General features: G+C 46.7%; 2 protein-coding genes across 2 annotated transcripts in view; both read right to left on the reverse strand.

Annotated features, from left to right (window-relative positions):
* Positions 1–44,760: 44,760 nt before the first annotated feature.
* On the reverse strand, positions 44,761–117,759 carry FGF18 (fibroblast growth factor 18). Its single transcript, XM_074883506.1, has 5 exons — positions 117,537–117,759; positions 117,224–117,260; positions 89,110–89,290; positions 63,579–63,685; positions 44,761–45,793 (listed from the first exon to the last, which is right to left on the reverse strand). Exons 1-5 carry the CDS (start codon positions 117,566–117,568, stop codon positions 45,527–45,529), a joined length of 624 nt encoding a protein of 207 aa, XP_074739607.1. The 5' UTR covers positions 117,569–117,759; the 3' UTR covers positions 44,761–45,526.
* Positions 117,760–131,087: 13,328 nt separating this feature from the next.
* The window catches only part of NPM1 (nucleophosmin 1), a 13,201-nt gene continuing 109 nt past the window's right edge, over positions 131,088–144,179 (reverse strand). The window contains exons 1-11 of the mRNA XM_074883523.1: positions 144,140–144,179; positions 143,306–143,385; positions 140,181–140,300; positions 139,280–139,373; positions 138,413–138,516; positions 137,814–137,875; positions 137,265–137,319; positions 135,608–135,697; positions 134,991–135,092; positions 132,422–132,496; positions 131,088–131,444 (exon numbers count right to left, since the gene is read on the reverse strand). The exon at positions 144,140–144,179 is cut by the window's right edge and continues 109 nt beyond it. Of these exons, the coding sequence (XP_074739624.1) occupies positions 131,406–131,444; positions 132,422–132,496; positions 134,991–135,092; positions 135,608–135,697; positions 137,265–137,319; positions 137,814–137,875; positions 138,413–138,516; positions 139,280–139,373; positions 140,181–140,300; positions 143,306–143,385; positions 144,140–144,179 (861 nt within the window). The 3' untranslated portion in view covers positions 131,088–131,405. The remainder of the gene's footprint in view (positions 131,445–132,421; positions 132,497–134,990; positions 135,093–135,607; positions 135,698–137,264; positions 137,320–137,813; positions 137,876–138,412; positions 138,517–139,279; positions 139,374–140,180; positions 140,301–143,305; positions 143,386–144,139) is intronic.

A 144,179-nucleotide genomic window follows, 5' to 3' on the forward strand; every position in this document is an offset into this window, starting at 1 on the left:
AACCCCGGCCAGGGAAAAATGGATATCCATTCTCTGCTTCTCACCCAGTAGTTAAAGCTAACTTTTTAAACGTGTTCAGGCACCTATGCCACGACTTACATTTCACTTAGTATTTCCTTTTGGCTGGCTCTAAACTTTCAGAGAAACCTTAACCAACAGTATGCGCAGGGGCTTAGGTGGACCTTCGCCATGCAGCTCTGAGCTCTTACTCACTGAAATGAGAAGGACCTCAATTCCTGGTTGTCTTTAAAAAACAGCAAACTAACCCTTAGCTTCTTCAGATCCCAGGTTTGTGAGGTGAAGGTACAATCCTCCGCTATGACAGGAACAGCAAATGCGTGGCATTACACACTGCAAGGTGTTCAAATATTACAGACATGTCAGACCTTCAGAAGAAAGTCACATCTTCCCTCTTCCCACAGGACCTCCACCTAGCTCAGCAGAAGTTCACTTTATCTCCTTGGGTCAGGATGAGGCTTCAAGCAAGATCCCCAGGAGAAAGGAAGGACTGCAGTTTGGTAAGCTCCACACTTACCTCCCCTTCCAGTGAACACCTGGGAAGCCACCCAACTCTGTTGTGACTTAACACAATTTCTCTGCTTAACACAGTTTCTCGATGCCTCTTGTGGAATGTCTTTATGCCAGGGAAGGACACAAGAGTCCCCAGCTTGGCCACTTCTGCCCAAGCCTCCCCCAGCCAGAGCGACATGCAGAGCAGCAGGAAGCTGAACACAGCCCCAGGTTCTGCAGCAGCAACCCTTTGATCGTGTCTGTCAGTCCCATCATCTAGCAGCCCATCCAAACTCATTGCCTGCCTTCTGCCAATACACTTCTGAGGTGAAGGGGAAAAAAAGCCTGGAGCCAAATACAATGTCTGGAGCACTTGCTCTCCTGTGGGATTAGAAGCAGGCCCTCTGCCAGGCAGGGCTGGCCAGGGCCATAGGCTTCTTCAGAAGATCTTGGAGAGGCAGAGACCTCCTAAATCTCCCCCAACTCTAGGCAGGGCTGAATCCCCTGCCTGCAGGTATGTTGGCAAGCCCAAAATCTGTCATTTGCACATCCCCAGTGCCTTTCCTTTCATGAATTTGAGTTTTTTGGGTGCAGAGAGCAGACAACACAGGCTTTGAGTTCATCCAGCTAGACTCAATCACTTGAGAGCAAAAGCAAATGCACTTTGAGCTCTGAGACCCCAAAGTGTCACTATCTGGGCAGGATGGCCATATGCCACATGGGACATGTAGGGCTCCGGCTGGTGCCACATCACACATGTAGAAAAAGGTGGTTTTCTCTGCCATGTGTTTGACGAGATGCTGGGAACCACCTGATGAACAACTGGGTCAAGGATCCAGGTGGTCCAAATCCTTCCCAAGATGAGAGTCAGGGGGTCACTTGCAGAAATGGAAGAGAAAGGGGCTTTTTTCCTGCCTTCTTGTTCTGTTTTAAGGAAAATATATGACACAGTATGTGATTTAACATGCCTTACATACCAAAAATGAAGTGAGTATTAAAGAATCATCTGTTTGGGGAGGGAGGCTGTTAAAAAATGAACCAGCGTGGGGCAAAAGAACTGCGTAAATAGTTAACTTAAACAAGACACAGTTTGGTGCAGCTTGGCTCTGTTCATAACCAACACATGGGAACTCTGGGCAAAACTACTTATAGACTCATCTCGTAGACTTGGAGATGGAAAAGACTTATTAGGTCATTGAGTCCATCCCACCTGCCAGTGAAGGATTGTTCCCTGCAGAATTTTCTCTACTGCTTTGTACAGTCCAATTTTAAATGATCCAAGCGATGTGGTCTCAGCCACTTCCTTGGGGAGACTCTTGCACAGATATATTTTGTTTAACTCACTGCTTTCAATGGTTAACCCTTTTCTTTCCCAGTTCACCTCACATTTTCATTTTATGTTTCAACTCTCTGAAACATGAAAAATTTCATTTTCTGTTTGCCATGTACTGTACTTACACAGTTATGGTCACACAACTATCACTGCTGCCTGCTCTGAAACAGAGCATCATATCCAATGGCTAAAGACACAATAATAAGGTATCACAGAAAATAAAACAAATTTGCTTTAACCATGTATACAAATGGGCTCCTCAAAGCCACAAAACATTCAGGACATTCCAGTACAACATGGCTATCAGCATGGCGTGGATGCTCGGGTATGTTCCTGTTTGGTGGAAAATTAACTGATGGTTAGTCGTAAAGATAGGATGTAAAGCCAGTATAGTTCAGAGTTCAATAAGGTTTCGAATGCTGGCAAACTCGTTTAAGATTATTTCTGTTACTTAAGTTCCAAGGGGCAAAATTTAACCCAGGGACAAGCCTGGCTTGCATTTTCCCCATCTCAATGAAAATGGTTCACTAAGAAAAATAAAATTCTAGCTAAACACAGGCTTGTGCTAGGTATCAGGAACAAAAAATCCTGACATGGCTGCTCATCATTCCTCTCTAATTCCAGTCTTTTGGCATTCCACTGTGAAATGCATCGTAAATACTCATCATTAACTATCGGTGCACAGCGCTACTTCAGTTGCTCATGCAACTCAGCTCCCATGGAAGCATATGAAAACAGACCCCTGATGCGAAGCTGAAGGAATCAACTAACACAGAATTCTTGAATGGAGGCTTTTGGGGTTGTTCTTCACACTGCAAAATGCAAAGAAATCCAAGACATGCGTCTCTGTGATTTCAGGAGTTGTGAAGAAAGAATGCATACAAGGAGGATGATGTATAGGTTATAGAGCAGCGTTCGTCCCTGCAACTCCAACAAAGGATGTTGCAATACCTTGCTGGTTTTCCACACATCAAAGGTCAGGGATTGCTCCATTAATCTCATAATCCATAAGAATTATGAAAATCGTGCAGTGTACCATTCTGGAAAGGAAGTTTTGCAGAGATAAAGGTAGTCTATTTTGTCAGACAAACCGATGTAGATGAAAACAACCTGCCAAGCCTTTAGGCCTACTGGACAGATATGTAAGATATTGCTTCTGTCTGAAAAGTTTGGGGTTTTTATTCCCCCAGCTCATTGTGGTGAGAACACAACTGCTAATGCTTTAGGACAGGGGGGTTTCTTAGCCTTCTCCCTTACACAAAAAGCAAACAGGCCCTTCCAGTTCAAGCGCTTTTTCCTGTAAGTGGGCATCAACAGAAGGAGTAGAGGATAAATTGCGAGGGAGGCAGCCTGAAGCACATGTTCTCCCCAAGGATCTGCAGTCTGGTTTGTGTTTGAAATCGTTGTAATCCATGTGGAAAACTTGCACCACGAACAATTCTGGGCTGGTATTTGGTTTTATTGATACAAAGAGGCATGCAGGTTGGGCAAGGGGTCAGTCGACGTTGGAAAAGGCACGGGAACACCAGTCTGATTGTGCAAGCACTGAGCATTGTACCAGGATAATTATTTCAGTACACGAACACACACTTAGCACAACTCTGTTCATACCAATCTAATTTTCCAGCACGCTCTGTGCTGCAGATTCCTGGAGGAAAGCATCTGAGCAGAGCATTGAACGGCTCCCCACTTCAGGCAGCAATGCCTGTAGGGATTTGATGACCTGACCAAGGGAGCACCGGCACAGCCATTACGTAGCTGAATCCATCCCTGCCAGACACTGACCTATAGCAAAAGGCTAAAGGAAGGAGGAAATTAAAGTGCTGTGGAACTTGTAAAGAAAAGCAAGAGATGGCAGAAGCAACCTAATAACTGGGGCAGCCAGACAGTGAATCATGATCAGACAGTAACTTCAAAGCAATATATTTGGCCACATTTTTCTTCACTCAGGGCTAGTGTGAATAAGGTGAGCAGGATTTAGCCTGTTCAGTGAGACCATCGCTGCTTGCCTCCTGCATGAAAGCCTCGGACACTCAGCGTAATCACGGGTGGCACGTTGTCATGTCATTAGAATCCTTGAGACTCCCACCTTTGCCCACCTTCTTCCAGGATCCAGAATATGGGATTTTAATATCAGACAAGTTATATTCCCAAGATATAATACGTATATATTTATATACATACTAATATGTTCAGATGTTGTTGTTGTTGCTTCTGAGACCTTTTCCCCGGTTACCCAGCTGTTGATCAAACAGTGGAGGTGTCACACCTAAAGACAATTTTAGTTCCTGGGCATTTCGGTGAACATTTTATCTGCTTTCCAACAGCAAATGCAACCCACAGTGCTCAATTCATCCCATGTTCCTTAAGTTGATGGAGAACAATGTTCCTCATGTGATGAACAAGCTACTCTAGTGACCAGGAAAACATTCTGAGTTTTATTTTCTTTACAATAACACAAGTTTCGTGTATTGCTGTAGCTCAGAATGTTGAGGATGGGAGGGGCATTACAAGGCTCTCTCTTGTGCTAGGACCATCTCAGATGGCACACACCCATGGCTGTGCCAAAGTACCACGTCTGCTGTGTCCTTCACTGGCTTAATTCTGTGTGATGCATGGTGAAAGGTGGTTTCTCATTCTAGGTAAGCAAAAGAAATACAGTGGAAACCACAACCTTCCACTGGTTTTTGTTTGTTTGTTTGGAAACTCTCAAACCACAGAGCCTATTTTTAGAGGGAGGATCAGGAAGCGGTGGAGAGGAAAAGCTAGAAGGTAAGGATAAGGTGAGAGCCGGTTATGGGAGGGGACTCCTGGGTAGAGACAAAAAACCACACAAGAGCCAAACTTGGCAAGAGCAGGCTCGGCCACCAGCGAGCACCTGGCCCCCAGCTGTGAGGAGCTCCTGGCAGGGGACGGGGTGAGGAGGCCAGCACTGCAGGGGCGAGTGCCGGGTGGAGAAGGGAAAGGGGAGATGAGGTCAGGGAGGTACTGGTGGGTGGAGTGGGTCCCAGGAGGGAGGTCACATCCAAGAGTGCAATTTTATATAAGCCAGAGAGAGCAATGAATTATTCTCTTTAGTGCAACACAGATAACAATGAAGGAGGCTGAGGCGCTCTCTGACTCAGGTTTCCTTATTCTGAGCTTTCTAAAAGATCACCTTTTATTGCCTTGTCTACAGCCAAACAAATAGATAAATAACCCTATGCCTCTCCCTCAAGCTTTCTTATCATAGGAGTGTGAGTAAGCCTTGTGCCTGGATCCAAATTCACACTCCCAGCCTCCTGGGATGTCCATCACGCTATCCCATCCAGATCTACATGCATCCTCAGGACCTGAACATACCCCCAACCATGGGCTGTTCCATAAACTCCACACCACTTTCCATGGGAGACCTCCTAGGTGTGCTTCAGTGAGTCCTCCTACAGTCAGTGGGAACCCAGTGGGCTCCCGTGAGCTACACAGAGAAGCCATCTATCAGATGAAAGGAGGTTCTCAAGTGTATCAGGATCCTTCCAAACTTCAGATCCAGTTAGTGATCAGTTATTAATTCTATCACCAAGGGGCAGAGGTGACCCAGCCATTGATCAGTTTGTTGGGCATTGAGAAGAACAAACCTGCTGCAAAGAACCTCACCATGTCATCTGTGAAGACAACAGGTCTCCCCAGCTAGACAGACCCTTCTTGGTTTTACTTAAAGCAGAGCATATGTTAGAGCACTGCGTCTTTATTCCCATCAAAGGTGGAGGCGCATAACAGCTAGTAGCAAGACATCAATCTCAATGTGCTAGATAAAGCTTTTTGAGGCTTGTGAAAGAGTTGATAACAGTCAAGATTAGACAACCACAACTGTGTAAACACACTTCTGCTTCTAGCTCACAGCTTGACATAGGTGAGCCACCTGGCCAACAGGTCTCACTAGCTCCAGGATGTGTAAGCATCACCATCCAGTGCTAAGTCAGTGAATCCAACCCACGGGGCATCATTATGCTCCTCCAAAGCCAACATGCCTTCTTCCACTACAATCAAGTTTCAAGCCTTTGAAGGTATTTAGTGCAATCAGTGGGAATCAGGGAGCTAAATATCCTTGAAGATCCTGTCCTAAGGCCACAGTGTTTAGAGAAACATTTAAACATGTGCTTCACTGTCAGCATGTTGGTGTTTTCCTACGTAGAGGGACTTACCCAGGCAGTTAAGTGCTTTTCTGCACAGCCATGCTGTTGGACCAAGCCCTTGAGGGCTCAGCTGTGGTCCCGTTACCGCAGCTAACAAGTTCACTGAGAAACAGTAACTGCCCGTGTGTGCCCTCAAGGGCAAACCCAAACTCATCAGGGTCTAACCACCTCCCCGGAGGCCTGAGCTGACCTGCTGTGACTTGTTGAACCACAGTAACTCCATGTGTCTCTACCCTGAGGGGTGCCTGTGTACTTGCTACCTGGGTGCACACTCCTGGCCATTGCAAAGTGAACCAGGAGCTCCTGCGGGGCAGCCATGGGTCAGAATGACTCATATGGGGAACAGTTACAAGTGCTTGTAGGGTATGTGTACATGACTGGGCAATCATGGGGTTGCAGCCACACTTACCCTGCTCATCTGGCTGAAGGAAGGCACTGCTAAAAGAGTTTGTCGCCTCTGCTTCACAAAATGAAATCCACTAGTCCCTTCCCTGCAACAAGTGGTGCCCATGGGGGTCTTGGCCACCCCAGTGGCCTCCAAGCTGAGCCTCCTTCTCTGGACACAGCATGAAATCCCTCTCCTTTTGTGGAAACAATAGGGCTGCCCATGGGACACTTTTCCTGGGCATTACAACTTATATTTGAGAGGGCAGGAAGGGCTGAGTATAAGGAGTGTGCTTCCTTGCTCCACCAAACTCCAATGATTTTAACATGGCTCCTCAGGTTTTAAGTATACAGAAGCCAATCTTTTCATCTGTATGTATAACACAGTGCAACAAATCGTGAAAATAAACCAATGGATGAAAAGCGTGTTGCTTCTATGTTGTAAGCAATAAAGTTAGTAAAGCATACATAAAATTCACCGCTTTTCAGATAGAAGGTACCAACCTTCAGCTGAGATGCAGTAACAGCAATTTGGATCCTCCTAGCAGGTACAAACATGAAGCAAAATGGGATACTATCATGGCTTGGGGTGCACATCACCAGTTGCCATATCACAGCCAAGAAGCCAGAAGTCAGGACTCCTCTCCTGACCTGGTGCAAAAAAGCGCCAAATGCTCTTGATCCCTTCCAAAGGAAACGGCGAAGTCAGCACAATCCTACCTACAACCCAGGCTCCAGCGAGTCAGCTCCAAGTTGGAAAATCCCATTACCACCCATTGAGACACTGTTAAACAATTTCCCAGATCACGTATGGGCTACACAGGAGCCCAAGCTGCAGCAGTGCTTCCACACTTACAGACCGTGCCTGCCTGGGTCATATGGAGTCTTTCCAAACCTGTTAAATCCGCCCCGTTCAGTAACGCACCTTTTTGGCCCAGCCAAGCTGGGAAGCAAGAGCGCTCAGCACCACCGACAACCAGGCTTGCTCCTAACCTGGGAGTTTTTGGCCTGCTACAGACTGGGCCATGAAAATACCAAACATACCATGCAAAGTGCTGTGCATCTCAGTGCTCTCTCGGCTTGAGGTAGAACTCTTCCCAAAGCAAGTATTCCAGGCTTGCATATAAATTAAAGCTCATAAATCAGTGGAGAAAAAATCTTCGCTATGGAAATGGCCAACTTGTTAGAAGAGAGTTAAAGGCTACAGACAGTTTTCAATGAAGCCTTGCTGGCTGTCAAGAATGCGTGAGGCAGCAGAGTTGTTTGGGTTGGGTGCACGAGTCGGATTTTTCTCCCCTCTTTTGAGGACAATGAAATGTAACAGCTTTCCTTCCCCTCCGAGCCGTGCCGAGCGACCCAAGCTGGGAGACAACAGCACAGATACAATCTCTGGAAATCCTGAAGTGACTGAAGAATGGCTGAGGAGTTCTGAATAACTAAATAAAGTCCTCTGTGTTTTCTTTAGCAAGTAAAGAAAATACTTTTAGCATTTTAGTGTGACTTCTGGGGTCAAGGGGGAATCTTGAGTCCAAATACAACAAACCAGTGTGGAAATTACTGCCAAGAGTCTGATAGTTAGGCTGGGAGCTTGCCTTGAGGCTCAGATGTGCGAATACCGCTCGCGGAAGGCAGGCTGAATTTGAGGTTTTGCTCAGATCATGGGAATCCAGGAGTTGCTCTATGTCCTTGCTTTTGAAAAGCTGACTATGCTGAGTGCCCCTCAGCAGCCCACGGAGACAGCAGGTGCCGATGCTCCATCGCTCTCCAGAGTTGGAGAAACACCCATGAATCTAGTGTTGGGTCTTCACATCTCACAGCACATGTAGACACATCAAGGGCACCAAGCACAGAGTCGCTATTTTGCAGTCTACAAACAATTCCCTGGCACAAAACACATCTCTCTCTTGGGATTCTCAGATCTGCTTCAGATGCCTGAAAATTAAGTGCTCCCAAACTGTTAACCATGGGGCAGCACGGAGCAGTTCCACCCACTAACTGGTGCAGATGATTGCATCACTAGCCAACTCATCACAACATCACTGGTGTAAATTTTTTTAGGAAATAGATGATCAGCACAGAGTGATGGGATCAGGGTCACAAAGCATGTTAAAGGAAGAATCAGGAGCAAAACTCACACATAGGGGCTGTGGAGAAGGAGGTCTGTGGAGGCTGAATCCGAATATTTTTTAACTGCAGTTTCTGACTCCCATCTTGTTGTTTCTGAAAAAAAACAAAGACCTTCTGCTTTCACCAGTCTCTTTCCCAAACAAGGGTCTTTCAGGTTTCCTTCTGTGTCTGCCATGATGAGAGCAGCAACAACCATGACACAGAAATAATAGTGTCCAGGGGAACACATTAGCACCGACACAATATAGATGTGAGCTGAGAGGAACTAAAAGCTCAATAAAGAAATGGGAGAAGAAGAATTCCTATTTCTCAGCTTCCTGATTTTTGATGCATTTTACTGTTGGAATTGCCATCTCTACCCATCCCCTTTAAAGTCTTAACCTTTGTTTGGCTTGCACTGTTAAAACATAGCCAATTTTCCAGTGCCATATTCCGAATAAAGTAAAAATCAGTAATTCTATCTTCAAATATACATTGAAGAGATTTTTCAAGCGGGTTTTTTTGTTTGTTTAGGTAGTAAATGAATATTAGCACATCCACCAGACACACACCAGGCCTGGTTCCAATTTAATTTACCCCACCTGTCTTCGTCGACATGGGTGGAACAACCCTGGTACCATAAAGAGCAGAACTGCACTTCAGAAGCACGCAAACACCGTTTATTTCTTATGCCAGCAGTAGTATTGCTGTAGCCATGATGAGCTTTTGTCAGACCAATACAGCTGGAAAAAACAGACAAGCTTTCAAGCATACAAGGGCTTCTTCTGTTTTTCTGGTATCATCACAGTTAGCGCAATGAAAGATATTACCTCTCTCTTCAAAACGGTCTTTGTTATTCATGACATTCAGTTAAATGAAATCCAGATTACAAGAAATAGCATGTGTATTTTGTCTTATTTTCTTCTATTACATTACTGTGTATGCAAATGAGGAGCACTTAGGGTTCCCACAGCGTTGCTCTTAGGCGGTTACACTGTACAGCTTCATCACAAGGCCATCTGCTATCACAGAGAAAGCCAACATCTGACATACCATGTACCATGAAACAACCTCCAAAGGACAGTAGTGGGCAAATGATACCCTGCATCTGCTCAGCTCACATTCATTTCTAGCCACCTAAGGTTTGGCTGAAACAGCTCTTCTAAACCCAAATACATATGTTGGCTTAGAGGCACCATAGTAAAGTAGCCTAACAAACCAAAGCAATTGGTTTTAATAAGAATCTTGGCTTGTTTTGACAATGCACTGAATCTTCATGTTGGCACCACAAATGTTTTTTTAGGAAAATGTATGCATCTTTGCAGCACTCAGCAACTAAATCCTCTCTTCACTTCATGGAAAGGGTTTCCTGGCTATCCGCTTTCTAATGTATTCCAAGTCCCTCGCAGCTGATTGTTGTCTGGGTTGGAAATACTTTTATATTAAGCTCAACAATTTGCCCCCGTTGCATACTGTGTGCGGGCTGGTGAGCGGGTCACAAACTGTGTCCTTTGTGTTTCCTAATGTGCTTGCAAAAGTGTGCAAGGCTATGAAGGCATTTAGATGCTTCCTGCATCACGTTGTGCAGATGTGTTTGTAATAGCTACGGAAGCGGCTGTCTCCTGCTACCCGGCCTTATTACAGGCAGTAGCAATACTCCCAGAGTTCAAAGGCATTTCATGCTCACTGAGCGTTTTTCAGCAAGAAATATGAGATTAAATAAACTTGAATCCTCTCTGAGGAGAAAGCAGAAGATGGAGGGAGAGGAGCTGACTCTCTGCTGCACAGCATGCATCTCGGTGTACCTTGGAAAACACCCAGGCGAGGTGCACCTCAAACCCATGTCTGGCCAGGACATTTCACTACTGGGGCCAGATTTATGCCTGCTGTAAGGCTGTGGATTTTAATGGGCTCGTGCCAAAGCTGCCAACCTGCTCAAAATCTGAAAGTCACCCAAGATGTTTTCTAGCCTTTGTCCTAACATCTCTGAGCTGACTTCCGAAGGGCTTAGTGGGGATAGGATTTACATTGGATTTACAGCTTTTCGTCCATAAAAGGTGATGTTAGTTAGTCACCAGAGGAAATATTTAGCTTTTAGTCAGTACAGGCACAAGACCCTGTCTCTCTAGAAAGAGTAACTGCTGACCTGCTCGATAGCAGAAGACCACATTCTGCTCTTGTGCTATAAAATCAGTGCCTAGGGCACATCAGTGGCCACGGATAAAAAGGTGACTGTGAGTGTTGCTTATCCAGGATCTAAAGAGCACTAGGAATTGAACTGTTTGATTTTTTTCTCTCCCTAGCAACTTTCCTCTGTGGGAAAAAGAAAATATTTGAGTCATACAACTGACCGAAGTGTCATTCCCACTGATGAGGGATGTTTATGCAATCTCAGCTGGTAAGCACTGCCCTTAGCAAGCTGTAAATGCTGTTCCTGGGCACCCTCCACAGCCCAAGCCAGGAGTGGGCATGGGCTTCCTAGACAGCAGACAAACGCACACGAGCTGCGATGTTTCCTTTCAGTACGTCTGCAAGACCGAGGCCCGGAGGTGAGACTGTTCCCCAGAGGCTGGGGGAAGACATGTGCTCATCTGCCTGGTTGGGGCTCGCCATCACCAGGCTTGTAAAGGTGGTTGTACTCCTAAAGATGCAGATAGCTGTGCAGCTGTGTCCAAGAGAAGGGGTCATGGAGACCTACACCCTCAGCATGCTTCAGTACTTAACTCCCACTGACTTCACCGAGACAAAGACATATAATACCACTGAGGATCTGGGCCCAATACGGTTTGGAAAATCCCACCAGATACCATTCCTCATCTTTTGGTGACTAAATACTTCCAAAATCCCATCCCAAATACCCTCAGAGACTTTGGACAGTCTGCAAATAAGTCTTTCCTGGGCTGCTGAGTTGAAGGTCACTATTACGATGCCAGAGAAACTTTCCAGGTTAGACCTGACCTTGAAAAAGCCCTCAAGCTCATAAATTGAGAATGATGCAGTGGCAATTAGCACATCTTCTCTGCTGCAGACAATACGCTGCAAGTCCAGGACAGATCTCAAAGCCTGAGAGGCAGACATACAAGAGTGTTATGTCCTCTGTCTGAGAGCCGACTCCCAGGGAGGGTGGAAATAGCAATGTAGGACAGCTGTGAGTATGCTTAGTATTAATATCAAATATAATGGTAATTCAAAACAGAGTCTTTTGGTACAGATCTGAACTGCACAAGCCAAGTTATGAAATGATATTAGCATCTGGATCTGAGAAGCAGCTGAGACTAAGCTGGCCAGCATTTGCCATATGTCTCATCTGCAGAGAATATTTAAATAAGTAAACACAATGAGTTAATAAATAAATGAAATAACTTTGCAAGATAAGCACCTCTCTGTGCTGGTGGCATGGCAGATTGTCAGAGCGATCACATCCAGTGGAAAGTCTGAAAGGGGAAAATTTAGATGGCACAATACTGGGGGTTTTTTTGAGTATTCAATTGACTGAATAGCATAGCCCAGAATAGTGAACATTTATGATGATCCTTATCTGCTGGCAGGTGAGAGAATCCTGTTGCCATTGCCAAAGCCTTAACTCATCAGAAAATCAGTGGTTCTTCTTGGAAACATAAGCTGAAACCTTTCAAAGACCTTCTAGCTACATCTCTGTGTAGGCAAAAGGGACTATCATTTTAGCAGCATCAAAGGTATATAAAGTCATGCTGCTTTCCAGTAATTCCCTGATAACACCTAGAGGGTGAAACAAACCTGCTGGTGGTCCAATCTGAGCAGGAGGGGAAAAAAAAGCTAAATGCTGATTCTGGGAAAGAACTTATTCCTTAAAAACAAGCCAGACAGATCCAGTGTCCTCATTTCATTTTTATTTGTGCATGTATCTAAACGTCTCCAGTGAGGACTTAACCTAGAGAGGATTTCAGGATTTGGCCCAAGAGAAACTCTTGAGGGACCACCAGAGTTCAGGCTTTTTATTAAGAAATCTCTCCCCTTTGAACAGCAGATCGAGGACTTGAGCACAAGGTCAATGGCATCCAGTTGCTTGGCCATATCCACAGGCTTCTAAACACATCCAGCCCCCTGAGCAGTTCGCTCTGACTCTAAATCACATTCCTTTATTGACGGAGAAGGGAGAAAACTATTAATTGCATACCAAGGACATTTTTACCCAGAATTTTTTTGTAAGCTCAGCATCTCCCTAGAAGATGTCAACAATTTGATTCTAATAGGCTCTGGCAATGCATCGTACTATCAGTTTATCAGCCTCAGCTTTTTTGCTATGGGTGGTACAAAATGTTCCTGAAAATTGATGCTGTTATTAACAATAGGTGCTTCAAGTGGCCACTTGCAGTAAGTTTTAGAAAAGTTCAAAGACTGAGTTTATTTTGGCTCTCCAAACTAAAACACATTATTTTAATTTAGAACAGGACTTTGCTTCAGCTCTTGAATGGATGGACACAAACAGGACTGAACATCTTAAAGATGCACAAGTTGAGTCCTCCTGACTTCATTCTTGTTCGCTCCCCTTTTATGGAGGATATGATAAATTGGGTCAGTCAGTAGAATCAAACCACATGCATTCAGGTTTCATGGGGTTTATTTCAAACAGGTGTAAAAACCCTGTTTTACACATAAAGCAGTAGTGCCTCTCTCCATTAAGTTTTCCACCACTGAGAACTGTTAACCCCATGACAAACAAGGCAGGAAGGCAAACAGATGCATAAAGATCTGATACATCAAAGTAGGTCATATCTGCACAAACTATCAATGTAAGTTTTTCCTTACCTCTTGCATGTAGTTTGTGAACAAAGTTAAATTTTACACAGGCTGGTTGTGATGCTTAGTGGATTAAATTGTTGTGATGCTTAGAGGATAAATGCTTTAGGATTCAGTCTGAGTGGTAGAAGCTGCACAAATAAATTCAGTTGCCGTTCCAGCCTTCTTTCCCCATGTTGTTCCCTCACAGGGATCTGCACATCTGCCAGACAGGTGAGGCAGAAGAGCTCTGCACTATGGGTTTGTACTTCAGTTCATTACACTTTCCCACTTTTCCTAGCTCTTAGGCAATAACATGAAGGCGCCATACCCACAACTGACCTCAAAGGTAATTTGCATTTCCACCACCTGATTTGAAGATGCAAAGCACATTGAGTGGGATTTTGTTAGTGAAAACAGAGAGGTATGAAATATATTCTAGTGCATGAAACAGAAGGGTGAAATGGCTTGAACCAACCAGATGGAGCAATCAGCCCAAGAGCACAAACACACAGAAATATGATGGGTATGAAATCATTCAGAGCCAATCAGTAAGCTCCCAACTTCTAAAGCAATTTCATAATTGAGTAATGGGACACAGCAGGGTCTGAACTATTGTGTATTATAATCTGAATGGAATGCTGTGAGAAGGCTGGAGCAATCTGATCGCACCGAGCCCTCGCTCACCAGAAATGCCTTTGACATATTTCCTTAAAGCGCAGCAACGAGAGCGGAGTAACTGCTTGTTAATGACACCCTGATGGGTTGTCTGCAGCACTGAAACTGAGATAGCATAGATTGGAAAGCATGTGCCTCTCCTTGGCTGGAGTTAACACACCAGCCCCCACAGACTGCCCACCCACTTCAACCTTAATCGCCGGCGTGCCTGTACAATCACCAGTTTCACTTCACTACATACTTCCTCCTCCAGAACTTAGCTTATAAAACAAGAGGCACTAATAAGCTGAGATGATACTATGCCAGCCTCCTGTCATGGCTTAGTGTTCTTGCTCTGTGACGGCTAATCCATGGCTATCTGTACAGCTATGTAGGCTGGGGTCCTTTCCTTTCCTATTTTTCAGTTCCTCCTTGGATATACATGCATTAACTCTGCCAAAAAACCAGCTCTTTCTGTTTTTAAAAACGTCACTGATTCTGCCTCCTTTTCACCCCTTTTCTTTCCTCTACTTGCAGACAAGCCTGGAAGGAGACAAAAGTTGGACTCTGGAAGTGTTTGACAGTGATACAGCATGGATGTTTTGGGGTCTAGACTCCAAGATGTGCTATGGGAGGGGGGAAAACCCTCAGTCTGCTGTGAGGCGAAGGCTGGAACATGTCCTTCATGTTCAAATCTGGTTTATAGATGTGGTCCACTGTGGAAAAGGCTATTACTGGGCAGCAGACCTTGTCTTGGCTCCTGTGCTCCAGGCCAGCTGGAACCACTCTGGAGAGAGGGTGCAGCTTTCTGGAGAGCAAGGGACAGGCTCCGCTGGAGAAGGCTGTGGTGACAAGAGTGGGTGCAGCACTATGGCAGAGTTTGCATCACAAGAGCAAACAGGGAGACTCCTGCAAGAAGCAGGAAGTCTGCACAAGCAGGGGACCAGACTCACAACTGAGCCTCAGAGGTGATGGAAAGATCAGAAACCAGAAGGGACTTGTGCAGCCCATTGAACAAGCCATTGAACCTTCTTGGGTTGCAAGAGATCCCCTTTCCTCCCTCAGAGATCAGTTTGTTTTTTCAGTGCTTACACTGTTTCAGGAAGCAGCCTTGCTCTTGTTCAGCATTGCCGTGCTCTAAGAAGACATTAGTTTGGAAGTCAGGAAGCTCCTGGTGTCCTCTCCATAACAAGGTCCTGGCAAACTCAGACTGGAGGAGAGCTGTCTCAAGGCTGGTTGTGAGCATCCTCATACTCTCAGAAATGGGTGTTTTTGTTTGTCAGAGTGTGATCTACTGTTGGAAGGGGAATGATGCTGGTCTGCCCATGAACTCATGGGAACCGTCCCTGCTCTGCGACGCACCACACACGTGAGCGTATGGTGCATTACGCTGAGAGTAACTTTGGCCAGGCTAGCTGAGGTCAGCTGCACCCCATGTGTAGTTACAGCTCCTCTCAGGAGCTGTTATAAAATGTTACCACAGTTGGGTTGTGGGCTGCCAGGAGTCTGACATGCTCCATCAGCCAAAGCCCCATCAGACAAAGTGCTAGAAATGGGAATGAGGGAGATTTTCAAAAGTGCCTAAGTGCTCCTGGGGATGGCCGAAGGGATTCATGCTTGCAGAACCAGACTTTCCAAGGTCCCTAAAGATACAAGGAAGCTCCAGCTGGGAGTTCATAAATGGGTTTCTAGCCCTTGAAACCAATGATAGCACACTGGACTGGATGTCCCAGGAGCTCCACTCCCAGCAAGTCTCAGTACCTCACTGTAACAGGTAGGACCAGTGGCCCAGACATATGAGTGCCCAGTTCTTTCTGATTGCTTCAGGAGAGAGAAGAGCAGCATGGTACTTCCAAGTCAAGAATAAAGCCAACAGTAAGAGCTGGAATGGACAGAACTGACATATGAGAAAGAAAGTGGGAATTGAGCTTTGAAACTGGAAAAGCACTTTCAGAAAAAATTATCCTGTATAATTTGTCCTCTAAATACCAGGCTGTCCTCTCTCCTCTGCCCAGGAAGTTTTCACAAACCTGTTAAAAAATCTCTTGCTAAATTCTGATCTTACAAGGATGCTGCCCAAAGCTCACTTATCCTTATTGCCAGAGGAGTTACTGAATATATTTGTTCCCTGAATTGACAAATTTTAAGCCAATACTGCAGAGTCTCAGCAAGCACGATGGATACCTGCAGCCAGGTGCAAGCATGGGAGAAACCTGTTTCTGAGTACTGCCTGGACCCCTCCAAATCGGGAGGTCCACTGCATGGGCCATCTCAGGGCCCAGCAATGCCAGTGGGAAGGCTCCCTCCAACATTAGATGGACTTTAATCAGGCCCATATGAGCTGTGTGCATGCATGTAAGACAGTCTGGATTTGGAATATCAAACACAACAAACAACTCACTAATAAGCTGCAGATCAAGATTTTTTTTTTTTTTCAGATTATTCAAAAAAATGTTTCCAAATAACAAGTTTCTCTGGGAAAAATCCAGCCTTTTCCTACAGACAGCTCACATACTGGAAAAAAGGCAGCATTATTCACATAAATTATTCATTACAAATTACTAATCCAGTTCTTGCAGCCAGTGGTGCTTTTCTTATACCTGGAGCTGCAGAAGAGCCAAGTTAGTGTCACTTCAGAAAGAGGGGAAGGGTCATTACAACCAGCCATGTGATGTCCAGCCAGACTGAGTTGATTGTGGGACCTCCTGACACGGTGTTTGTCACTTGGACCTGGTTTGCCATCAGGATGTGAGGTTGCCCCCTGCTTTCCCCTCACTGCTCAAGCCCACCTGGGCCAGCAGAGCTGACTAAGGTAGAGGGGCAGCTCGCGTGTTCAGCCAGGCTGGACGACCTGTTGGAGATCATGGGGCAATGCAAGACCATTGTCAGGAGAAGGCACAGCTCTCACATTTGCACTGTGCTGCCAAGTGAGAGAAGGGTTTGACACGAGAGAGAACCTGTGGCTGGGAAAGGGACTAGCTCCACTCTCGGCTGCTTCTCACAGCTAGTTATTTTGCAACATTAATATAAACAGTAAGTCTGTCTTTTGCAATATTTGTTCTAATTTCTCTAACAAACCCAGCAGCAGATGCTCACTCTCAGACCAGGGCATCAGTAAGGCTTCAGAGATTTTAATCTGCAGAGGGACAGCAGGCACGACTGAAATAAACAATATAAGCAAAACTCACAGCACAGACTGCAGAGGCATTTGGTGAGTAACTGAAGGTATTGCACAAGTTTGTGGAGAAATGCTTCACCAACACTGCACCACTTCTATGTGGTTGGGATGGCCACAGAGCAGTGACAGACTAGGTCTACATTGATACAGAGATGAAGGTATCTTTGGGATCCAGTGTGGGACCTTCCTCGCTGCCCCTTCTGTGAATCTCACTTGTATAGCAGCTTCCCCTGGGAGCAGCTGATCTACTACCTTGGGAAAAGCTTATAGGGAAGGCACAGAGTGTTACTGAAGCCACGGCAGAAACTGGAAGATAGTCAGTGTTTGTTTGTGTGCATGTTTGTACATAGATGCCTTATTTTGTAGGTCTACAACCCATTGCTGTGTGCCAAAAATCTTTCTTGCCCAGCAGTGATTTGCCTGCCCACCTCTAACCTTCAATCCACATTGAGAGGCAATCAGAAGAAGCCATTCAACATGTTCCCAGCACATCGTCATAAAAAGAAAAAAAGCATGTGCAGGCAGTATCAAACTGGGTGATAAAACACCTATTTATTGAGATCTTCCCAAGTGTCAGTGGAAGCAAAGCAATAGGACTTCATTGCAAAACAGAACAAAGCTTTGTAAGCTTCCCGCTTGAAACGTAGGTTATCTGCAAGCAGCATCGTCCTCATTTACTAGAATACCATTGTTCAGTCAATGCCAAAGTCGTAACAGAAAACAAACACAGCCCTCAGAGGGAACTCTATAAGGGCTCCCTTGTCTCAACACCATGAAGGCAGCAGCCATGCTGTGCACTAGGGTGTAACAACATCCATCTCCCAGTCCCGGTTTGCCGAGCTCCTGTGTACCATCAATGACACGATGCACGCCAAAGCTTCAGTGCAAACACGCACCTCCCTTGGGGTCACAGCATTACAGTGCGTTAGGACTTTACAAAACAAGGCTGGTGTAATTTCAGAGTTGTATTCTTCCTTCTTCATATATCAAAAAAAGGTTTTATCTACTACCATAAATCTATCACACACATCTTCCAACTGTGAAACTCCTAAGACAAATCCTCCTGTCATGTAATAGTCCAAATGCACGACAGTTGAGGAAACTATAGACTTGGGCATTATTCTGCATTTGTTGTCTTTCTACATTTTTCCAGCTCAGTCACAGTCAGACTGTACAGTGTCTGGGGGTGTATGTGGCAGCTGCAGCTCCTCAGGTTGAGCTGAGCCGGGGCTGAGTTTTGCACATAAGATAAAGCAGCACATCATTATGTACCCAAAAACAGGGCACACATTTTTCTGACTGACAGCTCTTCTTAAGTGTTAAATTATTATTATTATTTTTTAGCACTTCAAGTATATACTTTAACTAATTTAAAAGGAATTACTGGAAGTGAGGCAGTTGTGGACTTCAGCATTTTTGTTTCATTTTGCCCTGAAGTTAACAGCAGAACAATGTGGACTTTCAGACTTATCAGACAGTTAAAATCTGTGTGCCACGGATGTACATGAAATCCTTTTTGAGGAGATTAAATGTCAGTTTGAACCAGCAGTTCCTCAGAACTGATGTTTTCCTTTGGCAGAGGCCCCTCCAGCAGAAGACACGAGTGCATGTTCCAGTACGTCTGTTCCAGCGAACAACTCTTCTTGCCATCTTCCTCCTACTTTCGCATCTTGCATCTGCTTGAAATTTAGAGGCTGATTTAGCAGACCTGACTTTGGCTCCTAATGAAGGCATTCTGACTTGTCAATCTCTGCAATGGCTGCTGCGAGAAGCCTTGATAACAACTTGGGTCGTATCCACTCTTAGAAGCCAGCGCCTAATGCTAGGCCATCTGGACACCCACAAAGTGCCAAACACTGTCATTCTTATTTAGTCCGGCTTCCTGCTCAAGTCAAATGGTATTTTGATGAGTGACTGCTAAAATGCTCAGGGTTTGACCCTCACATGTTTGCCTCGCTGTCTCCAGGCCCACTCCAGCAGTGACGATGGTCTGCTCATCAGCTGTCGACTCAATTTGCAATAGAGCCAGCTGAAAATTTTTCAACAGAGCAATTTCTCATCCAGTAAAGTCTATTCAAAAATCAAAATATTTCTCGGCAGTTTGTCAATTTCAATGAAATTTTACAACAGGAGAATGTCAAAACATGGTGTTTCATCACCATCGCAGTGGTTCTTTTCAATGGCATTGACGTGCTTCATTTCATTATGGTCTTTTTGCTTCCACTGCTGCACATAATTGAATATTGTTTCAAATGTTATACAGATTTTATATTTTGAACCACCTAATGTCTTAGTTTTTCCATTCTTATATGACAAGAAAGTAGAAACAAAGCATCGTTTAAATAAGGGGTTTTTTCTGAATAGTTTCTAAATTTATATTTCATCGGAAACTTCCAAATTTCGCCTATTCATCTCAATTCATAACAAAAAGAACTGGGAAGTGTCGGAGCTTCTCCTGGAGCAGAAATGCTACCTTCTGACCAACTCTCGTTACCACTTAGCCCTCACCCATCTGAAACCTTCGGGTCTGTTGGAAGGTCCAAGGTAGATCTAGTTCACAAGCCTAGCAACAGCTGGAGAACACAACTGGCAAACCAGCCCTTTGCAAAACTCAGTGAATCATCATGGTTTTGATGCAGTCTGCCCTCCTTGCAAGGAAAATGTACCTCAGTAACAGAAATAAGATCTTAAATCAAATCAGATGCAGCTTGAAATATTTATCTACTGTTCTTCTGGGAAAAGGAATTGTAGTGGAATTAATTCTCAGAGTTATTTTACTCCTAAGATGGGAGAAAAAAAAAAATCTGAATGTGTTTTGACCAAAAATGAGGGAGATATAGGAATGTGAAGAAATTCAGGCCACTGAACTAATAATACCATGTGCCATTGGACAGGCAGCCTCCCACAGGCTTGGTTGAGGAGCTAGAACCCACACCAGATCCCACCACAAACAGAGGAAACCCTTCCTGGAGTGAGTCACATCACGAGTGCTTGTGAAACACGAGACCACTCAGTGCAGAGCGGTGTATCTGGGTGAGATTCAGCCAGTGTCTCCTCTTCCAAAGGCGCACTCCTTTGGACAAAGATGCTCCTTTATTTCTGAAGGTACCTTGACTGCTGGAACTCATCTGCCATTTGCTCAAGTTCACTGGTTTCAGATGATGTAGCACCTTCCTGTGTATTTGATGATCACCTGACGGTGCAGTGAAGGAGAGGGTGGGTGGCCATACAGGCTGGTGTGACATGGAGTGAAAGTCATCTGCAGAAAGACAGAGGAAGCATGAGTTGGCAGGATGAGATCTAGTCCAAAATGATGTTGGCAAGTCAACCACCATTTTTCTCTTTGCTTTCCTTTGTTGTACTAACACTTCTCTAGAAGAGCCATCCCAGAAATCCAGCAGTACCCAGAGGAGTGCTTGCCTTAGAAAAAAACTTTGGACCCACTCTAAAGGTTAGGGCTGTTTCTGAGATCAGCTGTAAAATGACTTCACCTCTACCAGGCAAACCAAGGGTGGTGTTGTAGTCCTAGATGCTGAAGAACCTTGGCCACCATTGGTAAGAGAATTTAGAAGATCAGGTAATTCCAGGTTGATCTTCACCAAATTGTTCCAATTTCCTCAGCCTTTGCTTTTATACTCACCAATATTTGGTTGTGCCTAAACTACAGCCTTTGGGTCATGCTCAAAAAGAATGTGTCCAGTCTACGACCTGCTCTTCTGTCCAGTTTCCTGAGGGCCCTCCAGCCTTTTCCACTTGTCATCCAAATGGACATGAGTCCAGTTGCAAAATGACAACACTCCTATCACAAGAGCAGGGGCACTGAGTTTTTCAGCCCACAGATGCCCACCCCCAGCCAACGAGTTACAAACTACAAGGTTAGATCATAAGTAAAACAGGGTGGGAACTTCCTAGCTGAGCTAGGAAACCTCTTAGGGCAATTTCAGTGCAAATAAACAAATACTAATATATTTCAAGTGTGACTTATGTGGAGCCCCAAATATTTGAGGCTGGCTACCCTCAAGCAGAGTGCTGAGGACCAGAGGTCCCCCAACAAGTGCTGTGATTAGAGTGCACTGATCATGTTCAAGTAGGGAGCAAAGAGACAGAGCCAGACTGCAGTTTTGCAGCTGCATGGCGCTGTCCTGGCCGATGAAATAAGGCCCAGACAGGAAGTAGTTTTCCTCAGCAGTAAGCTGCTATTTTTACCCATCTCACTCCTCTATCCAAAGAGACGCTTGAAGTCAGTGGGCTTTGCTCTGCTGCAAGTCACAGCAGCACTCCTGGCTCCCCGCTCTATCAACAGCCCTCTGATCATCAGCATTGCCTCCACAGGTCAGACCACTCAAGCCAAAAATCCCAGTGGACATATCTGCCTTCTGTAAGAGGAGCAAGACAGGTTGTGAATGATTTCCCATGGGTCAGGTAGCCCATGGTGAGCACAAGATCCTGCAACAGGGCAACTGTAACTGTGATGCAGCCTGCTCCACAGCCCCACCGGCCACTGACCCTGCTGCTGCACCACCCAACGCACAGCATTAGCCTCAAGGAATTACAGAGGAGGAGCTGCAGGGCATGGACATGTCCAGTGTTTTACTATCGCAGCTGCTATGTGAATATTTCATGTTGCTATTTATACACAGAGGCGATGGTTTCCTATAGCTTCCTGCATGCCCCGGCCCTTGGTCACAGCCCTTGGTCCCCACCCAAGGGGCTGCAGCTGGGTTGGGCAACCGAGGCAGGCTCCATCTCCCACTTTGTGCAAGGTGACAGCCCTGTTTATTCCCCATTTCTCCTTCTCCCCACCCCCCGGTGGTGATGTGGGCTGAGGGAGTGGCAGCACTTCCCAAATCCCAGAGCAATAGATCTGGAGTGAAGTCACGAATAACTGCAGCTTCACGGGAATGAGCTGGAAAAAAGAGCTATGAGGGGGGAACATGCTGTTTATGCCAGAATTGCTTGACATCTAGTAACACCGAAAAGCAAGGGGGGGGAATATTATCATCCCTTCCTCGAATGGTTTATTTCCCCTTATTTCAGTGCCTGGGTGTGGGAAATCTTGAGCTCAGCTGGAATACAATGGAATGAGATGGGCAGGGGTTTGCAGCTCTGGCAAAAAAGAGCCCCTGGCCGAGTCCTGCAGAGGGATGGTCAGTAGAGGCTCCCATCCACAGCTGAGGCAGCTTGCTGAGGATCTGTGCCATCCTCCTCCCCACTATTCAACATTGCGTGCATTATTTCAGCTCTTTTCAGCCTCGCTTGCTATATCTGTACATGCAGTGACCAGAACATCTTGTCACACCTCCATGACACAGTCACTGTCCTTTTTAAGCAGATGTTTAATATGAGAAAATGCTCTGATCTCAAACACTCTTGCCAAAGCTTCAGTCCCACTGTTGTCTCCCCTGTTCACCGAGGACCCTGCAATGCTGCACACTGCACAGACAAATCAAGAGGCTGAAGACTAGACTTAATGAAAACATATAAATTAACATATGCCTCCTAGGGGGGCTGTTAGGCTTAGCTCATTAGTGGTTTAAAGCATATCCAATGCTCTAAGTTATTTGTTTGTTTGTATTTTTGCAGCTGTCCTTAGTTCTCTTAGGTCAAGTAGAGGTGTGAGGTCCAAAATAGCATCGGGATGGCTGAGCTTATGTTTCCAGCCCTGAAAAAACAATGAAGTGCTAATAAAAAAAGAAAGCCTTGTGAGAAAGATTTCACTCCAAAGCCCTTCGCAAACAACACACACAACAGCATGGAAATGCAGGAGCCTTTGGTCCCCAAGGAGGGGAGCTGCTGCCAGCTACTTTGGGAGGAGAAGTGGAATCTCGGTGGCTTGGGGAGGAAATTTTGGACATGGATACCGGAGTAAGAGAAGTCACTGGATCTTTGCTCCTTATCTGCAGCATTGCGGCTCAGCCGAGTGGCTGACACAGGGTCAGAGGAAGCTGTCCACCTCATCCGGCTGGTCATTACCACCGAGAACCAGTTTTGCCTGCGCTGGTTCCCCACAGCTCCAAGGGAGCATCACCAAGTCCTGCAGTGTGCGGGCCTCTCTCAAGCGGAGACACTTTAGCCCAGGCTTGTTCTCAGCACATAATCCAGTGAGGGGGTGCACGCTCTCAAAATACGGGGACCACGCTTGGGTTATGGGAAGCAGCTCTTCCCCAAGAGAGCTGCTTTTCCCCCACACCCTGTCCTTAAAAAGAAAGTAGTTCTCAAGGCAGATCGGATCCTGTTTCAAAGTGTTACTCCTTTTTCCAGCTGAGCACAGCAGTACAGGTCTAGAAGTGCATGTAAAGGCATAAGTAAGGATTAGAAACTTCAAAAAACGATATAGAAGTGCCTCTTCCTGTAGTACATCGAGTGCTCAAAGTGACTTCTGCACATCCCTGTGCAGTCTGAATGTAAAAAGCTCTGATTTCTTCGCCATCTGGCAATGTTGGAGTGGACCTGCGTGTTTCTGCATCCTGAGATGGACAAACATCAAACCAGAGGAGAAGATCCACATTTCTGGAGGGAACAGGATCAGTTCTCCAAGGGGCTTGGTCTTGTTTGGACAGGTGACTGCATGTCACTGGTTTGAGATCTGCTGGATGAGAAGTAGCACTGTAGGGAAGCAATGACTCAGACTGGGCCAGGGCATCATCGAAATGGTGTGCTAATTGCAGGGCAGCACTTGGCTCTGTGTGGCACATTCACCATTAGATGATATAAAATCAGACTGAGTGTTAAGGCAAAGCCTGCAAACCAACAGAGAAGGTTACGTGAGGACCTGTCCACTTGCTTCAGTTAACTCCATCAGGGATGTGCCATCATTTTTTAGCAAAGGAACTCTACTAAAAATAAATGGCTCCTCGGCTCTTGATGGACTCTCTGTTGCTGGGTATAAACATTGCTGGGAGGTGATGGAAGAACAAACCATCAAGCAACACTCCGACGGAAACTTTATCCCTCAAAATTACCCTGAGCACAGCAGGAGTACTGCTCAGTAGCCTGCCTTTGAGAAGAGGTCAGGGAGAGTCTTCCCACAAGATCATGCTCTTTCTACAGCAGTCATTAAATGCAACCATCTTTGCTGTAAAGAGAAAAACCTGCATCTTTAGAGCCTCAGAGGTAAAAGCCAGGCTTTCCAGAGAGGGTTTATCGCAGTATCTAGTGATAGGGTGACTTTCTAAGAAGCAGTGAGGCACTTGGAATGTCCTTTCAATTTAACGACAGCCTCTTAATAAGCAATCTCCTTCCCTCCCCAGGTGTTCCTGTCTCTGATTCCACCTAATGGGTTTAATCTTAAAAGTCACTAATAGTGAACTCAGCCCTGGCAAAGCCACAAGGACTTTAATTTTCTTTGGCGGAGCCAGAATCCCACCAGACAGACTTAGGATGGGGTAAGAAAATGTTCACTTGCAAGCACAAGAGATGCCGTGTGGTTGCCAGAGGAGTTAAATGAAACCTCAGCCAAGGCGTGTTTGCAGGCTGCACACCCAGCAAAGGGGCTCTGCCTCTGGCTGCTGAGTCCCCTTCCAGCATGCAGGACAGAACTTGGAGGCAGGCTTATCTCACACCAGTCAAACTCAAGCCCATTCCAGGAGAGTTTTGTTGTTTTGTTCCTTCTTCAAGAGAATGAGCTCAGATGAAACTGAAGCAGGTGCTAATTAAAACCAGGACTATTCTTCAAACTGGGCTTTTAATTACTGTAAATATATGTCAAAGAAAGTTGCAAAGGGGAAGAAAAATAGTAATTTCTTGTGCTACCTGCCATTTTCACTTGATTACCATCACACTTTTCTGTAGAGCAAAAACATCAGTCCTTCATAACAAACTCCTCTCTTGGGAGCTGGTGTGAATTGAGAGCTGTGAGGCCCTGCCATGGGTTCCAAAACTAGCAGCATAATGTCTGTAACAGACATGCTACCTAATTAAATTGTTAGGGAACAGGCTTTTATATCTTTAACACCTAATTTACTATTGTTTCTTTGAAAGTGTTTGGCTTCCCTGTGGTTTTTTGGGCCTCCCTTCTCAGTTTTACGATGGCTTTTAAGTTTTTCGTGTGTGTTTCAACTAAATAACCATTTTGGAGGTTTTGTTAGGGTCCCGGCTCGAGTCAGACCAAGGGAAACAGGGGCCTGTTTTACTGTTGTTCATGCTGGGTGAGTTACCACTACCGTGCTAATTATGTAATTACCCCATTTTAATAGCTATTGTATACCGCTTTATTGCTAACAAATCTTATTTCCTCTTTCTTTGCTCACTGATCGAACGGTAAAAGTATAAGGACACACACAAACATTATAGTGTGCTATAAACCACAATACAAGCCTTGCAAGAGTTCGCAGAGCTCTAACCATAAACAAGCATCTTCAAGGCAGCAGAGGGTTTATCCAAATCTACACAACAGTAATGACGACATAATTTCTGCTTACCAGGAAGACACAAAATTGGATTCATTTCTCAAATAGCAAGCGCCACGCTGCAATGGCCATTAGTCTCTTAATGTGAGTTTATATGGTGCTCACCACAAAAAGCATGGATTATACCTAAGATGTTTAGACTGTGCTGTACCAGAAATGAGTAATGAACACGTTAATCGATTACTTCCTCCCCGATATTTGAAGCAAAATGAAATATTTGGCCCCAGAGAGGTGGGGGAACATATGTTCCACAATATTCCTGAAGTCTGCATAGTCAGTTGGAGTCGATGGCTGACAGAACACGCTAGGATACCGGTCAACACACTGACAATATCAAAATGCAGTGGGGCAGCATGAAAAGGGGAAACATTACCAAATTCCTAGGAGGCATCTGAGCACCACTGAAATCAGAAGATGTGATAAATTATGCTTGAGGTAGAAAAATATGAAAAGCATTAACCAAGGCTATGGAGATGAGAGCAGAATCCAGCATTTGTTGTCCATAACAACATCTGTGCTTAGCAGGTCAAAACAAATCAGATTGCATGCTCGGACAACTAGGACAAGAGCTGGAAATAGCTGCTGAAATTATACCAGAGGCCAGCACAGCCTGGGGAAGAGTTAAATATCCTCAAAGAAGTTGCAGGTATTTAAGGGAATGAGCTGCGGGGTGGTGGAGGGGGACATGGAGAGCTCCCAGGGGCTTTCCCTTGGGGAGAGGAGGCTTTCAGGGCAGAATCCAGCTCAGGCAGCAATCCTACATCCTAAATCCATTTCCTGGAGTAAGAGCAGAGAACACATCTTAGGGCAGCTAAGAGGTCCAGAGGGCTGAAATCTCAGATAGAGGATGTTGCCATGTTCCTGAGACTGTACCAAGATGAATTAAAAAGCACGAGGCATCTGGCATGCACAGCTATGAGAGGGAACCTCTCTGGGATACAGCACCCAGGACTAGAAAGGGCAAGTGACTGGACAGGGTTTCATGGTGCATCAGAGAGCCCAGCACATAGGGCTGAGGAGTGGAACTGAGACATTATCCAGGGAGGAAATTCACTTGTATCTTGGTTTCCAAATGCTAAACTTTGCTGTTATATTCTGTATTTATAAATACATATATGTACTGATGCTATGATCTCCTGAGATTAAAGTAAGTCTATCCCATATGAAATTCCATTGTTATGGCAAAACCTTCTTATTTTTCCCTCTCATGTGTTCCCCCACACCCCCTCCAGATATCATCCCCCAGTTTATCTGAAGGGGTTCCAGTCTCCAGACAGGTAAAACACACACTGAATTCAGCTGGACTTTCACCTGTGTGATGCTGGTCTCAAGTACTGTAAACCGTCATGCCTGCTCATTTCCACTGACCCTGGCGGGCCCCAGTGCCCTCCTTCAGCCCACCCTCCACACCGGGAGGATCTCTGCAAACAGCAGCAAGCTCTGCCACATCACATTCCTCCTTAAATCCATCTTTTGCCAGCATATCTACCGAAAAATTGACAGAAAAAAAAAAATGAATTAGGCTGCTGGTGTGCTAAGACCACTGTCTATCATACTGAGCAATATTGGCTCATCGTCTCCCTGTGCTCGCTCTCTGTCTGCACCCATCTGCTGTCTTTCCCCTCCTGCTTGGGTTCGAAGCGCTGGTACTGCACGTCGCCTAGGTCAAGGACAAAAGCTTCGGAATGCTTTGGTGGTAGCAATAAAGGCACACAGAGAGGCACACGCACACATGTATGTATGTATGTGTATGTATACGTGTATGTTTTTGTGTATGTATATGTATGCATATGCCTGTGTATGCATATATTTCTATTTCTATATGTACTCAGCGGAGTCCAGCCTTTGTCAGTCAGTGCCTTGTTTCTCCTGGCTAGGTGGGAAAAAAAGAAAAAAATCCCATCAGAAAATGGGACTTCACTGAAATGGAAATGTCTGCAAAGTGATCTCTGTTTGAGCAGCTTCTTCCAGAAGGAAAATCGAAGTGTTTTGTTTCATGCTGGACACTTCCAGCCATCACCGTGGCTCCAGAGACACATTGAGTAATGTCAGTGTGCCCTGACATAGCATGAGATAATGGAATTTGTCTAAGCTGTTTGTGTGGTCAGGAGTTTCAATATTCTGAATTTTCACTGTACCTACCTACCGGCATCTCTTTCAGCATGGAGACTGCAGCCTTCGCTCCCCAGGCTACGGACAGGCTGGGCTGGAGAGCACAGGCGTGAGCTGGCTGGGGTGCACCTCCTGAACCTCCCACCATCACAAGGCGGGCAGGGAAGCAGGGCAGCCCTGCACCAAGGGCCAGGCTCGGTCCTCCTGCCCAGGACCTCTGCTCAAACCTGCACAGAGCCAGCCTGCAAGCATGAAGTATCATTTTGTTATTAAAACAAGCTGCCTGAGCAGGACAAAAAGTCTGGCCCTGAGCTCTTTAAAAAGTCAGCCTTGATCAGGAAAAAGCTTTTTAACATGAGTTTCACCAAAGCAAGGGCTGACAACCAGGCCTGTGGCACTGGACATGGCTTTGGCACAGCTGGTATGGCACTGGCTTTTCAACCCAGAGTGAATTTTTACTCACCTGATAACTGTGTGGGTCAAGGATTATCCTGGCTTGCCCCTCTGACCAGCACTGGAGCACGTCAGGAATGGTCCACTATTATTTAATGGCTATATGAGCCAAAAAAACCAGTGACAGCTTATCAATATGTGGTCATTAATGATCAGATCTCAGATCTCAGTCATGCCGGTATAAATTCAGGACTACATTAATTTTTTAAAAATGCCAGGCTAGCAGAGCAGAAAGCAGAAGCTGATCCCCTCCATCTCCATTTCTGATACTCAGCTCATGTCTCAGCCTCTCATTGCTTCTAGGACACACTGGTGAGTTTTCAGGAGAAGGTCTGGAGACTTTTACTCATGGACTGCCTCTTTCATCCAGCTCAAACCAGGTCAGACATACTGGAAGATGCCTTTGGAAGACCCAAAAAGCAAGAGCTGGTGCAGAGAGCCCAAGAGTACAATGTTTCGAGCCTTTGGCCAGAAACATCACCCCTCTGTTCTCAGGGTGTTTCCCTGCTTAGCGCTTTGCTGCTCAGAAATCTCTTACAACAGCCTCATCACCCCGTTTTGGTCTGCAGGGCATTATTGGCATCACTGCGCCAACTGCCATGCTGTGAAAGGGCAAAGCCCCAGCTGACATTGCACAACCCACGTCACATTTATTTACCCACAAGCATCTACTCTGAACTGATGACCACATATTAATAGTTTACCACTATTTTGCAGCTGCTGGCCCATGCCCTGGGTGCTCCATCCAGGCATGACTCTGCGGACTAGTCCAGAAGAGCATCTTTCCACCAGCTACTGCTGTGACAACATCGACTGGGATCTGCCTGTGACCTCTGCATTTCATTTCCCATCCAGGCTTTTAGGATGCCCCTCAGAAGGGTCAAAACCTGATCAGTTTGTCACAACCTGCATTCCCAGGAGCTGTATGGATGTTAGGTCTCTGAGTTGAGGTGCCACCTGCAAAGCCTTGTTCCCCTTCCCCCATTTCACAAATTATTTCCACCAGCTTCTGCCTTCCACCTGCACATACTGGCCTGAAAGAGTTAAGGAGAATTTACAATATTTTTAACTTATATTACTCACTTGTATTGAATTATTCTTGGATCAGATATTAAATGGAGATTTTCCATATAATATCTGTCACAGATGGAAAAAAAACCATCATCTATGGATGAGTGTAATCCATTCATTGGGTTACGGATACAGTCCTCTCCAGGGATTGTCAGAAATAAACACGATGTCCCTGTTTGCCGGATTTTTGCATTTGGATTGCTGAGCTAGCTGAAAAAATGTGTGAAATCGCATGTAAGCCGACAGCTCCCTATTGACTAGGCAGATGAACAAGCTCCCATGTGTTATTTATTCCAGCAAGCCCACGGACTGTGTTGTGCACATGAAATGTTAGCCTGCTCTGAAATTCGAGGGGATAATAATCAATAATGCTTTGTTCATAACGCAGCCTTTATCTGCAAAGCCCAGAGTGGTGTCGAGGGGCGCAGGCACCTGGGGCTTGCAGGGGAGGAAGGTGGCATTGGGGGAGGTGGGGGGGGAGCGTTGCACAGACCCCCACTCAAACAGCAGAGCTGGCACCAGTCCCTCCAGCCCAGCAAACACCAGGGACAGGTTGCCTGCTGATGAGGCACCTTCGGCATCTCTCAGACATGCTAAATACATGGATTTTTGTTTGTTTGTTTGTTTTTTAAGGAAACAATCTCTGCCAGAGCAGCTTTCCAGTTACCTGCCATGAAGTACTGCAGTGGTTAAAAACTACTTGTTCTTCTGGGAATCCCCAGGAGGAATTAAGGATATCGGCGTGCCCAAAGGAAGGATACAGCGAGACGGGAAAAGCCAAGCCTAGTTCCACCCCAGCCCCGTTAGCGCCTTGCTTTTATTCCTGAAGGCAGGGTTTACAGCAGCGTCCTCTTCCCAGACAGGTCATCCCGTGTCCCCGCGGGTCACCCCACAACGGCTCACCCTGCTCTCGCCGAGGCGATGCCTCCACACCGCTGCGCTGCGTGGCACGGCTCCAGGACAGCATCGCCCTCACCACGCAGCCACCGGCTTGGGGGATAATTAGTATCTCCCCCATCTGCTAGATTAGCTCAGGGAGGGGAGGCAGGGGAGCGCTGCCAGGGTGCGCTTAACTCTTCCGTCCTCAGGCGTTTCGGTGATGCTCCCCCCTCGAAGGCTCTGTGGCCACCCTGGCTGGACCCAGCGAACGCCACGTCTGGGGAAGGTGGCCAAATCCTGCCCTCGGGGATGGGGCTGCTCCCACCTGCCCCACTGAAGGGGTGCAGGAATGGGAAGGGTCCCTCCTGCTTCCACAGGGGCCACCACCAAATCCCTGGGAGACCCTGTCTGTGGCAAAATACCCGCCGCTGTGCCCACCACTGGCAGCCCCCAGACAAGCAGATTTGGGATCCTCAACTGGAAACCCCTGCCCACCTGGGCCCCTCCAGCCAGCCCCAGCCAGGGTGGGGGCCACCGTGCCCAGGGCAGCATCCTCCAGGCACCGCTTTAAATGGGGCACTTACATTTGGGAGACAAGAGAGGATGCTAACAACTGCAGCCCAAATGCAGACGCAGGATTAATGCTGCTCTCGGCAGCAGACTCTTTTCCTGCATTAAAGTCAACACATCACCCAACACTTACTTCACACCCTCCCTGGGGTGGCCAGAGAGTTCCCTTTATAAGGTTAATACCTTCTCCTCCCCCAATCCCCCTAAAGAAACAGGATATTTCCTAGCTAATTTGTATGTGTCTAATTCTCATATCAACAAAACCAAAGTCATGATTCGGGGCTTTTTTGGGTTTGCTTTATTTCTCACCGCTTTCCTGCTCTTACTGACTCCATTTCGATTCCTCTGCTCCTTTCCCAGATTCCAGTATCCACAGGTTTCTGGGTTAACAACAAAATAACACAGGCTGGAACCTGTTCAGATGATTTATTTTTTTTTTATTATTTTTATTTTCTTGCTTGGAAAACCTTTTCCCCTCTCTTTCACCCTCCCCGCCAGGGAGTTCAAAGGGACATGTTCGCAAACACGGGCAGTGCTCTCCACACCCACACTTGCCACCTTGAGGGAGGGAGCGGCACGAAAACTCGCTGGTGAACATTTGTGCAAATATTCATTTGGCATCTGCTAATGTCAAGTCTGGCTGGATTGGGGCTAGGAGCTGTAGAGAAGCATAAATGAGTCGGGCAGACAGAAAAGCTGAGCTACTTCGTTATGCAAACAGGAGCCTCTTGCAGCAGCTCTTGCTGCACAGAGAAGGGACTCATGCTCCACATCATTTCTTTCATGCTTTGTCCTACCCTTTAGTTATGATTACTTTTCTCATGCAAAAAGCCTGGTGTGCTAAGTGCTGTACAAGCCTCCAGCCCAAAAAAGCTTAGTCTCAGTAAACCACAGCCCAAAGCAGAGAGCTTTGCACCCATGCACAAGCAGCAATGGCACCTGAATGGGGGCTGCTCTCGCCCCTGCCTTTGTGTCTGTTTTATTGCTGTTATTGCCACGTAACTCTGCGAAGTGTTGCAGGACTGAGTTCCTATGAAATACACAGCGCTACATGAGCCTTTGGTCCTGCCAGCTCCCTGGCTATAGCAGATGATGCACGGCAGCTGCTCTCCTTTGCTTGCAGGGCAGGTAGCGATGGAGGGCTCACTGCCAACATAAGCAAAACATTTGAACAACTGCAAATAACCCCACTATCTCAACCACTGGCATTATTGGGGCAGCCACAGGTGGGTCGCATGTTAATAAAACATCCTCAAGTAATAACAGACCCGGGCCTAGATACAGGGTGCAACCTAAAAGGTTGGAGTAAGTTCCCCCTCACTTACCTGGTGGCAAACCTTCCCTGGACATCAGTGGGACCTCGTGTGACATGGCTGACCTCCCATAGCCACAGGAGGGTTTCCACTGCGGAAACTTTATCCCTTTCATGCAAATTCAACAGCACCAGCACAGTGGCTAATGGACCACACAATCTATAATTTACACGTAAATTAAATACGACCAGTATTGCTTTCTGGAAGCGATAACTGCAGCAGCAAGCGTGCAGGTGTGGAGGGTCCCAGGAAGGGGGTCACAGCACTCCCTGTTCCGGGGCTTCAGACACAGACTCTTCAGAAACAGCCTGACAGCAACAGCTGGATTGGCCATATCAGCACTGTCCTGATGCATTAGGAAGCTGAACTCCTCGCTTGTGACCTGCTCTGGATGCGTGCTGCCCTGCCATGGGTGATGCAATGTTGGGGGCAGGAGGAGAGGTCCTGGCACTGTGCTTCTAACTGTGGGAAAATTCAGCATTTCCATTTCAGAATTTACAAACCGAATAATCTATGTTAGAGCTGGCTGGAAATTTCCGGAAATTTCCACATATTTACAGATAAGCAAAAACTGCATTAAAGGAAACCTTTGTTTTTGTCAAAAGTAGAAAAACTGGGACCTGAAATGCATTCTTCTCACGTTTCAATATTTCTAGACTTTGCTTCTAGGCTGGAAAAATGCGAAGAACTTTCCAAGAAAAAAAATCTGGTTAAAAAACACAAAACTTAATCCTTTAGCTGTACTTTTCAAGGCAAAAAGGAAAAAATTCCCTGTGACATTTCACCCAACCCCTAGCTAATTCCTGATTTAATGTTTAGTCCTTGTTTAATGACCACGGTCCAGTCCTAGATTCATCTCTGGCCTTGGTGCAGGCATCTCCCAAGGTGGGTACCAGCACCAAGCAAGGATGTCATTACGCACCCTGGGCTGGTGGTTGCTGGTCGCACAGTGGGACAAGAGGCTGCTGCAGGGTGCAGGCTGCCATATCCCCAGTCCTTGTCCTGGGTCACACCATGGGTCTCCAGCAGAAAGGGATGCAGATGGCAGCAAGTCTCCCAGCAACCCCCAGTAACTCTGGCTCCCTCATTTCATGCTGTGCAAACGGGGAGGACTGTGGCAGAGTTCGGAGGCAGCACGGGCTTGCTGCAGGGGGATAAAGAGTTAATACAGAGAAACTGCCACTTGTTTTCCAGCTTTGCAAAAGGGGGATGCTGAAGCGTTGATACCACTAATAATGCTCCAATTTTTGGGTTGGAAAAGCCCAACAGGCGCACTGTCCTCATCTTGGTCAGCTCCTGCGCCACATTTCTGATCCCCATCACATCTGCAGCACAAGGATCCGCAGCATCACCCGTGTCAGGAGGCTCCTGCCCCAGAGCAAAAAGACATAGCCCATATGGAGAAGCCCTGGTAGAGAACCCAAGCTCCTCCAGGTCAGCACAGTGTAGGTGCCAAGCTGAGAGTGGAGCCTGTCTGCCTAGTGATGCAAACCGCTAACGAGCCCACAGAGCAGGACAAGCAGATGAGCCAGGTCTCCTGCTCTTGCCCACCCGAGCATTGATCCCCATCTCCCTGTTGGTGTCCCTCCCCACCCCGAGACCGTCCTCCCAAAGCAGGAGGATTCCTGATTTTCACTGGAAACATCAGGGAGATGAATCTGAATTCCTTCTCATCAGCCTAAAGACTTCTTTATTATTTATGACTGGGAACGATTCCCACCAGAAACGTGTAGCTGGTTATAATTTAAATGTTTCTTCTAACTCGGGAAATTTCCAGGAAGGTCTAATAGTAAACACAATAATGTGCCCACAAATTACAAATCAGCAGTCCTGTTTGTTTAATTCATTTGCACAGAAAAATAATTAATGCAAAACTGATGGTGGGTTTTGTTTGTTCCCTAAAACAATGTTATCAGTATATGCCCTCAGTGCATTTTTACTGCAATTACAAAGGTTTTTCCAGCTGGAAAGTGAGTCAGCTTAACTTTTTACTTTTAAACTAATGAACATTTAATGTCAGATAAAAGGTTTAGAGGAAAGGATTAAGTACCACTTTCAACAGAGATGGTGGGAGATAATCGACTCAATTTACCCCTGACATTGGCGCAAGGCACCCGTGTGCTTATGTGTTGAAAGCGAGGGACTGCACCAGAGACCCAGTGCTCTCCCAGTGCAGGTGGCTGCTCACGTTTTCCCCTCCACCATCCCAGCAAATCTGACTCGACATCTCTAGCAGGTAGACACAGCTATTCCTGGTCTGTAACTAGCAACATCCTTCAAACAGCAGAGAAGAAGTTGCAGGACATATGTGAAGCCGATAATAAAACCCCCAAAAGTAGATAATGAAATAAAATACTCCAGTCTGGATATTTGCCAGCAGACACAGGCACAGCCATCCCCTGATTCTCCAACCTCTAGCCACAGCCACATTTTCACTTGCACCTACCACCACTTCTCTGGAAACTTCCAGACCAAATAACTTTTGCTAATCTTTCATCTCTGCATGCTCCTTTGATCCATTTTTCTTTCCCCCGCTGCTGCCATTTTCAAGAACTTGGGGTAATTACTCCTGGAGTGATGTTTTTTGCCGTTTGCCTGCACGGGTGACCCCTTTGCACAGGACAGGCTCCTGCAGCGGGGCTGATCCAGTGCTGATACTCCCCTCTGCTCACTGCCAAACCTTCCCCAGAGCTTTTTCTCCGTGTCCCGGGGACAACGTGGCCCTTTTTCCTCTGGCTGTGAAGCCACCAGGAAAGGCTTTGATTGCTGTTCTGGTGTATGAGCCTCTTGGCTTGGGTGGAAAGATGTTTAATGAAGTACATACCGTAAAGGTATGCACCCCATCACAAAGTCCTGCTCCCAGCTCCCTCGCAGTGCCACCTATAAATTTAAATGTCATGAATTCCACTTAAGGGCAGGGGTTTGGTTTATTCCTCGAGTCAGTCACTTCCTGAAGACGATCCCTGCCTCCCAAGGTGATTGTGAGCTGGTATCTGGCTTGTCCTACGCATCTGGAGAACAATGCCCCAGGGAGGAAAAAGGGCTTCTACCAGGACTGGTGGCTAAGCCGGTGGCTGTTGGTTCCACCACCGGAGCAGAGCTGCTGTCTGCTTGGAGAAGCCACCTGGGAAGTGTGAGGGTCTGTATTTGTGGTCGTCTTTCAAAGGTATGACGTGATCTCAGTTCACACCTTGAAGAGGTACGAAGCAAACATCCAGCCCTGAATCACTTGGCTGCTACAGCAGATTGTAGATTAGAGCACCTTGGGCTGGGTTCAGACCACCTACTGCGACGTCTGACGGCAGCACCCCACAGCTGGGCTGGCCAGGCCAAACCCGCTCCCCGTGCAGGTGATGGAGAGGACACCCAGTTACTCTGCAGCGTCCTGGAGCTTTCAGAGCCACAGTCATCTCCCACCCAGCAGCTATTTCTGATGCTTCCCAGCAAATCATGCCGTGTAGCCATTTAGGTTCCCGTAGCAAAGGGCCTGCCACGTGCATGGATCTCCTCCTGAAAACACAGGAGAAATCCGGCTGCAACATGCCAAATGGATGGGACTTGAATACCCAAATCCTCCAGGCGACGAAAGATCTCAGCCCAAATGTATGCAAGGAGCTTGTACAATCAGGCTGCGAAACACTGAGCTCAAAACTTGCTATGTTCAAGATCAAACGAGTAATCTCAACTCCTTCAACCCCAGAACAGGACCACTTGCACTCAGCTGTCTGGCGTGGCTGGTGTGAAAGGCAGTGAGGTCTGGAGAAGACCTGGGTGACCCTGTGAAAGCAGTTCTTCTCTCCTGCTCCAACGAGCTGGCGAGAGTGAGCATACAACACTGCCACATGCCAGCACTGGCGCTGTCTCAGTGGTGAGCAAATGGGATTGTGCCTGTGTGACATGGGAAGGAACTTTGGAATCCAAAAAACACCAAGAGAAAATGCAAGCTAGGGTTTGCAAGCAGGGTGGCTGCTACCTGGGCAAAGGTCTCCTTGGGGAGAGGTGTCTGTGGAGCTTCTTATGGGGTGAAAAGGTAACAAAGAGAGCACCAGACCCTACAAGGGTCCTACGAGGCCATCATGGAGCATCTTTGCTGCTCCTTCAGCTAGTGCAGGAGTGTGAGAAACATAGGCCAATGTGACAGGACAGGGAAAGGACACTAAGCACACCTGGAGGTATCTTGTGCTTTCTTCAGAGCTGTTTAACATGGATGAAACAAAGTTGAGCCACCATGGCTTTCGCTGGGTGGGACACGAGAAGCACCCGTCCAGAAGCAGGTATGCTGCCCAACGTGTACCTGACCTGCCCTTCCAAGGCCAGTCTCCAGGCTCTCATAGTCTGAACCCAAAGATTAATCGCCATGCCATATGTTAATTTTCCCCAAGTCAAGAATCGATCTCTTTCATGAGTTTTGAAGTTTGCTGCCTTTCATTGAATTTCCCTGCCTGTGTTGGGAGAGCAGGTGAGCAGGAGATCCCAATTTAGTTTCTCTGCAGTCTAGACTATTCATTACTTTCCTGTCTCTAAATGAAGCAGGCGCAGTCCTTTCAATACCTTCATAAAGCATTCCCTCACCAGGCCTCTAATCATTTTCATTGTCAGCCTCTGAACACTTATTATTTCCACTATATCCCCTTTTGAGATCAGATATCCAGAGCAGAGCCCGGCATGTTAGCAAGGGTCTCCTCTGGGTCTCTGCTGTGAGCAGGCAGGCTTTCAGGAATATTATCCTTCTCTTTAACCATCCTCATATTTTGTTTTACTTTCCCAACAGCAAAAAGGAAAAAAGACCCTGGAGTCGTTGTGGATAGCTCAATAAAAGTGTAAATCATTACAATTAATTTGGAGACCAACGTCGTGCATGCATAGCTCAAAATATTCCTTGCCGTGCCTTGCCTTGCAGTTGTCAGGGGTGAATTTTATCTGCCATTGTGCTGCCCATTCACCTAGCTTTGTGTGGTCTGACAATATCTCAACCCAAGGTGGTATATGGTTGCAGGCACTGCCGCTCTCGTTATTTACAATGGCTAATTAAGATCCTGCTACAACCTTCATCCCACCCTTAATTCTTATGAAGCAGCCAACAAAAGGTTTTGATTTCCTTTTTGGCTGGAAGACCTTTTGGCTTCTGCAAAAAGGGGATTAAGAATGAAAGCACATAAAGGTATGTGCACAATCACAAAGTCATAACAGCGCTCCGAGTGCAGTCTCCCAGGAATGAAACGCAGCATTAGCAAGAAGGGCTAATTGGGACCGGTTTAAAGAGTGCACATTGTGTAGCCGAGTCCGGTAACACTTTTGATCAGGCAGACAACACAGCCACAAATTGCTTTCTTCCCCCTCCAAAATATCTGACCCCGCAGGAAATGGTGTTTTACCTTTCCCAAGCAACCCAGACAGACAGGCAGATGGACGGTGCACACTAGCTGGGTGAGCGCTGTGGGCCGCGCTGGTTGCTCTGCGGAGCGCAGACGGAACAAGTCCATCTCCATAGATTCCGTGAACCCCACACTCGGCCTCAGGGTCCCCGGAGGCTGGTGCTGGCTCTGACGGCAGTTGCCAATGCCACTGTCATCGTGACTGTAGGATCAGATGGAGCTGTACACATGCTGCTCGCCCAGACTTTCTCTCCAGGGAGTATTTTGGGCACTGCTGCCAGCTGCAGGTTCAGAGCAATTGCTCTGCGTTACCTGTTTGCCTTCAAGTGGAGGTGGGTGCCTCCAGAGAGCCTCCCAATTGCAAATCTTGCTCCAGAGCCTCACGATTGCAAACTTTGCTCTGGAGGAAGCAGACCTCCCCGCTGTCTGATCCTCCCCCAGGCGGGCACCCCTTGAAGGCTCTGCCCGGGATGCTGCAATCCCCAGAGCCTGTCCCCAGCCCAAAGGCCTCCCCTCTTAGTCCCTGCGTCACCAAGTCAGGTCTGCGCGCCAAGCTTGGGAATCTGGTTCGTTAGCTCTTGGCAATGCCACCCCCTCAAATGTCATGGCATGCACAAATCTATGAAAACCAGAGACCCGAGACATGTGTTTTTGTTTGTTTGCATGTGCCAACATTTCCAATGGCTCAGAAATGTGTGCCTGTGAAGGCTGCATGTATGTTATTCATTTAGGATCATTTTCAGCCCTTATAATAGGAGGCTCATTTTATCCTTTTGAAAGCTCTCGAGTAGAGATGATCACAGCCCTAAAGCCTGCCATGGCTGTAAACAACATTTAAGCTCCACATAGCTGTCTCTCCTTGGAAAATAGTCCCACGAAGGAGTGGAAAGGTTTTCACTATGTGCTTGTGTCAGATACATAGATAGATAGGCAGCTCATTCCTCTAGGCTCCTTTGTAAACCTCAGCCAAGATTTTTACATTCTGATTCATGCAAATACAATCATATGATCAAAGTAACATGTACTACCTCCCAGGAACTAATGCACTAATCGTTGGCGTGCCGCAGGCCATGGCCTATCTCACACCATCACTTTCCCTCCTTGTTCCTGACGCTGCTTCCTCCTGTCCTTGCACACAACATCCCTCAAGCAGACAGCTGGCTCTGAACCAGCTGGGACGGGGGCTACTTCAAGCCAGCTCTCAGTGCAGCCTTAACAAACACTCGGAGAGCCTTACCTTGTGTCCTTTCTGCTCCACCCATGGCAGAGTTTCTGATGGCACAACTCTCCCAGCTACTGATGGAGATTGGTGTACCCCAAAATGGGTGGGTGTCTCCAGACACCCTAGCTGGGAAGTTTTGGGGTGAAATCTCCCAATTATAAATTTCTCCCATGATTTCCACAGTTCCTTTCATTTACTCAGTGTGGAAGCAGGTTCAGAATTGCCTCTTTTGGGGAAAAAAAAAAAAAGGCCCTTCCAAGTCTGGGACCGTGCAAGCCAGTGAAAATGCAACTCAGGGAGGAGTGGGTCCTCGGCACTGGGAAGGGGGAACCACAGCATCATCTGCGGTGGTTCCCCCAGCTGGGACATGCTGTCCTGCATCCAGGACATCCCTCAAAATGCACCGGGAACCTCATGACACTTGCGCTGCTTAACCAAGGAAGAAACTCCCATTAGAGGCTTCAATGCGGTTACATCTTCTGTTATTCCTGGCCGCTGCGGTTGTTTTTTTCAAAACAAAGGCAGTGTTTTCTATCCTTTAGGCCCAAGCAGACCAATTTATCTCACTTCAGATTGGTTTGATGTGGCTTGGGAAACTCAACTGGTCGCTTCCCAAGCCCAGCGTAACTCAGTTATGCTCCCTGTGGCTCAGTCATGGGTCCCCCAGACTGGCAGACACCAGGGATGTGCAGACAGTTACCCTTTTGTCTGGTCCAAAACTGGAAATCAGTTCTTGCCTAGGGAGGTGTTGGCCACCTTCGGGTTGCCCTGGTTGGACTACAACTTTCCATAACTTTCTGAGCCGAAACAAGCCCCACCCAAAGCAAACATGGCCAGGTGCTGCAGCGGTGACCACCAGCCCAGAGCTCACAACTTGGCTTGTCTCTGCAGGTAACCACTAAATCTGTGGGCCTTGACTGCCAGGGAGACCTTGGTATGTGCCAGACCTTGCTGCGTGACAGGGACTCTGCAAGTGACACACCGAAGGGGATGCTCGCAGTCTACGTCTCCTTGGGTTGGCACCTCAACATGGGTGTTGCAAACTTAAAATGCCATGGGAGAGAAAAAACGGTGTTATGAGCTTTTTTTCCCATCAGCCAGGATTCAGCCTCTGGAGAAAAGGGAGTGGCAGCAGGGGGACAGCAAAAACAGGTAAGACAGAGCCAACCCAGGGAAAGTTTGGGCTCTGGACCACTCATCAGGCTCCAGGGAAAGGCAGTGGGAGTTATCATCCAGGGCCTTGGCCAGTGGAGCAAAGTGGTGTTTGCTAAAGAAATAGTAAACTGCCATGGAAATGGGGTTTTGGAGCGGGGCTCAAATCTATTCAGAGACTTTGAAAACAATGGTAACTGAGAAACAGGCAGGTGAGATTTTTTTACACATCAAATATTGCTTTTTGCTTTCAGAGTGAAGCTTCTGATTTCTCTTTTTTTTCCCTTTACAAATACCTATATTTAAAGAGATGAAGTAAATTGTTAAATAGGGTGAATTAAATGGTTTTGGTAAACCCAAATCTCTCCACCCAGTACTTTGTCTCACTTTTAAAAAAATAAAAGTTTCAGTTTGACCTGGTTTTTCCTCCCTCATTTTTCAGCTCACACCGTTGGATATAACAGAGTCTACGTAGGTTACATCATTCATGAGGAATCTCCTCTCATCTGTCTCCAAATGAATAACAACAAACATTCAAAAAATAATTGAAGTTTTATATATATCCCTTGGCCATCCAGGTGGTATGGCTGGCACGAGACATAGGCACTTTAAACAGCTGTTGTGAATCTTAAGTATAAACTTCCACCCTTTGGCACTACACCAGGAAATTATGCATAGGAATATACCTGCTTTCCCTTTGCAGCAGACAAAAATCAAGATGTTTAATACCTTGAGAGTGGACGGGAGACAAAAGCTGTTTTCCTGGGGAACACCCATGCTTTGTCTGACCCTTTCTGCTATGTTGGACAAGCAGGACTGAGCAGGGCTCTGGGCTGTGTCGCAACAGGTTTTGCAGGGGTTATATAGAGCTACACTGACATATGCACACCTCTGCCTCCTTCATCAGCAGATACCTGCATTGTAGAGTAATTCAGTGCCCTGAAGAACAACCACCGCTCTACACACACAGTTCTTCACGTATTACAACTTTATTTTTCAGAGGTAGGTATGGTAACATAGCATGCTCTTAGAGCCAAAGCCACGTATGTTTTGTGTTACCCAACCTATCCCACCTAGAGCCAACTCTGTTTACTCAAAGTCAGATCTTTCTTGGTGGAGAAACTCCCAGACAAGACAAACTGCTAGACCATCTTCTCCAGCTGGAGTCTGAGGTCCTGGCTGAAATCTCATTCCACTGCTTTTGTGAAAGTTCAGAGACACCAAAACACTCAGTGGCTCCAGGAAAGCTGAGGGACATCCATGGGGCAAAACACTGCCTGTAGCATCACGCATGTGCCTGTCAAGCCTTGCTCCAAGAGCTGGTGTAGACTGGGCATTTGCTTAAACCAGACCTAACTTCCACCTTGCCGTGTTTCCATGAGCCAAGGTAAATAAGTATTGCAAAGACCAAGGTGATTTGAGGTGGTGCAGAGGGGTGAGCCAAGCACAGGCCTCATGGTGCTTTCCAGGATCCTCCCCAAGTTCTGCTCCACTCCCAAGTGCATCTCACTCCAGACACACTGGGTTCAGGGACACTAGAGCATCCAGCTCATTTAGGCTATGGCCTTAACTCCAGAAGTCACGGACATAAAAACTGGGTCTTCTCATCACTGAAGCATTAGGGCAGCATCTCTTCCCCAGACTTCATTATTTTTGTCCCAATTTCTTCTTTCTCACCTTGTCCCACTTTGTGACATTTATTGGAGGAGCGTATCAGCTACGCTCCCAGAAGCTAATATTAACTGTGTTGATATCATACATGCTGGTGTGTAAGAGCTGTAGTTGAATTAATCAATTCCCCTGCATAGGTAGGATATACCTTTGGGCAGGTGCAATAACCCTTCACTTGCAAAAGGGCACAGTGAAAACTGTGAGTGCTCCTGGAAGACGCTTCCCCACTGCTTCACATCTGCAAAAAGTTCATCTCTAACTGTGACCCTGTGAACCAGCACTATGGGGATGATCTTAAACTAAAGAAGACTGCAAGAAAGTGAGCACCAAGTTTCACATGCTCGTGCTCCCAAAGAATGTGGTGCCAAAAGACAACTGTTGGAAAGAGGGGCACATCGGGCTCAAACAGGGCAGATCAGGTGCAGCAGCCACCCAGCTTTGCAGCACGGAGCCTCCAGTAGCACCTCCGTTTGCGTCAACAAGGCAGAGGGAGAACCAAACTACTTGGCTGTTGAGCAGGAAAGGCCACACCAGCTTTGGGGCTGCAGCTGCAGGGATGTCAACTTGGCCAACCGCTCCCACCTGCTGACAGCTCTGTGGTCCAGGAAAGGTTGCCACTGAGCTGGAAGATACCTTGCACAGGGACCAGGACACTCTTTGTCTTCTTGGCCAGTGGTGAGCCCTGGGCAGGGCACAGCAATGCTGTGGTGAAGGGTGACTGACTTGGACCAGACACAGAGCCCAGCTGAGCCTTCACCATCACAGGAACAGCATGGGAGACCCACCACCCACAAGGTCTTACCAAACAGCAGCCTGGTTTTGTGCAACATGCTCAAAGTATTGACAAAAAACTTCCCCAGACCTACAGTGTTTCCCTCCTGGGATGGACTCACATTTTGGTGTGCCTGGTGGCCCCTGTGCCCAGCTTCATGACAAAACCAACCACATTATTATCAAAGTGTGTCACTATCTGATCTCAGCTCTGAAAACATTGCTACAAATCTAGCAGTATTTTTTAAACAGTAGCTACAATATGTTTTTCTTAAATCCAATTAAGTAGTGTATTTGTTTTAAAATGTGCCCACCCAGAGCTCCACACACATTAATGCCATCAGTTGCTTCAAGCAATCACCTCGCGTTACACCCCATGCTCTTGAGGTTACTTCCACAATAGTAATTAAATCCTCATTAACAATTTTCAATTATAAAGTAAACCAAATTGAATAGCCTACACAGTGAATCTCAGCTCATATTCAGGGACCCCAAAGGCTTTCTGAAAGGAAGAAAAGTTAAACACCACAGACAAGCTGCTTCTCTAGAGTCTGGAGGTCAGCAGAGGGACCTGTCCAACGGGGCTGTTGACAACCACAACCTCTGGCTTAACCACCAAGCACCACCAAGCATGACTCAGGCACAGAAAAACCACATGCCTGGTGGCCACAAGCACAAGGCTGTCCATCACTGGGCATGTGACGGATTTCCCCTATTTCTGCTCATTTCTTGAATGTCTCCTCCCCAGAGCACCCTCTTGCCCAACGTGAAGGTGCTCTGAAGGGAAGCTGGTGTGAGTTCTTCTCATCTTTGTCCCTGATTCTGTTGTTAATAAAGCCTAAAGAGCAGGTGTTCAAACACAAATACTCAATGCACACAAATCTCTCTTGATGGCACCTAACGTAGGTGAGCACCATTATCTCCTCACCACACTGACTTTTCACAGCCCTAGGAACCTGCCTCACTGCTGTCCAGGAAATACTCTTGTAAACCAATGAAACAAGTGCCAGAGGTCCCTACCACCAATTGCATGGCCACTGGTTCCCACATGCCAGTCTCCAAACCCAGAGGGCATTGTGGGACAGGGAGCAGATCCTCCCTCATTGCTCTCAGCCTCACAGGAGATCCCTTCTGCCCAGACTTCTCCAGCATTTACCGCCTCCGCCCCTTCGAATTTCCCCAAGGGCAAACAAACCCTGTCATTCTGACATCAGTGCCACAGGCCATGGCGATATTTCAAGGAGAAAAAAGACACCCATAAATCCTTTCTCACTCTGGAAATCAATGGGGTTTCTCCTCTTGGAGGTACTAACACAGCAAATCTCCAGCCGCTCCCAGTCCTCCACCCCCAGCGCTCCTCTGAACCTTCCCCAAATCTCTCCCACATGAATCAATCTGAAGGCAAAGCTGGCAAAGCCTTCCAGCCTCCACCAACCAATTCCACCACTTTGCCATCATGTCCCGATTCCACGCTGGCCTCCCAAGTGCACCAGGAGAGCAGCTCCCAGTGTATTCACTGGGAGAGGGGCTGCGCGAGTGGCCGCCCATGCTTAGCTGGGGTGAAGGCAGAACCTGTAAGGCTGCCCGGCTTTTTGTGGAGCAGCACGGAGTGATCCTGCTTAGCACTGTTCATTTTTCTCTAGGCTTGTGAGGTTTGGAGATTGGTTCAGATAAGCATCCTCAAGTTTGCATGCTTATCATCTGCACCATCTCCCAAACGGCTTTGATCTGTAGGATTTGGCTGCAGCTCTCAAAGTTATCTTGAGAAAGCTTGTTCTGGGGAGAGTTGTTCTTCTGATTAACAAGAAAAAGCTTTCTTAGTGGCTTTGAGCATTTTCAGCCCTGGCTGGAATTAGGGAGTGTAACAATGTCTGCACACAGAGAGAAGGAAAAAGTCAAGCAAGCTTCTCCTCAGAGCTTCACTTGGTCTCAGTTGTCATTTCAGCTAAAGTTTGAGGTCAGTTATTTCATCTTGCTTCTTTTTCCCACTCTCTGTTTAACACCATCTCACATCCCCCCCCCCCCCCCCCGCCCCCACCGCATGGCTCAGTCTATATATACAGGTTCACACCTTGGGTTTATGTGTGGCTTTACATCATCCATATCCTATGCAAAACATGTGGGAGGAAAGCTGGCTGCACTGACCAGGAAAGCAAGTCACTGACGGGCTGGGAGAACGATGCAGGGCAAGGGAGAGGGATCTGTCCGGTTGAGGGCAAGTTTTAAAAGATACAATATTGAATCAAATAGCTGAAACAAATAGCCCATCTCAAAACCTCCAGTCAAGGAAACACAAGCCACACGTAAGTACGTGTTAATTGAGTCAGATGCTAATTTTCCAGTTTACCCCCTACTTGGCCAAAGCTTTAGGAAATATTTATTGGGCTGAAAAGTATCAAATTTACTCCTGCTCTTGAAAAATGCTGGTGTGGATTCCCCCCCTTTCAGCCCATCATCACCCCACGCAAGATTTCTTCCTTGTGGAAACAACAAGGGAGGAAGAGGAAGATGATATTAAGGAAGAGGAGGAATTACAGAATTAGCAGTGAAGCTTATAGTGGGGAAACTACCCCAAACATATCCTGTTGCCCTCACGTAAAAGAAAAATATGCATTAAAAAACCACTACTCAGGGAGGGGAAAGAAGTGTGAACAGCAAAAATATGTACATGTGTTTTAAATAATTTTTTTAATTGTTGAGGCAGTAATACTTGGTTCATGGAACTGCAATATACAGAGAGGTGAAATAAATAGCTTATATATATATAATATATATAATATAGCTGGTTTTAAAATATTCCCTTATCATTGGTGTACTAGGTCATCTTGTAGTCACTTGAATGTATTTAGCAGCATTCTCCAGAACTGAGCATAATGCAGGATCACAGAGCCGTGACACCTTATGTCGTCAGAAAGGTTACAGAAGATCGATGCGTCGAGAACTCCACGGAAACTCAATCACTGCGGCACACACCATCTTGTCTCGGGCCGGCGTGCAGCAGACAATAAATAGATTACTGCAAAACCGGCACTTTTCGGGGCAGGGTCTCAGTAACTTTGGGAAAGAACTTTGGTTTTCTTTGGTTTTATTTATTTATTTTTAATAATTACTTTTTTTTTTTTTTCCTCTGGGGATATGCTTGAAAAGTTGTCCTTTCCAAAAAAGCGAAATAAGCACCTGTGTGTCATCAACAACAAGAAGTCAATTTAAATAAAGCAGTTCATTTTGTTTTTCAAGTCACAATAAATCCCTAACAGCTTTTCCCCAGCGTTTGCCATCTAGTCTTTTATTAATTTTTTTTATTTTTATTTTTTTTTAAACACAATGTACAAAAATAGAGCTTCTTCCTTATTTTTAATGTAAAAATATTCCTCTGGTGCAGTTTTTTTTTTTTTTGTGGTTTATTATTGTGACACTGTTTTTGTCTATTTTTAACTGGGGTTGGTGGGTCGTATTCTCTTAGTCCTCTTGGTGACTGTCGTGTACTTGAAAGGTTTCTGTATCTCCACTTGCCCCTTTGGGTACCTCTTCATAAAATGTACATCTTGCTGGTTTTCCCGGGTCTTGGGCCCTTTTCGTGGCCTCCCTTTTTTGGTGAATCCAACATACCAGCCTGAATATTTTGCTGACATCAGTGCCGTATAGTTATTTTCTAGGACTTTTTCAATGAAGACGCACTCCTTGCTGGTGCCATCAGGCTGAAAAAGGAAAAAAAAAAGAAAAAAATTCATTATCCAAATGCAAGCTCAGTGACCAAAACCCAATTTGGCATCAATAAAATAATCACATCTGGACCTTGGTTTTGGCTCAAACATTGTTAATCGGAGCAGTAACAAACATCAGCTGAAATAGAAATGATTAAAAAAAGAAAAAGCATGAAAGCATGAGGTCATAATTCCATTTTTTTTAAACACTCCTATCCAAGGAGAGAAAGACAACAGTTAAGTTTACCCGGGGCAGCTCCTTCAACTGCAAGCAAAACAAGACATTTAGCTTTGCTTTTCCCATTAGGAAAGGAGGATAAATTGAACTCGTGCCAGGGAAACATCATATCTAATCAGAAAAATTTTAAAAATCAGAATCTCATATGGGCCAGACAACAGCATTTCCCCTTCTACCACTCACTTTTGATATGTTTTCTGAAATACCTTATGGGCTTGCATCCATAACTACCCAAATCCCATCAAAATCATTACAAGCCTTAGTCCAAGTCTTCCCAGTGCTTTGAAAACTCTGCCCTGCAGCATCTCGGGCATGATACCTGTCAAATAAACCGTGCATGGAGCTCCAGGGATGAGCCAGAGGGGTGCCAGAGGCATTGAGGTCCCCGACCCCACTCCAGTCCCTGGGACCCTGGAGAGCCCCGAAACCAGTGGTGATTTTGGAGCCGCATTGCACACCCCAGGCTTGGCTCCAAGTCACATCCCTGAGTGATGTGAGCAGTGGAATGGGCTGTCCCCACGCTGGCGCAGCTCCCCAGATGGGATGGAATCCCAACGGCATCCCAGTGCGGCTGCAGCTTGTGGCAGCAGTGTTCTCAGCCACCAGACCTGCCCCAGCCCCACTGCCAGAAGGGGTGACACAAGTGCCTGATTTTACACCTCTGCTCTCTCAGGGTAGGTTTTTGTTTGGAAGACGGTTTCATTTCTGGTGGCAGAGGGGACATTGTCCTTCCTCTTTCCCAACTTTCAATCTCAGCCTAAAAGCAACCACCCAAAGCTCAAGGACCCGGCTTAGGAAGCCATGTCCCTAAATTACTTTCCTTCTCACAAAGGGAGCCAGGATTAGCACAGAACTGGAGGCCAGAAGCTCCTGTGCATGAGTGCTGCTCCCAAACCATCCTGCAGCAAAACACCCACCCTGCTGGGACTCCTTTCCCAATGCAGCCGCTTGTTCAAGACTTTGGCAAACGGTTCAGCTCAGCTTGGAGATCTAGACTAACAGACCCAGAACTGCACTTTGAATGCGGCAGCATGTGGATCTCAGGCTGGATTCAGGACTCTAATTTACACAGCATACACAGCACTGGAGGGAGTTAAGAATCACAGAACGGTTTGGGTTGGAAGGGACCTTAAAGATCATCTAGTTCCAACCCCCTGCTATGGGCAGGGACACCTTCCACTAGCCCTGGTTGCCCAAAGCCCCGTCCAACCTGGCCTTGAACCCTTCCAGGGAGGGGGCAGCCACAGCTTCTCTGGGCAACCTGTGCCAGGGCCTCACCATCCTCAAAGGAAATAATTTCTTCCTTATATCTAACCTAAACCAGTTTAAAACTGTTATCCCTTGTCCTATCCCTACACCCCCTGATCAAGGGTCCCTCCCCATCTTTCCTGTAGACCCCCTTTAAGTACTGGAAGGCCACTATAAGGCCCTATATGGGGGCAAAGCCAGATCTGCCATAGGACCAGCAATCTCCATCCCAGGCTAGGCACAAAGGTCCTAATTTTATCATCTACAACTGGAAGCTCACAAACACTTTGATGAATGACAGAACTGGGCAAAGCTCAGTGGTTCCAGATCCTGGGGGGGTCGTTCTCCAAGCCCTGGGTTTGATCAAAGCCACATGAGTGGGGAAGGGGGAAATCAGTCGACACCACAGGGTTCCACCAGGTTTCAATGGGAAGCCATAAAACCAGCCCCAGGTTTCTCAGGGCTCAGCCCACTACAAACCCTTCCCCTATGAATAGAGAATTTTTAAACAATACCATGGCTGAGTTTCAAATCCACCCAAACCCAGGTGCTGATGAACCGACCGGATCCATACCGCAGGGGGAGCAGGTAATTGGAAAGGCTGTTTCCCCCACACTCGTGGAAAGGTCCTGGATTTGAGCCCTGACCTTGTTGCTAGGAGAATTAAGGCATTTTCATGCAATTTGGGAGGTTTCCACTTCTACTGCAATGTCAGTTTCTCATGGAAAACGAAGACTGGAATGAAAAGAAAACGTGTGTGTAGGAGGGGGAAGTTATTCTATTAATAACATAAAGTATTTACTTATACCTTCAAATTTGCCGACAGAGCCTAAGACGGAGACAGGAGGTGGAGGAATAATAAGGTGCAACTTCAGGCCAACCTCAGGGCTAATTTGAAGTAAACAAGGTGCATGAGATAAAATAAGTTCGTTCTGGAAGAGGAAGAGCTAAATGATTTGATAACATGAAATTACAGTAACATTTACAAGTACCTCAAGATTAATCAGGATAAGGACCTCACTTCCCCAAACAGAGCATTCCTGTACATGCTAAGACACGTCAGAGACAGACAAATGATTTTCAAATACTTACAAGATGATTTTACAGCATTTGTTATAATTCTCAATAGAATAAATCACTCACACATATTGCCTACACCATGGAGAACTGGACCCATGGTAATCTATTAGGGGAAAAAGCAATTTATGAGGGTTTTCAATAATTTTTAAGTGTCACCTTGTTTTCAGCAGGTGCCCATCACTTAAGGTCTAATCGTGTCCCTATTTAAACATCACAAAACACTCATTGGGTCTGTCACCCATCTCCTCACTCCTCCAAAGAGAGGAGGAGGGAAGAAAAAAAGGCTTTGGCCGAGCATCACTCCCCCCTCCAGCCACCTGCTTGCCCTTTCCCAGGAGCTCCCAGAGCAATCGCTTACTGCCGACACGGGGCTGCACCCTCTGCTGCAGACGCCAGCTGGGAGATTCTGCCAAGCCGCATTTCATACATACTTAACTGTCAGGATGCACCTTGCAGAGTGCTTGCCCTTCAGAATATGGAGGTTTATGTTTTGAACTGATCCTTTAAAATAAAGAAGAGTTCTTGAAAGCCTCAGAGCTGTGCAGGAATGGCCTGGCCTGGTGCGATGGCGCTGCCACATGATGGGGGAGGACCCACATCCCCATCAGCCCCACAGAGCAGGGTGGGCACAAGGGCTTTGTGACCCCGAGATGTCCCACACATGCTCAGGGGATGAGCTGCTCCTGTGTTTTGCTCACCACCATTCCAGAGGCAGCATCTCCAGCCAAGCTCCCCGCTTACAGCAGGGCGAGAGCCATTGCAGAGGCACAACCCTGCTCCCACAAAAGGCACGGGTCCTCTTCAAGTCAGCACCTCCTCAAACCTGTGGCAAGCCACCCCCAAATTGCCAATTTTGCTCCCAGGGGCTGCTGCCTGGCCATGAAATGAGGCCATGCCACCACGGAGGCGACAATTTGCAGCTCAGTTCTTTGTAGAGAAATAAGTCAGAGCATTTTTTTCTTTAAACTCACCTCTAATAGCCATGGGAAGATGTGGCAGCTGTCAGCCAGACTTCTGATAAATGCCTTATAAAATGCCTGATCTAAACACCACCTTCCACAGAAACCCCTGGGGCATCACCCAGGTCTGCGAGGGAAAGCACAGCGGTGCTGGTAAAGCCCGAGCAGCACGAAGCACTGGCTCCGGCGGACCATCTCCTGTGAACAATAGTGGGGGGGCCAGCCCCAGCCCCAGCAAGCCACTGCCCAGTGACAAGGCAGTGGACCCAAGTGGTCCCAGTCCCTTTATCAAGCAGGGTTGGAGCTGCAGCAGCCATCCAAGGCTCCCCCTCCAGAAAGGGATATCTTGAGAGTGGGACTGTTTATACACCACAGGCCAATTCCATCCCACGTGCAGCTGAGGGTAGCGGAGCTGAAGGAGCTGCGCTGCAGCCAGGGGCTCTCCGAGTGCCCTGAGCTTACCAAGGAGCAGCACCGGATTGTTTGTGCAGAGCATTTGGCGACGGGCTCTCCAGTATTAAACGTGAAACATGTTGAACTGACACTAAAGCAGAATTAAGTGCCAAAGCATTTGCTGCTTCTACAATTACACTTCGGAGCGCTTTGGTGCTCCTGCTCTCCTTTTTATGACCCAACTTGGTCTTATTGTAGTTTGGCTTTCTCATTTTAAGTTCTCCAAATGGAAAGGATCAAAGGGCTCTTTGTTGTCGTAGCAGGAGCGCTCCTCCGAGCGAGGCATTCCTGCCACTAACAGCTTGCTGCTCAGGGGGAATTCGCGGCAGCCTCTGTGCCACCAGCCTGAGCCAAAGCATTAGCAGGTGCAGCCGCCGCCTCCGCCTTCTCCCTATTAGCCTGCCACACTAAGCCACCTGAGCAGCTTTTTATGGGAAAGGGAGGCCAGGGCAGGTTTTCTCATTTATGCTTCACAAATCTGGCTCAGTGGGCACCGGCAAATCCAAACTTCACTCGGCTTTTACGGCAACAATAAGCTCGCGCAAGCAGCTCGGGTAACACCACAGTGCAGGGAGAGATGCCTCTAAGACTGAAAGGTTTCTCTGTTTGCAAAATCAGGGCACAAATTAAGCCCTACGAGTGATGCTGTGTTAAGCTGTTGTTAGCTAAGCTTATGTTAAAACACTTCCCCCTCTTCAAATGACACCGCAGTTAGAAGCTCTCTGCTAAGGCGACTGAATGCACTGATGATGTGCTGCAAATAATAACAAACACCAAACCATAGGAAACACGTCTGTGACAACCCAGGAATGCCTGCTTAGCACAGGGTGCAGTGGGACTCAACCTTTCAAGTGACAAGGGGATGACTCTCCTGTTTAATTATCACCCTTCCACAAGTTCAGCTCACCAGGCTCTAAGACAAATTGTGGAGATACCAGCCCTCCATACAAGTGGGAGCAATTCCCTCTGCAAAGAAAGCAAGCCCCCACTTCCTAAAAATCACAGAGCAGGGAAAGCTACTGCTCAAGCAAAAGGTTTCCAAGAAGTGTACGCACCTCGGTTTTTTCAAGGAAAACTCCTGAAGATGGACCCTTTCTGCATCCCTCCCTCCCCTTCTGCAGACAGACAGGCAGAGGGGGTTTCTGAGCAGTGGTACCCCACTGTGCTGGATCTCACACCACCCCCAGGTGCAAGGCACACCCACTGAGCTCAGCAATTGTTTCAAAGGGCTGCTGAAATTTTCCTCAAATGCTGCTAATGTTAGATTCAACACACTACATTATACAGAAGAAATACTGCCCTGTATTTCCTAAATTTTGGAATGATGACAGCAGGGAAGACTTGGGTTTTCAGGAGATGTGTGGCTCAGCAGTCCCAGCAAGCCAATCCTGAAGCATCCCCAGCTGAGGACCAAGGGCTGGTGCACCCAGCATCACTGATAACCCCTACAAAGGCCCAGAGCTCTTTACACAGCATGTACCTAGTGACATAAGATTTCCAGGAAGCATTCCTGAAACCACACTTCCCCATGGTTTTGCACAAGTTCAGCTCAAAGTCAGACAGGTAACACTCAGAGCCTCCTCCAGACTCACTCCACGTGGCTTGGAAAATCCTGAGTGGAAGAAGGTAGGGCAGGAGCTGTGTTAATGTCGCAGCTTTTAGTACTGCCACCTCTCCCGCTTCATATGTACACCTTTTAAAGGTAGGTCAGAAGGTGCGACCACGAGGTGGGTACAGCAGCTGCCAGATCCAGCAATGCTGTGGGAGATACAACCCCCTCGCAACACAGCAACCTGAGTGCTCTGGCTGCTGGTAACCTGGGCCCAGCCATCCTCATGCACTTTATAAGCATTATCAGGACAGATCCGTCATAAGCATCCTGATGCTCAGCATTCTGGATTTATGGCAAGGCATCCTGACCACAAAGACACCTCTTGACCCAAATGCACATTCTTGCTCCTAGATCAGGCTGTAAATCAGGGAAGCTGCATCTATAACTGCCAAGAGTTACTCAGCTTCATGCACGTTTCCTCCAGCTCTCTGCCCTCTGAACCTGCACAATCCTCTGAGGAAAATACTTAGGAGTCATGATGGGCAGGTCAATAAAAGTGTCTGCCAGCACAGCGGAGAGGTTAATTATGTATACAGGACATCTAAGTGCATTCACAAAGCAGGGGAAGTAATACAAAACCCATGCAGAGGAGATTCTCCAAAAGGAGGGTGCATCTCCATTCAGAGGCCCGGTTTCAAAGTAGCAATGCCCATGTTTGCACCCACCTGCCCACATGCACTGGGGGTACATCCCATCTCTCCTGAAAGCATGCAAAAATGGGCACGGTCTTGCACACGTGGGATGGGACCTCCATGCTTCACAGAGCCCCGTCCCTGTTTGTGCCAGACACAAGCTGCAAGAACTAAGGAAGGAAGAGAACAGTTCAAAATTTTTTTCTTCCTTCTACCTTTCATTCAAAAATTCCACTTCTCTAATATCTGTTCAGTAACCCTCACACTGCCCTGGAAGAGCATTTTGTCATAGGATAAACAGGAGGATAGAGAGATGAAAGGAGTGTTTGTAGGGATGAACCAAGCAAGGCTGAGGCTATCCCAGGACATGCCTCCTAACCTGCTCCTTCCGTCACACGCACATGTATTGCCAACAGTGCAGCAGGATGGCACATATAAGCAATTAGAGCAAACTAGGTTGGCTTCATCTGGAAGGATGTACATTTGGTTAATAGAAATTCCTAACTGCATTTCAGAGAGCTACGTGTACTTACTATTAATGACAAGAAATGCCAATCAATTTTTAAATGAACTTTATGAAACCAATAGAAAATTTAGCAAAACTTAAGTCAAAACTGGGTTTCCTGCAAGAGGAAGCTACCGCTTCAGGAGATCTGAAACCACAGGCAGGTTTCAGACATGACATCTGAGCAGATCTTTGGCATCTACCATTACCTGCATCTACCTGATCCAGTTGCATGTACACTTCTAGGTGCTAAGTATGGTAAGAGCTGGGGAGGCATTTTTACCCATCCACACAAAGCACAACCTGTTGTTTAAATGCACTGCCAGGGTTTGCTGTGTTTCCTCTCTGAGCAGTCATTTTCAGCCTCCACTGAGGCTCCACAGGCTAGTTCTGAACTTTCTATAAAAGCCAACTAAGAGCAGCAGCATATTTTGTGTAGGCTTAAATTCATTATATAGGCACCTATGCCACTATAGGAACATTTTTTTTAAAATTGTTTAAAACATCAGGTCTAGATGATGACTGGAGCAAGAACACAGGACTAAAACAGCTGCTGATCCCATGGCAGGTCTGGTAAATCCCAGACACATAATACACATTAAACAAACATACACAGTAACTTTTTAAGTTATCATTTCAAACAAGTGCAATCTCATTCAGCCAACATTCTGGAAGTGACACCAGTTTCCCTGGGACAAGTTTAAATCAGTTGAATGACCAAGTAAGGTCATTGATTGTCTCCAGGATGGCATCAGTTCTCTTCATGTCAAATTATATTACTAAGAAAAAAGGGAAATCCATGATCAAATCAAGTGCCATGAATTAAAAATGATCATCCAGAATGGTTTCAGACTGCAAATGACAAACTTCCATCTGTATACAACAAATGCAAGGCTTTCGAGACTTCTCCTCCCTTAGGAAAACTTCGTATCTTTAAGTATCCAAAACACAATGTAAGAAAATGTCAAGAACAAAAATGTATTTAAGCAAGATCTATTTTTCTTTGACCTTAAAAATAGTATTGTAATGGCCATATCAAATGGACTATCTTTTGCTACTGTTGGAGCATAGGTTTTATTCTCCACTTCAAAATTAGCCTCTGTTCTCACTTCATCTCTAGAAACGAATTGAGAGTCAAGTAGAAACAGTCTTTAAAGAGCAGGATCCACCTGAATGTGCATCTCAACTGCATCCACTTGAGGAAGACAAGGCTGCATTGCTTTGTTCCTTGCTGCAAGTTAAATACATCAGTGTATTTGCAAAGTAACATTTAGAAGAAACATCACCCTGATCTTAGAGACGCTCAAGACGAACAAAAATTGCACTTGGGAGGTAAGATGCTCTGACGAAAGCAATTAAATTCAACTTGATACTTGTCAGCACAAGACACATACAGCACACCCTCTTCACCCAAACAGGGTGAGGCATGACTAGGGCTTAGGGACCCCCTCTCAATAATTTTAATTAACATTTAACCTTAGGGAACTGAAATATTCCAACATGACACACAGCTGCAACAACCAAGAAACACAGGGGACAGAATGTTAGCAGCTTTATGGTGACACTTGCTCCTTGAACACAGAAAGGATTAAATTAAATTATCATGTAGCTTTCAAGAAGGTGGTATTTCTTCTCTGGAAGGGAATACACAGCTTCCAGCCATGGGATAAAAAAAAGATTTAGAGGTCAAGCTTACAAGCTGGGTCTGCAATGTGAACCTTGACTTTGCAGAACTCAGATTTGAGAGAAAATTAGTGCTTCTTAGGAATATCCAAATGAAAACATGAAGTTTGCTAAAGAGGAATCACAAGAAATCCATAAACTCGTTACACAACTCTCTGGTGATCAGACGCAGCTGGGAGATAAAGGGCTGACACTCACATCCTCAGCTGAGCAACTGCGCCTCTCTAGCATAAAACCAGTATCATGAAGGAATTTATTTTTTAAAATAAAAGGATAAGGAACCGTTTGCTTTATTTTAGAGCAAACACCTAAAGCATTGTGGTTGTGCTGAGAAGTTTAAGTTGACTGGAGATGTTCATACATGGCTAAAACGTGACTACGATGACCTCTTGACCAGGTGGTCTGGCCCATGAAATGATGTATTAAGCACCAGTCCCATCTCAGATGATCCCACTACCATCCAAGGAAGCCCTGCTTGCAGGATTCGCAGTTCATGTCACGCACAGCTCCTCTACCCACACTTCAGTTAAAGCAAAACCTCCTGTCCTTGCTCAGCCTGAGAGGATCATCAGCATCCATCTGGGGTGCTTAGAAGATTGCAAGAACTGAAAGTAGCAGAGAAGGACTTAGCATAGACATTACTCTTATAAGATGTTAGGTGATGTCCAATCAACACTGTCAATGTTCTGCCTGGCAAAGCAGCTAAATACAAATCCAACCCCAGCAACACGGTGTGGACATCAGTGTGCTTAATGATGTGCTCCATTTATGAAACCTGTGGCCTAAATCCATCAGACCATGCAGGTAAAATGCACATACAGCACTAACAACTGATCAGCAAAGGGAAGGCGTTGGTAAATGCCTACATGGGGGCATCAGGTTCTCTCTCTCCATTCAGTGCCATGAATACCACAGTCTTCTGGCTCAGACAGCCTTCAGAGCTTTGGCATTCAAGCTTACGTGCACACACAGACTCTGTTAAGAACTGATGAAGTTTTAACCATTTGTGAAACAAAGGGTTCTTCTCTATACAAGCACGTTTCTTCCATCTCCTCAACCTCTTGTGCCACGTGAGCTCAAGCACTGCCAGCATTCCCCAGCTACCCCCATTCTCTCTGCAAACTCCCCCATCTCTCCTTCCCAAGCCTTGCAGCCGTTCAGCGTTTATCAGCATCCACCAAACTGCTCTCCCTCTTCTGCACATGGAGCTTCAAAATGACCTCTACTCTCTCTGCGACACCAAGATCAACCACCTGCTATCCCACACCACTACAAAACAGTGAAACTTCTTCCACAAAATTCATTACCCACATTCACATCATTTTCCCCTCTCCTTCCCACCTCCAGAGAATCTTTTGTGTAAAACACTGTTGTAAACAAATCATCACAACTACTGAACCAGGACAAGGCCCATTGCTCATAGCACATATTAATGCTGCAAAGGTCCAGTGAGCTCGCACCAAGTCCTACCACTTTGAAGGAACCACCACAGCATCAGAGCCTATCCACTTTTGTGCCAAGGCAGCCTTGGTGCAATAAACACTGGGAATTAATTTCACTGGGCTCAACCATAAATGGCTTCTTGGGAATCATTACACGGTGTGCCATCCCGAGCGAGGATTCCTGGAAAAGCCGGTTAACGCTCAGCACCTGACAGCTGCCTCTGCTCAAAGACGGGAGCTGTTCCAGCGGGGCTCCTGCTCGCGGGTGTGCAAACCCAGCACAACCATACCTGCCTCAGGCTGCGACACCTCGTCCCTGTGCCACCTACGGCTTCACAACGGAGGGCAGAGCCACCACAGCCCCTTAACGGGGGTGCACAGTGGGGTCCGGCCAGCTCTGAGCACATTACACCTACCAGGAAATTATTGTGTCCACACGCCCTGGAACTGTGGGATACATCATCCCTACCGTAACATCTAGCAACCACTCCTTGGGGAATTCTTCTAACACATTTCCAGCACTGTAAAGATTTGAAACTGCAACAAATGAAGCAGATGATACAAATTCTACCAGCATCCACAAAAGTCTGAATGGTGACCCAGCAATGGGAAAGAAGCAGCTGTGAAAGGTTGCAGTGTTACCAAAAGCCTCACAGTATTTGGGGGCTGAGAATGGAGGAGGGTGACTGCTGATTTTAGCTTCCACTTCTGCTTTTAATTTCACGAGAATCTCAGCTTCTAAGTTTTCAGAACTCAAAATTTTTTCCACTGGTTGCAGGAAAAAGCCTGATGAGGTGAATGCAGAAGATTCTAATGGCTCAATCAAATGAAAACTGGTTTTGTCATCTCATTGCTTTTAAGACCTTTGCAATCCTGCAGGGCTTGATACAAGATTTTCAGACATTTGAGGCTGGTTTCGGATCAGGTCCCTGTTCAAAGTACGACAGGGTCCAAGGTGGCTTGGCTCCAGGTTCCAATGAAAGCATTTGTTTAGATGACTTAAACTAAAACAAAATCACAGGGGAGCAAAAGCCTGGGAACAGTTCACTTTAAAAAAGGACCAATCCCACTCCATATGAAGAACCAGACTGCAGTTCAAAATGAGATCTGAGCGAGATCCAGCAAAAGCCATGTCAAGTTTTGCTTTCACATGAGATGCCAAGTCAGAATAGTTTATGGCTGAACATGTCACAGAGAGATCCGCAAAATGCACGCTATTAAACCCGACACCCCACTAATTCTGGTTGTGTTTTTGTTGCAAATTCAGCATTCAGCCCCAGAAATTGTTAGGTTTTACAAGCCCCTTTCAATACTGCGCAACTCCGGGAAAAATTCTGGATGAGCATCAAAACCCTGTGAAACTCAGAGTTCTGCCCCAAATCCAAGATGCAGTTAGGCATGAGTTTAAATACACAAGCTGAGGAGTGCAAACACCTCATCTACTGCATCAGAGTTTCAAACTGCAAACCTCTGAGTGGCCCTCTGCCCTCAGCACACACCTCCCAACATCTTTGTAGCACATTTGACCATCGGGACAGTCGCTGGCACAGGCAGACCCCAGAAAGACTCGCACCCAAATGCCACGCAGGACTGGGGCACGTGAAGGGCATCAGGCTTGGAGCTCCTCCCTGAGTCTCCCTGTCTCAGGCTAACACAGACCCCTGGCCTTATGGCAAGGCACTGGTTTCCCACCATCAGTGTTTCAAAGGTACACTTCCAAGAAAGCTCAACCTCAGCCTGGACCAAAGTCAGCTGATGAAAAAGCTGGTCCTGGTACACCGATAAAGCTTTGGAGAACCCCCCTGGTGTCTCCTACCCAGGTAAGTCTCTTTGTTCTACCAAGGGTGGCTCCCACTGAACCATCTGGAGCTCCTGTAACATAACACACTCCTTCTGGAAGGCCAGGGGTATTATAAAGGGCCAAGACTTCATGCATGGGCCATAGCGAGCACCTTCACTCTTTGATGCTATCAGAGATTTTTTAGCCAACTTTCCTGACTAAACACACACATGTTTTAAGAAAACCCCTATTTTAAAGCTGTAATGTAAACAACCCCAAATTATTACTATCCCCTAAAGGCTACTGCTGGCAGGCATCAGTGATAAAGCTCTGCCAGAGCAGTCTGGCATCTAGCAACAATTTGTTTGTTGTCCTGCAAAAATACAGAGAGCCTTGCCATATGGTATTAGCAACTTTCTGGTAACATTAAGAAATATATTGGCTTGGAAAGCAGTTATCACACCAGAAAAAATCTTACATCTGAGAGGCAGGTCTATGCTGTAAGTGGTATCAGCACAGCAGTGCTGGTCAGGGGTGGGGGAGAGGTGATGGTGGCCAGCAGAGCCACGTCACCGCCAGCCCCCAGCACAGTGACGTGCCCCTGGCACAGCCACGCTTCAGCTGGCACAGCTTTTCTTCAGGAGCTGGACTGTGCTCGAGGACACAAGCTCAGCACTGCTCGTCTGTGCTTTGTGAGCACTGGGAGGGCTTCAGCGCCACAGGCAGCAAAGCTGTCCCCAGAAAGCACCCAAATTACCTGTCATCGATCTGAAGCAATGCCTCAGTCACCCCAACCAGCCGGGGGGTTCCAACCTTTCACTGCACAGCTTTTTCCCACTGTTCACATTAAGCACAGAGAACAGAGACATAAAGCCAAACTCATTAAAATGCTTCTTCTAAAATAACACATATATACAATGCTTTTTCAAAAATAATGCATGTATACTATAATGATTTTCTGAGAGTGTGTGTATGCCAGATCACTGAGGATTTTTGAAAGAAAACCCAAAGAGAGATGGTGCAAGTCAGCATGCAGATTTGGTGGGAAATCACCTATTTTATATAATCACATGCTCTCAGGCTTGAATTCTTAGAAGGAGCTGAAGTGATGTAATGAGCAGAGACTTCTCAGGATACAACTCTACTGCTCTCCCTTTCTGTAGAGCTGGCAGGGGTGATATCTGTGATAGACCCCACTCTATCGCTTTTCTAACTTGTCCCTATTTCTGGAGTTTTCTCTGTAGCCACATCGTACCTCAAAAGAAGAACTTGCCCCCATTTACTGTGGTATAGGAGTCTCCTGCAGGCTCACAGTTTCAAGATTACAGGCCTATTATGTGGAGCAGCGTTACACAGGAGCACAGGACACAACTGACAGTCGCTACGCTGCCCCAACTCCACCTGCTCTCTGAGTCCCATCCCACCCTGAGAAGATGGCTCCAGCACCCACCACCTGCTTCTCTGTCCTGGAAGAGCTCAAGGAGTGATTTAACACACTGAGAGATGGAGCTGTTCTCAGAATGAAACCAGCAGGGAACAATATTGCTGCTGGACCTGGAAAAGATGTAATCCACCTAATGCCATGGAAGAACATTAGTGGGACTGCTTGGAGCATCTTCTGAAGAAACTTCTGGATCAAATCAAAGATGTGCTTAGCTCTTTCCCCATTATTCTCAAATCTGGATTCCTTCCAGTCATTACTTACGTTCCCTGTCTCTATACCTTGCTCTGAAAACTGAAGTCTCCCTCACCACTGTCTGCAATAACCAGCCTCACCTCCCACGTGTCAGCTTTGCAGGAAGCCAAGGTCAGTCCAGAAAAACAGGCCTATTGTCTCCTCTCCCTTTATAGCTGGGAGTGCAAAATACTCTCCTGACCTGCTATAAGCTGAGCACTAGTGTCGACCAGACTGCATAATCCCACGGGTGGCTGGTAGAGAACCATGGGAAATTCCCTGGCAAGAGCACCTGGGAATTAGAAGATGCTCTGATCACCATGTACCAACCACTAGCCCTAGCAATGCCTAGAGGAAGGGTCAGGGCTTTGGTCACCTTGTAAGGGTGCCAACAGATCCAATTTAAGCTTCACAGAGATCACTGACCGCTTGCAAATGCTCTCCTGACGAGGGGACTGGGACACAGCAGGAAAAGAAAATCTCTGCAGCGTCCTGTAATTCTAGAGAGCATGGATTTGATGTAAGGACAGACTCAGCAAGAGCAGTTAGAGGTGGCCAAACTAATTAACAGCCACCTGCTCACACTATTCCTTGCTCCAGAGACTTAAAAGACTTACCTTTGACAGTCTTTTACAAACATGAAGTCGCCTCTATTATTGACATCCTTATCTCAATGCATGAGATAAGAGAAGCTAAGGCAGACAGAAAAACCACAGAAGGACTCCCCAGGAGAATCAGTTAGAAACTCAGAGCTCCTCCGAAGAGACCATTAGCTCCCCTTCTCCCCTAACATTGAATTACTGCAAATATTCAGAGTTCTTGCATTCTAGGTGACTGGTAAAGTTGTGCCTTGTCACAAGCAGACAAGTCACATTGCACCTCTCCTTGGAAGCAGAGCTGAACCTGTCAGAATCCCCTTCTCCCCCATGTTTGTGAGAAGCCTGAGAGAAACAAACAGGAATAACAATTAAAAAAGACAAAGTTTTCAAGAAAAGCACCTAGCATTCCTCTTCCGAGTTTTCATATTTTAGTCTCTCTCCTTGTAATATAACTCCACCACAAAGCCTGGAGAAAAGAAGGCTCCAGGGAGACCTTACTGTGGCCTTTCAATACTTTAAGGGGGCTTATAAGAAAGATGGGGACAAATCTTTTAGCAGGGCCTGTTGCGATAGAACAAGGGGTAGCGGTTTTAAACTAAAAGAGGGTAGATTTAGACTAGATATAAAGAAGAAATTTTTTACAATGAGGGTGGTGAGACACTGCAACAGGTTGCCCAGAGAGGTGGTAGATACCCCATCCCTGGAAAAATTCAAGGTCAGGTTGGACGGGGCTTTGAGCAACCTGATCTAGCTGAAGATGTCCCTGCTCATTGCAGGCAGGCTTGGACTAGATGACCTTTAAAGGTCCCTTCCAACCCAAACTATTCTATGATAAAGCTCAGTGGTCCATAGAAAACTTCAGAAAGTCAGAAAACTCAGTACCTACAATTTCTAAATGTGTATACATAGAGGCACCAAAAACCCACAGACAAAAAAAATATGGTCAGAAGAACAAAAAAAAAAAAAAAAGAAATGTTTCTTGGGCCTTCTTCAACATAACACCAAGAGTCAATGAAAAAACACAATCCAATTTGTTTTCCCCCGGTGCTGGTCACCTTTAATGGAAAAGTCACTCTCTGTATAACACCTGCCCTGTCTCCAGTTTTCATAAGCAGCACGTAGAGTGTTGGAGACCTCAGCAGTTGCATGCTGTGATAATAAATAAAGTTAGAAGCCTGCCCAAAACAACTCCAAGCCCTTCGGCCAACATTGGCTCTGAACACACATGTGGTAACAACCAAGCGAGGGAGAAGACACAAGGTTTGGGGCTCCTGAGAAAGCTCCATCAGATGGCCTCCGCTCAGAAACACTGGCTTAGGTGCAACTTCTGATAAATAAATAAATATAAAGACACAAAGGCTGCTCTTCTCAGTCCTGTGGGTTAGCCTGTTCGCCTGCAACACAACCAGCTCCAAGGTGGGGAGCAAGCCCCATCTCTGGAGCTCTTGCATTCGTCACCAGTTCCAGCTGTGAACAACAACAACCTGCTCCGGTCTGTAATACCCTTTGTAGGTGATTATGGGAAACAAAAAGGACTAAATTCAAAGCAGGTTTTCAACTGGGGGGGATCCAAAACTGCTGACTGAGGAGGAGAACAAAGCCAGATGGCATATGCTGGTATTGTTAGGGATTATGCAGTGTAAGGCAATAGGAAATGAGCACAGAAAAAGACTCGGTTTGGTCCCATGGCTCCTCTCTTGCCAAATGAACATACCGGGGCGACTGTGAAACAATCAGTTTATGGGTTTCTTTCCCCTCCACCCCCAGACTGAACTTAAATATTTGTATAAGTCCAGGCCTAACTTTTATCTAATGTTTTCCTTGGGGTTTACTAGCTGTTTAGAGCATTCAAGCTAAAAAGCATTCCCTCAAAGTCTTGCCACAAAAAGAGCTGAAACTATGATACTAATTAAAACCACACTCTTTGGTATCAGGAAGACATGCTATTATTTTCTTTTTTTGCTCATGAGAAGCTGTTAATATGGGCAAAGCGTCTGGAACATTTTCCTTCCAAACGCCATGCTCCGTACCCACTCCTGCTCAGGTCGGCTGGTTTGTGAACTTGTCAGCAGTCTGGGGTGGGAAGGCTCTACAAGAATAGATTTGTTTATTTTTTTATAACAAACCATTTGCCAACTTAACTTTATGAAAAGCACATCAAGAAAAAAAACAAAAGCTTTGCACTGCATGAAAGGTGACAAGCTAAAGAACTGTCCTGCCTTGGTGCCCAATGGGCCAAACCAAGGCAGGAATCTTGCCAGAATATACTATATGCTTTGAAAAACAGCCTCTGACTTCACCAGGATGCTCCTGGACACTCAGCGTAGACCAGGAAAGGATGTGTGTTGCACTGTGTACCACAGCTGATCCACCCTGGGGTAAGGTCTATTTCATGCTCATTTTACCCTGTCTGATTTGAATGCTTCTAAGGTTCCATTACTGTGGTATCAGCACCTCATAAACATTAACAAAATCATCCTCATAACATTTCAGGGAAAAATGCTATTATCACATTTAAAGGATGGAAAATTATGGCACAAAAAAAAAAAAAAATCAAACGACAGGTTTGTGTTCGGTACAATCTTCAAAAGCATTCATGTATATCCTGAGAGGTCTAAATCTGGCTAAAAACCAAATTTCCTTGTCCAGTATCAAACAACAGTGTCTCATTCAGAGCAGTATTGCACTGCAGAAGTGCAGGAAGCAGAGAGAATGAGCTGCTTTGGTCCAATCCTCCCAGAGCATCAATTTCCAAGTCACCACCGATTTCGAGCAGCATCCTGGATGCTGCCTGCTTTGCCAAAGCAGCTCCGCAGTGGGTCAGGCAGGCTGCCACGGCTAGCGGCTGCCTGCGAAAGATCTGCGCTTAGTCTCGACAGAAGCATCTGCATTGCTCGTGAGGAAAACAAAAGTGGCAGGAGGGATCCTCCGGGGAAGGCACTTGTCCCACAAGTGTCACTCTCGGGACCACAAAAGTAAATAATGTTTCATCAGAGCAATTTGGTTTCTGGTTTCTGTTTTGGAGCGTGGCTTTCGTTGTGTTGACTCAAAACAAAACTCAGCTTCCCTTTTTCACAGCCACAGAGAAGCCAGATTTTAATTTCTGGTGGTGCAAAGTGCAGGCAGTGGAGGAGGGGAGTTTTGAGCGCTGAGGTATTTTATTTTACATTTATTTTTTGGTGATATTTTAACTTAGCCTCTAAGTTTGCCAACAATACAGAAGAACTGCCTAAATTACAAAAACAAGTTAATACATAAAAAATATGACTTCAGCAAAGAAGTTAAGCTAGATGGGTGAATACGCTGTAATTTGTTACATGCTTCCATTGTGCAGGGATCCAAAGTAATAAAATATTCCTGTAACGCTAGAACCGTGAGGCCCAGCCCCAGCACAATGTTCGGATTCCAGTATTAGCTCTGCCACACCATCCCCTGGCTCACCACTGAAAGGGGCCTTATGTTGCCTACCTCCCCAGCACTAACCTCCCCAGCACTAACCAACCTCCTCAGCACAGTGCTCCACTTGCCCTTTTATTTAGAATTTCCCTCCAAAGAAAGATCACGTCACAAAGTTACTGTGGAGGTGGCCAGGACACTGGGATGCTGAGGTGACATCTCACGTCAATTTAAGGCAACTGTAAAGCGCAAACCCATCCACGTCCGAAGCACCATCAGAGAATCCCAGGGCTGGCTCAGGAGCTCAATTTTATGGATGTGGGGGAGGGCTCGGGCAGGGCCTTGCAAGCCCCACATCCCCTCCGTCCTGCTTTTCATTTGAGGCTGACAGGCGAAGCTCGAACACATCATTACAGCCTTGAGGAGGCTGCTAAAGGTAACACTCATGTTACAAATGAATTAATAGGAAACACTTACCTTCCCCACTAGCTTGCCTTTCCTGTTCATGCAAAGGTAGAAGTCTGTCTCCTTCCCTTTGATCCGGACTTGACTGCCAAAAGTGTCTGTTTCCACTAGAAGCTGGGCTTGTAAAGGAAGAAGAAAAAAAGCATTTATCAATGTGGTCCCATTAAGTCAGAGCGTGCAAAGCTCATCAGCACATTGTCCCATGACCTCTACCTGAACCACACCACGCTGGGATGCTCCATGAAGGAACCACCCAAGGAACCACCCAAGGGCTGAGCTCCAGGCTTGGTCGCAGGTGTAGGTCTGACATGTCTCCATCGACTCCTACGCAGAGGCTCCAGATTTAATGCCAGCTTAGCACAGAGTATGCATATACACGTGTGTGCTCCATCTGTCCACACCAACCCCACCACCCCGTCGGCAATATAAAGCTCAATGCCAATGCTCTTCTTCAGGCTGCAGGAGGGTTCTTGGAAGGTAAGAACATGGATTTTATTCTCAAGAAGATAAAAGATGAGCATGACAAGAACGAAAGTCCTTTCCCCACAGCCAGCAGCCCTCAAACACTACACAGAAGTGGTCCTGCCACACGCTTATGGTGCAAAACATCGCAGTGATCTCCTGAAGATCACCACAACAGCTATCTAGGGAGAAATTCAGTGCTGCTTGTTCTGTCTGATCAACACCCTCCCTGCAGACGTCCTCGGTGTGTCTAGCTATGTTCCCAGGAGGTCACCAATTGCCTTCTGACAGTCCAAGTCTGTGACTCCTGCTCTAGCTGGGAGAAATATGGCCAATCTCATAGCACCTTGCAGGTTTATTGAGGCCAGAGCTGGTTTGCAGCACTGTCAGAAGCCACAGTAGAGGGCAGATTTCTGCTGCATCTTCATAAAGCACCTGCCCTAACACAATTTGGGTGTTTTTGGAGAAGTGGTTGAGCTGCCACCCAGATGTGTAGCATGCCATCATCATCTTGAAAATCTAGACACGTCCAAATTCAGCGTTTTATTCCGTCTCTGATCTAAACACAAATTCCAGTCATGCTCGAGGTTCAGATTCCAGGAATTTCCCTGGAGAGGCAGGAACAGGCAGACTGGACATTCTGGTTCAGATCCATCTCTGATATGGAGGGGGAGAAAGCGAGACACGGTCGAAACACAATGCAAGAATGTGTAAGTGTCAGCAAGTGCAAATCCACGGTCCTGCTCTGGAAATACTCACGCTTGTAAGACCCGAGCCTTACTGTAGAAACATGGCTTTTGCCAAACTCTGGAGAATGTTTGATCTGTGCTGCAAAAAGTCACATTCTTTTTGGCATTCATATTTCAAACTTTAAAACCCTCTAAGAGCAAATATGTTCACTGTAAGGATTTACCATGGGAATAGAAATAGGAGTTTGTTTCATTTAAACACATTAATATTTTTCCCACTTGTAAAGTCAACTCTTGGCTTCTGCAGCAGTGCAAATATCACAAACCTTTAACTCACAAGGGCCTTAAACGGAGTTTTCCCTTTGCAGCTCAGTCACATATGCAAGTTCAGGGTTTTCCAGTTACTAGCTGCTTACATTTATTTAGATATTTTTGTTAAACCTGTTATCAGAGAGGATATTTAAAGAATAACTTCCTTCTGACAGCAAGTGGGATAACGCCTGTATTATAGCAGAATATTACTTGCAATCATGCATAAATACAGATATTTATCTTTTGGAAATGCACCACGGTTTTGGGTATCTGTGATGGAGAGCAGCTTGCAAGTGACAACTGGGTTCTGCAGGCTTTCTCTCCACACCTGCCAAGGTGGTATCGAACCAGTGACTGCTTAAGTGAGGAAGGGCCACATGAAACAGAAATATCCCATCATAGAAAGGATATCAAGATGAGCCAAGTCAGGATGGGGAAAGATGGCACAGGGTCAAAGCCAGGTCTTCAAGGGGCAGCTGACCAACATGGTATAGAACTTGCTAAAGGCCCACTGCTCCAAGAAGCTCAGGGAGGCTGCTCAGATGCAACACAGCATTAGTAGACTAGGGAATAGCCAAAGTATGACCACCTTTAAAGAGATGCCTATGAAAGGTCTTCCCCTCACACGAGCAGAGGACTAATGGTCAATCTCAAAGGGGAGAGAAACAGCTTCCACATGAGGGATGGTTATGGAGTCAGCACGAAAGGTCCCAAAGATTGGCCCAAGAACCGCAGCCAACACCCAGAGCGCCAAGGAGTTGCCTACAGTGTCAAATCCACCCACTGAAGGGGTCAAGCGAGGGCTCCACAGCTTGCACACAGGTAAGAACAGGACACAGCAAGCTCCTGTCTAAGCTGCAAGGCATTCCCTGTCCATTCCAGTCTCAGTGCTGTGCCTAGAGCTGCTAAGGATAACATTGAATACCAGATACTGCTTTGGGCCAGCCAAAGGAGGAGCTAACGTTGATAAAACACTCCGATGCAAGAGCCTTGAGCTGCGGTCCTGATGGAGAGTCGGCAACCCGCACCTCTCCAACACAGGTCCTCACTGGCTGCCCGCGCTCAGATGGACAAACAGGGGGCATGCCGGCTTGCATTCCCCACCCCCTCGCTCTGCAGCCAGTATGAGTAATATCCAAGCTGATTTTAATTTGAAAAATATCACCTTAAAAAGATGCCGGTTCCCTGCTGTGAAAATTAAAACCATCTGGATGGAGTGATTTCAAATAATTAATCTAGGTCTCCTTTGACACCGCTACTAATTAAAATATGATACCTTCCTCCCCCTTTTTAAATAAAGAATTTAAATAAAGTTTAAAGATCTAATAAAATAATGTCATAATTTAGAACTAAATGGAAGTCACCTTTCCTGCAGGCTGCAAAGGTACGCCAGTGCTGAGATCCCTCCTGGGCTAGTGCCACAGCACAGACAGAGCAGCAGCAGATGGGCAAGCATCCAGTGCGACACCAGTAAATACACACCCCAGTGCCCCAAGGAGGCTTGTGAGCCCCAGAGATCGTCCTGCACCCAAAGTCTCCGAGTGGGGAGTAGAGGGAAGTAGGTTCCGCAGATGCTGTCTGCTCCTCACTGTGACCCCAGCTGCTGAAGTAGAGGCTAAGGCCACCCATAGGCACCCACTTCTGAAAAATCTGACTCCTAAGATGTTGGAAACATGTTATTTTTTCTAGGGATCCTTGACCCCCTTTCCTACAAGAGAGATCAGTGTAGCTTTAAGGTTGGGTTCATAACCCAGTTGGCTTCCAGCCTAAGGCACCCCTTACAGCTGATTCTCCTTTTTACAACAGGCATCTCCCTAAATTCTCTCAGGGGCCCAGACAGGGACCTTGCACAACAGATCTAGTCAGCTAAAATCAGCTGGGATGAATCCCAGCCCTGAACACTGCAACAAGAGTTTCTGGGTGGTGGAGGCTGGCCCAGCAGGTCTCCCAGCCCACTCACACATGGCAGGAGAAATGCTCGGTCACCACCAATAGGATTTAAATTAATGTAAACTGGACTTGACTTGCTGTCTCATCTCTATGACAAAGATGCTATGGCCACAACGAAAGCACCAGGGAATATCCAAGAGAATTCCCATTTAGAACTCAGGTAAAACAAGCCCCACCAAGCCAGAGCAGTGTCCCCACAGCAGTCTGCTGCTCAGAACATCTGACTTCCAGCTCCATTAGTCCCTGGATACACCATAAAGAGATTACAATCTTTATTTTCAAAAGCCCTGCACTCTAGCCTTCAGATCAGGTATTATTGTTTAAATTCTTTGACAGCTAGATATTCTGATATATTTTCCAGGGAAGGGGGGGAAAAGAACGAAAGAGAAAAGATGTCTTTAGAGGGTGAGATCTTCTGCTACATGCTTTTGCCTTATTGGCCCATTTAACCTAAACCTTCCTGAAAACTCCCACTGGAAGAGATTGGAATTCCTCACATGTCTAGGTGAAAAGGGTTACATATATATGTTGAAAAGCTATCTTCCAGCTAAAAAAACATGAAGTCAGGGAGATATGTGAAGGTGGCAGAAAATATGCCAAATTATCTTTCAAATATTTCCTGGGAGTGGGAGGACAGGAGCCAGAAAAGCACCAGGAAAGAAAGGAGAAAGAGGGCACCTGAGAAGTGTAAGGTTTACATGTACCTATCACAAAATCCTAAGCACCAGCCCATTTCAGATAAATAGATAAAGGGCAAAACACAAGAAAAGCAGAGAAGGACTGGATACTTCGAGTCTATCCATCATTGTTTGGTTGGGGTTTTTTTCAGGTGAAAATCCTTCAAAAGGAACTGCAGAGAGAACAAAAACTACAGCTTATGCTGCTCATGGGCGTCTTGAAGCAGGCCAGCTAAAACAGATTTCATGGGGTAAAGGCTCTCAGAAGGGACAGAGATTTTGTTGTTTTGTTGCACTTTTTTTCTGATACAATTACAAAGTCAGAGAAACCATTCTCAGCACCTGAAACCATTTCTAGTTAATGAAGAAGAAGAATGTACAGATACACTGAGGCTGGGATCACAGCATCTGTGATGGACAGTGGCTTTCCAATTTAGTTACTCTGGTGCTACGAACCAAGACAAAGCGCATTTCCATAGTTCACAGCATATATCGCATCTGATGGGAGAGTAAAATTTACCACCTGGTAAGAGTGAATCTTCCAGTGTGAACCCCAGCACGGCCAAGGGTGCTTAATAAAGCTGAAACCTGTTCAAACATGGTCTACCCCCTACCAAAACCACGTGAATCCCTTACATGACCACAACATAGGAGAGAATGACCCTGTCTCCACTTCACATTCATGATGTAATGACGAGGGAATAACGCCAAAATTAGGTAAAGTCTGGAGGGTCTAATAAGGCCTGCAGGCTATGAACAAGTGAGGGAATCTACGCCGCATCCTCAGGTTTTGTTTGCACACTTGTATATTCCTCCAAACTATCATTTTAAATAGTTATAACCCATACAACCCAACTCCCTTCTCAATTATTCAGGTGCAAATCAGGAGTAACCACCAAAATCAACAAGGTTGGTGCTCAGGAGGGCAGAGCTCTGACCCACATACCACTGTAATTAGCTCATCGAGTCTGTCTTGAGTGAGCATAGGATATGTATGTCAAATTATTAAAAGGGATGGTCATGGGGAGGCAGAGTAAGACCAGCTCCAAGATTCAGGCTCCAGGTATTTTCTTTTTTAAGCCACTACTTTGCACAAGCAAGGGAACTACCCTGTGTTAGAGCAGGGGGACTGCACAGGGAGCAGCACGCCCACTCTTAATCCAGGCTTTTAAAAATGCTGTTTCTCTAAATGAGGTTTTCTTTTAAACATCATATCTTTTACTCGGTCATCTGATGCAGTTAGGGAAAAAGACATGCTTTGGAGCACATAAGCCACTCAGAGCATCAACACATCAATATACACCATGCCATGTCCCCTGCAGCAGTTCTTCCTGCCCAATTTTGGGGCGGGAAGGGGAGCAGGACCGAGGGCTCTGCATGAACAAAGGAAAGGCTGCAGAGACAACCTGCCACCTGTGTAACAGCCTTAGTAGCTCTCAGGAACCAGACAGGTTAAATATTTGCATGGGAGACATCAGAAGAAAATCTATAATGCAGCAAAGACCTCAAAGGCACTTACACTGCAGCAACTTGATCCTGCAAATACTTTCACACAAAGGTCTTCACACACATCGGAAGTCCCTCGAGTGCTGATAAAGGCCCCTACATGGCTTCAGGGTCCCGCCTCTGCCACCAGCCACACGGTTGAACATGCTGGGAGCACGGCTTTGGACATGGAGGTGCAAGCTTCCCCCCTCCCCAGCCCTCCGCAGGGCTGCCTCCTCACCCTGCCGACCTGCAACTGCCCCAAGGGCTTGATGTGATGGAGAAAAGTGCAGGATCACAGCACTTTTAACAGAGAAACAAGGGCTAAGGTTCCTCTTCCTGGCGCACTCTGGGACACCTTCCTCTGGGTTTCGCTTCTGCACTAGCTGATAAGAGCTTCAGTCTCCGGGAGATGCTTTCAGGCACTCTCATCTGCAAACAACCATCTCACACCGAGACGGCATCCTGTCCCATTTCCAGGATGCTGAGCTATCCCCTCGGCACTCACTGGGCACGTCTACGTGACATGAGGCCAAGACATGGGGAAATATCCACGCTGGTGCCAACCACGCCAGGCTGGGTACCCAGCCCAGGACAGATGTGCCAGCATGACACACCGCCGCAGCAGTTAACCCCACAGGGCGCACAGACCAAGATACTTGGGTAAGAAAACAGCACTTGCACACCAGTGAAACCTCCACTACTTAAGCCTGTCACACCATTACAGTGGTCTCACTTGTAAGGACACCCACCCACCCAAAACAATTCCACTACCAGTTCAGTGGTGGCTAACAAAACACATCCAGGGAACGATGCTGAGCTGCTGGTGTTCCTCAAGCATCTCAGGGACAATCTCGGTGACAGCCTGCCTCCCCACCCTGTAGGGGGTGCGTTGCTTATGCCAAAATGGCAATCTCAAGGAAAAAAGGAGATTCTGAAACAAAAAAGTACTCTTCTCAGGAGTACAAAGGACGACAAAGCTTCCAGACACAGTCCCTATAAACTAACTCTATTCACCACATCTTGGGAGCAGCTTAAATGAAAATTCACTAATTTGAGGTCTTTTATCAATCCAAGCATATGCAAATTATTTGCCAGTTTAGCTGACATAAAAGCAGAATAAATACCAAGGTAGGTCTTAGAGATTTTGCCCAACTCAAACAAAAACTTAATAAATCCCTGAATCTGTGAATCTGTGAAAAACAAACAAAAAATATCTGAGGACGTGAAAACTGTAAGTAACATATTACTGTCCCAAGTCTGCACTACCCAGAGTCTGGTCATCATTTATCCATGTGAAAAATGAATGTAAAATACTGTCATTCTGACATGGAGCCATTTGCACCCATTTGTAGATCTAAGAAAACAGGATTAAGCAGTAGGGAATCAGACTTGGCTTCTTGCAGATGTTTTATACATAATTCACCATAAGAAACACTAAAAATATTTTGGCAGTTGCTTCAATGGTGATGAATAAGCTTATTTAGACAAGATTTAGTAAAACTGGAGGCAATAGGTTGTGTGCTTTAAAAGTGCCTGGGCGGGGAGTGGCAGTGAACAAATTCTGCACTGAACTTTGCCACCTGCAAACTTGCAATGACTAAGAAGTAGGCCTGGAAAGAGAAACGTTAAAAATGTTAGCACAGAAATTCCTCTATCTCACCAGGGTGTCTTGCTGCCTCCAAACACAGCTCAAGTGGACAGTATTTCTACAGAGGCAGGAAAACTGCTTGACAAGCTGCCAGGCTCCAAGTCTGGAATTAGTGAAGGATGAGCCTCAAAAAAGTTCAGAAGCTCTGTTATGCTTGAAAAAGCACCTAAAATGAAAAATAAAGGACCAAACCCTGATGTCTTTGATCATTCTCATTTGAATAAACTCCTACTGACATAGTCAAGCCCAACAGACAAGGACCACAGAACCTGGCCCTGAGTGCCTAGCTGAAACGTATCCAAGGCACTGGAGTCTCTTGGGTCTGGAAATAGCGTGAACCCTTCCTGTCCCACAGAGGGTTAGAATTACCACAAGAACAAACCCTGCTGAAGTTATTTTGACTCTCTTGTTCCCAGTCTCAGCTGAACCCAATAAAAATACTGATGTACACAAAAATAACAATAAACGGAGAATGACAAGTATGGGAACCCCACGTACTATTGCTTCTCCAAAGCTGCTTTATATGTGGCCAGAAGCATAGGACAGACCACATTTACTCAGAAGCACTCACCCACCTCTCTTGGGCAACCTGGTGGTTGGCTGCTCATCCTCAGCAATGAAGTAGGTGTGATGTTAGCATCACCATATCGTCTTACCGAGGAATCCCAAACACATAAATCTCTCCCACATGCCAACACCATGATGGTTTCACTTACTCCAAAAGTTAGTCCATCCAGGTTCCACTGTTGTATTTGTGAGTGCTCCAAAATGGGGCTAATCAGGAGAAATGCATAAAGCATTTACAATGTTAGCTGAATTAAAATTATCAGCCATGCCTGATATACAAAGATGTTAAATTCTACCAAGCAGGTTTCTTATTCTGTGCCAGTAAAAGTTGAAATTATGACAATTAATTATATGGATAGAAATATAAGCATGTTCACACATTTCTCAAAGGAGCTCAGTGTAACTTTCCCTTCTTCCAGTGAGTAAAAAATATGCTGAAAATAAAGTTGCAGGACGCTCCAGTATTTTCAATGGGATTCTTGTGGCTCTGGAACCCAGAAGAGCAGAGGCAGGAGCGCAACCTACCAGAAAAAATGTTCTGGCATATGGGGAAAATTCCTCTGTGTTTTAAGATTTTGAACAGGGTTGGCTCTTACAAATGGACACAAACATCAGCGATATCTGACTTCTTAATGCTTGTGCTGCTGAAGCTCACTTTTGCCAAATAAAAGATAACATATTATTAAATGAAGTATAGAAAATTGTCACTCTTAGATAAGAATATGAGAGTGTGACTATTTTTGGGTAAGGGCTGAAAGAGGTGGACAAGAGGTGATCTTCTATAGCAGCTGGGGGGACACATCCTCTGGAACCAACTGCAGCCAAAGAGAGTCCCTAGGGTGATGCACCTTGGAGAAGGGTCCTCTGAATCAGTCCCTTTGGAAAGGTCTCTCCCTACAGACATTGCACAATTCTTCCAACTATTCTCAGAGCAGCAGCAACAGAAATAACAACAAAAAAATCAGATGTCACATTAACTCTGCCTTTAGCACCTTTGGTTTCATATATTTATTTTTAGAAACACATTTGTCACAGGGCTTTTCTTAAACTATTACCCCCAGTCCATACCATAGGTAAGACTATTTACTTGCCTTTTACTGTATTTTAATTGCATGAGAAGTTTTAAAAGTTGTGGGGTTTTTTTTTTCCCTAGAGTCATTTGGGACAAAAGGCATCTGGCACTGGGTATTTAAATAAGACCTGTCAGAACTGTAAAATTAGTTTTATGTTTTAATAAAGGTACTTTTAAAATCTCAAATATAATACTGCATTCAAACCATAAGTGTTTGGATTCAGAAATGGAGATCCCATGTTAAATCTTAATATAAAAAGTAAATCAAGCACAGAACTAAGCCAGTCCTCCATCTGTGGCATTATAAACAAGAAGGAAGCAAAGAAAAGAGGCAATATCTCTTATAGCTTATTTTGGGGTATTCTGGGTTTAAAGAATCAGCAATGACAGTGTAAAAGCTGCGTTATATTATTTGTTACTTATCCCAGTTTCAGTTTATCTAGAGACCCAGGTCACCTACAAAGCTCAAACTCAGCCCCATATTTCCATCCAGAATCTTCTCAGCCCTTTTCTCTCCTCCCTGCTCTAGAGCATCCTTCCCTCCTCTCTCCACCCTGGAGGGGATGGCCCTGTGGACCTACACAGAGGACGGTCCCTTGAGGCGGTGGGTGCCACACCGGCAGGTGATGCCACTGCTGTAGGTGTCCCGCCTGTACCCGTGCTAACATGGATAGACAGAGCTCGTTTAGCTTGGAGGGCTCTTCGGCCAGCTCTTTAATCAGCACATAATTCACTTTTAAAATCTTCAGACATACAGACAAAGGACAAAAACTAAAGGACAAACCCTCCTTCCAGCACTCACTACCCCATGCCAGTGAGCACGTCCCTCTTTCCCACCAGGAAACCTTGTTACTCTCCTGTTTTATCTCCCTCTGCAATCTTTGGAGCAGACAGGAGAAGGAAATTCCCCACCGTTATTTATACACAGCAGACTTGAAATATTTACAGGCAGTCCTGATGGTCACATCTCCATGCCAAGCCCGAGGAGCAGGGCTGCCCCTCACCTTTGCCACGAGAGGACGAAGCCACCTTAGAAACCTGCCAAGGTGGCCAAGTCACCCCACGCTTGCTGCCACCACCGAGCTGCTGCAGGAGGAGCTGACAGTGCCCACGATACCCCTCACCGCCACAGCCACCGGCACGAAGGAGCCCGAGGACACGCCACACAACCCGTGGGGCAAGAGACAGCCCTTGGCAAACAACACCTTATCTGCAAGGGCTTTATAGCCCAGCGCAGAGCTGCAGCCACCCTGGGACCGAGCCATGGCTGAAGAGAGTCATTTCTCCTTCCAGGACTCCAAAGGAGCGAAGGAAGCAGCTACCTTGAACTAAGGAGCTTCTGCAAGCTCCTGGTGGGGAAAGCAGATGGCTCGCCCTAAATCCAGGTGCCCACCAGGCCTGGCCTTCCACTGAGGTCATGAAGTAAGCAGAGACCTTTTGTAGATCAGGGGAGCGGGAAGGGAAGAGCCACAGGTGCGAGCAGGCTCAGGCCAGCCGCCAGCCTCCCCACAGCAACCGCCACGCTGCCCTCCTCCCTGCCTCCAGCTGCCCCTGCCTGGGGTTTCACTGCAGGTCCACCTCCGGTGTGAAGAGTTAAAGCTCATCCCCCAACAGGCACGAATGAAAAGGAGACAAAAAAGCAGGATGCTGGTGAATGACAGCAGTGGGTGGCCGATGGCCCCTGCCTGGCGTGCTCTGTATACAACAGGCACAGCCAAGTGTGTCTGGCACCAGACAATTATTTCGCTGGAGGTGTGTGAGGCGGGAGCACCGAGAGCCATTCTCACGGCGAAGCAACCAGCCATGTCGGCTAACAAAACCGCTCGCCAGGAAGTGTCCCTTTCCTTGCTCGTATCTCCTCACCGGGGTTTGGGGTTTTTTTTTTCTGTGTTGTCCTTCCTGCTGGGGCATTTGCAGCTCTGAAAAAAAAAAACAGGTCAAACATCCTCAAATGGTGTATTTAGTGCTTCCCCTCGGGTTTCCGTGGCTTCCCTGCCATTTTCCTACCGACTTGGGAGCGCAGCAGTATTTATGGGGTAGCGAGCTGACCCCTCGGCTGCGGTGGGCGAGAGTGCCTGACGTTAAGTGCTGCTAATGCGTTTTGCATTTGTGCTCGGGGGCAGGAAATCTCAACTTCCAGTGCCAAGGGGTTAATTATAATTTATATAGCAAGATCTCAGGCTGTGGGGTTTTTTTTCTCCAGCTAATTAAGAGGTACAATTACCTTTGAGAATCAAAGAGATATTTTGGTATCCAGCTCTTAGAAACAGATCACAGGCACTTAAAACACAAGGACATCCTTACTTTTCTACACATGTTTAGTTTTTGATTTAGGTCATTAACAAGAAACTGTCATATTCCTGATCTACCATCACAATGTAGTGGAGACCACCTATGGAAGCCATTGCAATAGGGCAACATAAAGCATTGCTGCTTTCCCAGTGGTTACCTGTGTTTCCAATGGCATGTTTTACTGATACATCATCTGCTGCTCAGGGCTCTGGCAAAACTTGCTGCTTATTAATTAACAAAGCTTCATGATAACCTTGAGGTGGGTAATACCTAAACAGACCAGTCTGTGTTCAGACGGCAAGTCCAGGACTAACTCCCAAGACAAGTAGCAGGCTGACAAATATTATTGCTGTATTAGTAATAACTATTACTAAATCGTCCCAGGCAGCATGGCAGCCCCTCTGCATTGCCCTCTTCTGCCCAATGGTCCAGTGCAAATGGGAGGGACCACTCACCATGCAGGCCTTGGGAACTGCAGCTGAGGGATAATTAGTAGCACCAGTACCCAGGGTAGACATGAGCACCTGGTGCGGCTGGGCAACGGGGGAGCAGCACCCGTGGGACCCCCCTCCAGCAGCTCCAGCCATGGGGACACACAGGGCAAGCAGTTCTGGGCTCTGCCGGGCAGTGCTGGGCAGGCAGGCTCACGCCCTGCCTCGGGCTGGGGGATGGTTGGGAGCGAGTCCATCACCTCCCATAATCTCCCTCCATCGGCTCCTTGCCTTCATGTTTGTGTAGAGGTTTAACAGTTACAGGTCTCGCTTTCTCACCACTCTCAGAGGTGTTTGCTGAGCCATTTGCAAAGGGTTAATGTAATTGAATATTCAGATGTAGGGAGAGGGGGGTTTGGGCTAAAGACAGCAAGAAAAGGTACTGGGGAACCCTTAAAGTCCTGCTCTAGGGAGTCACTAGAGTTACACATGCAACGCATGCTGCAACCTCAGCTTGACTTGGCACAGACTGCACACATACATCTTCCACCATTCATTATTTTTTAAGGATGCAGTGGGCTATTACTCTCTGGGAAATTAAGCGCTTAAGTTAGAAACTGATGCTGTATAATTGTCAGCAGACCACATATGCTGCAGACTCTCACGCATCCATACCAGCAGGCTTCACCCTGACCCAAAACACAGCTAGAAGCAGACGTGAGGCTGGCAGTGGCAATGAAGAACAACCCTTTCTCTAACGAGGGGATCAGCATTAGGACCAAGAGGGACATCTGTCCATGTAGGTTAGAAATGAAGCTCATGCCGCCAAAACCAAAAAGGAAGCTCAGCAACAGGTATCCAACATCAACGACCCTCTGCCCACAGCCTGATTACATCGTGGCAGGTTTATCAGGCTGCCCTTTGATATGCCAACAGCAGCAAACTTGCTGTGTTGAATTTGCCGCAACGCAGGCGGAAGCATACGAACCAAAAACACACCGTGTGAAGCATTATTGTTAAATTAGGAGGAGATAACGCAGTCAACACCTCAGCATGAAGAGATGCCAACTGGTACTGCTCATCTCAAAGGAGCTCTGAGAAGTTCATGTAGAAACCCGACAATCAACATATCCTGCAGGTATTTCCATCCCTTGAAGCCACTCTTTGATAGGCGATTGCCAGAGAGAGGGCACATCCGTTGTCATAAGTCATTTTACAAGAACATCTCCAAAACTATGCAAACCTGTACCAAGCAGAGCGTTTTCAGTAACATGGGAGTCACCAAACAGAATATTTTATTTCACTGCAGGAGACTAAGTGCAAATCAAGAAGGGTTTCCTATGGAAAGCTTGAGAATAACCAGGGTAGAAGAGGGGATGGTATTTTTCAGAGGGTTTATCACTGAGTACAGGAAAGCGTCTCTCTCCTCACACCAGGTACAGCAACCAGTGCTGGTGCAAGCAAGAGGCTGGGAAAGGACCTGGCTCGGCACCGGAAAAAGCAAGACAGGGATTATAAAACTGTTGCTTGCAGTCCAGGCTTAAGCCACTAACCTGAATGACGTTCAGTGAAAAGGACTTGTAAATGCTTACCCAGCAACACAACCAAGTTATATAGGAAAGAAAAAGAAAGGAAGGGCAGACCCAGAGGGAAATACATATATACCAGCATTCCCTTTGCCTACAGCTTGCTATTTATTGAAGAAGCAGCAAAAGCTCCAGTGCACTTCAGAATACAAACGCTGACACGGAAATTCAGAGCCCTGAACCGCTTCCAACAGGGAAAATATACTGACCGCAGTCTGTTTGGAGGTCAAACAAAATCAATAGCCTTTCTCTCCAGTCTGTCTCTAAACTAAGCTTCTTTCAAAGACATCCAGAGAAAATGGATCATCTTTTGTTGTTGTGTGTGGTTTTGGGTTGGGCTTTTTTTGTTTTGCTTTTTTTAAGTGGTCAAACATTCATACGAGTATAAGAAACTCCTTCCTCCCTCAACATACTGAAAGGATTGTATAGAGGTCAAAACTGCCCATCAGTTTTACTCCACAATAGATGAGTTATCCAGTTGTTGGGGAGGAAACCAAGCTGGAAGCTCCTTAACACTCACTAAGAGAGGAAAAAATAAATCAATGTATTTGCTTGATCAGGGTACATTTAAAGCTGGTTGTCAATTAGTTCAACACAGTTTGCTGTTACAGAGCACAACAATTTAGCCTCAGGAGCTGAAGTTTGCTGCATTTCCTCAGATTCCTCCCGCTGAGAGACAGATATTGGCTGCAGCCAGGTCAGGCACTGAGGACGAGGAGGAGTGAGGCTGGAAGTCACAGCCGCAGAGTGAGAGGTGGTGAGAGGGAGCCTGACATTGGATACAGCAGGACTGGGGACTCCTTCCTTCCATTCAAAGTATGCAGTAAACTGGATTCGTGTCCAGAAAGGAGTGGAGATGATAACTGGTTATTGCACTGGTACAAAGTGTGCCTCTCCACTCCATAGCACACACCTTTTAAGATAAACTACAGTTTATATACCCTTGTGCAGATGGTATCATCTTTACAAATATAAGTGGGTCACCCCAAGCTGAGGAAAAGGGCAGAAGGACTAAAGTGGTAGAATGGAAAACTTTGCCTACATCCAATTTTTTAAATAACATAAATCCTTAAGAAACTCAATACAAAAATCACAAGGAAAAAAGGGAGGGACAAACCACACCTCCTATGGGTCCCACTGAATACATCCAAAGGAGAACCACTGCCTTCAAAGCAACGGATCACTGATGACTTTATCTTACAGTTCTATTCTGACAATCAGTGTTGAAAAACGCTCACCAAATCACAAAATAATTTAGGCTGGGAAGGTTTTCTGAGGGTCATCCAGCTCAAGCCTCTGCTCAGAACATCATCAGGGCTAGAGACCATCACTCCTTAGCTGTGCTCCAGCTCCCCTGCAACAGCTCCAGCTCCCCTGCTCTTCCCGAGAAAGCTGACATCCTTGTCTTGATTTAAGCAAGGGTGTGTGGTCACTGCATCCGAAAGGTGGCTAGAGAGGGCCAGACACATCTGCAGGTGTCTTGTGCCCCAGCACCAGCGAAACCGAGAACAGACTTCATCAGGAGTGAGCTGCCCATGGCCGTGACCATGAACCTCTGCCGTCCCTGCAGCCACAGTCCATGGAGCCACACCGATTCACATTTACCTAATGGACATCCCACACTGCTGATGTTTGCTGCTGTCGGCACCTGTACCAGCTATATGAAAGCTACTCTATGTCTCTAACTCCCTATCCGAGTGCAGCACGCGCGCAGCACGCCAGCACCAGCAGCGACGCGCATCCTGACTCATCCGTCACCCTGCACTCCCATATGCCGCAGGAAGAAGGGTTTGTTCCACCAGCCACTGTAAAGGGCACCTCATTCCTGAGAGAACATATTTAGCAATTTCTAATTAGGATCTTAGCTTCTTCTCATGCCCACACAGGTCTAATGGTTCCAGCACTAGTGAAGCTCAAAACAGGTTACAGCAATGGGGGCCATCAAATGTTGACCCAAGCTCATTATGGTTGCAAGAACAACTAATGCTAGTAACTAGAAACAAAAGTGCAGTTCCTTTGCAATGCTTTTTATCTCCCCTCCTCCAGTCCTCCAGGTGGAACAATTTACCCAGTGGCTATACAGTTCTTACATTTGCTTGTTAGCACCCCCAAATTAGCAGGTGTAAAGTCAATATCCTTTTGCCTATTTACTCCTAATGAGTCACCAGTCACAAACTTAACTTTAAAAAAATGGTTACAAATGCAGATGCAGAAGCAAATGAATCACCGATTCATGGCAAGAATCACTGCTGAGCAAATGTTGCACAAAGGCAAGGGGCTGGACACACCACGCAGCACCCTACCATTGTCACCGGCTAAAACCTAACAGCTTTGATTTGCCTCCCACCGGCTAAAATGGTTTGAAATGCAAGGTCTTAACAAAGGTGCAAGACACAGGAGGAATGGGAAGCACTGCTGGGCACTTAATCTCCTTTCAGTCTCACACAGGAGCTCCAGGAATAGCTCTGCTGAAGTCAGTGGAGTTTCATGAGTGTAGGAAAGAGGATAATCAGACCTCAGCTGTAACAGAGATCCAGCCGTGTGATCCCTCCATGCAACCAGCAGAAACATTATTTGGGATTTATACTGAAGTTACCTTTAGGCAAGCTCCTTTGCTGATGGAACCTGGGACAACATCACTGATCCCAATACGACAAGACCAGCTTTCAGCAGCTACGGAGTTCACCCTCCACCTCACCACAATGTGTGATTTGAAACTAGGAACCCAAAGCACCCCTCACTCAGTCTGCTTCAGCACTCACCCCTGCAAAAATCTGCCAGAGCAGTAACGGGGGTTTTGTGGTGAGGATACCCCTCACACCCACACCACACGGGGGCACGGACACACTGTGAGCCTCATGACTGTCCCTGACCAAGTGTTGAGGCCATTTGGATATTATTTTTTTGATTTATGTAGCGTTTACATGCCATCTTATTCTTAGCCCTTCCCTGCTGCTTCTCCACATTGAAGTCTTCACCACCACCAGCTGCTGTGGGTGATGTCCCCTCCTGCTAGAGCTCCCCTCTCACATCCAACCACCTGTTTCCTCTCCTGCTTGTCCTTCCAAAAGCACTCGGGAACATCAGGTATAAACCAAACCATTCCAGCCGCGCCAACTTGAAGCCAGGATCGCAAGCGTATGGTGCCTACCATATGCTCAAACGCCAATGGCTTGCGTCACCATCACACCACTCAGGCACAACATCTGCTCCTCCTCTGTCCCACCAGCCCAGCTCTTGGATGAGGAACAGAAGCAGCCAAGCAGCGTCAGAGAACAGGAACTCCTCTCCACAGCGCTACCTGGGGCCAGATCCTTCCAGCCAGCACAGCTGCCATCCAGTTGTGATCGCTGGGAAACTGCTTGTTGGAGAAGACCCAAAACTCATTACAGCTAGAAGAAGGCAGGGTCATGGCAGATGGCAGAATGTTTTTCTTATTGCTTTGGGAAGAAAGGCCCCCTTTTTGGTGGCTGTGAATGCAGAGGAGGAGAAGGCCTTTCAGGCACTCATTTCAGCTCTCAGAGACAACGGCAAAATAAATCTGAGCACTACCCAGTGATTCTTCAAGCTCAACCACTCCAGGTAGCATCAGCAAAGGACAGGCACATCCCCAAAGCAACTACAGCAGAAGTCAGGGACACAAAGCTCAGGAGACATTTAGGTCTCAGCTCCTACGTCACCATAAAAGCATGAATTGTCTGTTGTGGGCATTCAGAAAATACTTAAAATTCACCAGGGACCAAAGCGTGTGCTATTTATTGCTGGCACAGCTCATTACAAGGGATGCTCACAGAGTGCAGCCACGCGACCGTCTCCCTCCAACCCCAATACCCCCTCTCTTCCTCACAGTAAGAAAAAATTGGGGTTTTTTCCTGGGCCTTCTCACTCCCTTTACTTCCAGCTCGCCTTCCCCTTCTTGCGAGCGCTGAGACCGCAGACGCTCTACACGTGTTCTCCTCTGCATCCGACTGGCAGGCAGTCTGGAAAATGCCAGTATTGGAACGGCCTGAATTCAGCGGTTTCTGAATGCTGATCGGACACTATTTCGTTCAAGCCACAGATAGTCATTTTTGGGGGGTATTTTCAGCTCACTTTTCGGACTCTTCCAGATTTCCAAGCGTCATGCATCAGCAATTTCTCCTCTTCGGAGCTTCATTGTTTTTTCACCTTTCCGCCGAGCCTGAGGCTCAGTGCAGTTTTGTAGGGGACCAGGCTCTTCCCTCCTCTTCCAGACGGCCACGCAATGCTACTGGCATTGTTAATGTTTGCTGTGCTCCACCTCACAGCTGCGGAAATTTCTGACTATCTGTTTTTTAAAAGAGTTGAAGTGAAATCTGAGTGATTAAAGTGCCTTATTTTTTTATAAAGTCTAACACCTTTCTTGAGCAAACCCCCACCTGAAAACAGGAATGGTCTCACAGCATCTAAAACCACCAAATAATTACTTCTAACCAGGCTACTGATGTGGTCATCGTTACCACCATCTCTTTAACATCTCTCCATTTGCAATACTTTTATCCTGAAGGCATCTCTACGAGGTGAGGGAATGGTGTAACCCTTGTTTTGGAGATGAGGGAGGACCACGAGGCGATTGAGAGGATGAAATTCATGCCACTTCATTACACATGAGGAGCAAAGGTCCTTCTCTCTCCACTGCCTAGAGGGTCCAGCCTCAGTGTCCCACCACCTAACCTGGGCAAAGTGGAGTGCAGAAGATGCTCCAGCTTAGCATCTTGGCTAACACCACCAACATTAAGCCTCCAGCAAAGCAAGCTACTGACTTTAAGTCTCTCAGACAACAACCTAGCAAGATCCCATGTTATTTTCAAGCGGAAGTGTGCTCTTTACACAACAACTTTTGAATTTCCCATCCTGTCTTTAACCAGGCATGTTCTTAACAGGATTATTGATATTTTTCATTTCCTCAAAATGTTTCTTATGAACGACAGATCTCAGTGGCCGCTTCACAACATGCATGGTAATGTACACCAAAGCCAAAACTTACCAGACAATTTGTTGATGATGTTTTCCTTCCCTTCTCTCCTAAGTAAAAGGAATTTAAAAACCCTTTCAGAAATGTAGACTAGCCTATTCGCAGGGTACTTTTAATTGCATCCCAAGAACCAACTTGAATTCATGACTGGCTGAATGCTTAGATATGGGAAAAACTCAGATACCACAACACAAAGCTTGATAACGGACACTAACATAGAACAACTGCAGTAAACTTAAAGGAGCTCTCTCAGTATTTGTGCACAGAATCACTCATGGCCTAGAAATATATTTAAAATTATGCACGCTTCCTCCAGAACTTCTTCATAGAATCACAGAATCATAGAACAGTTTGGGTTGGAAGGGACCTTAAAGATCACCTCCCAGTATCCACCCAGCAGTCCCCAGGTACAAATTTCAGATAAAAGTAAACTTTGTACTAATATGTACAGTGCATTTTGAGTCACGGAGGAGAAAGGGAAGCCCTAACTTTGTTTCTGCACTATTTCATCACAGCCAGGGAAGAACATTTAGCAAAGCAGCTGCTTGAGCTTCATGGGAAAAAAACGTAATCACAGCAAGGCAGGAACAGATAATATCATATTGACCTGTCTTCAGGGTCTGGCATTCACATTTTCATAAAGTGTCTCAGAAGATAAATCACTATACTAATAATATTTGTATTGATTATCTAAACTGAAGCAGCAATCGACTCCATTGTCTCACTTCCTCTTAAATTGCTCACAGATGGGATCCTATTTCCTATTCTGCATTTCTAATGGGAACACTTAAATCACAGCACAGAATTATATACACACACAAACTGTTAACAAAAACCCTTTTATGACTTGCATGAAAATAAAGATTTTTCACTTTGTAGCTCACTTTCCACTCCACACAGAAGTTAAAAATGACAAATTATGAGCAGACCTCTAAATTACTTCTCCTCGTTATTTCTGGGTCCCTAATATTTACTGACAGACAGGCCTATGTTTTCTGAACCCTGAGCAGTGATTATGGAGACTTGAAGTTTGGACACAATGTTAAAAGGTGATTTTTTTTTTTTCTATGAAAGTCAGGGCTCTTTAAGCTATCTCAAGGTCCAGAAGTAATAAAATCAAAAATCACTGTAGTGTAAGAGGAAAAATAAACAGCTTCTGCTGTTACTACAGGTACAAAACAAGGACTGCTGCAGAAAGAGCTGAACCTCAGGTGTGAAGCTGGCCACAGTGGGAGTTTGGGATTGCAGCTATCAAAACCAAAAGTAAAGGAAATTGGCAACAAATACATTGTTTGAAATAGGTTTGTCATGAATGAAGAAGAAAAAGGCTTGGATTTTTCCTCCCAAACTTCTCATATCACCTAAGCAGAGCCTTCCCCTACCCTGGCACAGGCACAGAATATGGCAGAATAAAAAATATAAATGTCTTAAACGTACAGATGGTTCGTAAAAGATGCTTATAGCGTGTTTCAGATGGCTGCTGAACCTTTCAAAGTCGCCTGGAAGGTGAGGGCAGCCGAGGCTGCTCGCTGCCCAGCAGAGCCTGGGACCTCCAGCTCCAGCCACCCCGTGTGTGGGTCAACAAGGCAGCAAGCTGCTGCAGCCCTTCCCTCCAGCCCCACGCCGGCTTTCAACCGAAAACTTCCCACTGCCCCACTGCAGATGAGAAGGGGAGACTTTTTAAGGAAAAAATAAAAATAAAACAATCAGGGGATGTTGGGCAAGAAGGGAAAAAAAACAGAGCCCCAACACAGCAGCTGGACGGCGAAGGCTTCTCTGGCTCAGGCCAGTCCCCAGGACCCATATGACTGTACAGCTGCCATGGTGAATGATCATCCCTTACGCTGAGGTCAGCTCTGCCCCCGGGCTAAGTAAGTGAAAATAAATGGTTTAGAAGATAAAAGGTCTTTTAAAAAAATTATTTGTCTTGTTGTCATGTCAAAACTGTAATGGGAAGAGACTGGAGGCAGCGATACGTCGTTTAAATAGGAAACAGCCATCCTGATGGTTCAGCAGAATAAATTACAAAGCAAATCACAGTTCATGCGGAGTATCGGGCTGAGCTGCACCGAGACAGACTGCCCCTTTGCACATACCTGGTTCCTGGGAAGAAAAGCAGGTTTCTGAATGTCCAGCCTGTGGAAATACAGCTATATTTAACTAACCCAAATTGCTGCTTGGGCTACATCTCCCATCTTTCTTGCAGGTTAATTCTGTGCCTTCCAGCCACAATGAGTTCATTTTTTTCTTCCTGATCTTCCCAGGAGGGGGGTCAAAATTGATTTTAACTATTCTAGGAAGGGAAAGGGTTAATCAGGTTTCCCAAGGCAGCTTGCTGTTAAGGTGCCAGAAATACTGAGGGGAAAGAATGACTTGCTAAAGATGGGACAATGGCACTGGTATTTTGCATTTGTTTCCAGGCTTTGAGATAGAACAAATGGGAGTCATTAGTGAAATGAGTTTAGGGAGTTCTAAATTAGCTGTCAGGCTGCCAAACCCGAAGAAGTGCTATGTCAGCTCATTAATTCTGGAGAGTGCAGGATTACCCAAACCTAGGAAGGAATCCTGCAAAATTTAGAGTCAATTAAAGGAGGCTATTTTGCTATAATAATATTTTCCACACATATTACACCTCCTCATGGAACAGAGCCCACTTCTACCACAAATGAAATCTCTGGCGGGATGGAGTGTGGCTGATGTCTAGACAGCTGTAATGTGCTCTCCATGGGCTTGTCCACTGGCATCTCTGGGAAGCTCCAGCCAGAACAGAAGGCGGGGACTGCAAGCTCTGGAGCACATCACCCAGGCTGGGGTGGCCCCAGGAAGGAGGCACCCATCTCCCCGAGCTCCTTGCTTTCCCGTACCACCCAAAAAAGCACATCTGTACAAGGCGCAATGTGCTGCACCAAGAATGCCCATGGCACGTGGAGGTAATGCCTGGCATCCTGTGCATGCATGCACACCAGCTCTTGAATTTGCTTCCCTCCTTGGTCTGCCTGACGCCAGATTTGTCAACACCTGGCTAGCAAACCCATGTTTTGTTAACCTCCCCAAACCTCCTGTCTCAAGAGCATCTCTTGAGTCCTGAGCTAAAACATACTGAACTCAGCCGGAGTCTTTGAGAGGACTTCACTGGCTCAGGGTGGCTGAAAACGCTGGCAGCGATGGGATGCTGAGAAGGAGAGATGCCATACCTGTGCACTGCCCCTTGTATGGGGTGTCCTCAAACAAAGCCTTCCATGCTGTAGACTAGAGGTTTATAAAATAGGTGGTTTATAACCTTCTAGGGGACTCAAGAGGTTTTTTTAAACTGTGATAGACTAGGTCAATGGACAAAATACCACTGGATAGCAACCTGGAACACGCTAATATCTATCTACATATGCCGCATCCCAGCCTTCAGGACACCCAAGCACTTGCCGCAAATAAAAGTTACCTCCACAGAGCAGGCAAGCCTAAAGACCTCTCACACCCCCCTCGCCTCTCCTGATGGCTATCACTTCTCATCGCCTGGCAGGACAGCAGTAGCCAGGGACAAATTAAAACAAAAGTCACATGGCTGTGAAATACAAATTAGGCAAAAAATGCCTTCACCCAACCAAGAGAGCTCTGTCTCCCCAACTGCGCCGGATACAAAGATCGTGAACAAACAGGATAGAATGTCTTCTGCCTTTTGTGAAATGAAAATAAATGAAAGGATCTAAGGTTTCAGGTCACTGATCCCTCTCTTCCCTATCTGTACCATTTATCGGAGGTAGAATATAAAGGTTCCAGGTCCTTTTCTTTTTTTTGTCAGCACTTTAATGGTTGTTTTTTCTCCTTCCCCCTTTCATTTTCTGAATGAAAGGACCACTTAGGAACCTGTAAAGTAATAATAAGCTTATAACAGGAATATTGTTTTTCTGGGCCAGTGCAAACTCCTGAATAGGTTGAAGAGATTAAAGTAAAAATGCAATCTGTAAATAGATCAGTCTTTTAATTAGTTTATATTCTGTTAAGAGATAATATTTTGCTCACATAGATCTTCTGTTATCTAAAGATCTCAGAGCACTTTAGGAACATCAATTAAGCCTTAAAAAAAAAACCAACCTTGGGAGATAGGTAAGTGTATTTAGATTAATTAGTGTTGCTGTGAGCAGCAGGCATTATTATTAGATTTAATTTAGTCCAATAATTGACTTATCTGTTAATGGATTCTAATTCATTTGAGAAGGGATCAAATCCATCTGATTAAAAGGATTACATCGACTCAATTAATTCTATTAACTGATTTAATTTGCTGATTTAATAATTCGACACATGGGGCCAGATCTTGGCCCCAAAGAACACATAAACCAAAAATTACATACCAGAATTATTATGCCAGCAAAACTATGCATCGCAGAGCATGCACTTTTCCTTGCACACGGCATTTGCAGACCCGGATAAAACATTCAGGGGGGCTTCCTCGGGCCAGCTTCCCCTAGTCCTGCGGTAACTTCTCTCCCTGAACCAGGGCTGGCTGGTCATTTTGCTGTACTCATGGTGGCTGCCTGGAAACGAGCAATTCACTGCCTGAGATCTGCCACCTCCCCTCTTTTCTGGGCATTCTCTTCAACCAAGAGGTGAGAAGTTTTACAGAAGTCAATAAAACTTTGCAATAAAACTAACCTCCCTTCAAAGGCAGGACAATCCTCCCACGACAGCCATTTGGAAGCTGTATATGTGCAAAAAAAAAAAAGAGGAGGAAAAAAAAAAAAGCATCTCTTCACTTGGACACTGTTCTTTAACCAGTTTGTGAATGTATGGGAGGAGAGGGGAAAGAGGTGCTAAAACGTTATTAGCTCCCCCATCCTTAAAACTGGCTAGTGCTAATTGCTGGTGATGAGCACTATGGACCTTCGCTACCGCCGGCTGCTGGACAGAGCTTCTTCCCACGTTAAAACTGAGCCTGCCTTGCCCTTGCCTAATGTTACCTTCTCTTAATGGGACTGAACTGGAAGAATTCGGGGCTGGAGCCAGCTCACAGGCACCTTCTCCCATGTCTCTCGCCTCTTCTGAGACAGGAGCTCTTGCTCATCTCCCCAAAGCCTTCCCCGGGCTGTAACCCTCAGGACATCGATCCACATCACCTCCATCGTTATCTCCCCTGTCAGTGGGGACAGGGTTAAGACAGTGGAGAAGCTGTGGGAGACTGCACCCTCTGCAAGAGGGATGTAGCCAAGAAACGAGCTGGGCAGTCCCCAGTGCTAAGCCTGGCTCTGAGTCACCGCACCAGCACAGAGGCAGTAAAAAAGAGAAAAAGAGCAGGAGAAAAAAAAGCCATCTGCTGCATGAGAGGAAAGGTGTCTTCCTTCAGAGGCAGATCTGAGCAGCAAGACGGAGATGTGGATCAAAAGTTTGCAACTGTTGAGATCCCCAGACCTGGTTTAAGCCTCTCTCTGGTCTTGATCAAAGGTTACTCCATAATAATACCTCGGGGGGAGGGGTTCCCAGCACATAATGAATCCTGTGTCATTGCCTTTGTATCCAGTTTTGGCTGTAACACAGATGGTTCTCACTTCAGTAACTCTGACATCTCACCCCCCTTCATTATCACAGCTAGGAGCTCTGCGTGGTCACATCCTGGACCTCCATGTCCCACCTCACTGTCTCCCCGATTATCATGCTCTAAGTGTTCCCGTGCCAAGCAAGATGATGAACAGATTTCCATAACCTTTCAGCACGGCGAGGGATGGGAAGGCTTTGCAGCTTGACGCATCAAGGAGTTTTATTAGGAAGTGTGGGGGAGGGAGCAGGCTGGGGTGTCAGCAAATGGCCTCCATGATCGGAGCACTCCGGGCTGTTAGAAGGAGACCAGCAACCAGGAGTGGAGAGGATTTGGTGGAGCAGCAATGCAGGCACCAGGGAGCTCCCCAGATGGGAAATCTCAGGCTCTGCGATTGTGCAGCATCGCCACCGGTCACGGGCACGCTCCTGCGCAAGGATTTGTTGTTCAGACACGATTGCATATGTATGAAGGGGACAAGATGGGCTTTGACACATAAATTAGCACTTGTCAGCTGCTCACGGGCACACTTCCCTGCTGCACCCCACTGTAAATGCTGCCTTCTTTTATGGAGAGGAAAACTGCATCACGTTACCTGACAGTCACTGTGGGCTAGAGTGTTTCCTGGGAAGCCAGCAGCTAGGGCACAGCGACTAGTTTACATATCAAACCTTAAGAGGATGAATGCAATAAAATGACACAATAATTAGCAGCCAAGTGGCACTTTCCACTCCTGTTTTATCTGGAAATTTGGGAATGACAAAAGACAAGGTTGATGAGATCTCAGGGCAGGGCTTTCTCTGAAAGATTGGGTGACTCTACACACACCACAGCCCTGGGGGTTCATTTCACACCAGCCAGGTGCTTTCTAGCTGTCACCTCCCGGAGCACAGCTCACCCTGCTCCCTCGCCTGCACTGGCACAGGCGGGAGCTGCCCTCTGTGCAGGGCATGGCCTGTGCCTCATCCTGCTTGAAGCTCCTAGAAGGAACAACCCTTTCCAAATTTTGACCCGCCATCATCGTAGCCCACCTCCACCTCACCAGCGCCACACATGAAGTCAACCTCACGTGAACGTGCATGCTAGCCAATGCATGCACACACCTCTGCTGCAACGCATAAACGCACAGGGCTGCACATCCACAAGACAAAAAAGACCAGTTCTCTGAACAGCCTTAAAATCTTTCCAGCAACCAACTTGAGCAAAAGTATCTCTGCTGCAACAACCTCAAAATGTTCCAGAATGACAGAGTTTTTTTCATAGTTCAGCCTGCTAGCATCATTTCTATCATGTTGCTTGTGTACAAATCACAATGAGAAGAGTTGAACATGCTTCTAGCCCAGGGGCAATTCAATGATTTGCATTCCTGCAGGATCCACACGCCCCAAGATTCAACTTAAGCTCTGGGGTACTCTCAAAGCTCCAAAGTCTGCTTAATTTCAGTTCCAACCAAATATCCCTCCCTCCTAGAAAGATGAGAGTGGATTCACCCAAACTCCAGCCCAGAGTTCATGGGGAAAGAACATCCCCAATCACCAACCTGGGTATCATTTATGAATTACAGTAAACACACTGTGAGCTCATCTGTTGGACAGAAAAAGATTTTTCTCTTCAAGCACCATCATATGCTAATAAATTGGGGCATGACACTACTGTGGGAACTGCCTGCAGCTGGGAGCCAGGCTGACAGCCTGCTCCAACACAACAAATCTTAACCTGGAAAGGTTTTCTTCCCTTTTATCCTGTTCTTTATTGCTCCTCTTATTTTTCTCCCAAGAGGTTCTCGGCCCAACATACAGGATTAAAGCCTTTGACCTGGAGTCTGGGGGATCCCAGTAAAAATTCTTACCATATTTATCTCCATCTTCTCCTTTGGCACTGATCCTCCTGCCGAGCACCTGGATGTGTTTCCCACTTGTCCTGCTGTAGAGCTGATAGAGCCGAAGCTGCTTCCTGCTCACGTCGTCCCTCGCTCGCGTCTGGTTCTCCACATGTATCCGAAAATCTACATTCTCCTCGGCAGCAAACATCTGAGAGCAGATGGGGAGGGGGGAGAGAGAACAGAACAGACCATGAAACAAAACAAGCCTCTTGGACAGAGAGACTGCACACCAACCTGCCAACGGGCATGAGGCACGAGAGGACTCGGATTTGGCTGCCCTGCCCTTGACAGCTGCGGCCGCGGTATCAGGCACTCGACATGTAATTCTAGATAGAGCCGGCTCTCGACAGTAAACCAAACCTGGGGTTTTACAATCAAACTTGGGCGGGGGGGGCAGGAGGCAGGGGTGAGTAAAAACTTCTGCTCAGTCCGGCTTTGACTTAATCCTGGTCAGCCATGCTGGCCATAAATTAGGCTCTGCTTTGCATATGCACAGCCTCTACCAGGTTACACAGACAGGTATGGGAGAAAGGGGATGGACAACTCCATTTCCGAGAATTTGTGCTTCACCTTCAGCAGCTGCATTGATTCCCCAGATTAACTGCAGGGAAGAAGTCAAGGGAAAAAACTATGCTGACATTAGCAGACTGGACTCTAGCTTTGCACAGGCATAAAATCTACTACAATAAAAATGTCATTTGTACATGGGCACTCTTCAGCCTAACTTTTTTGCCAGCTCTGCTTTTCAGTGAAGCCAGCTCATTAGTGAGCATCTATGGATGCATCTCTGTCTGCCTCAACAGGGCCACAGCTTGGGGAGAGGTCACAAGGACCAGCGAGAGCCAAACCAGCACGTCCAACCGCGAGGCTGTTATCAGCAGGGGTCTGATCACTTGAGCCACTTCATCTGTTTTTTTTGGCCAACAGATTAAATTAACCTTAGTTCACTACAGCCTTAAAATATTACCAGAAACTTTCACTGACACATCTGCCCTTCTCTGGAGGTCTTGTTGCCTATCTTAACTGTTCCCAAGAAATACCAAAGCAGGGTTCCTGCTTTTGCTTCCAGAGCATCGTCCTGCCTTGCCCAAGGTTAGAGGACCAGACAACCCAGATGTTCTCAAGACACCCTCCCAAAGGGGAGGCTGGGCAGCACACACCCCAAAGCACTTCACACCCAAACAGTATGAAAGCACAGAATCGCTCCATGATCTGTCCCCAAGAGTGTTTGCACCACAACATCCACACTGCCCACGCCAAACTCACAGATGGATAATATTTTGATGGAAGACTCCCTTCATAGGACAATAAATCATTCAGCAAACCAAAATCAAAATATTATCAAGTGGCATGAAACCACTGCACAATAGGCAATTTTTAATTTGACCAAGACAAAGTCCATTCAAATTCTACTTGTTAATGAGCTCTAATGCTGTGTACCACTTGCGTCTAAGAGACCTCAAATCCACCACAAAATAAAAATCACATGGGAATTTAATGATGCCTAGGTTTGGGACTGGCAGAGAAATGACATTTACTCCTAGCAGGGTTACTACTTCTCCTCCTAGCACATTCCTGCTACAGCACGCTTGCAAGCAATGTTGTTCTGATATATTGGTGTGGGGATGAAGCGTGCAATGCAAATGAAAAAAAGTCAATAAATCCTCATTCAGGTCCATTCCAGGCTAAAACACATAAGAGCAAGTGGCCACAACACGCAAAACAACCCCACTTCAGCCTCCTGCATGTCATCTCATACCAGCAAATATTTCAAAGTCAAATACTCCCTGAAAGTCAAAACCTCAAAAGAACTTTTTAGCGTTTCCAATTATCAAGTAGACACACAGATCAGCAGCAGGAGGAAAACTTCAGGCAGGCAGCGCTACTTAGCACCAGACCTTCACTAAGCAACCCAAACAAAAACATTATATTCAACACAGTGGCAACAGCAATGAGGTTCACAGGGATGTTGCGGGATCACCTTTGCTGCTCTTATTAAATGCTGGGATTATGCTATTTGAATCCCAAGTCCTAAGAGACAAAGCGATTTAACTCTCTTATTTTACTGTCAGAAGTCAGCAGGAGACTGCAGGAGCTAAACGCACAGGCTGAGCAAACGGAGATTCAGGGCGACACTGGATCTAAACAGACACTGAAGGTGACGACAAAGGTGACAGACAAGAATTAATCATAGCAATATTTCCCACTCTCAGAAGACAGCGAAGCAAGAAGCCATGACCCAAAGCTGAGGACGTGAGAGGAGCAGCAGCCACAACACCTGCCAGGAGGGCACCACGGGATGCTGATGGAGCTCATGGCCATGACTGAGCCAGGGTCTCCGCTCTCTCCTCTCCTGAGGCACTGCAGCTACATCTGAGCACAGCAAGCAGGACTTGGCTTTTGACATGAATAATATTAATTTTTTTTTCTTCCTACATACTTCTTGCTTTCTTTTCAAATGACATTGTTGCAAAGGATGCTAAACTACTAAAACCAGAGATGTTCGAGTAATGTTGTCAGTCTGCCTCGTACCTACAAAAGCAAAGCTATTTGCAGTTAAGATTCTGGCTCCATCATTTTAAGATTTAAAACAGATTTTAAATCAAGATGACGTCGTTACATTGCTTTCACCACATGTTAATGAATTTCACATTTTTCTAGGAAAAAAAACAAAACAGGTGGGATCTGAAGTGGGGGGAAGGGCAGGTTGCTTTGCTTTCTTGGAAACTTCAAACAGAAAAGGCAATCTGTTTTCCAAAACAGATTATTATGTATTAATTCTCTCTTTTAATTGTCTTTCAAGCACTCACACCACAGAGGCCCCAGCCCGTAGTCGCAGTGCTGGGTGGACTCCGGAGCACCCATGGAGTGATCCTGCACTGTGGGCAGCTCTGAACATGCCACAAATCCCCCTGCGCACATTTGTCACAATTCTCCTGTCCAAGAGCAGCTAATTAAGTGTCTCCTCCCTTTGCAAGAAGGGCACGCTGCAGTCCAGAGGGATGATGTCTTCTCCTCCCCCAGCCGAGGGCCTGGCTGGCATTACCCACAACCTTGTCCAAGCCCAGTGGTAGCCTGATGCAGGGATCAGCAGGGGACACTGACCCCTGAAATAAAGTCAGCCCAAGCATGTATCACTCCATCACTTCTCCAGTAAAAGGCCCAGCTCTAACCCAGGGAAAGAAATCCTGTAGGGGGAATGTGCTACAGGTTCTCCCTCCAGCTGACTTGTCCCCTGGTCAAGAAGTCATAGTCCACAGCAGCAGTGAAACCACCAGGATTTAGCTGCCTGCTTAAAGATAAGCACATGCTTAACCACTCTGTTGAAACAGGATGCTTCGCTGGAGTGTGGCCAAGGTGAATTAGCCCTGCCAGCCTGGGCTGCATCTGGCCTGCAGCAGAGAGTATCAATACTCTAAAATAAAATTTCATGCAGTGTTGATTTCATGAGATAAAACCCATTTGATCATTGCTGAAATCCATTCTCACAGTATCCCTGCCCTAAAGAGTATGCTCCCTCAAGCAGCTAACTTTACTGAGATAAGAAAGTCCATTTATATATACCATAAGAGAGACTCTCTTTCATAAATCTCAAAAAAATTAGTAACACATGCCTCCTTCGGTAACTAATCGCCAACACTCGCTCAAGAAGGTCACCTAAAACCGCGTCCATCCACCCCCAAATACATTTCCATAACAATCACAACCACACAAAAACAAATGCAGAAATGTCTTTAAGTCCCAACCCCACTTGAAAATTTAAGGGCTTTCACTTCTGTTCACCAAAGCAAAAGGAATTTTTTTTCCTCTTTTTTTATTTTTACTATTGATATGTTACTACTGCATATAAAAACATCATACACAAAATCACCTCCCTTTTTTTGGCTTTTCAATCTGATCATCCATGTATCCATGCTGTAGGTAGCAAAACCTACAGACTCTGGAGGTCAGCACAACAGGTGCCTGAAATGAATGGCTGTTTGCACCTTCTAGCTCTCAACCACCAACGTACCCTGCGGGACACTCTCTAGGGATAGGAAAAGGGTTTCCTGCATTACTTTATCCCCTCCGGCATTTTGGTGGGATTTGGGATTGTACTGTGGTCTATTTTACAAATCTATCCAACTGGTATGGGCAGCTGTCTATGCAGGACAACTTCAGCATCTCGCTATAGTGGGTTTCACATAACTCCACTCATTCTTTGCCAACAGTTTATAGTCTGCAAAATCCCAGTCGTTAAAACAGAGCTTCACATTTGGTTTCCTTTTTATTCTTCTTCTCTTTTTCTTTTCAGTCAGTTTCTCATCCATTTATTATTTATTTATTTATCACGACATCTTTCAGTGATAATATACAGCTACAAAGACATCCTAAAAATACAGTTGGCAATACAGAGCTTATGCAAGGGAATAAACAGCATTCCTTTTAAAAACCATCACCTCAAGCAACTGATGCATCAGAAATGCCTCACTCCTGAAAAGAAGCAGCTTTCCCTCCTCTCTGTTGTACTTGCCCAGTCACTCAAGGTAGCTGCATTTAGTCCTACCTCCTTTCCAAACAGCCACAGTAACCAGAAACGACATCTGTCTTCACACAGCCCACACTGGGAGATTTTCAAGTGCTTTTTTTCCAAAATGATTCTCAAACAACGAACGCATTTAATTTTAAATGACTTTACAACGATCCTTCAGCTTAAAGAATGGCTCTCCTATTTGTTAAATCCCAGATGGAGGGCAAAAGAAAGACCATTTTGCTGATGCAGCCTAAGGTTTCACCATTAAGTAATCCAAGAAACGCTCAAGAACAGCAAAAGTTCAGCAGCACTGCAGTGTTACTCCTGCACAAGTTTGTGCCACATCTCTGAAAACACCGATGCCTTGTTGTCAACAGAAAGCAATCACAGCCCCACCAAGGCCAATGAAACCCTCACGGTGCCAAGCTCTCCATCTACCCAACCTCTAGGCACTTGGAATTTTCTATTTGGGGCTTTCCTGTAAAAGGGGATGTTAATCTGTTACTGTTTGTGTCATAAAGAGTTACAGCATGAGATGTCCAAGGCCCACAGCATGCCAAGTTAGCTGGGAGCTGGACTTCAGAATTTCCTGATTTTTTGTATTTTATCCTACGGAGCCTCCAAGCCTCATCAGAGAGCAAACCATATGTCATTCCCCAAACTGAACTAGAATACAAAATCCCTCTTGCTAAGGGCCTTACCGATTACAAAAGATAAACAAATCAAGCCATTCAAAATCTTTTCAAACCCCATCTGATAAGCAGGAAATACTTATTACGTTTCAGCCATCAAATCAACCTAATATTAATGATTTTCTCCATGACCTTCTAAACACATGGAAGTTAACTCACTAAGGTCAACAAGAGGATATCCAAGACAGATCTCTCTCAAGTCTGCAAAGGCAAGTAACAAACCACTTTGCTTCCATGACTTTGGCAAAATTCCTCTATGCCAATTACAGCAGGATTTGCTAGCTCACCATGACAGCCATCCTCGACATACAGTGAAACACAATGCACTCCTTATTTGCTGCTTTTTCCTCCTCTTAACTGCAAAGTCAATCCGTCGCCAGGATAGTGTTACCTCCAGGTTACGGAGCCTAGTTCGAAGCCAGACAGAAGTGGATGTGCGCTGCTTTGACATATTCACTTTTTTGGGCTTAGAAGCATATTTGGAAATTCATCTAACACAAAGCATCTCCATATTCAGATGCACAGCACGAACCCGGAGCGAAGGGAGAGGGCGCTTCAGAGTGAATTTCTGTGCATCCAACGGGAGAGAGGCTACGGCGTGACAGTGCCAGAACTGCACAAATGTAACTAAGCCTTTCAAAATAACAGAACTCAACATTTGTATTGGTGTTTGCTTTTCCCTGGTATCCACAGAAAAATACTTTTTCCTTGAAAATAAATATCCAAAAAGCTAAGTTGTACTCTCAGTCCTGGGAGATGTCACCTTGGATGATGACTGTGTACCCTCCAGGATGCACTGCGAGAAAGGGCAACACGGCGCACCATGGAAGTGGTTGTTCAAAACAATACAGACATGAGACTTCACGGAAGACTCCACCAACAGTGTTTATAAAGTATTTCACTTGAAACACTTTTGGGTAATTTTTTTTTGGTGGGAAAAAGTATTTCATCAGACAGCAGGAATATCCTATTTAAAACCCAGATGCCAAAAGATCTTGCTCCACAAGAGCTGTACCACTCTATAGACTGTTCATAACTCAAGTCATGAACCATCTTTTGTCTTTGCTTCCTTAGAAGGCTGTTTCAGAATCACTTCCCTAATATTCTCTGCCTTAATTTTCTACTTCGTATATTTACCTCCAGTTTATATCTGTTTATTCTTGTCCCAACAGTGTCCTTCAGCTGGAATAATACTTTTTTCCCTTGTGTTTCTCCTTGCAATGCGTTCAGGCTATTCCCTTTGTCGGCTCTCTTCCCAACCTTCATTTCACCATGTTGGGAAAGGAAGAAAGTCAAGCACCAGACCACCTTCACCTCCACCTCCCCTCCTGCGCCTGCCCTCGTTGCAGAGGAGCTCCTGCCCACACCAAGGAGGGGTGCCAAGCTCTCAGCATGGGCCCATACAGGAGACATCAGCCCATCATGGGTAGAAACCCAGAGCTCTCCCCACTCCTGCACAGATATGCTCCGAAACTGAGCCCCTTCTTTGACTTGAGCACTTTCAAGTTGCTGAAGTACGTGAAATTCAAGGATGTTTGCTCTTTATTTAATGCACTCTAAGTGAAGTGCATGTAGGGATGGAGCTGGAAAGGAGAAGGAAAAGGGGTGATGAGGGGGTCGAGCCTGCCTGTCCCTTTGGATTTTAGAAATGTTAAACAAGACCCAAAGAGAAGACATTTCCAGGGCTTGGAAGAGGGGACATACAGCTCAGCGAGGTGACACATACTTGGATCCAAAAGCTGCTCTGCAAGCGGAGCCTCCTTTTCTCCAGAGAGCTGCCTGCCACATTCAGAGAGGCCATACATTAAACCTCCTCGGGCAGCATCAGACCTTCGTTTTTTTCTGAAACACACAGCCCCCGAGAAATACGGCTATCGCTCAGCTAAACTCCCCAGCATCTCCCCAAGATCCCACCAGCTTTCCAAGCCATGTACCACTGCTATCCAGCTCCCCTAAAGCAACGTGTCTATCGACTCTCAGCTGGCAGACAAGTGTTACTGAGCCTGGTATGAAACCATGAGGAAGGTGGGAGGGAGTGCCAAAAAAATGGAACCTGAGAGAGTTCGAGGAAACGAATGTTTTATGGCCCATCAGTCAGTATTTGGCCATTTTCTAGAGAAAGATGATGCCGCCTTCAAGAAAACCAAATTTCTCCTTTTGATGATTGAGTGAGCCTGAGCCAGAGCTGTGAAAATGCACCATTTGTGAGATGGTGACATTTTAAACTTGTTCCACCCTGGGAAATGGTTCAGTCTGGGGAAGAGCAGGGTTTCAGCCTTGATTAATGACTTTTAAAACCCCAGTCGTACTCGTGTGCGACCAGAGGAAGGGAAGGCGCCTCCAGCCAGCACTGCCTGCTGGTGCACAGCCCAGCATGAGAGTGCTGCTGAAGTGCTGCAGTGCAGCTCTCCTGAACGGGCTCCAACACCCCATCCTCCACATCTCCACCTGCATCTGCCTGCTCATTCAGAACCAGGTCACTGGCTGCAGCCCCCAAGTCACATTATTAATATAATTACCATGAGCAACAGGCAGCTCAGCAGCCTGCAAGAGGGAGTCCCCCCTCCAGCATCAACCTTCCCCTAACAAGAGCCTGTGTCGTGCCATGGTGCAGCTGCACCAAAGGGGCCAAGACTAAGCCACCTCCCAGCACCAAAAGGCACCTCCTTCCCAGTGGGACCAGTTCCCACTACCTGTGCCAAGCAAAGCAAACCAACCCTGTGCATCTCAGCTGCAGGGCTGTCTGCAGGACACTGCTTCTCACCACGAGCACTTGACAGTTTTGATTATCCGGAAATACAATTCAGACCTTAATTGTTTTTCTTATTTTTCTCCAGTTGTGATACATCATTTTTTTAAATTCAGGGTTGGTATTATTTTACCACAGCTATCAATCAGGCAATGAGCAAGCAGGGCTTTTTCTTTCTTCCTTTCTTTCTTTGTCTTTCTTTCTTTTTAATGCTTGTTATATCTCTGCTATATACTTCCTCTCCACACAGAAATATCCCTTCAAAGCTTGATATTATTGAGCAGCTTTCAACCATGCCCAGCAGAGCCATGTATTCTCTGCATTTGTCTGGCCTTTGTTTCTAGGAATGAAATACCAATGGCTGAACAGTGTGACTTCATTTCACTCCTTCATTCCAATACTTGTTCTATTTCTATCCCACTGGGTCAAACTCACCTATTGTGAGACCTCACCGATTTCAATTACATCAGGGATTAATTTGTTCCATTGCGTTGAAGCTGTTAATACAATCCTTGCTGGCTCTAGATTAGAAAAGGCACGGTGGAGACCTCCCTCACAGGCAGTGTGTTTAACAGCGGTCTTGATCTTCATTTTTGTTCAGCGGTGGGTTTTTTTTTTTCTTCCCTTTGTGCCCCTTTGCCCCTCTTTTCACAATCTTCCCCTTCCTTTCTAAATTGCCCTTATCAGAACTGGGTGGTCCTTCTGACTTCCACTGCGACTGGCAAAACGTTGCGTTCCAAAGCTGCTGCCCAGGGCTTGCGAGGGAGGTCGGGGCTGGAAGGAAGGTCCGACCCGAAGCCACCCGACACCACACAGATGTGACCACTCCACTTTTGGCAACTCATCTCCCCCAGGATGATTTCAAAGGGTCGCTGCAGGTCCCCACGTACCCAAAGGGATCTGCAGGTGCTCGGTTCTGCAGCTCTGACTGTTGGCTGACTGTCAGTCAACCGAGGTCTCAAGAGGAAAACTGAGATCCTCCACGCAGCAGATGGGACACGCTGAAATGTACATTTGTCAAGTAACTCTGGTTGTCCTTTCTGGGGTTCCCAAACTGGGAAGATCATGACAGAGCTTTAAAACATCCAGTCCTGTGGTCTTGTAGGACATCTGTGATACCAGTTCAAGGCAATCTCAGCAATCTTGACTCAAAGTTGTCATTTATCCATGTGATTTTGTCTCAGGAAGAGATACTGATGCAAAGAGACTGAGCCCATGCGGGTGCAAAGCAGTTTAGCTTTGCTCAAGTGCTACAACTCTGTCCCACAAGATCCACTGCTTTTCCGTTTTAAAAAATCCAGTCACATCTTAGTGAAACTATATTTTTAGGAAATTGCGTGATGATTCCAGAATAATAAGAACAGGAGTTTCAAAAAGATAAGTAAGGGAAAAAATAGAGGATATTAAAATAAAACCAAACAAACAGCTCAACAGACTCTTCCCTTGTGTACTGAAAGACGTTACATTTCCATGATGGTTTCATGAGGAACCTCAGGCTTCCATGGGGCATCTCTGTGCAGCCTAGGCTGCATAAAGTTGCAAGGGTTAATGCCATAACTGTGAAACTCGCCAGAAAGAAGTTGGATAGGCTGGATTTCAGGGCTCCAAATTTGTTCCCATGTTCAGCACACAGTTTTCAAAAATGTACAACATTCCCATTTACTACTGCACTAATAATTTTATTTTTTTTTTACTGGAAGAAACATAGGAATAAGCTGGACTAGATTCACCCAACTGTTTATTTAGCTCTGCCACTAACCTTAGACCTTGGCAGAGACATCCAGGGACAGGGTGAAGCCCCCATGTCCCCTCCAGGCACTGCCCCACCTGCCATCTCTCACTCCAGCCACTCACTCAGGTGTCATCTCCTTTGGTGCCAAATATTGCCCGAAAAACACTGCCTCGTAACTACACGGCCTGGACCTGGACAGTGTATGATCATGGCAACCCAAACCTTGGTGTCAGCAGAAACCCTCACATCTCCCCAGGACCGAGACCTCACTGCACGTGCATTGCTCCTGACACATCCTACCAGGCAGGTCAAACCCACCCCGAGACACACAACCCACCGAGGGGAGACAGGATCGGCTCTGGAGGATGTGTTACACTGCAACAGCCTTCACAACGGTCCTGATCTGCAAAAGTCACTGCTTCCACAAGCCTCAGCTTTCCAAAATATTCCCCTTTACATCTGAAATCTCCTACTGTGGTTTCTCCCCAGATGGCTTTGCTGGGTAAGAGCTGAGCTCCTATCATTGCCACTTCACCACAGTTATTTCCAACACTGTCAAGCTCAATAAGGACAAAACAAAACCCAAAACAATTCACCCCTCCCGCCGTGCCTCCCAAGGGGTGTACTCTCTGCTCGGGGGGAAGTTTCAATATTCATTAATTCCCCACACGCTCTGATGACAGGTGGCAACGTCCTTCCAGGCTTCATGTGGGCCATACATGACTCAGGATCCTTGCATGGCTCTGTGATGCTGCCACCCCTCCTCGCTGCTATCACCAGGACATAAATATTTTTCAGAAGTAGTTTCATGCTGGTGTCCCTCTTTGTGGCACAGGTATCGCTGCAAAGAAAACTGCAACAAGGCTTTGCAGAATAGCCCCAACCAACCTCTGTGAAATCATGGATTCACAAAGCCAGCAGTTGGATTCGGGGAGCTTGGCATGCTACAACTGCCTTCGCTACCTTAACAAAACAAAAAAAATGTCTTTTCTTTACGGAGAAAATGCTCCTGCTGAAATGAACTGCCTTGGTATGCAGCAATTAAAACCATTCAGCAATCGAAACTGTTGCAAGCAGTTGTCTATTAGTGTTTTTGAGCAGTGAAACAGGCATTCAAGAAACAAAACCTTCAGAGGAAAGCACAAAGTCTCTCCAGCCCAAAACACACTAAGAGCAAACCTGGTCCCCGACAAGGCAGCACGGATCTGAGCATGGATCTAACACGTGTCTGAGCACGGATCACCCGCGCAGCAAGTCATGAAGGAGGTCCCTTTCGAAGCAGAGCCAGCAGCAGCAGCCAGCTTGCTCTCAAACAACTTAAAAGCCTTTGCACAATGCACAGGGAACTCTGCAAAGGTGAGAAACAAGGGTGAGGGGGCTGCCCCTCCCCGTCCCCGCTTGTCCCCAGGGTGCTGCCGGCCGAGCACACAGTTTGTCCCCATCGCCCTCCACTCCTTGCCCCCTTTCACACACAGCGGTGGAGGAACCCAGCTCGGCCACCCCAGTTGGGCTGCATCGGAGACCAGGGCAGTCCTCCCAGTGGGGTGCTCCTGGGACAAAAGCTGCAGGCACCCCACTAAAAATACTTACCAGCAATTTGTTTATCTCTTCAAACAAGACGTGAGCCCAATTACTGAAAAAGCTGCCAGGTTCAAAGCACTCCTGACCTTTTCTCTCCTTCCCTCCATCAGCAGCAACTCCCTACCAGGGCAGATGCTCCAGCTGCAAACCTGTTTGGCCACGGCAGTAGGGCAGAGCAGAAACCCCAAGCCCACTCCCCTGAAACCAGACATGGGTCTTCCAAAACCTGGAAAAAGGCAGTCATTCATCCCTAGGACTTACAACGCCAATTTAACACATGGACCCATCAGGTCCAAGGTGATATCTCTGGCTCTTCTGCTTGATACCAGCCCTGCCAGGACCTCCACAAAAACAGAAGCAAAAGCACAAGACATGGGAAACCTAAGCGATAGTCGGGAAAACACCACCGTCAGAAGGAGACAGAAGATCACCAGAGACCAATCTCCCCATAAAAGAAATAAACATTTGCAGTGGCAGCACCGCAGCAGTGAGCCGATGTTTACCCTGGTAGCTCCTTTCATCCCAGTCCCCTGACATGGTCCAAGGAACACACAGATCCCTGCTCCCACTGCAGAAAAGCAACTCCCTCTAGGGTAAAACATGGCAACTGCCGAGCAGCGCACATGAGTTCAGGACAGGATTTCCAAAACACCTTTTTCCGTTGCATTTGCAAAGAAAATAGAGATGTGGCTAACAACTATCTCCCTGGACAGTAGCTCCAAGCACTGATCTCACATGAAAGGTGGCTTCTCCAAAACCACACAGCTGATTCAGCAGAGATGCCTGGACACCCTATCGAATTATCTCATGCCACTTTTCCTCTATCAAGTTTCCTCTCTGGAAACCTTTTACTAAGCTCCAACCAGTCCCGCTCCTGCTTACTCTAGCAAGATAACACCCAGTGACCCTGCACGGGAATGGTGCCAAGGGGAAAGGGACCTCCTCAGGTGTCACTGCTCACTCATCCCATGATTTGGCAGCCGCTACACAGTGCTGGGATATAAGAAAATGGTTGTGACCAAGGACAGGGAGGTTAATCCATCTAACAATAACTGGAGGCCAATCGGGGGATTTACTGAAATTGCAGGAGTCATTCCGCTGGGAATGTTTGTGCTGCTGATACCTCACTTCTGCCTTGCATTCATTCTCACTAGCCTGCCTCCAGTTTTTTCATGCCTGCTTTTAGGACTGTCTGACATTAGCTGTTTGAGACCCAAAACCTCTCCCACAGCTTGCACCCTCCCCTCCTACATTTAAAGTTTGTCTTCTCCATCATTCAATGGAGCATCTTCTTTACTCCTACTGCCTCCAACAGCATCACTCTGAAAGACTTGCAGGTTCAGGGCAGGTATCAAATCCATGTTAAGGAAACTACCAAAACATCACTGGAAACTGGTAAATACACAGCACCTTCAATGGTTACGTGTGTCCTGAATACCAGCCTGCTAATATTTGATATTGAGGGAGAAAAGTCCTGCCTCTCTGGGCTGATCTCTCTTTCAGAGCCTAATTACAACACCCGATGGGGATGCCTAGCCTGGGGGACAGCCCCTCTGGGCTCTTCATCCTGGCCCAGTGAAATAAAGCCTGTGACAGCAGGGCTGGTGTTGCTGAACGTGTCTGACACATGGTAGCATTACAAGGGGTCACTGTGGACCTGTCCTTCCCCAACTGCCAGGCTGATCCAAAGCTTTTAGTGTCAAAACAGGAAAAGGAGTTGTATGTGAAGAATATCACTGCAAAGTTCAAGCTATGATTTACAGAGACAATGACTTCTGCTCAGGTCTAAAAAAACAATAAAATACCAACCACCACTGGGCATTTCCTTTTGTACTTCCAGTTCCCACTTGTCAGTGATGCTGGAGATATGTATTCTCTGCCCTTGGACTTCATCCACCATATCCAAACAGTCTATCAGACGAGCCCTGACTTGGGATACTGCTGGAAGAGCCAGGGGCACAACCCTTGCTTTTTAAAGAGAAAAGTACACAGCTGTATCAAAAACCAAAATTCACAGAAAGGGGACAGAGGGGACGTAAGATTCATTCTCATGCAGGGGCCCAGAGATGGTGCTGCTGTGCCACAGGAAGGCTTAGGTTTGGAAAGGACATTGGAGGCTCCTGAACAGGAGAGAGCAGGGAACTGGGACAACAGCACAGCACAATCCAGCAGGAGACCAGCTCCCAGGAACAAGTCACTTGAGCTCTCTGAACCCACTGGGACTTGTTAAAGGCAAGGTCCCGAGGTAACAGTGCTGAGGAAGAGCATTCAGGGTGAAAAGTGGAGCAGGCCAACAAATCACCTAAAAATATATGTCAATTTGTGAAATCACAGCCATGGAGATGAGCACCCTCTTGCCCTTCAAATAGGTTTTCCCCATTTCCGTTGCATACTTTGCCAACACATTGCTGCTAAGTTTCCTTTTCCTCTCTGCAAGTTACTATGACCAAGCACCTGCAATATTAAGAGTTGCTCCTGCCTAGTTCTCTTTCTATGTACATGATAAACATCTTTATTTAGAGAAGTCTTACAAGCTATTTCTCTAACAGGGCTTTCCAGAGATGATTTTGATGAGTAATTCACTTATTTGAAACATAAGACGCAAAATTTTCTTCGTCTCTGCAAGGGAGGTGTTTTCTTTTGATCTTGCTTTATGCTTTGCTTGCCTTGCAAAATCTATTTCATGAACTCTAAGGCAGTATGGAGCTCTCTGCATGTCCCCTGAACCCCAAACACATCACCACGGGAGCCCTGCTGACATAGGAGGTGGAGAGAACCAATTTCTCTTTGAAATGTGCTACTCACTTTAAATAAATCTCTTCAAATCAACTTACCTGGGAAGACTCACTTTTATTTAGCAAAACTCAATTAAAGCCATCATTAACAACCACCTTTTCCATTTCCTATCATTTGCCCAGCGTGGCCCTACCTGAAACCACAGTCTGAGAGGCCACAGAGTAACACACTGCAGAGCTTCCAGGAGCATGATTTCACACCAAAAACATCCTCAGCATAAGACCAAGATGTTAAAAAATGGATTAGAAGTTCACGTTCAGTGAACAAGACATAAGGCCAGCTCCAAAAGCTTCAAGGGAAAACAGAGGAGACGGAAACCACCTCTGTTTCTGTGTTGGCACCCAAGATGCTCCTCATCAAGCCCAGTGCTCTCGCAAGCCCACAGAGAAGCTGCTGACCCCTTCCCCCACGCCCTGACAAAGGTGGTCAGCAAACCAAGGACTGAGAGGGAGGTAAGCACGAAAGCTGGGCATCCCCTGGACCCAGCCCGAGGGCATGTTTGAGGAGATGTATTCCTGTACCTCCCAATTCACTAATGCCCTCCCCAAACGATGCTCCTGTACCATCACTGCTGCTTTCAGCCTGCTGCACGCTGCCACACGCAGTGCACAGTCCCCTCAGCTACCCGCGGCGAGGTGCTACAATACCTGCTGGCACCATCCCAGAGATGAGAGAAAGGGCTTTGGAGCAGTAACATAGGGCTGCCAGTCACACCAGCTCGGTACCTGCTAACAAAAGGGTCGAGCATCTATTTGGCACTCCTGGCTTTCCTTTATAAAAACCCTGCTGCCAGTGTCCCCTTCCTGAGGAAGCCGGAGCGTACGTCATCACTGCCTGCTCCTGCCTACAGACACAAGTGGCCGATCAATTCTGCTTAAACAAGTTACCCCCACTGCAATCCCCAGCCTGCTGTCTTGGGCTAATGGGGTCCACAAGCATTTTCACTCTGACTTATCAACTCTGCTCCAGGCTGCTCCATGGAGCGCCCACAAAATCCATCAGCCGTTAAGAGGGAGCAATAAAAAAATATCCCAGCTGGGTTGGTCTGTAAAGGCTCTTCCTCCACCACAGCCAGGCATCAGCCCATACCTGCCAACAGCCACGAAACTTTTCCTTCCCCAAAAGTTCTTTGAAACACATTCTCAAGCCCTATTATCTCTCCTGTTTATACCACACTCCCTCTATTATCAAGAAATCTCCAAGTAATTTATAAGCCCACAAGCTCCTGCACTAACAGGGCAATAAATCACATTTATATACCCCGTCACCTACTGTTCGGAGGGCTGCGGTGCCGAGCCTGCCGGCCGGGCGACCACGGGGCCGGGTGAAGCGAGGCAGCAGGGAGCGGCCGCTGCCTTCCCCAAACCCTCCACCCTCTGCAGCACATGATTTGTTCAGAGGAGAAGGCAGTTTTGTTCCGCATTGGCCAGATGTTTATTTTTTAAGTATCCAGAGAGGATTCCAGCCTGTGTCCTACCTCACTGTGTTTTCCCCATCAGACACCACTACAAGCACACAAAAGAGGGTTTTCTTTTTACAAAATGAAACCAAAGGAGGAGGATGTTTTTGGCTGTTTTCCTCAAGGAAAGAGGCTGCCCATCTAATAATCCCTAAATGGGCAGTGGGTTGTTGGGCTTTCATGTGTGCCTCTGAGCCTCCCCTCGCCGTGCCAGGTCGCTGGTTTTCTTTTCCATGGAGTTGCAAAACCCCTGAATAACAAGGTTTGTGCATGGAAGTGCTGACACAAACCTTAACTACAGCATCCTGAACATGATACCAGAATAAGGACGCTCCCTGTGTGGCCCAGCATATGGATAAATAAAGCATTTCAGCAGCCAGCGACGACAGATCATAAACCTCCACGAGCATAAATACCAACAACAACCCAAAAAGATTAGAGGGCTTACGGGCGAGGCAGGCTGGGATGATTTAGAGTTGGGGTGGAAGGGTCATTATTGCTGAATAGGTGGGGGCGAGCGGGCCAGAGAAATCAATAAACCATTCTGCTCCCAGGGAAGGAAGGGGCCACGCTAATTGTGCAAACACACATTTTCCGTTTGAGGCTGGAGATCTCCGGCTCACCCAACATGGATGGATACAGGGAACTTGCACTGTCTTGCTGAGAAACAAGGACTTCACCCAGAGACACACACCCCAGAGCTCCATCACTCAGAGGAGAGCTCACATATGCACCTCACTGGGTGCAACTCGCTGCTGGAGGCAGCTTCAAATGAATGCAGATCCAGGCAATGTTCATCTCCAGCTCCATTAATTTCATTTTTTTATGAAGTTAATATTTAGCTGGGATAAGGATCTCAGTTGCTTTCAGCCTCACTGTCAAGTCAGAGCTTTTCCAGCGCCTGGTTCTAGCACCGTACAACCAACTGACAGGTCCTGCCAGCACTGGTTATCTTCAAGCACCAAAGACAAGCTTTGGGACCAGCTTCACTCCCAATAAAATAACCACATTCTCAGGTTGCCACGTCTGCATCGGAGGTGGAGGTGGCCCCAGAATTAGCCCCAACAGATCGCTGCATCCTACAGTGAGAATGGACACAAAGCTTTGCAGTCGGGTTTCCAGGCACACAACTGCTGAGCCACAGAGTTCAAAGGCGACAACAATTCCTCCTTTGTCTCTTCTCTCTTCTCCTTCAGTCCTCCCCATTCCCAATTCTTCCACCTTTTTTCCCCACTTTCTTTCTAGGCAACAGAGCAATGATGAAAGGCACCAGCTTTGGAGAGTGAAGCCCCTTTATAAACAGAATAAATATATACTATACAAATAAGTAACTGTACCTAATGGTCCAATGTACCTAAAAGCCCATCTTTGGGACATACCGCAGGAGGTCATTCAGGGAACCAGTGGGCAGTGGCAATGCCTGTCTTTCCCATGAACAAACCTGAGCTCACAAGCACGTAAAGGTGCAGTGATGATCTCCATTCCCAGCTAACCAGAACTGTGAGCTGATGCTGGTGGTAAAAATACAGGAACCTGCTCTGGTCCCTCTGCATAAGCCAGTCTCCTCCTCTGCTGCCTTCCAAAGATATTTAAAGAAAATGCTCTTTATATCAGTTAATAAAATAGCTCAAAACCTGCCCAGCTCATGTAAGCTTACTGCCTGCAGTTAAAGGATTTCAACTTTACTTGAGATCTTGAGTTTTTAAAATCAGTAATTTCATCTTCCCTCCAGATATAAATTCCTCAATAGTTTCACTGTGAAAATATTCCTAGAAATGGACAGTTCTGCTGCTCATGTACTAAAGACTGCACAAAAAAAAATAATCAGATTAATATTGAGCCTTATCAAAAGTATGGCATAAACCATGTGTTGAATTTAATCCAAACCGAACTGTCAATCTGCCTTCAGGATCAGATATAACAAACATGTGAGCCTAGGGCCAGAAATGAAAAGCACAGTTTGTTTTCTAATAGAAGATTTGTACTGATCTGTATTAGCTGCGCTCCTGCGTGGAAATCTTTACACTGCAAATGCCAGACAAATAGGATTTCTTATCTTTCTGCTTTGTTGAGTTAGGAAGAAGTTTCATTTGGTCTTAATTAACTGAGAATGCAGGTTTCCCATTTTCAGGGAACAATTCTCAACAGTTTTTGGAAAATAAATCCTTTTTGAAACATTTTAAAGATGAGGCTTTACAATCACCTTCCGAGGTTTGGGCTCCCGCATCCCCACGCAGTTTGTGGGTACCAGGCAGAGTCCAACACGCTTGGCTGCACCCATCACCAGTCACCAGCAGTGTGAAAAAATGCTGCTGGGGGGACACACGGAAAGGAGACCTTATGACATGAAGCTGGAGATTCCCCAACAGCCCCTTCTTTGAACCACCAGCAATGGTGCCCACAGCTCCGGGATGCTGGACAGCACTGTTCCTCGGTCCAGACATCGCCGTCCCCCTGCTCTCCAAGCATCCTTCTGCGAGGGGACCTGCAGGAGTGGGCCAGAGCCCTGCAGGCGCCCAGCACACAAATAGGGCCAGTGAAGCAGTACGAACAGTTCCCCGTTTGGTCTGAGAATGCCTATAGCTCCCGTTTGGTCTGGGAATGCCTACAGCTCCCCACCTCCCCGGGCCCGCCACCCGGCTAACAGAGCAGCTTTGCAAGCTCAGCCTTGCTGGCCCTGTGTCAGAGTTAGCAAAGATTTTCTTTAGAACTGAAACCCCACAACTTAACCTGGTGTTGTTCAGCTTCTTGGCACACACAGTGATGGTGCACGCTGGGGAAATCAGGCTCCCAGAAGGAAATGAAAACTGCACAAATTCCATTTTCTCCTTTGTTAAATTCAAACGGCAATTAAATTCATATTACCTACTCTTCTAACATAAACAGCACAAAAGCAAGTCCTCTGTCTCTCTTTCAGACTATTCCCATTTATTTGCTCCCTCTCCAAATCAGCCAGCGCAGCCCAGCTGGCCCAGGAGCTGGAGACACCACAGTGATGCTCACGCTAACGGGGTCAGGAACGAGGAAGATGCTCTCGGGGTGCCTCAGAGCAGCCCAGTCCTGTCCCCCACCTTGCCAGTGCTTTGGTGGCACTGCTGCACCTACACAGGTTAGGGGGCAACCCCAGCAAAGCACTGGAGCAGGCGCCTCATTCACCACATCCACATCTGCAGGCATCTGCACATCTCTCAAAATTCAGCCCCACAATCTAGCTATCATTTTTGCCACAAAATGGTCAGTTTGGCTTGCAGGTCAGAAGAGTTCTCTCGTAGGGACTGAGATAATGCTATATCGAACTCACAAAATAAATACACAATATAAGCAGGGCAGACCCTCCATGCCTGCCCTGCAGACCATGGCTGGGACTGGCCAGTGCTGCCGGGCAGAGCTGCCCTCACTCCTCCCTTCCAACCTGAGACGTACCAGCTTTGCTGATCACTGAAAACCCCAACGTAGAAACACACACGCTCCCTTTTACACTGCAAAGTCTTCCATCCCTGACTGCCCCGTGGTTAGGCTGGCTTGCCACACAGCAGAACACCCAACACAGAGTTTCACATTTAATTTCAGGTGAAGTTTGTAGAACTGCCTGTTCCCCAGGATAAAAATGCCATGTGTACACAGCATCAAACATTATTCCTGTAAAAGGCCCCAAAAATCAGACCTGCCAGTTTTACTATTGATTGCTGGGGGGCTGTTTGCTATTCTGATCTCAGCTGGTCGGAAGTCTCCCCAATCACCGCGAGGTCGTGACCACGGGGTCAGAAACCTGCACTACATACATCATAATTTATTTTACAGATAATCAATACTGCACTGCACCATGCAATCTTACAGTACAGCCTCACATTGAGGGACTGATGCGACTCATACAGGATTGTAACCTTAAGGCCTGGCAGCTTAAAGGGGTCAAAATCGGCTTTCATTTTAGAGTTGGAAATCATGGCTGGAATTAGAGTGCGCACCCCACTCGCTGTTAGTTTGTACATTCCTATAACCGAGTCCAATTCTACCTACGGTTTGGATCCAAGTTGGGAATGTAAGTATTAGCATCTGCTCAGGTTTGTATCTGACAATTTGATGGGAGAAGCCCAAGGAGCAGCACGGTTCATGGACTGCCCAGGGTTTGCAGGGAAGGAGGTGACCCCAGTCCCACCTGCAGGTGAGGGAACCCCTGCGATCGCAGCACCGCAGCACCAGCTTCCCAGACCTCTTCAAATGGGTTAATAGCAACAGAGAAGCAGCAAAATGCCTTTCTATCAATAGTGTCCTTCATCCCATTTTCTAATTTATATTCCCAGGGCTTCATATCCCGCCAGCCATGTGCCCATGGTCACCCGGCACGCATGCTGCAAGCCCAGTTATTTACCAGGCTTGCCACTGCTTCCTGCATTTTTTCTGTTAATTCTGGATTTCTGCAGAAGAGCAGCTCGGGGTATTCCAAAAGATACAACAGCTTTTTAACAAGCTGTCCTTAAAAATTATGCCAAAGATATTTCCTTTAGCAGGAAAGAATGGGATTTGAAACATACAGCAGGAGAAAAAGGAACCGGGAGGAATAAGGAGTGCTGGAAATACCTTGTAGGAAGAGCAATCCGGTACCAACTGCTGCATTCAGTATTTGTATCCATGCAATATGCAGTTCCCTGGGACCTCCACCAAGGTTTAGCATTCATCAATCTCAACGTGATTTGGATTATGAACATCAACAGAGGAATCACAGGGCACAGCCAGCCCCTCACCACTCTGATTCCCCTCAGAGCTGTCCTCCCGTTGTTTGCAGGATCAGGCCCCTCAGCCTGGCCACCGCCTGGTGCTCTGCCTCTGCCTGGGACAAGCCCCAGCCCCCCCAGTTTGCTCTGATGAACCCAGGAAGGCACTGTCTCACCTTCCATCTCGGCATAGGGCGAGCCCGAGGGCCAGGCTCTGTCTCCCCTCCCATCCTTACTGGCCATGTGGCAGTGAGCAGGACCTGCTGGACTGTTCCCCACTGCCCTCTTTCTATCCCATTTCAACTGCCCCCCGAGGCTGGGGCTGTGATTACCCAACACCAGAGTCTCAGATCTTCCCCCTTTCCTCCCAGCTTGCCTCCAAAGCAAAGTTCCCCTCAGCCAGCATCGCCAGCGGGCTCGACGGGCACGCACTCAGCTACAGCCACGAAGCAGAAACACCACACTGAGACAGGAGCTACATGCAGTTAGATGCTGTTACTGCACTCTAAGGTCAGTATGTTAAAGGCATTTCAGATTTCCTGGCAGCACAACCCCTTTTCCACTGGCTGCAGCAGAATAAAGCAGATAACCTCCTGAAAAAGCAAATGTGTGCAGCGAGCAGGGTGTGAGTGGAGTTTGGCAAAGGTTTGGCAAAGTGCTGTGCCAGGGGAGGATGTGCTGTGACTACGTGGAAAACTCTGCCCTGTAGCTTAGCTTGAAACCCTGCTGTTTGTGCAGGCAAAACAGGCAGGGAGGTGTCGAAGCACTGCCTGGGGAGCCCAGGCCCGCATTGAAGCAAGCTGGTGAGCCAACGCCGGGGGCACGAACCCCGCAGCCTGCCCCTGGCCAAGCGGGGAAGATTGGCACATCAGCTCCCACCCACCGCAGCCCCCAGCACGGCAAGGAGCTCGCACAAAGGGAAACATGCAGACCATGACAGGCTAAGCCTCCTCCTTCCTCTCTCTGTTCCCCTTTCTTTCTCTTCATGCTATGGTGAGGCTGCTGAATGCCAATAGGAAAATACTTTGGCAGAGCCAGACGGTCTTTTCTATTTTGTTTTTTTTTTCTTACTTTTCCTCCAGCTGCTTCACTGGATGCCTAATCCTCCATGGACATCTGGAGAGGTACCAGGACACAGAAGCGACATACCAGGTAGGCAGCGTAATGCACAGCTTTGCATAATTTCTGGTTGTACCTGCTGTTACGGCACAGTGGGTGATCAAAACACAAAAACCCAGGGAAGGAAAGAAAAAACCACAAGGTTCAGACCTGTCAGGGCCGCAGATTCCCATGTGGAAGCCCCCCTGGTCTTAGCAGCAGAGCATGGGAAGGTCACGCTTTGCAGCAGAGCATCTCTCTCGGCAGCATCTGGGGGGCTCCTGCCTGCCAGCCCTGTCAGGGCTGTGCACCTCCCTGTGCCCACGGCTTCCAGCCCCCCCAGCACGCATGGTGTGACCGGAGCAGTTTGCAGAGACGCTAGGCAAAGGCCCTGGCCTCACATCTCCCTGCCCAGGCACCAAGAGCAGCCACTCCTTTTTCTTCCTTTTTAAATCATGCTGTTCCCTGAACACATTCTTCACCTGCTGTTATCACATCTGATATCTAAAGTCTCTGTATCTGGGGAGAATCAAAGCGAAAGCAGCTATTGCTCAGCAAGTGTGGAGAGAGGATAGTGCACAACAGGGGTTTTCCCAGCTCCTAAGGAAAGGAAGAGACCCATAAAAGTACTCCCAAGGATCCGGGAAGTAGCATTATAGATCCAAAACAATTATTTTCAGCCCCAGGGGAGTCTTTCTCTTGAGCTCAGACTCCTGCAGAGGAGGGAGATATCCACTCACCCGCCTGACCAGCTTGACGCTATCAGCTTAGGGCAAAATCAAATATTCTGAGTGGCCACCTGAGTCCCCCCAATGCTGTTCATCCTACCTGAGCACCCAGAAGCCCTCAGCAGTCACTCCCGCCTCCCCCTTGCCAAAGGACCTGCCACCAGCTGCATCACCACCTCCCAAATGCACTGGCAGGGCTTGGGAAGCATCACCCTTTGCCCATTCCGCTCTTTTCTTTCCTGCCTTGATACACTATGGGCAAGCTACTCTACAAGCATAAAACAAGTGGGGTTTGAGCGGGCACCCCTCCTGAAAAACCCAGCACTGCTCCAAACCCAGCTTGCTCGCCTCTGTCCAGTCTTGGACATGTCAGGTGCAACAAGGAAAGCAAAATAGAAATGAAATATAACAACCACAATGCGTCCAGCTATCTCAAACAGGGGAAATCTGAACCCTGCACCTATTATTCCCTTCTACATGCTCTCCTCAACAACACCTGAGTCGTCTGTTACTCTGAAGCATTTTGCACATCTCTGAGAAGTCAAACTGCAATGCATGCAGGTGTGCAGGTCAAAGTCTCCAAGCAGCAGCTCTGCTTTGCTGCCCATTGCCACAACCCACCCCAAAAAATGCTTAAGCCCCCAAATGCTGAAGGAGTTCACTTTTGTTTCTGACTGACTTTATCGTTGCAAATTTTCCTGCTAAACATTGTTTGAGGGGTCTTCTGGCAGAGGACCTGTCCCAGCACATTGAAGGGCTGGGGACTGTGGGAAGCAAAGGCAGCATGTGCCCAGGGCAGGCAGCCAGCAGCCACTGCGGGGGGCACAGGCTGCGTACCCCCATCTGTGTAGGAGCAAGACCCACATCTGGACTCACTCCATGCTAATCTCAGTCTCGATTCTCCCATAGGAGAACTCATAGGCTTCCCGCCTCCAGCCCAGGCAACTGCTCCAATGTGTCTCCTCTTCCTCCACGAGCCTGAGCTCTCCAGAGACTGGGAGGCAGAAGCAAGGCACGAGGGGCAGCTTCAGGACACAACACTTTGTAGACCGGTGCAATGAGTCAGCAGGGGGAATAAAAATCCCTTGTGCCAAGCAGCACGGTCGTTTCCTGGAGAGCAAGGGGGTTTTAAACAGGAACAAATGATTTAATGCACAGCCAAACCCTGCCTCTGTGGGTCGCAGACTAGCAGAGTCACACGAGCAGGCACTGCATCTGCTGCACGAGCCCAGCAGCAGCACAGACCCAGAGCCGTGGAGCATCTCATCAGCTCCAGCCCGTGATAGGGTCATGCACTTCATCAACATCACTGAACTCCTCCTCCTCTAATTAAATCAAGCTTTGCTTATGTAGTTTCTCTTGTCTTCTCACTGCCTAATTATTAAATTAGCTGTGATCAGAAAAATCAACAGAAAACTTCCCAGCCTTTCCCAGACCACTTTTGCCATATTTTGTCCTTCACAGCATCACTTCTACAACCTGTGTGCTAGCAGCCCCACACGAGCGCAGGGTGGGCCAGCTCAGGCGGGCATTGCAGCGCGGCAGGAACCACAGTGAGACAGGGCTGGAAAGTGTAACTCACTTCAGATGTTCTCATGGAGGAGCGTGACCTTCATCTGAGGGGGTTCAGACACCCTCGTGGAGCAGAAGGCAGGTGCCGGCACGGGGGTGCTGTGCTGAGGACTCGGTGGTCCCGGTCCAGGCTGAGCGGAGATGGCAAGCACAGGACCTGCCAGCCTGGGAGCCGCAGGGCGCCGGGCCCCCGGCGAGTCTCGGCACGCAGGGCTTTGCCACAAGGAGTGGAGCTGTACGCTGCATCGAAGTAGCGCCCGCCCTATCCCACAGCGTGGGCACCTTCAAGAGCGCTGCAGTGATGCCCAAGTCCCAGAGCATCCGCCCCTGGCAGCACACGCAGCCTTGGCCGCCATCTCAAGACAGATGCTCGTGTCACCCCAAGGAGGGGTGGGCAGGTGGGCGCCCATCCGCAGGGAGGGTAGGCATGAGAATAACCCCGCTGGGGCCGCACGGTCCAGCACCCCGCCTTCGGTGCCGGCCACCAGTGCTGCTGCCAGGAGAGCGAGGGCAGGACGAGCAGGGACCCTTGACTCCAGCACGACTTCATGCCTGCAGAAGGGGCGGCCAGAAGCCCCGTGGCAAGGCAAGCTGGACTGTGACAAGGACCACATTCTGGCTTGTCCACAACGGTGTCCCCAGCGCTGTTTGGTGGCACTCACATCCAACCACCCCTGGGGAGGACGGCTGCGGAGGAGCAGACCGGGAGAGGGGAGGGAGCCGCTCAGCAGGCTCACGCCTCTGACATGTGCTGCGCGCAGCTTCGCCAGACCGCAGGATCTGGCTCACTGAACGTGTGGAAGCAACACTTCTCTGTGTCTCACTTTACAGAGCCCCAAACAATAACGGTCTGTCGCTGCACAGGAGCTTAGGAGAAACATAAGTTGCTATTGGCATGGTGCACAGCAGCCTTCCTCTTACACAACACCAGCAGATGTGAAAATAGCCCGGTGCTGCCTTGCGTGCGCTTCTCTGACCTCCTGTTTGCTTCTGGATCAGATTCCAAAGCTGGATCTTAACCTACAAGAGCCATAAAAGCAAAGGATTTGGCCCTATCAGAGACCTCTTCATAATCTAAGACAGATGAACTTCATGTAGAAGAACACGCTGAGGTTTATCAGGGCAGGGAAGAGGCTGAGGCAGCATCAGCCTCTGCTCTACAGCACGGCCGGGGCAGCCCATGCCGGCTTCACCCCATACCCCAGCTGACGATGTGCTGGAGGTGGCCCAGAGGCAGAAGAGACAGAAGCTCTTGCAAACCAGGGCAGCACCCAAAACCTCACATCCTACTCAGCCTACACCGAAGCTGCCTCCAGCCTCCACTTGACCCGGAAAAGGAGAACCTCTGAGCTCCCGAGGTCCCATGTCCCCAACCCTGATGTCCTAAGGGCCACCAGGGCTGCCAGAGCCAGCACAGCATAGGAGATCCCCTCCATCCACGCAAGGTTTCTCGCCTGTATGAAGAGCAGGGACTGACTCCAAAGCTAAACCCAAAAACGCCCCGGGACGTATGGAGGGGAAAAGCACATGGAGGACAAATTGCTCCTGGAAGTATGAGAAGGCAGCAGGAGAATTAAACTGAAGGATGCTAAAGATAAGTGATAGAGGGAGAGTTTAGTAACCAGCGGTGAAAGGGCATCCGTAAGAACAACCTGCATAAATTAATCTCTCCAGTGTCCCCAAGGATATCCAGTGTCCCTGCTGCCTTGGGGACTGCAACAACCCCAAGCAGCAAAGGCACATCGCAAGATGCAAGAGAAGAAAACAAGACAGAGACATTGCTGCCACGGGGGAAGGGACCGCAGAACGAGCTGTCCTCCTCATAGCCCTGGAAGGTACAGGGCTGCTCTCATAGCGTGCCAGCATGCAGCCACCAGCACCTATCACCTGCGCTCCAGCAGCGCTCCCCTCTGACCTTCCACGTGCTATTCCCAGGTGTCCCTTGGTGGAAATGTCACCCAACAGCAAAGACCTGGAGGAGTCTGACTCGTCCAGGAGTCTAAATCCTGCTCCTAAAAGCTCCCATCCCTTTGACCTCCCCATGGTCCAGCCTGGGCGATGCCTCTTCGGTGCTGCCACAACCTGCCCACAGGTGACACTACACCCCGCGGGGTCACCTACAGGTGGCTGCAGAGGTGGGCTCGGGGTCTACAAGAAAGCTTTTATCCAGCAGCTGAGCTACCATACCACCTAACTTGCAGGCAGCATGCACGCCAACGCACCACAGTCTTTGTACACAAGTAACTAATAGAAGATACGAAATAGCAAGATTCTGAAGTATTTTACTCCAGAATACCTCCAGCCCCAACACATGCTGGAGGGATTTTTACCTTTGCATGCAGAGCCACAGGGTAAGAGCAGCAGAGGAGCGTAACTCAAAGACTAACACATGGGACGACCCGCTGATCATGGCTTGCACGGGAGGGTGAATGGTGGCCTTAGAATATAATCCATTTCAGGCACTCTTAAATCTCCCCAATACAACACAGAGCCCTTTAAGCAAAACTAAACAACTTCCTTTAGCCTAAATAAATATTAAACCTAAGTGATGCATTAATTTACTCCAGTTCACCAAAGGCTAACTCCTACCCAAACTGATCATTATAAAAGAAATCCTATAATCCCTCGCTCCCATTCAGGCTCAAAACATGTAATCCCGTGAATAAATCCAGAAAGAAAGTGTAACAAAATGGGCAATAAAAACTTACAGCATTCACATCTTTTCATCTACCATTAATACTGTAAACACTCACTCGAAGGCCCTTGAGTATGACTAATCTAATGTTTTGGCTCCCAACACTAATCGCCGAAAGAGCTCGCCTCTCAGTGTAACACCCAGCGCGATCTGCTGCCCCTCCAGCCGCGGCCCAGGGCACCTCCGCAGCGCCCATCCGCAGCGGATCCCGCCTCAAATCCCGCAAAATGCTGCAAAATCAGCACGAAATGGAGCAAGTATGGTTCTAATAGCACCGGAGCGCAGAGCTTTTTTTTTTTTTTTTATTATTTTATTGCTTTGGAAGCCTGCAAGCTCCAACTGTATAAATGCCAATAACTTCCCAAGTTTTAAGGCTGCTGAAGTAAGAGATCAGATTTTAGCAAGTGCTTTCCAGGCAGCCAGCCAAACTTTTTCTGATTCACTAAAAGCACCAAAGGGAGGGGGAGAGGGAGGGGGCTGGAGGGCTGATTAACTTCAGTTACCGCACAAGCGCAAAAAAATGTCTCCCCGCTGCAAAGGGTGCCGTTGCTGCGAGCCCTGCGCAGCCTGTTATTCCTCGGGCTTGAAAAAAAACCAAAACGCACCGGAGAAATACAGCAAACGCCTTCCAACCGCAGGGTAATTTACAGCTGTGGATCCTCTCCTGATGAGGAGGCTGCTCCGCCGAAGGGAGGCTCTGCTGGTGTTAGGTTCGAGCTGCAGTTTTCAGAGGGGAATGAAAAAAAAATGTGACCGGGGATTTTTTTTTCAGGGGTAGGGGAGCAGGGGCTGGGGCTGGTTTGGGTTTTAGCTTGGCCAGAGGGATGGAGCCCCCTCCAAGGCTGCAGGGCTGTGCTTCTCCAGGTCCATCCCTCGCTGCCGTCGGGTACCTGTGACAGGGTGAGCAGGTGCAATCCGGGCCAAAGCCCAGCGCGGGGCCAAGGGGGTGGCACAAGCGTCCCCCAGCCCCAGCGGGACGGGGGTCTGGACCCGCCGGGGCAGCGGCACCTGCTCTGCCCAGCCCCACAGGTGGGTCCGCTCCGGGATGCCCAGCCAGAAGCCCCATCCCAGGGAGCTGCACAGTCCCGGGGCTGTTGGGGGGCAGCGGGTGTCCCGGCACCCCCAGCCACCGTCCCCGTGCCGCGGGCACCCGGGCTGCAGAGCCTCGCCACTCAGGGTGTTCCTCCAACCGCTCCATTCCTGCCGAGGCAGGATCAAAGGCAGGATCTGACTTGGACGGCTTTCTACTGAATAATGGGGAGGGAGCACGCAGCCTCCTTCTTCTGGCTAGGGAAAGTCGTGTTTTTCAAAGTATCAGTTTTTGGGAGTAAGTTCCTTGGGAGGGGAGGGGGGGGGGGGGGGGAAGAAAAAAAAAAAAAAAGGAGGGCGAGCAGGAGAGCGCCTGCTCTTCCAAGGCAAGTGCATCAATCAACATTGTGCAAGGAGGAGAGTCCAGCACTCCCTCTCACATCATTAGCCAGGCTAATGCACTCCAGAGGATCCCGCTACGGCCGGCTACCGGCGCACCCGGCTGCGCCCCGGCCCGCGCCCGCGGAGCTCGGCGAGGGGCAGCCCCTTCCCAGCGCAAGTGACACTCCGGCATCTGGCGCGGGGATCGGTTTAATACGGCTATAAAAACTAGACGGGAAAAAAGTGAAAGCCCTAGCCAAAACTGCCTGGCACTCCGAGGTCAGCACGCCGCCTTTGTTTCTATTTTACAACCAAAAGCAAAAGAGGACAGAAAGGACACGTACCTGTACCTGAAAGCACAGCAGCAGGAAATGTAAACATCTGGAGAGGAGAAAAAAAAAAAGCAACAAAAGATCAAATGATGCGGTAAAATGGTTAAAGTTGATTTTTTTTTTTTTGCTTTGTTTTTGTTTGCAATTCTTTAAAGGGCGCAGAGCGATGCTCTGCTTATAAGAAGGCTCGGGTCCCGATTACCACCTGATTGCAAGGAAAATGCAACCGGAGCCTCCAAAATAAAAGTTTAAAAAAAAATAAAAACAATTTTAAAAAAATTAAAAAAATAATAAAAAATATTTTTAAATATGCCATAATCCTTACAGGCAAGTGCAGGCTGAGAGCAGTGAATACATCGCTGGGCGAGGAGAGGGGGCGGTCAGTGGCTTCACGCTAGCGGAGTGCAGTTCCCCACCGCCGCCCTGACATGGGAGCGATCCGGCCGGCGAGCTCCGCTCCGCGCCGCTCCGCGCCGCTCCGCGCCGCCGAGAAGTTGTGGTACCGCCCGCTTTGCCTCCTCCGAGTGACTCGCTTAGGCATCAGCTCTCCTCTCCCCCTGTCTCTCCTCCTCCTCCTCCTCTCCCTCTCTCTCTCTCCGCCTTTGGGGGGGATGAAGGTGCTTATTGTCAGTAACTTCCGATCATCAGCAAGTGCCCCCCCGCCGCCCCCCCGGGCCAGCCCTGCGAGGCGGATAAAGCCTCTCCGCGGCCCCGCGCCCGCACAGCGCCGCCGCCGCGCCCCGCTCCGCGCCCCGCTCCGCGCGGGCGGCATGGCGATGCGCGGGGCGCGGAGCGGGAGGCGGGACCCGCCCGGGCAGCCCCCCGCGGGGCTGGCACCGCCTGCGCGGATGGGGCACCGCCTGCGCAGCCCGCCCGGGAGGGCAGGGGCGGCGAGGAAAGTATTTTTTTAAAAAAAACAAGGAAAGGAAAAAGAAAAAGGGCGGGGGGGTGGGGGGGGGAGCGAGAGGGGCTGCGCCGCTCCGGCCCCCTCCGCGCCCTCCCCGGCCCGACGGAGCGGGCACCGCCGCTGCTCGCTCGAGACGCGAGGTGAAAAAAAAAAAAAAAAAAAAAAACCAAACAAAAAACACCAAACCACCAAAAACCCCAAAACAACCACCAAAACCCAACAGACCGGCTGCTGCCGCTGCCCCCGCGGCCGGGCTGCCGCCCCGCTCCGCTCCGCGCCCCGCTCCGCGCCGCCGACACGTGTCAGCCGCGGCCGCTCCCCCCGCGCTCGGCCGGGGCGGGGGGCGGCGGGGGGGCCCGGCCCGGTGCGCTCTTACCTCCGAGCGGGCAGGAGCGCGTCCCGGCCCCGGCGAGCCCCGGGCGGGCAGCAGCGGGGCCCCCGCCAGCCCCGGCGCGGCCCCCCGCGGGCCGGGGCACCCGCCCCCGCCGGCCCCCGGCCCCGCCGCCGCTCGGGCAGGGCCGGGCCGCGCCGCGCCCGCCCGGGTCCATGAGCCCGGCACCGCTCCCGCGGCGGGACAGTGACACCGGGGTCAGGTTGTCGGGGTTTGCCCGGCGCTCCCCGGCCGCGGGGCCGCTGCCCGCCCGGTTCGGCACGCTTCGCCTGCCCTCCAGCGGCCGCGCCGCCGCGCCGCACCCCCGGCCCGGCCCCGCCGCAGCGCGCCGGCAGCCCCGGGGACAGCCGAGCGGGCTTCCCCCTCCTGATTTTTTTTTTTTTTTTTTTTTTTTCAGGTAAAGAAAAAAATTCACACGCTGAGAGCGTGCGGTAACTCTTTCCCCGTCTCTGAAAGCTCGTTTATAGCAGACAAAACGCCAGGAACTGTTAACCTCCACGCATAGCCTAAGTCTCCGAAGAGCGCCTAACGTCAGTTAACACCTTATTAAGTGAGAACATAACCATAGCTCATAACTCCGAGCTTTCCAAATTCTCCACTCGAATAACAGCGCACATCGGCGCAGCGTGTTGGGCCCTGCTGCTCCCACCTCTGTGGGGAGCGAAGCGCTCACTGCCCCCGTGTTCTCAGCCACAAAGCAAGCAGCATCTTTAATCCCCAGAGTCCATCACTGGAGACCCTTCAGACACCAAATCACAGAGTTTTCAGGCCCAAGAAGCACAGAAAACATTAAGAAGTTTGAAAACAGTGACCAAAGCAAGTTCTTACAAAACCTCCAGCACTAACTCACGTATTAGATATATCTAACAGACTTCACACTTCTGGTCTTATGGATCCACAAGTTAAAAAAAAAAAAATCCAAACCACTGTCAATTACTGATGCCACCAACATCAGTGGCATCACACATCCCCATCACAGCGGTCCCATGGCACCTCACCACAGCTGAAGGCTGTTTCCAAGGACGGCCAAGACCATCAGAGCCACTTTCCCGAGCCCTGCACATTGAACTCACCAAGATGCCCACACAGAAACGGTAGAAACAGAACCTGGGGACTCGCAGGATGAGAGCATTTAGCTTAGATGTGAAAATATTCAATATATTCCTAATCATCACCAATGTTCTTTTCCTTGAGGCAGTCTGGGTGTGGAGGAACCCAGCGTACACCACCTTCTGCCACTGGGCACTGCTCAGTCACCCACGGGCACTGCACAGCGTGGGGTCAAGCCCAGCATTTCCATGTGCACCAGCCCATCACCCCGCTAAATCCAGTATCTGCCGTCCAAGGAGACCCTGCACAACACACACGGCAGTTCTGCAAAGCCGAAAGGCAGTAACTCCTCCCCAACACTTGCAGCTGCTCGTAGTCATCTGCAAGCATGAGCTTTGATTGCTCCTTCTCTGCTTTCCCGACCTCTGAAACTCAGAGCAACCAGAAAACTAATCTGAGCTGTCTCAGAAACAGCCCCAGGGCAGGAGTTGGGCCGTGATGGGTTTCTTTGGCCCTCCTTAGATAGTTTTTTCCCCCTTTAACTCTTCTTTAGGCACAAATGCAAGGCCGTAAAATCAGTCTGTCATAAATCACATGCCGAGGGGGAAGATGGTAGAGGTTGGCTGTGGGAAGCCTGCATGGCCTCTCCACCCAAGGGAGAGCCTGAAAAGGCCACCAAGTCTCCCGCAGATGGCCAGCGCACCACAGACCGCACCAGACCAAGGATGTCATCCTCAGCTGAAATCAGATTTCTCCTGCTGCACCAACAGCCCATGTCACCTTTCTCTCTTCCCAACCCCAGAATTATCCTTGAGGAAGCAGGATCCGTGCAGAAAAGGAATACCTGAAACTTGGTCCCCACCCTTGCCATGATAGTGCCAAGCTGCTGCACCGTTACCATCAGACATCAGGTTCATCCTGCCAAGCCTCAAAGCTGAACCTTTCACGCAGGTGACATTTTGTGCCAGCTGAAAGCATCGTGTTTTTCTCCTTCCACGAGTACAGAAAATTCAGCAACTGTAATATGGAAGTCAGGATTTCTTGGTGAGGTTTTCAAATCCAAAGCATCCCACACACGACCTGCCCCCCTTTCCTACGTGAGCACAGCCTTGAGCACTCTGAGCGCATCAGCTGCTCTATGTCACCAACATGTGGGCTGGCCTCGAGGACCTCAGGGTCTTTAACTAGGACAATGTTTTACACCTGCACACCCCAGTGATGTAAATAGTATCTAAAGGGAAGTTCATGGTTCGCTACTGTGTGCCTTCGGAAGACCAGTCCGATGTCGAAATGCCATTGGCAAGCGCTGGGGAAGAGATGGAAGTCCCTACAGCGGCCACGAGCACCCATCCCACCACTTCAGGGCTTTGCATCATGGCAGACCCATCACCCACCTCTGAGAAAAGGCTCCTTAGACAGCGACTGATGGCGTTGTCCAACACCCAAGCCAGCCCAGGGCTGCTGCACCCAGACAGAAGCAACATGGCTATAAAAGTAATTTGTGAAGCTGCTGCTAACGTTTATAATTTCAGTTCCCCCAACAACAGGGAAAACTACAGCAGCTACAGCACCTCAAACAGTGAGAACTGCCAGGGCAACACCTGGGGGGGTGTTTTAAAGTGGCCACATTGGATTTTTCTCTTTTCAATTATTAAAACATTTCATTTGCAATCGCCCATGAGTTCTTTATTTAAACTAGATGCATGCTTTGTGCCTCGATAGTCTGACAAAGCCCTTTAAAATCCCAAGAGTTACCTGAAGGATAATACCAATATTAAGTGAATCTCAGGCTACCAGCCTTGAAGAACACAGCTGAGCACAGAAAACAGATGAGGTAGCTCACATGTATCCGTGGCAAAATAGAAATATCACTTAGCTGCATGTTGTTATGAAGATATGTGTGTGTATGTGCATATATATATATTAAGAGCTCTGTACCCATGCCTATTGCTTCTCTGCTGAAGGCTGCTATTTGATCTGATTCCCAACACAAACCCAGCCAGCACAGCCAATGCCTACTGGGAAATGAACACTTTTATTTGAAGCTGTTTATTTTCCATAGGGCATACGTGGGGCGCGAAGGCCAGCGCAGCGTGCTCCTGCAAGCTTGACGTTCACAACATTTTATTAAGCCAGACGCAGGCCAGGTAGGGTCTCTGCACTGCAGGGCGTTCCCTGGGATCTCCCAGGGTTACTGCCTTTCACTCACCCATGCAAATGCCTGAATTAAGACTATGTCCTACAGTGCCTCGGTGGCTTATTGGATTAGTGACTGCTCTTCAGCAGCTCCAATCAAAGTCTGAGCAGCATGACCTTTTGCTTGTAGGGCTGTGAAGGTGCCCCCAGTGAAATGAGTTTCCCTTGCCCTGCTCCAGTGGTCCATATCGCCCAACGAGCAGACATTTCACAGAGCATGAAACCCATTCAATGGGCCCAAGGACTTAGCAGCATGCTTGAGCAGGAAACCTTCCCACCCACTGGATGTCCCTTTGGAATGTGAATGAGAAGCCGGCAGCAAAGGCCAGCGCAGGATCCGGCCCCACTGCACCTGGCACACTGTGCCACCGGGGACCTTTCTCCTTTAGATCCAGTATTTAAAGGAAAAAGAAAAAACCCAGGCTGACATTTTACAAAGACCAAGCTCAGCTCTACATCCCATCCCTGTGGCTGGCAAGCAAACCAGTGCACAATTTGCCTCTGTCATCTTCTGCACCTGAAACCTTGGGTCATTTCAATAAGCAGTTCTTACTGAAAATCAACTTGAAGAGCATTTCTATATTTTAAACCCTCAGTAAAAGGAAAGACAACTTTCAGAAGGGCTGTGGTGCATATTCTGTCTTTATTCAGTTTACACACAAAAAGGCAACTTCATCCCAAGGTAAGAAGGGATTTTAGAAACACTTCTGCTACATAGCCTGGACAGACAGAGAAGGAGAGGATGCTTCGCAGTTACTGCCATTTGACAGAAGAGCCACCTCAAAACAACCCTGAACTAACACCCAGGAGGACAGGACTTAAGCCTTAGCACCATGAAATTCAGCCACAACCTTGCAGAAAGAAGATGGTGAAGAGCAAACTGTCAGGACTCGGATTCAGCCAGCTACAAAGTGCCAGGCTAAAACCCTGATTTGAAGCACTGAAAGCACAACACACAGAGCCATATATACATGTATAACTTGCATGAAAATTCTGAAAGCAATTTTCAGTCATCAGTGTGGTAGGTGGCAGCATGGCCAACAGCCCTGCTGGTACCTATGGGCGAAGAGAGGGAAAGGCCGTACAAAAGGTTAACAAGCTAAGCTGCAATTTCTAAATGAAAAACGCATTCCCTGAGACAGAGCCCTGCAAGCAACTGCACAGGAAAGGTGCTTAGAGCAGGGCAGGTCAGAGCAGCCAGGAGCAGCAGACATGGACAGCTTTTTTGCTTTCTGCAGCCCTCTTCAGCCCCTAACGCTGCCAACGCACCCCGTGATGCTTCCCCCGCCTTGTACAGGTAGCAGCAGAAAGCAGCAGCTCCCTACTCCTGCGTCAGGATGGTTTGAACGCAAGAAGAGCACGTGATGATTTGGTGTTTAGCAATTTTGGTGCTTTGCACCCATGGTTGGTCGCCAGCACCTTGCTTCACCACGAGTTGTCAGACAGCAGCTGCGAGGCTGGAAAGCTGCTGGGTGCTGGTGCTCAGCCCCTGAAGCTCCCAGATTTCACTGCATACCAAAAGGCATAGGGAAGGCTCACTTATCAGTTAACTCCAGATGGAATTTAGGTTTTAGCACACTGAAGTTTCTCCCTGGACATAAACAAATCATGTGTAGGGAAACAAAAGCAATCCAAACCATACGTCATCAGCTTTTACACTGGGATTTCACCAAGCCCCGAGACAGATGAAGAGCCAGGGAGATCAGCACAGACCCAATGTGTGTCTGCAATCGCTCTGCTGGTTGCCTGGACTTTGAAAATGCATGGAGGCATAGGAAATTAACTGAAAGGCATAAATACAGTGAAAGCAGAAATGCTGAATTCCCACACCAAGCATCTGAAACACTAAATCAGAACATATGTAACACATCTTTCCTTTACTACACTAAAAAAAGAACCCAAAAGAGTGCTTTTGCTGCCGGCTGCCTTATGTTCACCAAGTTTTTAGCTTGTGACTGTTGAGCGGTGCTTGATAAGCCCCACAAACCACATGCCAACCTAGAACATGTGAACGCCATGCCACGCCAGCCAGTGGGGATGGCACCGGGAACTAGAGACATTAATCCTGCCAATACAGAAGCATCAATCCCATATGGTGACCCAGCACCTGGGTGGGTTAGGGCCTTAGTCAAGAGACCTGAGGACTGGTACAACTGAGACCCAGATGTGGCATGACCCCATCTTTTTAGCAAGATGTACTTGCTATTTAACAGTTGCTGGGAAGCCCAGCTGGAAAGAGGTGAAGGTCTCTATCTGCAGCCTGGATAAAGATAACACATCAGCATTAAGGAGAGAATTGCTGTGAGGAGTGACCTGAAGTCTCTTAATGGTGAGCAAGAGCTGGAGCCCTCCCTGCCATGACCAGAGGAGGCCCCTTCTGACCACTCCTGCCTTCAAGAATGAAGACTGAAAAAGCACATAATGCATGCCAAATATAAACAAACATAAAGTAACAGGATAAGGGAATACTATAAATAATACAAATAATAGGATATCAAGCATGGCAGCTTTCATTCTGTAGCATTAATAAGAGGGGCAACAAACTGGGACAAGCCTTCTGTGGACTGGAAGGGGAGGGAGCTGTGGCAGGGCAAAGCACAAAGTCCTGGGAGGACGGAGATGGCCAGGAAATCCCAAAAGCTGCCACAACCCAGCCCAGTGCTGCAGACAGGCTGTCCCAGCTCCAGAGAGAGCAGGGGTGCCCCCCCCAAGAGCTTCTGCGGCCAACAGCCCTTCCTAGACCACTGGGGAAGAGGCAAAAGCAGTACCTCTTCCAGCTCCAGACCATATGCACGTCTCACAGCCCCATGCAAAAGGATAACCCAGCATGATACAGTCCTTGCTGTGATGTGTATGATCACTTCGTAAGAAAAAAGAAAAAACTAACAAAGCCTCTTATTCAGCAGCCAGGGTTTCAAGATTTGCAAAGTTTTTTTTCCACAGAAACACCTCCTGAACTTCCATGGGATTTGGGAACTGAATCCTCAGATTCCTCTGAAAGCTCCAGCATACTTGTTAAATAAATCTCAGTGCTTTATCAGTAGAGGAATGAAGAAAACAAAAGCACTGAAACTGATGGACATCTCAAGCTAAAGGAGAGACAAGTGGACTAGTGCCATTCCCCGGGCAGCCTATGTCCACTACCCAGGGCTCCTCAGTCAGTGCATGCCCCCACCCCATGCCCCGAGCCAGGCCACCCCTGCTCTGGTGTCCTGCCTGTCCTGCACAGGGAGGATGCTCACAGGCTTTCCTTGGTCCCATCACCCAGGAGCATCGCAGCTCCTCTCTGAAAGCATATGGTAGCTGCTTGAATGCTTCCAAAGGGAGGCAAGAAGAGACAAACCTCTGCAGACAACCCTACACAAACCAGTGGGAAATTCCACTTTCCAGTCTTTTCACTGCATTAAATCCTAGGGCTTGGCTTCTTGGATTTATATCCCTCCATGGTTTCATTTTTCCCTAAAAAAAAAAAATCACAAGCTGTTAAGCTTCAAAACTTAATATTTCCTTAACTCAGAGCTTTTCAGCTCAACAGCTCTTAAACATAAACCTCTGACTGAAGTCTCCTGAATTAAGCTGTCTCCAGTAAGTCACCATCTCAACCCCCTGCAGAGCCTCCTTCTCTCTGGGACAGCTCATCCCTCCCCACACCACCACCACAGGCTCCTGCCCACTGCCTCTGGGATGCTCCAGGTGCTATCTCAGGCAGGACCTCACATGGAGGCTGCACGACCACACGTTCCCACCGCTGGCACGTGCCACCCCTGGGGCAGTTCAGGGTTGATGTACTGATCAGTCACTGATCAACTGGTGTCAGCCTGGACCTCTCAATGCCCTATGTCACTGTCCTTAGCCATGTCACAACTGAATGAGCAACTCATGGTGGGCCTTGAGACAGACACAAGATAGCTCTTTCTGAAAACAACACTGGAAAAAGTGCATTTCTACTGATCCTTCTGAAGAGGAGCCATAGGCCACACCTGGCTTCAGAGCAAGAACTCTGAAAACACCACAGATGGGTGTGTCAACATCTTCGCTGCTTCCAGAAAAATATACCCAAACATGGCTTTTTTCCTGGAAAATCAGTGTCACAGGTCAGAGAGACATCTCTGAAGGTCATTCTCCTGGGGCATGGACAAGCATCTTGCAGCCCTACAAACAGGTAAGGCTGAAAGCTCTGTCTGCTTGGAGGTACAGCAGCAGGACTGGGCTTTTATCACCATTCTTCACCACGACTGAAATGAAGGCACCAGTCTCTGCTGTGCTCTCAGAGACACTTTGCCAAGCAACACAGAAGGGGAAACAGATTCATGTCAGAGCACCAGGTTTGCAATAGTGTTCGAGCTTTTTCTAGAGACTGAGAGCACAAGACTAACCAGAGAAGTCAGTGCTAACAGCAATGGGTAGAAAAAAATGGGGGAGGAACTGATAAGGAACAGCAGTAAGACAGAGAGAAGCCTGAGGAGCAGTGACAGACCAAGTCAGTAAGAAGGCTGTGTTAAGATCTAGAACTAGGAACGAGTTGGAAGGGACTATCCAGAACCATAAAGCTAGAGGGAACAAGTAGAAGTACCTCTCCTACTTTGAGGCCCTAAAAAAGAAGGCAAGATCCCCCAAATCTTCCTGGTCCTCCTGTAGTCCCTGGAGATCACAAGGGCTGGGACCCTTCTTCAGTACAGTGATCCCATGACATGTTATTGCCCTTAGCTAGGAGGGGTGGGGTCATTTAGTTAAAAAGCAATTTCCATGTGGAAAACTTGAAGGAAATGCTTAAAAGTATGGGGAAAAAAGGATTACAGGGCAGGGAAATGTCCTAAAGGCTAGAGGTGGCCTTATTACTACATGGAAAGGTTTATCTATTAGCTGTCCAGTGCCTCAGTGTCCACACACATTCACATACAGGGAAGAGTTAAAGCAGCAGGTGCTATGGGAAGCAACACTGGGATGATATATACTCTCACTGCCTCAATAGAGCGTCATCTGTGTCACTGGAAGTCTCTCAGCAAGGACACTCTTGGCAGAACATTACAATTACAAGTAATGAGAAAGAAGTTACATGAATCAGGCATGGATAAAGGTGGCTATAGCAGTGAGATGCCAAGTACCTCAACAAGCTACAATTTGCCTTCAACTCTCCCTGCAGTTATTTTTCATTTAAAAAAATCAATTAAAAAACCTCAGGCTTAACTTGAAAACAGCTTCAAAAATTTATATCCTTGTTCAAGAGGAACTAATTTTCTCTTAAATTCCGAGTAAGTCAACAGAATTGGACTGGGATCAGCAGGCTTATGGCCCCAACAGTTAGTTGAAGGGATCTTGAGTAAGACTGTAGGACCTTTCTAACAAAATTGCCTTCAGTTTTAAACTGTTTCTAGTACCAGTGTAAACCAAACATGAGGTCTAAGATGAACCACATCAATTCTGGTTTGAGTGGCCTAATTATGTTCCCTCCTTTTGCCATTTCCTATTCAATGATTCTGATTTCCATTCCCTCTGCTGGACAAGCCTCTGGGCAGCACATCACTGCCCGCGTGGACACCTCTGGAAGTGGCAGGCACTGTTAGAGGTCCCCTGCCGAGGGTCTCCATTTTTCCTATTCTCTTTTGACCCTCAACCTCCTTTTTCCTCTTTGATTCATTGCCCTTTCTCATCCTTTTCTCCCAGGATCCTTTTCCTATAAAGGCTCTTCTGGCTTGTTTAGGGTGAGCTGATAGAAAGAGGTGGGAGAAGAAAGTTTCTGAAGTAAGGAGCAAAGTCATCATCACCACACAACTGACCTCAGGCCATGCATGCATACAGTTAGAGTCCAGTAGTCTCCATGGAACACTTACATCATCTTAATTAACGTTTCATATATTTGATCTATTTATTTGGTTCAAATAAGGCATGGCTTAAAATCAGCTCGCGTAACAGACAACCCAGCCAGCCACTGAAGATCTGATCCAACACAACACGCAGAATTGCTCCTCAAAGCCTACTCTAGACAAACACCCAGCAAGTAGAGAGCAGGGGATTCCCTCTGCTGTCTGCAAAAGGAAGGACAAGCCAGGCCCTTTCAGGCACACCTCGAAGTCCTGTACCATTTCACACAAGCTCAGCTCTCCTCATTCAGATTACAAGAGCCAGGACTCAGACAAAGCAACCGTTAATAAATACCAGATCACAAAACCTCCAAACCTCACTCAACACAACCAATTGCACTTGCTGCTGCTTGCCAGCACCTACTGCCCGTTAGAGAAGGCCAGGGAATAAAGGCGCTCCATCTAACGCTTAGCTCCAAACCACCCCATTCATTTACAGCTTTTTCTATGACATTTTGTAGGTAGGATGCAGTCTTTCATTCCCCTTTAGGAAAATGGAAAGAGGAATAAGGATCTATGTGCTTGTTCCACAGGAAAAGAGGAAAGGAAAAGTTGGGAGAGTTTGGCTGCTCGTCAGTAATGGCGCATTGGAAGGAGACAGGACATAGCTTGGGGTATCTGGGTAAGATTTCTAGAGGAGAGGACAGAGAGCGTGTTCCAGCATGAACTTAAGCCCCTGAGGGACTGTCTGGGTGGCAAGAAGCCCAGAACCACCACCCATCCTGGCCCTGTTTTCCATTACCTCAGCCCACACACACTCCCTTCCACCCTCCTGCCAGCCATGCTCGAGTTCTTCCTCTCCAAAGGCTGCAACAATTGCTGAGCAGAGGCAAAATAAGAGCTCCATACTCACCGTAGTGCTTGGGGTCTGAAACACCATTTTGGCAAGCTAGTTTGAGTCACAGGAGCAAACAGAACCCTGAGACAGACCTAAGGTGGCCACAAGCACTTTTCTTGAACACCCCAAGGCAGAAGACACAGACCAAGACCTCCCGAAGCTGGAAAAGGTGGTTCTACTGCAGGACAGTATCCTTCTATTTTCACTTCATCTGAAATCCAATGTCTAGAAACACCAGACACAAAACAGATATCCATATGGAGCAGCTGTATCTGCAGCCAACAGTGCAGCAGAGCAGTGTGGCTCCACACGCTGCGTGGTCCCGCACACCCGCTCAGCCTCCCCCTTGTCCTGCGCAGGGCAACACCACCAGCTCCCTGTTCGCTGCAAGGAATAAAGCACTTCTGGGAGGAAACAAAGCATGGAGAAAGCAAGGAGAACAAGGCAAGGCAGCAGGGGGAGAAATTCATGGAGAAAGGAGAGGCCAAGGGACAACCACCCGGAGAGGCCTTTTACCATCCTGTAAAGGTAAGGAGAGTCGTTTCCCCATGGTAGAGCGAGCCTGTATTTGCACTGATGCACTGGACTACATACGCCCCCCCTGCTGTCCAATAAACCATTCTCAAGGACCAGGACCACACAGGCTTATAGCCCTCAACGTAGCTATCAAAACCTACAGCTTTGTTGCAATCATGCCGTTATTACCATGGTAAGAACATGTTCCAACTCCACAGAAAATCAGGACCAGTACTTCAATAACCCACATCTGGTATTTGGTATCTTCTCAACAGGTATTTTCACATCTGAGCTTAAGCTGATTTTTTTTTAATTCAACCTTTGAGTCTCTGTTCAAAGAAGTCAAGAACTGGCAGCTGCATGTGAATATCTTAGAATATACAATGGCACAGCCCAGCAGCCCCACGAGTCATCGAATGGCCAGTCCCAACAGGAGCCAAGCATTTGGAGACAAGACTGGCAGGAAGGGGCGAGGCCTGTTCCTGGGAGGGACGGGGCAGACAGCCCCACAGCCAGGAGCAGGACAGGCTGACCACTGACCACTTTTCACAGCTAGAGCTGTAGAATGTAAACTGGCAGAAAACAGAGCAACCAAGCTAACCCAGGCCAAGTAAAGTTATCATTTTTATACCATGATGCAGATGCCTCATGATGCTTAATGGCAGCCTGACAAAGATTTGACTTATATTACTATACCTTGGCTTCAGCACAGGAATACATTTTCCTCTACAACTGCCTATACAGGCTCCATCTCCCCCTTGCAACCCTTGTGCCATGTAGCTGCACCCCACAGACCTGCTTTGGTCAGTGACCTATAGACAGGCAACACCCCAGCTTTTCCTAAAAGTTTAATACTCAGAATAGTTTATTGGCTGGATAGCCTCTTACTGAAATTACTGTACAATTTTCACTTGTTTCAGCCAAAATTGAGGGCAATTTGCTTAAATAAGCCTGACTGTGCCATTAGCTCTATTTCACCAGGGAAATTTGCTCTCACTTGTGCATATGACATCATCTATTGACATAACCCCACCAAAACAGGCATTTCAAACCCTTATACTCTGCCATTTCACATGCTGTAATTATACTCAAGCTTAAATGAATCTTTGACACTAGACTTGCACTGTGTTTCGCTTCTCTACCATGCACTTTGCTTGGCTTTGTTTTTCCAAGAAATACTTGCTTTTGGAAACTTACATTGGTTTCCACCATGCCCAGAATCTCAACTATAGAAATTAAGGTTTTTATAATAGCAAACCTTAAAAGTATTTCCAGTGACAATTTTACAAACCAAATGTACATTCTGTTTGTAGAACAGCTTGGAAAAAAAGAACACCCAGTAAAAAGAGACCCCATGCCCAATTAGCACAACCCAGCAAGATTTTACCATATCTTGGAGGCAACTGCTGTTAAGATCCCAACTGTGCAAGTCCTTCAAGTGGAAAGAACCTCAACCTGCTAAAGCCTGCTTTAACGCCTTTCTGTTCTCAAATAAGGTATTTCTGCTGTGAAAAACAGAAGTCAGTTGCATTAACTCTCACACATAGCAAGGATCAAATAAAAGTTTAATAGTAACCATACAACTGCTTAAATGTTCTTATTAAGTATTCTTTCCATCTTCATACCATTACTGCAGTTACTACACATAGACATAGCATTCAAGCATTTGAAGTGATTCTGCCCCTCAGAGGAACAGCAAAGCCAGCAATTCCCAAATCAAAAGTATTACATTTTACAAGTGGAGACACAAGCCCTACAAACTCAGTTGTTAGAGAGAAACCATAAACCAAAGAGCAATGAAGCAGGTCAGAAATTGAGATGCAGGAAAGGCTGTTTTAGGCAATTATATAATTAGTGGTCACTTCCAGACAAGAATAAAGCCCTGCTTACCACTTAAGTCTTCTCACCAATCATCTGCTCAGTAGCTGTAAAGCTCATGGAATTGGAGTTAAGTTGTTTTTAAAGTTGACAACATAAGTGAGACTATCCAACGTGTACTTCGTAAAGAGAAGTAGCTAAAACACTTCGCAGTAGTTCCCCTATGAGAACTTCTAAGCCCTGTTATCTTCTGGGTTCAGTACGCAGACTACCCCCAACCCATAAAAAAGAAACGATAGTACTTTATTAAAATACTAAATTTTATTTTTTTTCCACGTACATTTAGTCTCCCCACCATTTCCATTTGTCTGACCACCACCACCACCATGCCTTATCAAAACATTCCATACATATTTAAAATGAAGCTGAGGGTGGAGTCCCGTCTTTAAAAACTAAACAGGCATTTTGGACAACACATTCTTGGCAAGGTAATCTGGATGACATTTATCAGACACAGTAGGGAAAGCTCTTTCAGCATTTGTAAAAAGGACAGCCAAATAATGGTTACAGAAATAAGACTGCAGATTTTAATGAACTGTTTAAACTGTTTTCTTTTCTTACAGAGTCTGTCTCCACTGCCAGAGAGCTTGAATGACCTGGAAGTGTACACAAAAAGTTAGAAATTGAAATCCATTTTTCTAATTATTTTCAGTTTACTATCTCCACTTACTCCACACAATATTGACATCAAATTACAACAAAAAATGCATTCCTTTCAGAGAAAATCAAGTTGAAAGCAAGACATTAGGGTCCATCTGTTAGAAGACTGTTATTCACTATAAGTCACAATAGTAAGAATTCAGTGAAGGTAAGCGAGAGGATGGGTGTGGACCAGCTAGGCAAATATTGGCTGAACTCTGCCTACCCTGGCTAATGTCAGACCAACTCCAGTAGCTGAGGCTAACTGCTTTTAAACATTCTTTCAAGAACCTATCAATTTGTCTATCAGACAAGTTTACTCTGAACCACTGAGGGAAGTAGGAAAGCATAAGGAATTTTGTCATTGGAAGAAAGTTTTAACTCACAGGAATTTTGATAGGGAAATCTAAGACATATTTTAGCCTAGTGTATGTTGAGTAATAACTAATTCAGAAAGTTGCTTCCTGATACCACCTTTTGGCTTGCCCTCTTACAAGAGTTCAGTTGACTTTGGGAGAAAATGTAGCAAGAAAACCATAATCTCAATCGCAAAACAGCTCCCCCTCCCAGACACCCTCCCCAACAAAAGGCTGAACAGCAGACAGGCCTAGGTGGCCAAATTCAGCAGCAAGGAAAACCACAGCTCATTTCCTTAGCCAATATGGTGCCAAAAGGAAAATTCTGTGGCTTTAGTAAGCAAGAGATAATTTACCAACCATATAAAAGCTGGAAAAATGTAATAAAATATTAGCTTTCCCATCTTAGCCAACTAAACCCTTAAAACCGTTCCCATTTATTTAATTTGAAGTATTGTTCGTGGTTTGTAACCCTTTGAAACAGTCCAAAGCTTGTAAAGATTAAGAAGTGGAAAAGAATCCCTAAGTCAGGTTATAAAAGTTTTTGGACTTTATCAAGTTCCAATAAATTCAGTTACCTTCTGGTCCTCCGTCCTGAAGCAATTCTTAACATAGTTGGCAAATTTGGGTTCCAGCTTAGGAAGGGAAGAACCCTATTTTGAAAAAAAGCAAGCTTTAGTGTATGCAGGTCATCTAATGCTTCCAATAAGTAACTTATGAAGCTTAAACCCTTTGCAAGGCAGATGGAATTTTACTGAACTCACCTTGCAACATCCCAACCTGATCTGCTTTTAAACCATTTTTAAAAGTTCACTCACCTACAGTACCCAGGTATTTCTCACAGGAGTGCCTACACACTAAAATGGCTGTACAAGCATCTTTGCTTATGCTCAGAAACGTAACAGCAAGCATTCACCACTTAAATAACCTTGCTTGTAGTCAATATTCACATGCTATTCAGAAAAACTAATTCCATATTTACAGATTCTTACTACTGCATGCAACTTGACATTACTGTCCTTCACAGTCCTTCAGCTCGCTAAAGCAAAAAATTAACTGATGTCCCACACACCCTTTAAGGCTCGTTCTAATACATTAGTTCTACAAATCCGAAGAACTGTTCCAGAGACATTTGCTTGTATCTCTGAAATTGTCTTTGTACATACTCAAATGTACAAAGCAGATTCAGTAATAATTCATAGATCTAGATTTATCTTCACGCTCTTCCTATCTCCAGGCAAAATAATACAGCACACTATTTTAAGCGACACTGATTTACTTTTCACAGGCCCCATGAGTGATTTCCCCCATTTTTCAGGTACATCAGTTGAAATATACCCAGCCAATTATGCAAGTACACTTAGCTGCTACTTGGCACACTGCAGAAGACAGCAATTTTATGTTCAAAGGAAACAAAGCTACATTAGAAATATCTGAAACTGCAACCAAGAAGCTTGGATTTGGACAGTGTCTTACCTCTGGATTCTGTTAAGTACTAATGCTTTCCTATTAGCTTGTTGATATTACTTTATAATACAGCAGTTCTACTCTATTAATTTAATAAAGTGTTTTTTTAAAGCTGCTAACTTGCTAGCTATCACCTAGAAATGCTATTGTATATGGCAATGCACAAGCCTTTTGCCTTACTAAGGTATGCTTGGAAAACATTAAATTAAGCTGCCTGCTATAACTTCTACATGTTTGTGCTTACACAGCATTTCCCAGCAAAAACACTATTCAGCAACAGAAAGTGTATTCTAAAGCTACTTGCCAGTCATCTGGTCTGCATGCTTCCCTCCATAGGGACATCTGCCTACTGTGAGCAGCTCAGCCACTTCTGCTTACGCTGCAGAAATAACACTAATCGAGGCTCCTCTGAGTCATGCAAAAAACCACCCTAGCATCCACTAGATCCAAGAGGTTAGTCTGACCTAGCAGAATGATACCATCCATCACTGTCAGGTTCACAATTTAGGGAGATGCATTTCGATCCTGATCACAATCTGTCATTGCTCACTCTGCATCCACTCTATATTGAAACATTTTTTGTCTTATTTTGCATTCCTGGGACAAAACTACCTCAAAACATTAAGAATCCCAAGCAGGAGACAATCCTAATTCTTTAAATTACTTGATTGCCACTGTAAAGGAAAGAAGTTTATCATATTAGACCAAACTAAAAAAAAACCAAAACCAGAATTCTCCATAGCAGCAACATCAGCCAAAAATAAGTCTCCAATAAAGAATGTGGTTCAGTCACAAATGAGTGTACAATCTATAAGCACACTCCTGAGCTAGTGAAGTAAAACCAGAACTCGTATATGGTCTAGATGTCAGGTCCTGCAGTACTGCTGTGTACTCAACTGCGTCTCTAGCTAGCTCACAGGTTTCCAAACTTGGCTAAGGGGGAAAGCACTGCTATCACCTGCTACGCTTTTACCCAACCAGCTATACCTAAAATGCAATTTTCTTTTTTATACTTAAATAGCAGCAAAGAGGAATACTCATATACATAACCATGAAGTGCTAGTCAACGCTGATAACAACCAGAAGATGAAACATCCATTGAGGGGACACTCCATTAACCCCAGATCTCCAGTTCAGAAAGCAAATGCTTTCAGGTCTTCATTGATTCATTAATGCATATCACAATCGCTTGTCTCCCCCTTCTGGAAGTTGTAAAGCCCTACAAGCATCTGGGTATCCAAGCTGGAGACTGCTCTATGACCATGCTACTCCAAGCATGTAAAGAACTCTCCTTTACTCTAGCTGCCTAAAATAAAATGTGTACACTAGTTAAGACACCTTCAGAATAAATATCACCCAAGGTTTGCTGCTTTGGTTTTTGATGTTTTGTTGTGGGGTGGTGGTTGTTTTTTTTTTTTTTTCAAATTTTAACTGAGACAGTTCACTAAGAAATACCAAGTTACTAATCACCACTACTTGAAGAATACAAAAACAAGGAGTTTCTCATGAGTACAGAGGCTTTTGTCCCAAGTAAGTTCTCATTCCTCTGAGCTTCAACATCAACATACACTGATAACAGCACAGTCAGTGACGTGCAACCATTTCTTAAAAACATAAAATTCTTCTCATCTGTGGACATGTAAAAATAAGGCTAACAAACCTAAGTTTACAAAAACTCACCTTATCTACAGACGCTTGCATTTTTGCTTTAATCTCCTCTAACGACAGAGGGACTTTTGGTGTTTTTGGAGTTAGAGATTTATCCTTCTTGGAATCTGGAGTCTGAAAATCATTCATTTCATTAGCAACTTGCACATAAAGCTACTTAGTATACAAGATGAAAGTTTTCTAAAAACAAGAATGTGAAAACCTAAGAATTTATATGGAATAAAAGAACTAGCTATCACAGATACTTCAGATAGTTTTCAAAAAGTCACAGAAGTTAAATTTGTGCTTTCAACACATTCTTCAGGAAAAGAATATTTAAGTTTGGAATTACTACTGTACTCATCCTCTTGTACAAGCAGCTGCACAAAAAAAATAAGACTTGTATTTTAAACCATGGAATCACCAGTACTCACAAGGGATATAGCATGTCTGATTTTGAATCTTGGCTGTTGTAGTTATATCAATCACTGAAGAGTTTCACAGGGCAACATGAAGCCATGAACAAACAGTATCTCCAGCATGCTTCATATTCATATTCAAAAACCTAACTTAATGGTTAGTATATTATTTAGTTACCTTTAGGCAAGAAAACTAGCTTCCACTCTAGAATAAAGATTTGTTTTACTCACTTTTGATTTAGATGCTGGTGTGGACGGCTTAGAGTCTTTTCCATTTTGCTTTGCTTTCTGCATATTTTTTCCTGAAGCCTCACGGACAGGCTGAAAAGAAAGCACTTAAGTTCATTTGCCATGAAAAACTGCTAGTAAATGTTAAGCTTGTTAACATAATACTCAAGACTTAGTGACAAATACATACTATTTAACACCAAACAAAAAGCATTCTCGCTGTCCATACAACATGATCAGCGTCTTGTTATTTAAGCAAAAAGCATGTATGCTACAGGAACTCAAACGAAAAACTGCTGGTGCAGCACAATGTATATCATATCCAAGATTAAGTTTTGTTATACATGGGACCTCCACTACATTTTCCTTATATATTACACCTGTCCTTATATGTTACCATGCAGACTTTTGGGGACAGACATTGCCTAAGACTAATTCTAGATGGCACTGTAATTCCAAGATCTGACTCAGTGCTACTTGTTTTTTGTAACACAACCATTACCTCATTTGGCATTTCATACAGAAATATCATCTGCAATGTGCGTGGGCAATGCCACATGTATATTAAAGATTTGGATTCTTATATTCCTACATAAATCAAGGGACCATTTCATTCAACCACCCTACATTTAAATAGATGGCAGGAAATCTGCCATTCAGATTGTCTATACCAGGCCTTAAACTACTGTGCACTATCACCCATAGAAATTCATTAGGACAGAGCAGCATACAGTGAAGTAAAGCACTGAATGTTTGTTTCTAAACACCAGATGTGAACATACAAGTTCAAGCCAAAGTACACAAGTTCAAAAAAACTACTACCTTCTACCTCTACAGTTGCCAAGTTGTCTTACATTTTATTTTACCACCAGATGGCACTCAAGGGCTGATGTAATTTCACATTCAAGCACTTTGGCTGCCTGAAATGAACCTTTTCCAACAGGCTCACACATTTAGATCCTTCTTTTATTGAAAGTTAGGTTCCTAAAAAGACCTTTTTCACAGCATGCAGAACTGAAATGGCAAAGCACAACCCACATCTTTGGGGCTCAATAGCCCTACACAAAATCATACAATTTGACAACTGCACATGTGCGTACGCACACTGCTGAAAACCCAGCCACCCCTCTCTGCAGCAAAGTAAATAAAACGTGGATTGGATATGCATTCACACTGAAGTGAACATCCTACTACAATTTCTTTATACAGACGAAGCTAAATCAAAAGCATCTCATTCACACATTCCAAACCGTCGTGCTCAAGCTCATGAAAGGACAATCTGCCCAGTTACTGTCATGCCTTGTATTGATATCTAGTCCATTACAAAACAGAACACTGCACAAAGAGGACACCTCAGTTAGCTTCTGCATTGCAACAAATACAGAGTTCAAACCTAATCACTTCACTCATGCAAACACAGCTTTCCCTCCCCCTTCTGCTTTAGGGGTCTTCATATGAATCTTCAAAGATGACCCAGTTGGGACTGTTAATTAACACCTACTAGTAACTTAAGAGGTGTCAGAACTTGCTCCCCCTATCTGAATAAGCTTAGCTGCAGACATTAAGCCCATCTGGTGTTACCACTCACTTCCTTTCAAGTTCCTTAAACACTTCACAGGTGAAGAGGGTCACAATGTGCATGTGTATATATGCCACTTACTTTCTTCATTGGTGTTTTCATTTCTTCCTCATCATCCTCTAAGTCATCCTCATCACTACAATTAGAAAGTTAAGTCACTCACCATAACTCAAGATTCATACTCACAGCTTTAACCATATTAGAAATTAGTCTTCCCCCTCCCTCCCAATAAAATGTTTTACTCGTGAAGGAAACAAGTAATCTTCCCAAGTCTATCTTATATCTTGTTTTAAGATATGGCAAGGTGTTAGGCCAAACACTCCACTTACTGCAGTTAAGTGCATTCCCTTCTGCTTTAATACTGACTGAAAACATGTATCTTAGGACTTCCATGACTAAAGAAATTTAAGTTCATTAAAAGTTAATGAATTACATGAAACTAAGTTTTATAACCCAGTATGACATATTTGAATAACACTATTTTAGATTGCATTGTGGAGATAAACTTCAGGTAATTCTGGTTTTTTTGTAGCCAAGAGAGTAGCTTGTTCCCTTAACTAGTTGTCACACAATTTGTATTCTGAAAGTTAACCCTGGTATTTCAAAACACATTCTCAAAACAATACATACTCATCGTCCTCCTCCTCATCTTCATCATCATCCTCATCATCTTCTGATAGTTTTGCCTTTTTCTATAAAAAGATCATGCTAAGTGTCAATACCATTTTGTCTTAAAAAACAACAATCTTGATCTGAAGCAATTTGTGGCATAATTACAAAACTATCTTCCATCAATTTAGCTAAAACCCAACACACTACAGTTGCCAAGTCTAAAGCTATTGACAAATTTACAGCACACTGAGCATATGAACCCTTCCTTCTACACTACAGTGCTTCAATCAACATTTCAACTCTTGCAGTACACTAATGTTTACACTAGAATCTGGACACACTCAGTTACTGCAGCAGGCAAAACTTCCACATGGAAGTAGCTTTCATATTAGCCCCTCCAGCAAAGCTTTGGAAACTATATGTACTTAACTACACTTCTGTAATTTAGTACTCGTCCAGACCCAAATACAAAATAATCCTTCCCCACAGATATCAATAAACCACATACTAAATCACAGCAAACCATCTAACTGCTTACTCCTAGAGGCAGTGGTAATACCAAACAAAAAGAAAATTCTACAGACAAGCTGACTGAAGGGACATATATATATATATACCTGCGGTGTTTTAGCTCCTCCTCCACTTGCTGGTCTTTTGGCTGAAGTGTTCACAATTTTTGTATCATCTTCCTCATCGTCTGATTCTGGTTCTTCCTCTAATGCTGGTAAAATGATGGCAATGTGTAAAAAGACCCACTTCATTTAATAATTAAAGCAAGAATGCTAGTAAGAACCAAACAGAAGAGTATCTCCCACAACTACACAAGGTCTTACTGAGGTGTTGAATTCATAGGAGGAAGCTTCTTCCTACTAGCAATCTAATCACCAAGATCAGAAACTTTTCCAGTTGGCTGCAGCCACTATTACACTGAAATCCAAAATGGGTGAATAACCATCCGTACGCTGCCTGTAACATTCCTCCCAGTAAAGCAGCCATACAAAGTTAAGAATAAAATTTGCTCCCTTTCTGAGGGGACACATTTAAGAGAACTTCTAGAGAGAAAGGTCAGTTTCGAAGACAATTCTACAACAGAGAAGGCTAGTCCTGGCTTGGTTTTTAGTGCAAACTCAGAACTACTTCACAGGCACTCTTCTCACACTCTGAACTGGTAAGCAGAAAGCTCACAGCTTTTTTGATGTGAGACTAACACAGGGAACCTAACACCCATTTTTAAGGAGAGAAATCAGAACTCAAATTACAAGGCTGACACATGCCTCATCCACCCAAGAGGCAAGAAAAGGTATGCAAGCATTTCTCTGAGCTGCTCTGTCCTACAAGTTACCTCATGCCTCAGAGCAGTGAATTAAAGATTCAGAAGGTCAGCATTAGAGAAAGTACTGCCTGAGATACCAGATACATCACTCAAGTTCTGTTGGTGCTGACAGGTAGCAAGATCACAGGTTAGTAACCATAGCAACACATACCTACAAGATGTTGACCGCTGACGTAAACAGGCCCTGAACCACATTTCAACCTCAAGACCACTGGTGGTGTGATCTCAAAGCCACCTAATGAAACCTAAGGAAAAAAGCACTGTTATTCACAGTATTAAAGGCAAAGTGTGCTTAATAGACAATCCATTCAAATAAAACCAAGAGCACAAACATCTGTAGGCTCCAAGGCTAATAGTTACTCCCAGTTTCCATCTGACAGAATATTCCAGAAGTGTTTAGTCAAATCAGGGTCAATAAGCCACAACAGGGTTTACTACATTCTCATTGCTTGTCATAATTAAAGCACACTTGTCAAAGCCAGACAATCCACATTTGTTTCTACTCATCTTGGCAGCAATGCCAACTTGAACATTATCCATCACACCTGCCACCAGTATTGTGTAGTTCCACTTGTACATCATCGGCAACGCTGATTCAAGTTACATTCCAGATGGCAGGAATGACAAGTAGGGTGCCCTTAAATCAAGAAAGGGTAGCAGTCATCTTTAGAATCTCTTAAGAGCTTGGGACCTGCAGAAAAACTAAATTTTTCTCACCCCAGGCTCAAACAAAGCAACACAGGCTATAGATACATCTGCTTACAAACGTGTAATTTGTATACAGAGAGATGACATGCATAATTACTATCATCTCTTAAAAAATGCATAATTTGAACAAAAGTCTGTAATCTCCAAATGACCAGAGTTAAGTCTACAGGCACAAAAAAAATTCATATTTCACTTGTAGTTACTACACATGGCAAAACTGACACTTCTCTGAACCCACTGACCACTGTGCAGTCTCACTAAAATTCAGTCAACCAAAACATCTTCTGACTTGTCTTTTTCACATGAGACCTAATTTATAGATTTTTCCAAGTTCCTGTACTTACCGTAGGCTGCACTGACATTTTCAGAGATGCCAGTACTACTTTAACAGGGTTGCCTTCATAGTCCAGTGCTTCTGCTTCTACAATGTGTAATTCATCTTTGGCTCCAGCCCCTAAAGTAACCTGTGAAGTAAAGAACAGTGCACATCCTCAGAATCTGCCCAAATATTCTCAATTCTTTTAAACTCCATTCACTGTGCTGCATCTCTGAAGACTGAAGTTTGCATTCCTGACTGCTAATGATTCAGCTGCACGTCTCCCCAAGCCAATATCCTCTTTCCCCCTAACACTGGCAGTTGCAAGGTGCAACTCCAGGCATGTGTTTCGATGAGTGGTAAGTAGACCTTTTGCGACTGGATTATTGCATTGAAACAGGTCAGTGACAAGTCCAGTCAGCACTGAAGCCCACCCAAGGGAACTACAGACACATGCCTAGAGGAAGAGAAACAACTGCTACCACTACTGCAGAATCACTGCCTTTATCCTTCCCCTTCCAAACATGTTTCATCTGCCAATTGCTTCACTTCATCACACTACACACTTTTTGCTTACTTGACATTCAGTGGGGAGTTGTCTTAACAACTGCCCACTTCAGTAAGGTCATTTATGCATATGCCTTCTGCATTGATTCACCAAGGACAGAGCTGCTGTCCTTGAGCATTTCAAAACTCAAGCGCCCGGGTTCCTTACACTGCGCCCAGGTTCCTTACACTGAGTACAAGTCCAGCACTTTCCTAAGATTCAAAAATCATAGCTGTAGGGAGGCAAATGAGCAACAGACATGGGAGAGGCCTGAAATTCCAGTTCTCCAAACTCTGACATCTGAGTCAGAATTACATGCCAGAGATGCAAAACCCAAAAATCCCTTGAAGTACTACAGTTATTCCTGAGACCAGTGAACAAGGCTGTTTCTTTTCTGAAAGCCCATGAAAAAAAGCTTTCCACCCTCCACATGGAAGTTGTAGGTGTCAACACCTCAGGCAGAGGCATACAACTTAAGTTTCCATTCTCCAAGAGCTGCGTTTTAGACAGGCTATAATGATCCAGACTAGATGTATCAGACTGAAGGCTGAGAAATAGGATATAGGATTCACTACTCCTGGCAAGTTTTGTTACTGTAAATTTAAAGAGGTGAAACTGCTGCTCTGATCTCACCTCTCAAATGGGCTGGCAACAACACCAAGTCATTCAGCTGGGGAGACTACCACCAGCACAAGAGTTTAAGAGCATGCCCTCCACCCCCAATTACACCTGTCATTTGCACCAGTTCAAGCAACACTATGGCACTTACTACTTATTTACTGAGTGTCTGGCAAGTGTCCATTCATGGGCTTTAATTTCTGCATTGAAGGCATGCAGACTGGCAATAAATAGGTAATGAAGCAGTGACCATCCCTCTTTATGTTCTCAGCTATCATTAGTAAGACATCTATAGAAACCCTCATGCCACTTTACCTCTACATGCATCAATCCTCCTCCCCTTTCACTTTTATCCTTTTTTCTTACCACCTCTTCCTGTACCCAAGTCCATCACCACATCTGTATCTGAACTGACATGTGTCAATCCTTATACATCTAGTCTTTTATCAGGTGCACAGATCACTCACGGGCTATTTGCTACCTTCCCGCTTCACCTTCCATCAACTCCTTCCTCTGCTTGCCAAGGCATTTTCTGTTTGTTTGTAGCTATGTCTAAGATCTTCCAAGCCTCTTAGACATTTCCAGTTTGTGATTTCAACACCCACTTCTCCTGTATGTCATTCTTTTGTCTTTAAAAAGACAGATTACTGAATTAGACATTTTTTCCCTAAAAGCTAAGTACTGGTACGCATCCATCTGCTTCAAGCCCCATGAAAAGTGCACAGCAACAGAAGAGATGCTATAGGCAATTTTTCAGAAACAGGATGTTTGGATAAAGCCATACAACTCAGGTATTGCTCACTAACTTCATCTGCATGACAAACACTCAGATATGAGAACTAGCCACATGAACTTGTCCTACACATACTTTACTGTTATATTCTTCCCTCAAAAGAAATTCTAATTAAGAACAAATTAGTCAGTGTCAAGTCCAGGCTGTAATTCTCATAAAATGCAAAGACTGAAGACACATGATTCACAAAACCATAATGCCTGTATTAAAATGTTGTAAGTATCACCAAGTTAGTTTGGAGAGCATTATGATGCAAGTCTCTCTAGTAAGCAATTCCGCTGTAGGAAGTAATCCACAATTGTAAGACTCTCTTGTGTCCAGGTATCTCTTTGTACTCAAATAAACACAGTAATAAATCATAAAAGTAGGGAGATGCTACAACTCTTCCATTCCTTGCCTGTGAAGTTGGGGCATAGTACCTTTCTGAACAGACTCAGGCCAGAACAAAGGCCTTGAAATATTATGTCTTGCTTGTGTGACAACAGAAAGATCTCAGGACACATCTAAGAACTCCCGGTGTACATATACTGGTTTCCAGGAGTATCCTGCTCAGTGAGGAGTCTGTTAGATGAATTATCTGAAAGCCAAACGCCCATCCTCAGAGGGGGCCACACCAAGGATAATAAATCAAAACATAACTAAACCTAAAAAACATAACTAAATCTAAGTGAGGGGTGGAAGGTTTATTAGCTGCTTATGGAAAAAAAGCACTGGAATTATGTTTCAGGAGTATATAGAAAAGCTCTTCAAAAAAATTTTCCAATAAAGTCTACTAAATTGTGCCCACGTAGGATTCTCATACATCTATCCTCACCCTGTGCTCCTGTACCATCTGAACTATTGCACTAGAGATGTCAAGAGTGCATATTCTGGCCTTTAATTCCATTTAGTATATGTTTATTACCCTACTGTGAATTCGTTTTTGAACTTTTCCAGCCTTGCATTGCTTGCTGTAAACAACGAAACATCAGTGGATATTTAAAAACTTTTTTTAATAAAGGAAATTATTTCAAATGACATGGCATGATGCACTACCAATAAGAGTTTATCACTTAACATAAAAATGCTTACCAGTAAAAAATAAGTTTAAGGACATTAAGGTACACGGTAAAAAACTCACTTCTCATAACATCGCACACCACTACTTAAATATAAAAAGTTAGAACATGCAACTTTAAAGCCAAGCGATACTTGCCGTTCTCAAAGACAACTGATGCTCGTTTTCTTCATCATCTACTTTGAACTGATACTCCTTATCTGCTTTAAGCTCGCAACCTGTGAAAAGACCATTTCATTATAAGCGCACTGTTTTATTCAGACGCGGGTATTTGCTAATCTCTTATTATTTTTTTAAAACCTGTTGCTTCAAGGCTCTGCACTTGCACAGAAAAGCAACGGCCCTCCCGGCGCACGAGAACAGAAACACGTGGGGTGGGGAAAATCCCAGGCGAGTCCGCGGCCTACTACCGACCACGCAGCTGCTGGCGTGCTCCCTTCAAGCCCATCCGCTCTAAGAGCATCCGCGGCCGGCGCCCTCCGCGCTGCCCGGGGACACGCCATTCCCCGGGACGCCCAGTGGCGGCGGCCGGGCCTCCCCCCGGGGCTGGCAGCACCAAAGGGCGCCGCGCGGCCCCGCCGCCCCCCACGTGCTCCGCCTCCCGCCGCGCTGCCATGTGCTCGGCGGCCGCCCGGGGCCCGGCGCTCCGAGGCCCTGGGAACGGCGGGCGGGCGGGAAACAAAAGCGCGATGGGCCGAGCCGGGCCAGGCCTCCGCCACGTGCGAGCGGCGCGCCACGTGGGGGGGGGGGGGGGGAAGCGCGCGTCGCGGGGGAGCGCGCGGCGGCAGCGGCGCGCCCCCTCCCCCACCGAGGCCCTCCCCCACCCTCCCCGACGCGCGGCGCAAGGCCGGCACCGGGCCGCGGCCCGCCCCCCCCCCCAACGCGGGCCCCGCCGCCTCAGGCCGCCTCCCGCCCGGCCCCGAGGGAGCGGAGCGGAGGAGCCAGCAGGCTCCGGGCGCGCGGCGCCGTTACCGAAGAGGAAGGTCTGGGGGCGCAGGGGACCCATGCTCTC

The sequence above is a fragment of the Strix uralensis genome, chromosome 14 (genome assembly GCF_047716275.1).
Source record: "Strix uralensis isolate ZFMK-TIS-50842 chromosome 14, bStrUra1, whole genome shotgun sequence".
Lineage (NCBI taxonomy): Eukaryota > Metazoa > Chordata > Aves > Strigiformes > Strigidae > Strix > Strix uralensis.

Bases quoted from the DNA above. Each gene is read 5' to 3' on its own strand.
- FGF18 (XM_074883506.1), bottom strand. From the start codon at position 117,568: ATGTATTCACTGCTCTCAGCCTGCACTTGCCT. The intron at 89,291-117,223 runs GTACGTGTCCTT...ATCTGCTCTCAG, and splicing joins TGCTGTGCTTTCAGGTACAG to ATGTTTGCTGCCGAGGAGAA. The intron at 45,794-63,578 runs GTAAGTGTTTCC...TTCCTTTTTCAG, and splicing joins AAGGCAAGCTAGTGGGGAAG to CCTGATGGCACCAGCAAGGA.